Genomic DNA, 144179 nt, shown 5'->3' with positions numbered 1-144179 from the left:
ACATTCTATAACAAAAAAAATACCATGAACTTATTCGCTATCAGATACTCCTTTCGTGAGTGACATCAGTATCTTCGATTCTATCGCTAACTGAGCACATCATGTCTCTCACTTTAATGAGAGTAATTTATACCATTCTTCGTACCATTCGAATTCCAAGTCATTGGAATTTATTGTAGTAGAATTGAGGTATAACACGCCCGATACTCATGCCTGAAAATAATCTGGGCCAGACAAACCAGTGACGGATATTATGAGCATCGTCCCACGCAGCCGTCAAGCAAATCACTGAGCCTGACCATCCGATCCATTTAATCGCCTCTTACAACCAGCATAGGTTGCTGGGGACCCATATTATCCGGAATTCCCAAGGATGCCACTCTGTGTGATAGGAGTATTCATTTACTACTAAATGTCCAAATTTATGAACTTTTAATGTGCATACAAGGTAATATGAAATGGGGTTTAAGATTATTGAACTTAGCGACGTGCATGTGTGTGGCTGCTTGTACTAGTCTGAACTACTGTCGATTTTATATTGTTAGCCTATTGAGAAACGGTGCCGCAGTTAACATGAATACCCCACTCAGACACAGTATACTGACTCCAAGCCGCCCAGGGGCGGTCGGGTAGCCTAGTGGTTAAAGCGTTCGCTCGTCACGCCGAAGACCCGGGTTCGATTCCCGACATGGGTACAATGTGTGAAGCCCATTTCTGGTGTCCCCCGCCGTGATATTGCTGGAATATTGCTAAAGCGGCGTAAAACCATACTCACTCACTCACTCACCAAGCCGCCCAGTCCTTGTCTTAATGCCGAGCGCCAGGCAGGGTAATAACAATTGACATCTTTTAACGTCTTTTGGTATGACGCGGCCAGGGAAATGTACATGCAAACAAAATGGTGTTTGAAACAATATGCCTGGTCTGTACTGTTCTGGGTACCTATTCTAACCAACAATCCCATGTACTCTTGTATTGCTGGTATTGATTGCCGACCTCTCCACCTCCACCGGATACCGATACACCGATACACCGATATACCGATACACCGATACACCGATATACCGATACACCGACACACCCATACACCGGATACCGATACACCGATACACCGATACACTCCACTGGCTTATACTTTGTAGTCCTAATTAATATACCTAGGATGTTCAACGGACTTGAATTGTATTGTAAACTGGTATTGTTGACGACCTTTCTCGAGATTAAACGAGTTGATACATCATTAAATATGCATAATCTATAAACAAATTAAGCATACATTTTTAGTAGGAGTCAATTACTTGACTGCCGTTTCAACAATGTCATTGATTGTTCAGTGATGCTCATACACACGACTACATTTAAGTAGGTAAAGGTTCACATCTTAATGAAAACGCTATAAGAATCTATACTAAAACGTCGCTATAATAGGACATTAAAGAAGTTATTATCCATAAATTCTGTCTACTTTGTCACCCGTCAACTTCTTAGAAATCCCTTTAAAAAAATTCAAACTATTAGGCTGTAATAAAAATGTCCAATACAATGCTTTACTGTTTCAAGCCTTTTGACTCAGTTTACACATCATATATATTACCACCTGGTGTTATAATGCATGTACCTCAAATACATTGTGTAAATACTTCGTGTGTGTTGTGAGGGGGCACGGGTGGCCCAGTCGGCTAAGGCGCCGCGATTCGCTTTTGCAGAGTTGCGTCCCTTGGGAACGCCAGGATCCTATGATTGTGGGTTCGAATCCCGGTTCGCCACGATTATGTTTCTAGGTTTGACAGCACCATACCCGTGCTCGTGGGTTTCACCGAAGTGGTCAACGTCTGAGACCTGCATCACTTCGGGCTTTCCCTACATTAAGCTGACACGCCGTGATATAACTGTAATACTGTAAAAATCGGCGTGAAACCCAACTCACTCACTCACTCATACCAAAAGACGTTGAAAGATGGTACTTGTTGTTACCCTGTCTGGTTTCTCGGCATTAAGGGGGTAAAAAACAAGGACTGGTCGGCTCGGAGTTAGTATGCTGTTTCTGAGTGGGGTATTCATGTTAAACTGTGGCATGGTTTCTCTGTGCTTGCACTATAAAATCGGCAAATCATCACTTGTACAAGCCCGCACGTGCAGCAGGGCGTGGAGTCGTCCCACAGATGACATCCCTTACCTTGTCAGCTTGCTGACGGGGTTAACCTCTTTGGTCATCTGGACAAGGCGTCCGACCTCTGATCAGAAGGTCCGTGGTCCGAATCCCATCACGGGACACGGAAATTTGATGGCCGCACGCACGCGCACGCGCAATGGATCTGAGCTTGACTGGTCATAACAGGTGTTCGTAAAACGGCTAAGCTCCACTTGTCCCTCCAGTAACCGCAATATTCATGTCTTCGAGTTATGATTTAAAAAGGCCTGGAGTGAAAACAGGGTTGAGAATGAAGTTAAAAAGACATGAGGCTGAGCTAGTGTCTCATTGATCATTACATGCCGCGCACAGTGTACCCACCCTGCATGTCAGCACTGGACACGTTTACGTTTCTGCACGCCAGTTCGTGTTGTGCGTCGACATTCTGAGTTTTGGTGCCCCTGTCACGATGAGCCTGGAGAATAACTCCCTGCATCAACCTTGTAAATAAGTGGATATTTGTGACTTTTTATCGTTTTTTCAATATTAAAACATAAAATGAAAGTTTCATGGACAAAGATATCATAAAACAACTGTGGACTGTTCTAATTCGGATTTTGACACAAGAGATCATCCATCCCGGTTATGCGATAAGCCAGCCAATCAAATGATCGAACTTAAATGTGACGTAGCTTTCTGGGTCACTTCAGTTGACAGCGAGAGGGCGGCCACGCCGCGAGTGTCAATTTCAGTGAAAATACCTGCATTCCGGAAATATTTGTCATAAATAAACAAGTTTACAGGTAAGATTTTTGAAAAAAAAGATTATATGAATATTTCTATGAATATTCAGCGACTTTTAGTAAGTGATCGACACAAATTTACGCAATTCTGATTGGCCGATAGTTCCCTAAAACTTCCCTTTATATTCAATAAATGCACAAAGCTATGTATAAATGCACGTTTTTTCCCAGATTTTCCAAATGACGTCGACCGTGTTTACATCTATAAATAGCTTGCTGTCGGGAATTCCCTTCAGGAATGAGATCGATATTTTGAAGCCACTCGTAAAAGATCCATATTTTTTTAAAAATTGGATGGAAATGTTCAAATATAATACAAAAACGCTTACTTTTCGTTTTTTTATTCAATTATTACAACATCAACAATCGCCTTCCCCTCTCACGAGCCCCACCGCGGTCATAGCGGTAAAACATGGCTCAGCCTAAAGACGATCGATGCGTTCAGTTTTCAACTAAACCTCTTTAAAACTTAAACAAGGAGACTTCGCTTCCGATTCCGAAAAGGAACTGGGAGAAATTTTAGAAACAATTCTTAAGTGCTGCTCCACTTTTAATGATTCATCGAAAAATGTTTCATTTTCAGCAGGGATCTTATATAATAGGGTAGACCTATATTTACCACAAATGAATTGGAACTACTACAGTTTGGCTACTGTTTGTATTTTTAAAATACATCAACTGGGATATGTCTTCATTCATTTGTTCGTAATTAACTATTAACCAGATATAATATCTGGTTTGTGTTATTTGATTGAACGTGTTGGGGTGAGTTTAACGCCGTATTTCGGTAATATCACGGCGTGTCGGCTTGATGTGGCATACAAGCCCAGAGTGGAGTAGATCATGCACTTTGTTTTTCACTTACCCACGACCACGGACTTGGTGCTGACACCCCTTGAAACGTAATCACAAACGCGTTGGAACAACTACACAAAAACGACAATACACCATGACAACGTAAACACAATTTATGGATAACTACTTCTATATCTTACTGTTTCGGCGTATATCCTTATACCGTTGTCAAGCAAGCCTAACGTATGATGAATAAATATTAAGGTATTTACATAGCATCAACTTATAATCAGCAAAACTCAAACTGACACAATGTTATTGATCTGGGCCCACATGCACATAACCATCTTAGCGTTAAGATTACCTTAAGCCTAATGTGAAAGTATAGGAGTTACGACCATCTTAGCGCTAAGATCGCTTTGTGCAACTGGGCCCTGGATATTGATGTATCATTTTCAGAAATGGTTTTGACTAGACTGTCACGGTAGGGAATAACAACAAAGCCATTTTTTAGTTAATAAATAAGTCATTAACTAACCTTATCGATTTACGCAAAACCAAGTAACTTAACAAAGACTCACACAAACCTGTGTTAGATTATCAAACGACTGCACTTGCCATTGTCTCTTTTATGGCCCACTCAATCACTCAACGCCATACATACAACAACGCTATTCACTCCATGCAACTTGCATAATATCCACCCATTCAGACAGTAAAGCTTACATACAGCCCAACCTAACTCTAACGTCCGCACCTAATATTTAATTGATCGATCCTCTCGGCAGTGTGATCATGACAACACCTCCCTCCCATGATAACCGTTCATTAAAGTGAGTGAGTGAGTGAGTTTGGTTTTGCGCCGCTTTTAGCAATATTCCAGCAGTATCACGGCGGGGGACACCAGAAATGGGCTTCACACATTGTACCCATGTCGGGATTCGAGCCCGGGTCTTCGGCGTGACGAGCGAACGCTTTAACCACTAGGCTACCCGACCGCCCCGTTCATTAAAGAATTGCATTAGAATTTAAGATCGTATGCAGTTTGTACCATACATAATGGACTCACCACATTGGAACAGCTTCGTCGATATTTGTGGGTGCAAATCCAGTAATGGGGTTTTTCTGACAAAAACATTTCCATAATCACAAGAAAAATAAGCAGAGTCAATTGCACGATTCCTATTATGTCACGAGTACATGTATCTGTTTGTAAATCACTATCAAATAGTGATGATACCAGGTGTTCGCGAAAAGGCGAGTGTATCCTGCATCAACGGTTGACACGTGTCACAATCACATGCAAGGGAAATTGTTCCCTGAAAAGACACAGGAACATTTGGATAGGCAACACAGAGAACTGCATCATCTTCCCGAGGCAAGGGCCTTATTTGACGATAAAAGTCCAGTTTCCACCCTTGCCGAACTAGGCTGGAATTCCGGAGTTGCATTTTGTATGGACTAACGAGTATAGTCCAATCAAAGTCGCGCAACCAACTAGACATCCGGTTCGTAAACTACATGGATTTCAACGTGCAGATTTCAGCACGTGAACCGCCAACTGGGCGTCGACAGATAATTTGCAAATCTTTTCATGCTTTTAATCAAGGTGCTGAAGTAATCTGATGCACTCCGCGGGTAAGACATAGATCTTGGTTATCGATCAGATCGTCTTGACTGGGCGCCGCAATTTTGTTTGAAGGAAATGCAAGTGATATGAGAGGTGGAATCTGATTGGTCAATAGAAGGGCCACAGAAGGGACATAGCTTGTGATAGCCACTTGTGGCGCTAAGATCGAGCATGGATTTCCAGCCCTGTCTACCTTTCCTCGGGAAGAGGCTTTTGTAAATGATGCGTTAAATTTGAAAATGTTTTCTACATTTCTACCTTAAAAGTTTTTGAAAGCTTTCCTATGGCTTTAAATGGTGTAACCCTGATCAGAGAACTTCTGAAGAAGAGTCGTATCACGCACTTTGAGTTCTTCGTGGAAAGAATTGTGAACTGTAGAGACCAACGGAAAAAAGGGCAGTTGTCTTTTGGAAAGTTGAAGTCAACCCCCCTTGGTGAATCAGGTTTGTGGATAGCTTCTTGTCACTCTGAATCTTTATGCATAGATATAAATATCAAACATATGAGGCGGTTTCACTGGTCTCTTCTATTTCAAGTTCAGGTTGATAACTCGGTGTAAGACAATTGGCTATTTCACTATTATTAAACATTAGATCATAGATATATCTAAAAATTAAGTTAAACATCTTGGCCAAATTTCCTTGTTTCGATTTTGCCAATATCAGCCTTCAAAGTTAAAATTTAACGTCGCATCGGCATTATTTCAGCCAAGTTAAAATATTTACAATTTAGTTTTTTATGCAAAGTTTTATTTAAAAACAAGTTGTGAAACATATTTGTGCATACTATATTTAGAAACAATTTATGAAACATATTTGAGCATGACAATTTTATATATACAGTATTAAAACACGAGCTACAGGCCACCTTTTAGAAACAATTTATGAAACATATTTGAGCATTACAATTTTATATCTACAGTTTTAAAACACGAGCTATAGGTCACCAGTAACCAAACCTATAGGCCACCTCGCTAGGTGACTTACAGTACCTCTGCTTCCTGCATGATACCCCAGCAGGATTTATGTCATCACTTTAGCTACTGGTGTTTGTGCACAATACTAGCCAATATTAAAAAAATACTCATCAGTGAGTTTGCAATTTGCTTAAAAACACTGGTTAATGATAGTTACATCGATTATGATAGGATTACGTGTCACACATGGGGACAATATTTTTACGATACTTAACCCCCTGGACAGAGCCTTCAATAATGTCAGTTGATAATAGCATCACACCAAATTTAAAAACAAGCATGTCTTCAAAGTATTGTACAAAATACTTTAAAAATACTCGGGGGCCCAATACCTTGTTGAACGTTAAAACTCCGAACAAATGCAGTGTCATTGCTTAAACATATTTTATTAACATAAAAGATCAAGCGGATAAGGCAACAAATTTAAATTTACGACGCCCTCTTCATAAACATATACTCAGACAGTGGACAGTATTATTAATAGCGAGAATAGTAAAATAGTGATATTTACATATTGTTATGATCAATACATTTTTTAATAATGATCTGGAAATCAAAAAACAACAAATGTAAAATACATGTAAACGAGATAAATTATATATATACATAACTTGATAAGTAAAATTTGAAGAAAATGTTAATCATAATGCACACTTCTAAACATAAAATGTTATGTTATAATGAGCATTAACCTCGGAATAGTTTAGATCGAAATATAACTCCAACTGACAATATAATATTCCAATGAGAGTTCTGAAGACATAATTAGGACATTGATAGACATTTCCACACCGATTTCTACGTAAGCATGATACGTTTTCTGAGAAATTAAAGGAATATCTTAAACGAGTTCAAAGAATATCTGGTCTTTTATCCCCAGATAAAAAGTAACAAGGAGATGCAATTAATGTATTTGTTTTAACACTGTATTTGAAAGACGAAAGTGTCAAAGTATTTCTACCGAATAAGGAATGAATCTTGTGCTATATTTGCGTGTGCATAGTCATAACAAATTTCATGTAAATGTGAAAGAAACACATAGATGATAAAACAATCGCCTAATGTACTGGAAGACTATCTACTCGCAAAAGAAATCTGTTTGCTCAGCCAATCAAATGCCACAGAATCACTTGCAATTTGTCTACTATTTAAGAAATAAGCCGCGAGTGGAGAATAAGGTGGCACCAGACAATCCAGTGACTGACATCATGAGCATCGATCCACGCAATTGGGACCTAATTGCCTGTACATAGTCATATATTGTGCCAAGTGGTGATTAACGTATTTCATGGAAATTTGAAACAATCAAATTGGTGTCAAACAATCGGTGTCAAACAATGGAAGGCTATTTGCTGCCAATAAAAGAGAGTTTATCACCCGAATGTTAACACTCAGTGCGTTGGATCAGATCGTGTTACACTACACGAAATGGTCTATTTGCATTAATGTGCTCTATTTGGAAAACCAAGTTTGGAATCATTTGATACTATGCCCATAGTTGTCATTTCATGCTGAAAGGATTAATGTATTGTCTTTGTCTTTTTATATGTAAAGTGACAAAAAGCAACATTCAATCTGTAAGGCGGCAGCCGGTAAATGACCAGTGACTTATATTACGTTTTGTCTGCTTTTGTTTGTTGTTTAACGCCGCACTAAGCAATACTTCAGCTATATGACGGCGGTCTGTAAATAATCAAGTCTCGACAAGGCAATTGACATCATGAGCATTGATCTACGCAATTGGGATACGATGACATGCATCAACCAAGTCAGCGAGTCTGACAACCCGATGGCGTTAATCGCCTCTTACGACAAGCATAGTCGCCCTTTACGATGGGTTGCTGAAACCTTTTCTAACCCGGATCTTCACGGGTATATTGATATTATGAGCAACGCTCATCTCCGGTCGGGAGCGATGCCAGACAATTAAAGCAAATCACAGTGTTTAGTCATGTCATTTGTTAAATATGTATTGAAGAATTGACTTCGTAAACGCATAAACATATCGAAGCCAATTCTTATTAATAAATCCGTCAATAATAAAACTTCACAGACGCCTTATGTAATCATTAAGACAAATCAATTGTGGACAACAATACGAAATCACAGACATCGTTCCGCCCAATAAAGCAACCTAAGCCCCGCCCACCCTGTTATCAGCCAATCAGGAAACAGTGGACCGTTGGTGGGCGTGACCTAAGTTTTTCCGGTTGATGGAAGCACAGTGAAAAGAAACTGCCTACTTAGCCAATCAAATGCAACGAAATCACTTGCAATGTATTTATTTATTATGATGATCATATATTAGTAAGGGGAACTTAGGTTGCATCGTGTGCCCGACATCGCTTCTACGACTGAAGATGTCAGAGTGAACTACACTGATTCATAACCAGACCTTGCAGGGAACTAATATCAAATATAAAATGTCAACGCCAGAGAGTAATCAGTCTCGATCTTCTGCCGAAACAGATTCCACTTAGATGTAATGGGATAAATAGTGGTGAAAATTATTTGAATGGAATGGATAAGACCCGGGTTCGATTTCCGACATGGGTACAATGTGTGAAGCCCATTTCTGGATTTCCCCCGCCGTGATATTGCTGGAATATTGCTAAAAGCGGCGTAAAACCATACTCACTCACTCACACTCACTTCAACGAAAATGCAGGAGAAGGTCACAAGTAATACGACACACGAGCATATCGTCCTGCTTCTCCCTTTTTCCATGGGAGAACCAGTCTACTTTTACGATGTAAAAGGATTACAATAAAACGTAATTCATGACCATTTAGTATTCTGGGATTCACCACAGAATAGATTGATGACAATTAAGTGATTAATATCATGAGCATCGATCCACGCAATTAGGATCGATGACATGCATCAACCAAGTCAGCGAGTCTGGCAACCCGATCCCGTTAGTCGCCTCTTACGACAAGCCTAGTCGCCTTTTATGGCTGAAGACCGATCCACCCCGGATCTTCCTGATTGGTGATATAGTGGAACGATCAGGCTTTTCTAGTGAATTTTGATAATCGTGTTTTTTTACACTAATAAATCTCATATTTGTGTTGGTTATTACAGTGAAGTCACACACACGTTATTGGACATGGTTCGTACAAATAACAATCCCAGGCAGCATCAGATACCTGGGCTGATATGGCCGCAGCATCAATAAGCTCACACGTGACTTCCGGCTCGTACCGGATGTTGAATCCTGCGCATGTGAATTGATGTTCACACTCAGAAGCACAGGTCGCTCTGTTGTTGTTGTCCACCCTGATGGTTTTGCTTGGTGTTTTGTTGAAACGTTTGCCTTTATATTGGACAAATGATGCACCTGGAAAGGAAAGAAAGCGATCAAAAGACTTTCTTATTGTTGTATATTCTTAAACGCTATTCACAGAGTCTCACTTATACTTTCAGACTTCTGTCGTGTTCCAAAGATACGGGTACCGTATTCGACGTAATAAGCGCCCCGCTCTAACAAGCGCCCCACTCTAACAAGCGCCCACGGCGGTATTTGCTAATATATTGGCTGGTGAACAATCCCAATTAGGACCTCTTCCGTTTGATCAATGTTCACAAGACTTAATTATATGCGTACAATACGCACTCGTGTGTTATATGTCCCCTTAAATTCTAGAAAAATATATCTGTCGTACATAAACATTTCTGGCTGTCAGCATAAACCACGAAATTTATCTTTCAAGTCTGTTTTTTTTCACCAAAATAATATTCTAATAAGAGCCCCCTATTTCTAATTTTGAGAGCGCCCTGGGCGCTTATTACGTCGAATACGGTAATTACAGATAGAAACAAACGAGTTTGATGAAGTGAGCAGTGGACTCATCGAGGATTGTTGGAAATATCTCAAAGCATTTCATGTAAAGTACCTTCATAAAAGTTCACACGTCCTTCATTCGTGGTCCTTTTGAAGCCATTGCGTGGATGGGAGCTGTTGGTTCGTTGGTTATTATTACAGTAAACTACGGTTATAACGAACTCAAAGGGACTACTTATATTAGTTCGTTATAACCGTATTTCGTTATAAGCATATATACAGCATAACTACAGCAAATATTCAGGACTAAAAAGTTAGTTCGTTATATCCATCAGTTCGTTATAAGCGTGTTCGTTATAACCGTAGTTTACTGTATTACAACAAATAAATGCAAAACAATGCCCGGGAATGTGTGAACCATGTGCTTACAAATGTTGCAAAAGAAAAGTTTACACCTGTGATATGTAAAGTTGCAGTGAACTACGGTTATAACGAACTTAAAGGGTCTGCTAATATAAGTTCGTTATAACCGCAGTTATACAGCATATATACAGCATAACTAAAACGTTCAGCAAATAGTCTGGAACAAAAAAGTAAGTTCGTTATATCCGTCAGTTCGTTATAAGCGTGTTCGTTATAACCGTAGTTTACTGTAGATGTTAAAACACACACCGCCAAACCATTGTGTGATAGGATAATCGCTGATGTCTTGTATATTCTACTGACATTTTACTGCATTTCCTCGCGGCCTTAACTAAGTGGACTGTTTAATGACTCGTACCACTAGACAAAAGGGGTTTTAAACTGTAAATCTAATTGTATAGGTTTTACAGTCCTGAGCATTTACAGTAAAGTATATATTTCTGTTGAGAATCATAGATTACAGTGTTGGCATGACGTGTATGCAATAAATCAGAATCGTCGTCTTAGTCCCATCGACTATGGATAGTGTTATTATCTTGCGGTCCGATGTTGGTCTCCTTTGGGGTGTAAATGAAAGATAAAGTGTATGCTTTATTTGTTCATTTTTCAAAGGATGTAGTAAACCGATCTGACAAACCCCTTTCCATATTGATATGAAATCTCTGACAAAAACAGTCGATTCTACGATTCCTACTACAGTAAACTACGGTTATAACGAACTCAAAGGGACTACTTATTTTAGTTCGTTATAACCGTAATTCGTTATAAGCATATATACAGCATAACTACAGCAAATAGTCGGGACTAAAAAGTTAGTTCGTTATATCCGTCAGTTCGTTATAAGCGTGTTCGTTATAACCGTAGTTTACTGTATATCATGAGTATGTGTTTATGAATCACTGTCAAACAGTGATGATACCAGGTGTTCGAAAAGGTGAGCGTACCCTGACCACCCGGTGGCCTTATACATGCACGACTAATGTGACTGCTGTAAATTGCTGAACCATGGGCCGATAGTGAGTGAGTGAGTGAAATTTATCGTCACATCGGCAATATTTCAGCCATATCGCGACGAAACAGTTATAATAATTACATTTTGATTTAATAAAAAGCTGTCAACGATGGGCTGTAAGATAACTAGAATATCACAGTTTCAATTGTAAAACTAGTTAAAAACAGTTAAAACAATACATTTATAATCAACAATACAATATAAAAATGGGTTATAGATCACCAGCAACCAATTGAAAGTTACCTTCATGGGCTGATAACCAACATCTATGCTGATTGGTTGGTTGGTTTGTTGTTTAACACTGCACACAGCAATATTCCAGCTATAAGACGGCGGTCTGTAAATAATCGAGTCTGGACCAGGCAATCCAGTGATTAGTATCATGAGCATCGATCCAGGTAATTGGGATCGATGACATGCATCAACCAAGTCAGCGAACCTGACCACCCGATCCCGTTAGTCGCATCTAACTACAAGCATAGTCGCCTTTTACGGCAAGCATGGGTTGCTGAAGACCTATTCTACCCCGGATCTTCACGGGTTCCGAGTCTGAGGCGGCAGTGGATAAATTTGACAGATTCTGGTTAAAAAATTGTATTAAAGAAATGTTTGGAATTGTTAGTGTATGATAATACATTTCAAGAATTCTATGCTGAAACTAGATTACACACTTACATGTCGTTAGTCTAGAAATTGCCACTCCGAACACTTGTACTTCGCAAAGCTGGAAGGGATTGTTATGACTTTTCGATATCTTTCCAGAGACACGTAGAAAGCGTCCAGTGACTGCATTGTCGCAGGGGACAGTGATGGTGGCCCCACCGACAGCGATAATCCCTGCGTAGTAGTGGCAATGGTCGCCAACCGTGTTCGGGTGTAGAGAAGGGTTCATCTCGTACACATCAATCGAAAAGTCGCGAAGTCTCCAAGCTGAAAGTAAAATTAGTTTAGTTACCCCTGTCTCGTACTACCAACCACCGGGACCACCTCCGTGGTCCAGTGGTAGAGCGTCCGCCCGGAGAGCGGAAGGTCCGGATTTCGATCCCCGGCCGCGTCATATCAAAAGACGTTAAAAGATGGGACTTGTTGTTACCCTGTCTGGCGCTCGGCATTAAGGTGTTAAAACAAGGACTGGTCGGCTCGGAGTCAGTATACTGTGTCTGAGTGGGGTTTTAATGTTAAACTATGGCATGGTATCTCAGTGAGCTAGCATCAGTCCGGTCAGCCACAGATGCATGCACGTCGCTGTATAAGTGTAATAATCTTGGACGCGACGTTTAACTCCATTTCACCTCACCTCACCAACCACCGACCAAGCAAACCGTAGCTCTATGGATTATGCTCTTGATGGGGTAACTATTTACAGGCCTACCGAAGTTTTTTTGTTGTTGTTGTTGTTGACGCCGCGCTCAGGAATATTCAAACTATATGACGGCGGTCTGTAAATAATCGAGTCCGGACCAGACGTTCCAGTGATTGACATCATGGGCATCGATCTACCCAATTGGAATACGAAGACACGCATCAGTCAAGTCAGCGAGCCTGACCACCCGATCCAAACCGGGGGCCCCACGTGGTTTTAGATTTGATCAATGAAGATGCAATTGCGTCATTACAAACTATCTTGAATACCTGTCACTGTCAAGTCAGGGCAATTTCTGAGTGAGTGAGTATGGTTTTACGCCGCTTTTAGAAATATTCCAGCAATATGACGGCGGGGGACACCAGAGATGGGCTTCACACATTGTACCCATGTCGGGAATCGAACCCGGTTTTCGGTGTTACGAGCGAACGCTTAAACAAACCACTAAGCTACAAAAAATTGAAACTTGACTGCGTTTGTAATCTAATCTTGATAGAATCAACAAGGAGATGCAGATCTGAATATCACCGTTATGGATTTTATATTATAAAGCCGAAAACATCAGCCGAATGGTATTGTTCCAGTTTTCAATAGATAATGTCAGCGTTCAGGCTGCTTCTTCATAACATCAAGTTTGAGAATCGACTGAGTCAGTCAGTATGGTATTACGCCGCTTTTAGCAATATTCCAGCAATTTCACGGCGGGTGACACCAGAAATAAGCTTCACACATTGTACTCATTTAGGGAATCGAACCTGGGCCTTCGCACCAATAAGCATCCACCGCCCCTTTGAGAATCTAAGTAGATCGAGTATTAACCGTGTCATCTATATCAGTTGAGAAAATTTCTAAATTTCACACCCAGCCCTGAGCATACAGCAGTTAACATTGAAACTGGGCAGTGATATCACTCCATCTATAAAGTAGGTGGACCGCCTCTATGGTGCATTGGTTTATGGTTTGTTGTTTTACGCCGCACTCAGCAATATTCCAGCTATATGACGGCGGTCTGTAAATAATCGAGTCTGGACCAGACAATCCAGTGATTAATATCATGATTTGATTGGTTGGTTGGTTGGTTTGTTGTTTAACGCCGCACTCAGCAATATTCCAGCTATATGACGGCGGTCTGTAAATAATCGAGTCTGGACTAGACAATCCAGTGATTGATATCATGAACATCGATCCAAGCAATTGAGATAGTGCGCTTACTTCGAGAGAGGATGTTTGTTCTCCTGGCCGCGTCATACCAAAATACATTATAATGGTACTTCTTGTTACCCTGCCTGGCACTCGGCATAAAACAAGGTCTTCTCGGAGTCTACATATTTCCACGCACGCACGCACACACTGGTTTAGTAGTTCATTTGGTTCAATAATATGTTACATACTCCGGCGACATTAAAATTTGAAAACAGATTTGTATCATACTCACGACAGCAATCACTTCTACTTGTGACCTTGATCTTCGTCACTATGACCTTGCCTTGCAAATCAACTTGCCACCAGGGGTCGCTGTCTGATAGGGCTAAACAACTACCACTGCCCCATGTTGTCGCAGTTGGCTTTCCATCGTTCAATACACTAGGTGGTCTACTCTCTAAATATGATGCGTCTGATGGCTTTCCTTCGGCAAGGTTAGACTCTAGGGAAAGTACAAAAAACGAGGATATTCACAGAGATGCTTTTGGCCCAAAACCATGCAAATTCCTGACCATTTAAACAATGAAAATACCCCTTTTTAGAACAATACTCCAGCCAGTCCCACGCTAATATACAAAATTGGTTGGTTTGTTGGTTTGTTGTTTAACGCCGCACTCGGCAATATTCCAGCTTAATGACGGCGGTCTGTAAAATAATCGAGTCTCGACCAGACAATCCAGTGATTAATATCATGCGCATCGATCTACGCAATTGGGATCGATGACATGCATCAACTAAGTCAGCGGGCCTGACCACCCAATCCCGTTAGTCGCCTTTTACGGCAAGCCTAGTCTAAGTCGCCTTTTACGGCAAGCATGAGTTGCTGAAGACCTATTCTACCACGGATCTTCACGGCAAGCATGGGTTGCTGCAGACCTATTCTACCACGGATCTTCACGGCAAGCATGGGTTGCTGAAGACCTATTCTACCCCGGATCTTCACGGCAAGCATGGGTTGATGAAGACCTATTCTACCCCGGATCTTCACGGCAAGCATGGGTTGCTGAAGACCTATTCTACCCCGGATCTTCAGGGCAAGCATGGGTTGCTGAAGACCTATTCTACCCCGGATCTTCACGGCAAGCATGGCTTACTGAAGACCTATTCTACCCCGGATCTTCACGGGTCTAATATACAAAACGTCAACACCAAGGATGTCTTCATTATCTGCCGAAACAGGCTCTACTGGGCGTCAAAGGCAAAATAAGGGTGGAAATAATATGAATTGATCACTGAAAATCAGTTTTGACACACAGAATATACTATTTTGTTGTTATTTTGTTATGAGAGCTGAAGTCATGGCTGCTTGGTAATTAGCTTTTTGAATTAAATGATAATTCAAACTAAGGTTGTCGTGAGTGAGTGAGTGAGTGAGTGAGTGAGTGAGTGAGTGAGTTTGGTTTAACGCCGCTTTTAACAGTATTCCAGTTATAACGCGGCGTGTCAGCTTAATGTGGGAGGAAAGCCCAAAATGATGCAGGTCTCAGACGTTTACCATTTCGGTGAAACCCACGAGCACGGTTATGGTGCTGACAAACCTAGAAACATAATCGGGGCGAACCGGGATTCGAACCCACAATTATAGGTTTCTGGCATGCCCAAGGGACGCAACTCTGCAAAAGCGAATCGCGGCGCCTTAGACGACTGGGCCACCCATGCCCCAAGGTTGTCGTGAATAGATCGCCATGACAATACCACGACAGTTATATGAATGGATCACTGAGAATCAGAGTTGACACAAGGTGTTCGCAAAAACTGAAAGCATGTCCTGCTGTAACCGCTACACCCGTAGCTCACAACAAAAGTAAGTGCCTGTGTGTATAGATATAGTTTAAACATTTGTATTCAAACTGAAAATGGGATAGGTAAACAAGACAAAGCCTATATAAAAATTAAGTAACAAAAGATGTTCAAGGTGTATACATACAAAATGTAATAATTACAAAAGATATACCTAGGTGGTCAGTTATCAAGCATAATCAACAGTGTCCGGTTTTGATAAAGTAATGGGACTATACTTTATATATAATATTGTGCGTAACTGTATGTTTGTTGTTTAACGCCGCACTCAGCAATATTCCAACTATATGACGGCGGTCTGTAAATAATCGAGTCTGGACCAGGCAATCCAGTGATTAGTATCATGAGCATCGATCAACGCAATTGGGATCGATGACATGCATCAACCAAGTCAGCGAGCCTGACCACCCAATCCCGTTAGCCGCCTTTAATGGCAAGCTTAGTCGCCTTTAATGGCAAGCATGGGTTGCTGAAGACCTGTTCTATCCCGGATCTTCACGGGTCAGTATTAATATCATATCATTTTATGTAATACAATAAATTGCTTCTAATTTGATCATAATTGCAAGAAATGAAGAAATAGTGTTGCGGGTCTTCATAGTTGTGACCACAAGGACACATTGGACAGCCAGTTATGAATCTGTCGAATATATGTCCGTTTTGGTCACTATGTCCGAGTCTGAGGCTGCAGTGGATAAATTTGACAGATTCTGGTTAAAAAATTGTATTTAAGAAATGTTTGGAATTGTTAGTGTATGATAATACATTTCGAAAATTTAATATGAGTCAGTAGATTTAATTAATTCGGATAGATTTTGTACAATTAGGGACAAAGGATTTTGCATAATGTTCAGTCTTACATCTAATCGGCCGCCTCTGTGGTCTAATGGTAGAGCGTCCGCCCGGAGAGCGGAAGGTCCGGGGTTCGATCCCCGGCCGGGTCATACTAAAAGATGTTTAAAGATGGTACTTGTTGTTACCCTGTCTGGCGCTCGGTATTAGGGGCTAAAACAAAGACTGGTCGGCTCGGAATCAGTATACTGTCTGAGTGGGGTATTCAGGTTAAACTGCGACATGGTAACTCAGTGGGCTAGTACACGCACTATAAATCGGCATCAGTCCGGACTAGTACAAGCAGCCACACACATTCGTGCATGCACGTCGCTGTATAAGTGCAATAATGTTGGACGCGACGTGAAACCCCATTTCACCTCACCTTACATCTAATCGTTTGGAGTGGGTTTCTAAGACAAATCACTGTGAGCGTTTCCTTGGTCTGGGATCAGGTTGCAGAGATAGGCTGGTACTTCATTATTTTTTATATTAAGTAGAATAAAGATAGGGATTTATTATTTTTTGCGTATTAGCGATAATGGTTCCCGATTTGTTTCCCTACACAATCTTTTTTGACCCCATGTTGCGTCACATATAGTTCCTCGGGCATCCAGATTAAACTTTTCCAGTATCAATTCTTGATCTGTAGTACAATTATTCCAAAGTATACTACAGTAATCGAATGTTGTTCAGATGAATGCTTTATACAAATTTTCGAGACTTTTCCTTTAGAGGCGGTATTTCAAACTTCTCAAACAGGACTTATCGGACTGAATTTTCTTACAATGCTATCTCTATGAGAATGCCAGTGGGTATCACGCTGGAGAACTACACCTAAATCTTTATGCATTTCAACTTATTTTACAATGATTTAATTCATTTACGGGATAATGAGATACTTTCAGTTTTCTCATGGTTAAATTTCACTTGTCATGTGAGTGAGTAGGTGAGTGAGTATGGTTTAACGCCGCTTTTAGCAATATTCCAGCAATATCACGACGGGGGACACCAGAAATGGGCTTCACACATTGTACCCATGTCGGGAATCGAACCCGGGTCTTCGGCGTGACGAGCGAACGCTTTAACCACTAGCTTACCCGACCGCCCCCACTTGCCATGTTTTCGCCCATTTGGAGATTTCGATCAAATCATTGCTTAGCGCTGAAGCTGGGATGGCTGGGTTTTCAACAACGATATACAAGGACATATCATCAGCAAAAAGTATAATATTAAATGTAAATCAAGAATAACAACGGCCAAGTACAGACCCTTGTGATACACCAGCCAGAACATAGTTTAATTTTGATTTACATCCGTTGATAACTACTCTTTGTTCTCTATCCGTCAAAGAGCCCTCAAACCATTTAATAATGATCCATTAGTACCATAATTCTCTAGTTTGTACTCATCCCCGGTGCCAGACCTTATTAAAAGCTTTACTTATATCACAAAAACTACCCTTCCTTACCATCATCAACGGCTTTTTGAATAAAGTCATACAAATAGATTAACTGGTAAGTGGTTGGAGCACCAGGAACAAAACCCCACTGGAGATTACTTAAAATGTCATTATCTCTCAAAAAGTTGAATACATACTAGTAATTAAATACAGTTTTCTAATACTTTGGCTAAGCAACTCGTGAGTGCAATTGGTCTGTAATTACCTTATACTACTCTTCTTATGAACAGGACATACAATTGTTTGTTTGTTGTTTAACGGCAAGCATGGGTTGCTGAAGACCTATTCCATCCCGGATTCTACCGTGGATCGATGCTCATGACTCGATTATTTACAGACCGCCGTCATACATAGGTGGAATATTGCTGAGTGCGGCGTTAAACAACAAACAAACAAACAAACAAACAATATACATGATTAACAAAAGATGGACACGTACCTGCCTTAGCACAGCAAATGTGGAGCACAATCGCACATAAACCTGTTAACGCATTGGGCGACATTTCAAAATGGTGTCCTTCTCTTGCTCAAGTACCATAAACAACAAAGCACGCACCTGCTGGCATATGCATGAAACGTGTCAAATATCTATCATCGGTTCATTGAACGAACCCTAAATAGCAAACAGTTGTAATTAGACTCTTTGATAAATAATGTATTCAAGCTATACCGTTGATACGTAGAACTATCAACCGTCTTACTAGGCAACAAACAAACATTTAACGTTATCCAAACTAGGGTTGCGACCGGGTACGAAAACTGAACCCGAGTACCCGGCAGACAATACCCGAACCGGACTCGAGTACCCGTAGTTCAATGTTGTCCCACTTGTTTGTAAATGCTTTTGCGAATAAAAGGTCATCAAACATCTATTGATCTATTCTAAGGTATTATGTTTTTTATTAAATGCCTGCATGGCTTACCTAAAACATTTGAACGTTTGTCGTCCATTTTGAAGTGACTTACGAGTTACGAAAGGCGATTAGAGTTATCTCCCCTGAACGGGTACTGGGGTCCTGAAAATTTGACTCGAGTCCTAAGCTACCCGACCCGTTATCGGGTACTCGAGTACCCGTCGCAACCCTAATACAAACTGTGTAAGTGTAGGTGTCCAGGAGGACAGGATAGGCTAACCGTTTTCGCGAACACCTGCTGTCATCAGTTTGTGTGTTTGTTTGTTGCATAACGCCGCACTCTGCTATAATCCAGCTATATGGCGGCGGTCTTCAAATAATCTAGTCGGGTCCAGACAATCCCGTGATTGAAATCATGCGCATCAATCCACGCAATTGGGATACGATGACATGCATCAACGAAGTCAGCATGCCTGACCACCCGATCGCGTTAGTCGCCTCTTACGACAAGCATAGTCGCCTTTTACGGCAAGAAGATCCGGGTAGAATAAATCTTCAGCAACCAATGCTTGTCGTAAGAGGCGACTAACGGGATCGGGTGGTCAGGATCGCTGACTTCGTTGATGCATGTCATCGTATTAGATTACTCCTACAGGCTCCACCATGTACAGTGGAGAGGGGTTGTCTGATCCTACTTAAAATTTGATACGACTTTCAATAAGTCTAAAACCTTCAGGCATTTATTCTTCAGATAGGTTATATGTGGCACATTGGTCAAATGGTGGTAAAAAATTAGTCCCCAAAATTTGGCTTCCTCAACAACCTTAGTGGGAGTAACGTCTTGAAATCATCATCTTTAAGGGGTTTATAACTTCGACAAAAATGAATACAATTTGTCTTGGATTTTGAAAATTTGAAACCATTTTTAGACACCAATTCTGAATTTTATTAAAGCAAAGCTATAATTGTCTTTAAATTGTGCGCATATATTTGCCACGACACGAAATGTCAAAATCGTCGATAAAAATTGACCCATCATTACAGTCATTTAAAAAAGTTGACACGATGACATGCATCAACCAAGTCAGCGAGCCTAACCACCCAATCCCGTTATTCGCCTCTTACGGCAAGCATGGGATGCCGAAGATCTATTCTACTCCGGATCTTCACGGGTCTGTAATTGATTCTTGTATTGACGTTTAATATTACATAGTGCAGTATTTTCGAAACTGTTTCATACTTGGTCAACGAGTGAGTGAGTGAGTGAGTTAAGATTTAACGTCACATCGGCAGTATTTCAGGCATATCGTGACGAGAGGTACATCAATAATACATATATGTAGACTGAATAAAAAGCTGTCAATGATGGACAGTACAATAACAAGAATATCACAGGCTCGATTTAAAGCTTGTTGAGAATATATAAAAGCAGAAAGTATTAGTTAACAACATAATATAAAAATGGGCTAGAGATCGTCAGTCACTGAAGGGTGATCACCATACTGGGGACCATGGAGACTTAACAGTACCTTTGCTTCCTGCACGGACCCCGGTAGGATTTATACCACCCTACAGTCACTGGCGATAGTTTACCAGTTAAGCCTAAGATTAAAATAACGAAAATACTACGTTTAAAAGTCTGGCATGCATAAAAATACTTCGAATGATTTGGGACTTACATACCCTCTTTGGGGGACAATAATTTTACGCAACTTCCGCTCACAATAAAGTTATTAATTAGCACTAGCAATGTATAAAATAATACATTAAGTTTATCAAAATTTATGGATTAATTCGCTTTCTTTTAAAAAGTATAATATCAAAAAGGTCCTTGTAAAAGGCGACTAACGGGATCTGGTGGTCAGGCTCGCTGACTTGGTTGATGCATGTCATCGATCCCAATTGCGTGGATCGATGTTCATGATGTAAATCACTGGATTGTCTGGTCCAGACTCGATTATTTACAGACCGCCGTCATATAGCTGGAATATTGCTGAGTGCGGCGTTAAACAACAAACCAAACCAAAACTGTTCTAGAATATTTATCCCTTGTGATGGGAAAAATCAAGTCAAGCAGGACATGCTTGAGTGTGATTCTTTCATCACAAGAGACACAAAACGGAGGATCCTCACCTTTTAGTAAATATGCATGCGTATATCAGCTATGGCCAATACGACATTGTCGCATAATGACCTCTTCAAATCTGGACTGAGCCCAAGTAGGTGTAACCGATGTGGGGTTTATTTTCATGTAATTTACTTATACCTACTTGGGTATCCACTTCTCTTGCATTAGATCTCGGATGATGGATGGTTTGTTGTTTAACGCCGCACACAGCAATATTCCAGCTATATGACGGCGGTCAGTAAGGAATCGAGTCTGGACGAGACAAGATCTCGGATGAAAGATCCAATCAAGAATTCATAATCAGTGTAGGGGATCAGAAGTGGTGTCACAGGTTTGCTGAGTGCTGCTTTTGCAGCAGGATCGGCCATGTGTTCCCAGTGATACCAACGTGGCTGTGTAACCAACAAGAGACGATGTCATATTGGTAAGTAGCAAGATCATTAAATAATTCAAGAATTTGGATTAAAAATGGATGTATAAATGACATATTTTTGATTGCCTTAAGGCATGAAAGAGAATCTGAAACATAATTAATATTTTGATTGGTTATTGATATAGTTTAGCGCTGTTAAAATTGCGTTTGTTTCTGCTGCGAATATTGAACTGTTATCTGGCAATCGTTAAGATATTGTTTTGGATCCAATGATAGTGGTACCAGCTACAGCGCCTTCATCTTTGGAACCATCTGTAAATGTAGATTTATAAGTGTCATAAGAACCCAAACCTGATTTGAACCCTAAACTCAAACTTGTTGCCTTAGTTTGGAACAACAAAAATAATAAATGAAAAACATTCATCAGTTCAGCATGATGTCAATACACATGACGAAGAAACAATAAACGTTATACCATGCTCCGGAAAAAAACACCTTCTCTGTTTTCAACCGAAGCGTGTCTTGCAACACCGAAATAACTATCGATCAAGAATTCGTTCGCTTGAAAAGAGACAGAAAAGCCTGAAGTGGGTAAAAGAACAAACAACAGACGATGCCAGTAGAAAGGTACGAAAGCCCATTAGGACCATATTGGTATTTTTTTTTTCTCTTTTAAAAGTCGTTATTACGAGACAAAAAGTCGTAATTACGAGACAAAAAGTCATAATTACGAGTTACGAAAGTTTAAAAAGTCGTAATTATGAGAAAAAACGTACATGAACTTATAAAAGGCAGTATAAAAGGATGATTCTTCCACTTTTGGTTGCCTACGGTAAAAGAATATCTGAAGTCGACAATCTTCTAAAACTAAATTTATATTTCAATTTAGGTCTATTTCACACGGAAATTCTCTGCTTTTTGGCTGTTGTGGATCACATAATTATCACCAGGTCAACACTGAAAAGAAAACTGAAAAAGGTAAAGCTCTGTAGAAGAAAAACACAGACAGATATTCTTGATGTTGCTTGTTTCTCATGGAACAATTGCAATTGTCGTAACTGCTTTCGGGCGTCAAGTGCGACCCTACTACAGTTACTGAAAGTATTGCCGTTCCTGGTCATCCTGGTCAGTTAAGCCATGGCTTTGCAACTCCCCTTGTCAGCATCGGCTCGGCTTCGTCAAGGAGTGATTGGTCTAACGACGCTTATCTCTATCAGCATTCATACTCGCATAAAAAAGAAACGCAACACCAGCTTTAAAATAAAATGACGGCACCCAGTCAAGACGATGTGATTGCTTATCAAGATCGATATTGAAATAAAGCGTTTTTAACCCGCGAAGTGCATCAAATTACTTGTGCAACTTGGGTAAATAGTTCGGCAAGGGTGGAAACTGGACTTTTCTAATTAGTTAACTCCCTTACGTCGGGAAAATCGGCTACCACAAAATGATGATATTAACCAACATTTTTATCATAGTAATAATTACATTTGTATTGCCCCAAATTCCATTCACAAGTGGATGCTCATAGCGCAACAGAGTTAATAAAACCGGCATGATATAATGTACACAGCTCATGTCAGCCCGTAGTAGTTTCAGTCCACTCTTGAAAAATGGAGTCCCGGTTGTAGTGGCAGCTGATTCCATAGTGTAGTGGCTGAGAACTTGTAAGTTCTCTGACCCAATGGTTGGTTGGTTGTTGTTTAACGCCGCACTCAGCAATATTCCAGCTTTATGACGGCGGTCTCTAAAATAATCGAGTCTGGACCAGACAATCCAGTGATTGACATAATGAGCATCGATCTACGCAATTGGGATCGATGACATGTATCAACCAAGTCAGCGAGCCTGACCACCCGATCCCGTTAGTCGCCTTTTACGACAAGCATAGTCGCCTTTTACGACCAAATGATTTCAATCTGGTTGCAGTAGTCAAGTAATAAAGATTTCACCTGGATATTGGTTGCTTCAGGATATTGGATATTGGTTGTTGTAACAACAACTTTGCCATATGATTCCAAGTTTTTGTATATTGGTATTCATTTTATGCAATCTCATTAAAATCAGATCTTAGTTCTCGCTGCCGCTAAACAAAGATCAGAAGACATCCCGTTACGGGTCACGTCAGACCGACCTTTCGCAAACTCTGACCGACCAATGGAATTACTGACAAGAACTTGACATTAGCCAGTCAGAAGGCAGCTTTCTCGTGCTTTACGGCACTAATTTCAAATTTGAAACCTGAACAAAAGAACATTCTTGATTGTATAGATTCAGTCGTTAAGCCCGTAACTATCGTTCGTTCGGAATACCCCGTTTTAAAGTTTTCGAGATTGCATGATTAGAAATCACATTCCGACTGTCACTTTCATGATCTGGTAAGCAATGCTCTGATTGGTCGGATGAAAGGTCGTTCTGACATGACCCCGAACGGGATGTCCTCAGATCCTTGTTTAGCGGTAGCGAGAACTAAGATCTGATTTTAATGAGATTGTCATTTTATGATGCATTATTTTCATGACTTACACTAAATCATAATTGAGACTGTTTTCATAAGAAAACTTTTACCTTTGTGATTCGGCCAGTAGAATCTGTCAACAACAAACCATGTCTTTTTGAAAAAGCCTGGATCTCGGTTCATGCAATATGCATGAAAATGACATTGGGTTATCGTAGATGACCATCTTGGGAGCTGGGGATATAGATGTGCTGATAAAATATTTTGCTCAATAGCAATCGAGAGGTTGCATATGCAACTGCACGGAATATTTTGGATATGAAGTTATTTCTTGTAAATACATGTTTCAGGGCTACTTCTCTCTGTTTTGATTGCAAAGAAAATATGGGCAAAGAGAGTGTATGTATAATAACGAAGTTGTCATCCATAATATTCCTTGTCATATTTAACAGCAAAGCCATGATTCAATTTAGATAAGAATTCTGAGAGCAACTTTCAAAAAGGGCATTCTTTGATTATAAACACAATATTTCTGCATGATTGGTTTGGTTGGTTAGTTTCAGTCTAGAAAACAGAGAATGTCAAGATCTGAAATACAAAGGCCATACCAGGGCAGAAAAAATAAATATATACTGAAATAATGACTGACTGAACTGTATTTACCTCAGGCTGGTAAGAGCAGCATTATCGGTACATGTGCAATACGTGTATACAACGACATGAGCACTCTAGAAACTAAAGGAAGGATATCGACCCACCTTTCTTGAAACGCGTACGCAGAAGGCTGAAAGGTACATTTGGTGACTCAGAATCTTCCGTCATGCTAAATCCATAGCACACACCTACAAAAGAAATATTACAGGTATTTGTGAACTGAAATTATACAATCAACCCAACTTATCCCTCTACATGTCAATTGCATAATTTGAGTTATTGTTTTATTAGTTATGGACTGGAAAAAACAATTGAAGGTATGTCATTATGATTACCTCTGGTGACCTTGACATGACGAACATCATTGTTTTGAATGAAATCACCCTACTTAGTATCACAAGTTCCATATTGAGTTCTATTATAACCGACCCGTGAAGATTCCGGGGTAGAATAGGTCTTCAGCAACCCATGCTTGCCGTGAAAGGTGACTATGCTTGTCGTAAAAGGCGACTAACGGGATCGGGTGGTCAGGCTCGCTGACTTGGTTGATGCATGTCATCGATCCCAATTGCGTGTATCGATTCTCATGATATTAATCACTGGATTGTCTGGTCCAGACTCGATTATTTACAGACCGCCGTCATATAGCTGCAATATTGCTGAGTGCGGCGTTAAACAACAATACAATCTATTATAACCAGTTGATGAGACATAAGGCCAAAAAACATTCACCATGTTCACAGGATAATGTGAACAATCCTGGGGTCAGTGAAGTGTGACTCCCAGGACTTTTCCTGCAGGTTCCCCTTGCGGTCCTGTCATCCAAGAACATATGATCCTCTTCTGTTGCAAATGTCTAGTGACGGGAAGTACTGGGTCATTAGGTCCGCCTGTGCCTCTGCTAGAGAATGTCTAAGAAAAAATGAATAACTATATAAAGTGAGAGAATACATTAACTTAAAACTCCAGGAGAAAATATAATGAAAAGTATATGTCATTTGTGGGCTACACACATTAATAGTTTAGTAGTTAATCATTCATCACTGTGAAAATCTCATACCATGAATATGGAAAAGGGATGTGTTCAAGGCTCAAACTACTTTATCATAGTCCATAAAATAACAGCTATCAACAACAACCGTTGAACAATTAAAGATGAAGACTGAAATTTGTCTACATGCCTCCAAATCATGTGCATCAACCTTCAAAAACTGACCTACATTTTCTACAAAAGCAAGCAACAGGGGTCGAACATAAGCAGGAGTTTCTGAAAAGTTAGTTAAAAGGAAAAAGAGTGTTGAGACTTTATCTTCCACAATGGCCATGTGAGAGATGTTATGTCTAAAATTTGCCCCTTTAGACTCATCCATGAGGATATTTAAAACATTTTCTTCTTGAATGTGAATTAAAGCCAACAAAGGATAATCCGAGCTAATGGTATGAATGAGAGAACTGAAGATTTGGGGGCACTTTCCATAATGAAGATTTGAATCAATTTCAGAAAACAAAGGCTCCAAAAAGGGCGCATATGTTGTCAGCAGTTTCTGGAGCTCTGCCATTTCCTGTTGGGTGAGGCTGCGGATTGAAAACTGCCTAAGGAGCTTCCTGCACATCTGGTTTTTCACTAAGACTCGAGAGCCACATTGTGGTTTGTTGGTTGTTTAGTTGTTTAACGCCGCACTCAGCAATATTCCAGCTATATGACGGCGGTATGTAAATAATCGAGTCTGGACCAGACAATCCAGTGATTGAAATCAACAGCATCGATCCACGTAGTTATTTTTTAGTTCTTGTTAACTAACATGAATAATTATGTCGCAGGAAATCATCGACTTTCTCACCTTGGCATTGTTGTGATTCTGCCTGTTTCTTTGGGATTAGACCTACAGGGGATACTTGCAAGTTAACAAAGGGCATAGTGATAAACGGTCCTGCCATTCTGTTAAGATCCAGTTCTGTTTTAAGCTTTTGTCTAACGATGTCCCTCCTATCTTTATGGGTTGCGGACTGTAAATTGCCTGCTAGCCGACTATGGCGTGTACCTTGAAACTCGAGTTGGAAACCAAATGTAAAACCATCGAGCAAATATTGCGCATTCTCTGCGTTTAACTGAGAATAACGACACAACCATGGGGTTAACTTATCTAGTTTGACGGGAATAGGAGCCAAAAACCAGTTCCTCTGGGTGACTGCCTTGGGCCATTAAAGCGTGAGCTTGAGCTATTGTTTGATGGGGGGGGGGGGGGGGGGGGGGGGGCAGGTCGACGCCCCGTGAGATGTTTCGCCGCACTTGCTGCATATGTGGGAGTACGCGCAGCTGTACTTTTTACCCCCATGAGGTTTGTTGAATGCGTAGCATAGGTTAAGTGCAGGGTCTGAAACACTTGAATCAGTCAGCTGACCGAATGAACCACCTACCTGTTGACGCCCCGACTGCGGGATCAGGTATTTTAGCCATAGCTCACCGTCAATTTTGTCCCATTGTCGTAGAGGGTCTCTAGCCATCCTATGTCGGAATTGCTGGTCGTATAGACACCAGGTATCCGGTCCAGATCTAAGTGCCGCTGAACGGATTGTCTCCATGTACGATAATAGGCTTTGCACTATCAGTAGACTGAAATGTTTGACAAGGTATATATGTTCATGTAAATATGGAAAGCGGATGTCCAGCTTCCCAGTGTTATTTTTCTCGTTGGCGCTTTGACAGGTTTAAATAGCACCTTACCTGCAGTATCGGTGACCATAGTAAGAGCTTCGCACTCCTCGGTGCCAGCGTCGTTTGGTAGAAGTGTCCCGATGTCCACATACTCATCTCGCCATACTTTTTCCCTGGTTTGTTGTTTGACATGTGCATCGATAACCTCGGAGTTGAAGACGAGGGATTCCCCCGACGGACGATTTTCATTGGTTGACATGTTCAGTATTGACACGTCAACGAGAGCCTCGTTATGAAAAGGCGGGTTAACCCACCAGGCCCACAAGCATTGAGAGCATGCGCGGGAATATCAGCACTGTCGATGCTACGTTGTTGGCCCAAGTTATTGGCCCCCGATTGCCCCAAGAGCGCCCAAATTTGTTGCAGCTGCTGCGCTACTGATGCGTTTTGATGATTATGCAAAACCCCCGATTGCCCCAAGAGCGCCCAAATTTGTTGCAGCTGCTGCGCTACTGATGCGTTTTGATGATTATGCAAAACTTGATCAGTTTGTTTGGGCACGGGCGCGGTGGAAGCCAAAATGCCAGATGGTATTGACACACAATTATTTTTTATGGAATATTGTTACTCATCGTCCGCTGTAGCACTTGGCATGATGGGGATCCCGTTAACCTCTCTTGGGGGTGGGGTGACAACTGGTGCCTGTTTGGCCCCTCTGACCAAACGATGGTTTATGGCAGCTCTTCTTTTCGCGGGCAGAGCTATGGATAGATCTATCAACGGTTGTGCGAAGAGTATGACTAAACGTCAGCGAATGTAGGATTGAAGGACGAGAGAAAAGCGTAAAAGCGGAAAGAAATCGGAGAGCGACAATGCGATGTACAACGGGATGAACGGCTGTGCGAAAGTGATGAGTAGAGACAGTTACGTAATTGAAAAAACAGTGATGACGTCACCACGAGTTGGTTACGTAACTTCCGAGGGCACGCGCGTGCAATGAGCAACAGGAAGAAAGTAAAATTGTAAACATAAGATGATATACCTGCAATAAAAACATTTAGTCGCTAGTATTAAATGTAAATATGACGGCGGTCTGTAAATAATCGAATCTGGACCAGACAATCCAGTGATTGATATGAGCATCGATCCACGCAAATGGGATCGATGTCATGCATCAACCAAGTCACCGAGCCTGACCACCCGATCCCGTTAGTCGCTTTTTACCACAAGCATAGTCACCTTTTACGGCAAGCATGGGTTGCTGAAGACCTATTCTACCCCGGATCTTCACGGGTTTACTATATTAAAGCAAACAAGGACATTCACATATTTGCATTAATTTCATGCTCACATCATATGATTTACAGTAATTACGAATAATAACCAATTATGTATGTAAATGGACACAACTTTGACCCAACCACTGGATAAGTTTTTATGGCACATAAATAACATCTACATGGTACCATCACTCGAAGAAGGGGAACTTTATACCGCTCCCGACCCAACACACGACTACCCAGTCCATGACTAGTTACCCATAAGGCTGGAATATTTCTGATAGCTGGATGAATCAATAAATTTTACAGCTACTGTGCAACTGGGCGTCACAATTTCCTAGTCAAGACTTATAATCAATGTATAGCTGTTAAGCAACGTATCTTCCATCAAGATTCTGAGTTTCTTCTTGTGGCATCTTCCAATTCATGTGGGTCTTTTTTATAACCAGGGTGACACCATTCTGGGGACTCACCAGAGCCGTAAAAGGTGACTAACGGGATCAAGTGGTCAGACTCGCTGACTTGGTTGATACATGTCATCGATCCCAATTGTGTGGGTCGATGCTCATGATATCAAAGCCGATAATGCAGCTAAAGCAGCTCTTGAAAAACCGTTGTCTCCACTCTTTATCCCGTACAGTGATTTCAAACCAACCATCAAATCTTATACTCGGGATCTCATGCAAAAGAGGTGGGACACCCAAGTAGGAAGCAATAAACTACACGAATTGAAACCAACAATCGGTCATAACTACTTGGGTTGTCAGTCAAGACATGACGAGATCGTTTTACGACGGTGTCGTATTGGCCACAGTCGGTTTACACACGAATATCTGCTGAAGACAGATGAGGACGAACCTCCTAAGTGTATCCCTTGCGATGAAAGGTTCACCGTCAAGCATATATTGCTTGACTGTGTGGACTTTGCAATCGCAAGGGATTCACATTATCAAAGTGTAAATCTAAAAGATCTCTTTTCCCGTGTCAACGGGCATCTCATCATAAATTACTTGAAAGAAATTGGTCTGTATAATAAATTTTAAATATGTATGTGAATAATTAAATGCTTGTTTTTAAATTTGGTGTAATGCTATTAGCAACTGACATTATTAAAGGCTCTGTCCATTAATTGTCATCAATTGTTTTTAAATATGACATTGTATAAATAACTAAATTGTGTATATATTAGCTTGGTCTCGTCGCTATATGGCTGAAATAATGCCGATGCGACGTTAAATTTTAACTCACTCACTCACACTCATGATATCAATAACTGGATTGTCTGGTCCAGACTCGATTATTTACAGACCGCCGTCATATAGCTGTAATATTGCTGAGTGCGGCGTTAAACAACAAACCAACCAACCAACCAACATTACATGTAAGAATAATGAGGGAAATCATCAACATATTGTGTAACCACTAAAATATTGAATGTTGCATGAAGTTAGAGGGGACTGTGTAAGAACAGATTCTGCAACTGTCTAGAAGAATAAGTTCCAGTACTTAATACTATCATGAGCATGCCAGTGACCTTTGTACAAGCTCTACTAGTCTACAAACAGTAGAGTAAAAAATAGTTGTTGAAACATCAACCTGTAGTATGACAGTTGGTTACTGAATTCCCAGTGTCCCTTCTCGGCGTGCTGCCACACCAATGTCTTGTAAAATGATGACAGCGTTGTTCTGTAAAATAGAGGGTTTTAGATGAGTGTTTATATCCTACATAACAAGAGCAGTATAATTAGAGGTTATTTTCATAACACATACTGTAGATAACGACAAGGCTTTAAGGCTTGTTTTTGTGTGTGATATCAGTTAAGCTTTGGATAAAGTTTGCCACAAGGGGATGACACACAAACTTAACTTTTATGGCAATAATTGGAACTTATGAAAATGGGGTTTTAAAATGTTACAAAGGTAGCTCCTGGTTACTTGTTGTAATCTAAGTACAGTGATGGCTGAAGTACCACAAGTATTAATACCGAGACCTTCAGTATTCCTTAGTTATATAAATGATACTTTTAGAAGGTACTAACAGTATATATCAGACATACTGCAGATGACACGTCATTAAATAATAGTGGAAGATCGGGCCATTGCTTCAAACTACCTAAATAATGACTTAAGTAGAATTTCTACTTGGGTGGAAAACTTCAATCAAGTAAGGGATATGACAATTCATCGATAAATGGATTCATTGATAATGTTCGCAAATGATACACACTTACTTGTATCTATTTGCTATTTTCTGTAATAGTAGAGACAATTTTATTCTAAAAAACAAGAAGATATTCAGGAAGTTTCAAACCTTATTAATAGTGTTTATGCCCTATGAAATATAAAATTCACATAAACGTATATTACCCGTCTGTGAGGAACTGTTTTGAATACTGTCGGAAGACTTGGTGGGAAACCATATAGGTTCCAATTTTGAGAAGGTGTTCCTCCCCACCATCAAATTCTTTTGTCCTTTCACAATTGCTGCACTGTCTATCAAAAACTGAACAAATTGGAAAAGAAATAAATATCTCCTTATTATACAAATAAAACATCACATGGTAAACATTATAGTTAAGGTAAATGGCTCGACTTTACAATATATAACATGCACTTGTTCAGCCTGTTATTAAATATAGACATAAAACCAAAAGAAAATGACTGTCAATTACGACTGGACATCAACAGTACAACAATTACAACAGATGCATAGAGATGAACATTAACACAATAGCAGCAATGCCCTTTTGCTCACCGAACCGTGAAGATTGCGGGGTAGAATAGGTCTTCAGCAACCCATGCTTGCCGTAGAAGGTGACTATGCTTGTCGTAAAAGGCGTCTTACGGGATCGGGTGGTCAGGCGTGCTGGCTTGGTTGATGCATGTCATCGATCCCAATTGCGTGGATCGATGCTTATGATGCCAATCACTGGATTGTCTGGTCAAGACTCGATTATTTACAGACCGCCGTCATATAGCTGGAATATTGCTGAGTGCGGCGTTAAACAACCAACCAACCCCTTTGCTCACCAGATACATTTAGAGTAACCTGAATGTGAAATGGGATAACTGTAGCCTTGCTTGATAGGACGGTCTGAACAGGGAAAGACAACAGACAGAGCAAATCATCACACCATGACAGTAGCTCACTCAGAGCCTTTTAAGGAGGTAGATACGTAAGCAGTAGATAAAACCCCTCTTGTTTTATTTATTTAACTACATGAATTAACCAAATTTGGATACATAGCAAGTCAAAGTTAAAATATACAAACGGAAAAAAGTAGCTATGTTTCATATAAAGGTCAATAAAAATACATTTATTCTAAAATCATATAATGCATATTTCTATGCACATTTATGAAGAAATTTCCTTGACAAAAAGGTTGTGATACACAATTTGAACGTGCACAGCGCACACTTTGGATGTATGTGTGTGTTCATTGTGTTTGATTGATTGATTTGTTTGTTGTTTAATGCCGCACTCAGCAATATTACAGCTATATGACGGCGGTCTGTAAATAATCGAGTCTGGACCAGACAATCCAGTGATTAATATCATGAGCATCGATCCAAGCAATTGGAATCGATGACAAGCATCAACCAAGTCAGCGAGCCTGACCACCCGATCCCGTTAGTCGCCTTTTACGACAAGCATAGTCACCTTTTACGGCAAGCATGGGTTGCTGAAGACCTATTCTACCCCGGAATCTTCACGGGTCCATGATACTCATTTATTGTTTAAGGTGAACAGCATACAATGATAGTGGAGCTATCAGGTGCACATAAAAACACTTTTGTTTAACCTGAATAAAGCTTATGCAATACATTTGATTGCAGAGAATATACATCTATACAAGTTTTCTTCATGAATTTGTTCGCATGAAAAAAACATTGATCAGACAAATGACCAAGTATTATGTTCTTATTTTCTTTATATAAGGCACATTTATTTTTTCCATTTGTATATATTGATTTTTTTTAAAAACTGGTATATAAACTGAAACAGTTGCATACCTCTAACTCTTGATGAAGTGGTTGTTGTAAACAGCATGGATTCCTGGCCATCTGTGAGCTCACCCCAAGGACATCCAAAAACACAGAAGCCTGAGGTGTCTGGGATAAAACTGTTTTTAGACCTTGCTTCAAAACAAGACATGCTGAAGTCTTATCGGTTCTTAAGTATTGGGTGAGGGACATAACGTGCCCTGAAAGATGGTTCAGCTGCCAAGAGGTCTTTCAACACCTCAGCTGATGAGTGCCCAGTACATTTGATGGCGTTAGACCTTGCTTCAAAACTAGACATGCTGAAGTCTTATCGGTTCTTAAGTATTGGGTGAGGGACATATCGTGCCCTGAAAGATGGTTTTGCTGCCAAAAGGTCTTTCAACACCTCAGCTGATGAGTGTCCAGTAAATTTGATGGCGTCTGTGTGTTTGCAAGGAGCCTTTTTGCAGACAGAACATGCTAAAGGGTGTCCACCTTGAAAGTTTACTTTCACTATGCCATATGACTCCGTGGATGAGTTAGATATGTGACACACAACAGAACATGCTAAAATGTGTCCACCTTGAAAGTTTACTTTCACTATGCCATATGACTCCGTGGATGAGTTAGATATATGGACACACAACAGAACATGCTAAAGTGTGTCCACCTTGAAAGTTTACTTTCACTATGCCATATGACTCTGTGGATGAGTTAGATATATGGACACACAACAGAACATGCTAAAGTGTGTCCACCTTGAAAGTTTACTTTCACTATGCCATATGTCTCCGTGGATGAGTTAGATATGTGGACACACAGAGCATGTTTTGTCGACAAAATGGGATACAACTCCACCTATAGGATAAAATTACAGACCCTAGACATGCGAAACCAATAGGCAAAAAGGCATGCAATGTATAATATGCCAAAAATATATAATATGCTACAGTCTACACAGCTAGGGACTACAATTGCCAGATGAAAACACTAATACAACACATGAACTGTATTTGTCATTACCAAATAAATAATCTATTTGCTTTACACATGGGTAAGGAATGATTGAATTACTTAAGAAAATATATCATCGTAATAATGTTACCATTTATTTCAAATCAACATTTAAATTCAAAAGTAAACCTTAACCAAACATCAAAAAGTGAACTTACAATATCATGTGAGTTGCCATATTGGCGATCGGACTCGTCTAGATTAACAGGATTAATATTGTATTAAACAAAACAGTAGTTTGCAGTTTTCCATGAAATATATATGTACACTTACATAAGAACAATAAAGTACATGTAAGTATTTTAGGCTTTGCAATATAATCACAAACTAAAAACCAGGAGAAAAAAAAGGTCAAATTCACACCCCAAGGTATTCTTTGAGAAACTCTAAAACACTCTTTGAAATGTTTCAACGAAGACGGAGTTGACAAATCATCGATCATAGTCACGTTAAAATGCCAAACCGGCGTACACAAAACCTGTTTTGAACAGCGAAAACAGACAATAGAGCCATGATACCATGTGTGCTTACCATCTTGAACTAACGTGTACTGGTATTGTTTAAAGCTATAGAAAATACCTCAACTATTTATTGTGTATTAAAATCTCTGATGTAGGTGGAAATCGATATCAAAAGAGTGGCTTGCCAGTCGTTTGGCGGTCACACAGTGTCGACGTCTGCTCGGAAAACGGTTGGTATTTCAGAGTCGGACATGCTGCTATCCATCTCATATTTTATTTTGTGGCTTGTGGGTGATACTAAAACAGGTAAGTTCTCTGATTAATACCATAGATATGGTATGTGAGATATAGAGAGTATCAAGTTGGTTGTTTAACGCCGCACTCAGCAATATCCCAGCTATATGACGGCGGTCTGTAAATAATCGAATCTGGACCAGACAATCCAGTGATTGACACATACCTGTCAACTCTCACGCATTTAGCATTTATCACCTATGTCACGCTCACACGCAAGGTTGGGAAATTCTCACGCATTCATATAAAATGTAGATAAAAAATATTTTGAAACGCTTTTTTCTCTTTCGATTTATCGCGATTGCAATGTCTTGATAAATGTGCTTTAAATAGAGTGAAAGAGTTATCATGGTTATGTGAATCAAAACTGTGAATAATTTATTGTTGAGTCTTTTTGGAAGTGACTATTTGGCAACAAATCTTGTTCAATGTTTTGTTATATATGATGGACATGAATTACTTTGAATTGAATACAGTTTCTCAAGGTATGTGTTTTATCTTTTCTTTTAATTTTTGACAAATATATTTTTCAGAATACATGCTTTCTAAGGCCATTAAAATGGTCTAAAATCATTCAAAACCAGTTTTCGCTGGAGTTGACATCATGGGCATCGATCCACACAATTGGGATCGATGACATGTATCAACCAAGTCAGCGAGCCTGACCACTCGATCCCGTTAGTCGCCTCTTACGACAAGCATGGGTTGCTGAAGACCCATTCTACCCCGGATCTTCACGGATCAGATCAGCAAGAAGGGGAGCACAACTGGTGCCCATGGGGATGCCTACTACTTGCCTGAATGTCTTACCCCAAATTTTACACAGATGTTATCAATGAAGAAGTCCAACGTTTCACATATTATTTTCTCAGTAAACTTCAGATGACAAGGGGGCACGGGTGGCCCATGTCGTATAAGGCGCCGCGATTCGCTGCGTAGAGTTGCGTCACTTGGGCATGCCAGAAACCTATGATTGTGGCTTCAAATCCCGGTTCGCCCCGATTATGTTTCTAGGTTTGTCAGCACCAGCATTGCTGGAATATTGCTAAAAGCGGCGTAAAACCATACTCACTCACTCACTCTGGAGAGTGCGCAGACTTCTGCCAAGAGCATCCCAGACGTGTTCGATGGGATTGAGGTCGAGAGACCTTGACGCCAGTCCATGACGTTGACTGCCGCATTCTGAAGGAAATTCCTTGTCAAAACTGCTGTGTGGGGTCTGGCATTGTCGTGTTTGAAGATCAAACCGGGTCCATGTGCTGCCATAAAAGGCAGAAGTTCTGGTGCCAGTACCTGGTCGCGGTAAGCAGCAGCGTTGAGGTTGCCACGGATGACAAGAAGACTGGAACGTGCATTGCCACAGAAAGCACCCCACACCATGACACTTCCGCCTCGAAATCTGTCAACTTCCTGTACACAACACTGGGCGTAACGTTCATGACGGCGCCTCCACACCCTCGCCCAACCATCAGCAAATCGAAGATTAAATCGGGATTCATCACTGAGGACGACTTGATTCCAATTCCTCTGAGTCCATCGTAAGTGTCGCTGTGCCCACAATTGACGTTGACGTCTGTGTAATTGAGTCAGAATCGGCCCGCAGTATGGCCGTCGTGCTTGAAGTCGAGCAGTTCTCAGACGGTTTCGAACAGTTTGCGCCGCAGTCTACCACTTAACAGTTCATTTCTGGTTGATGTAGCCGTCAAAAATCGGTTACGGAGGTGACGTAAGACAATCTGACGATCTTCTGCATGTCACGTCACACGTGGTCGACCTGGCCGAGGGCGATCAGCGGTGGTACCCGTTTGCTGTAGACGCGTCTGTAAATCATAAACAGTCCGTCGACTACAACCCATCGTCCTTGCGACTTCAGCTACGGACGTTCCCGTCTGCAACATGCCGATGGCACGTTCACGTTGCACATTTGAAAGGCGTGGCATGACAAATGGCCGTAAAGACTTTTGTTTTCTTGTGTTTTTCTTTTTTTGTTAATGACTGCTAACAAGTATGACTGAAAACACGTGCGGTATTATGGCCACGTGACCAGTTGCACGTGAAAAACCACTTTTGCCACTTTAGTGCTGTGCACATGATTTTGATCGATTCACCTGCACAAAAACGGGTTTTATCTGAAGACAATACGTGGCCATCACTGTTTAAATACACAATAAGGGCCCACAATGATAACTGGTCAAAATGCTAAAATTTTAGGATTGTGAAGTTTTTAATTTGGTTCAGTATAAGTACATTTTACAGCCATTGTGCATGTAAATCGAAGGGCCATTTGTACTGTGCTTGCGTTGATTTTAAAAAGCCTTCGATTTAGGGATAGGCAAATTGTATTTACTTGTAATCAAGGGTTGTCTTGGGAAAATGTTTAATGTTCTGTTTGTTTGTTTGATTGTTTAACGCCGCACTCAGCAATATTCCAGCTATATGACGGCGGTCTGTAAAATAATTAAGTCTGGACCAGACAATCCAGTGATTGACATGAGCATCGATCTACGCAATTGGGATCGATGACATGTATCAACCAAGTCAGCGAGCCTGACCACCCGATCCCGTTAGTCGCCTTTTACGGCAAGCATGGGTTGCTGAAGACTTTATCTACCCCGGAATCTTCACGGGTCTTTTATATATAAGAAGCCACTGAAAGGATAGGGGCGGTCGGGTAGCCTAGGGGTTAAAGCGTTCGCTCACCACGCCGAAGACCCGGGTTCGATTACCGACATTGGTACAATGTGCGATTTCTGGTTTCCCCCGCCGTGGTTGGTTTGTTTGTTTGTTGCTGCCTGTCTGCTTTTGTTAAAAACACAAATATTATTGAAATCTAGTTTCCATCAGCTCCTTCACACATTTTCATGTTACTTGTTTTTGATGTTGCAGAGACTGACCTGGCATTGAACAAGCCGGCCACTGCAAGTTCGATCAACAATTATGGTCCACGTGTGGTAAATGATGGTGATACTGCAACAACATGGTCCAGTGGAAGCTGCTTTTCAGTCGCCCGAGGAGACAACGACCCCTGGTGGCAAGTGGATCTACAGGTCACGGTCAAAGTAACCAAGGTCAAGGCCACAACTAGAAGTGACTGCTGCCGTGCGTATGGTTCAAATGTCTTTCCTGTTGTAAAACTTACGACTGGTAAAGCTATGCGCAATATTTGTTTACCCACTTATAGAGTCTTTGATTAAAAAATAACCATCCTTGAAGATTCGGATAAGAGTTGGTCTTCAGCAACCGATGTTTATCGTAAGAGGATAGGGTGGTCAGGTGGATTGTCTTGTCCAAAACAAAAATAGATAATAACCCTACTTTTATTCTACGCAAAGAAAAAAATGTATTCATCTGGACAAAGCAAAGAGCTTCTCCCGTCACGTTTCATGAGGTTACGTTTCATGAGGTTACGTTTCATGAGGTTTCGACCTGTAAAGATTCCGGGTCTTCAGCAACCCATACTTGTCGTAAAAGGTGACTATGCTTGTCGTAAAAGGCGACTAACGGGATCGGGTGGTCAGGCTCGCTGACTTGGTTGATGCATGTCATTGATCCCAATTGCGTGGATCGATGCTCATGATATTAATCACTGGATTGTCTAGTCCAGACTCGATTATTTACAGACCGCCGTCATATAGCTGTAATATTGCTGAGTGCGGCGTTAAACAACAAACCAGCCAATCATGAGGTTACAATAACAGAACATAAATCGTTCACTTCCGGATTTCCTACTTAGCCGTTATAAAAACTGAACTACTGTTTTACATTTTCAGTAGGTCTTTGTAAAGCTTTGTTTACACATGAGGCAGTTCCTGAACAGGCGTTGTTTGCTCTTTTTATTTTTATCGTTCATGGGCATGTTTAACGAGGGCAGGTTTGTTTTCTCTGCGAAACTGATAAACCGTTCAATATTACTCCATGACACTTTTATCAGAAAACGGGGTGGTTGGGTTGTCTAGTGGTTAAAGCGTACGCTCGTCACGCCGAAGACCAGGGTTCGATTCCCGACATTGGTACAATGTGTGAAGCCCATTTCTGGTGTCCCCCGCCGTGATATTGCTGGAATATTGCTAAAAGCGGCGTAAAACCATATTCACTCTTTCACTCATTTATCAGAGACGGGGTGGTTGGGTTGTCTAGTGGTTAAAGCGTTCGCTCGTCACACGTAAGACCCAGGTTCGAATCTCACATTCTTATTCTCACATTCTCACGTACCCGCCGTGATATTGCTAAAAACGGCCTAAAACCATATTCACTCACTTACCTCGAGCTTTGCATAAATTACTTCTTACAAATGTAAGCATACAAGGATAGAGGGGGACATGAATGCGGTGTCTTGTTATGATTGGAAGAATGATGTTAAAATCACAATCTATCAATGTCTATCAATGTAATAATTGTTTGTTTGTTTGTTGTTTAACGCCGCACTTAGCAATATTTCCAGCTATATGACGGCGGTCTGTAAATAATCGAGTCTGGACCAGACATTCAAGTGATTGATATCATGAGCATCAATCCACGCAATTGGGATCGATGACATTCATCATCCAAGTCAGCGAGCCTGACCACCCGATCCCGTTAGTCGCCTTTTACGACAAGCATAGTCGCCTTTACGGCAAGTATGGGTTGCTGAAGACCTATTCTACCCCTGGTGAGTGAGTGAGTTGGGTCGGGTATGGTGCTGACCCACAATCATAGGTCTCTGGCATGCCCAAGGGACGCAATACAGCACAGCGAATGTATGACGTCCCCCCCCCCCCCACACACACACACACACACCCACACACATACGATACGATGACATGCATCAACCAAGACAGCGAGCCTGACCACCTTAATCCCGTTAGTCGCCCCTTACCAGAAGCATAGTCGCCTTATTAAGCGAAGGTCTGTTTCTCATATCTGACACTCCCATTGTACCCGCTTTACAAACTAAGTTCACCTATTTAGATTGATAGATTATGTGATGGGAAAGAATAATATTTTGGTGTGCTCAATTTTTTTCACTGCGGTCACCCTGAAATCCAAGATGGCCGCCAAGATGGCCGCCACTTTTCTACCTAACCTATTAACTTCACTATATATCCCATTTGTTTATCAAATATTAATCATAAATCACTTCTGACCATGAACAGCTGATGTGTAATATATATATATATTTTGTTTGGGCACCAAATATAACATTTTAGAACGGAATTACTAGTTCAAAATGGATGCCAAGTTCAAATTAATTATATTCTTTAATAGAAAACAGGGTATTTTTTGTATGGATATACCAATCAGAACTGCAATTTGGAATAGGATAATACAAATTAACCACTTTCGGTTCAGTAAATATTCATTAAAGGTATATTAGGTTTCATCAAACTACAAATAATGACCAAAAATATGGAATTCATCTGTCAATAAGGGTGAGAAATTAAAAAGCATAGCAGCATAAAACTATCTTCTGCACTGTAAACGAATACATGCATTCAGTATATTCAATGAATAACATCATTGAACAGTTAAAAAAACAAATAAAAAAACAAAAACATTTAAAGTGGTTATGCTTATAATCACTACTATAAACAGTTGTCTTGCAAGTAGTACAGGAAGTGCTGTCTCAAAGAATGTTGTCAAGGATAAACAGACTCCACTGGAGGACAAAATTTTGCAAAATTATCTTAGTGTCGGTAAGTACATTGCTTTGTTATTGTTCACAACAGATTTGTGCATTCAAAAATACAGACAAGAGTCTTCGTATCTCTGTTGAACAAACATCAGCACTGCATAAATAAATCACTTCTTCAAGAGATGGATACTGCAAATGCAGAGATTCTGACATCTCAGAACGATCTTGGCTACCATATGCCGCAGGGAGTGGCTCCAATGTACCTTCTTTGTTTGGTTGGGACAACAATGACTACAAAAACAGAGGTCATTTCTCAGGATCACTACAGGGCCATGATCAACTGGATACATGGCTCAAGCAAGATTACCTGGACATGATGCTAATCGAGAACCTCCTACAGGTCAATCAGAGAATCACCCCCGAACTGGACGCAAATCCATATCTGTCTCTGTCTCCTCGAGACCAGAACCTCCTCGATATAATAATGCTGCTCAACTGCTGACTACACTGGATTCAAAAAGTGCAAAAAAGGCTAAGCAGGTCGATTTGGTATGGCAACTGTCCCGAATGGATTTCAACTTAGGCAAAAACGTGGAACCATCAGAGCAAGCTGTCCCAGGATGGAAGGGATTTAACAGCGCTACCCAGCCCTCTACACCAATGGAGCCTCACATAATTGGATACTGCCAAACCATCCACAAACCCCCTGATCATAGTGTGATCTATACGTTTCTGACCAGATCATTGAGATGACTGACAAAACAATGGATGATGATCATGGCAGAGGTTCTTGTTCTGTCCAAGTGGTAGTTGATATGGGAATATGGACCAAAGCCATAGAAGTTATCCACAGCAAACAGGATTCTGATCCTAAAATGAACCGAATTGTGTTGCATCAGGGGCCATTTCATACAAGTATGCGGTTCATGGCATGTGCTGGTTTCCTCTTTGGTAATGCTGGACTGCGTGACATCTTCATTGAGGCAGGAATTTTGGCAGAAGGATCAGTTGACAAGGTCCTTCAAGGAGAGCACTGGGAGCGTGGGTTCTATGCCCACACGCTTGTTGCTGAAGCTTGTGAGAGACTTCGTTTTGCAGCGTTTGTCAAACACCTTGATCATGGAAGATGTCTTGAAATCTTGAAGTCTGAAATTGATGGTATTCGTCATGATATGTCACCTTAGAGACTTGCCACTCTAACAACCTCAGACACCTTCAGATTTGTGTTGTCACTCTACAACTCATACATCTAATCTCTTGGACCAAATGGAAAGTTCTGGTCAATGTATCTCGAAATGGTTGGGATACTCTTGCGGCATGTGCGAGCTGCTTGAACAGGTGACTGGAAACTAAGTCTACACTCTGAAATTGAAATGCTCCCCTGGTTTTTTGCCTGTGGAAGAAATGTATATGGACGATACAAACCTCTCTACTTGCTAATGATGCTGAACCTTGAAAACACACACCCAGATTGCCAAGAGCAGCTTCTTAATGGATCCCTCTTCACCATCCAGAAGAGTAAAAATAACCCATTTGGCAGAGTTCCTGCTGACCAAGAAACTGAAATGGGTGTTTACAGAGATTCTAAGGCTCCAGGAGGTGTAGCAGATATCAGCATGAAACCAGCAGCAACACGGAAATGGGAAATCCTGTCAACTCAGAGAGCTGAGTTTATGAGACGGTGCACTTCTCTGACTGGGCAAGATACGGGTCAGAGAAGATGAAGAGAAAGTGCAGCACATCATGAACACAATAACAAAATGGAACAATCCATTTGAAGGTGAAGGACCACTTTGTCTTGGAGTAGATGAATGTGAAGGTCTTATAGGAGCTCATCCTTTCACTGGTTGCGACAGTACTAGTGCCTTCAAGGGACGAGGAAAAATGGGCATACTCTGGCTTCTTGAAAATGATGCAATCTTCTGCAATGCATTGGCTTCACTTGGAAAAAGCTCAGAAGTAACTGACGATCTATTGAAATCGTGTGAAGCAGCAACTTGCATCTTCTACAGCTTCAATTCCAGAACCAAACATCTGAATCCGGTTTTAACATACAGTGTAAATACACTGCGGACAATCATGTTTGGATCAGGAACATCAGATCCAGAGAAACTACCTCCATGCCAGAATGTTCTGAGAAAGAAAGTACAGCGTGCTAATTACCAAGCATTCCTCTCCAGAAATTGTCTGAAACAGGACCAGCAACCACCTTCTCCAAATGGACATGGATGGTTTGTGGCAGATAAAAAGTTTGAAATTAAATGGATGGATGTACAACCAGCACTGTCATCAGTCCTAGCAATGACCTGCTGCAGCTGCAAAACTGATTGCCAAACAAAGAGGTGTGGATGTGTAAAGAACAGTCTGAAATTTACAGGACTGTGTTCTTGTGTCTCAGGATGCCAGAACAAGTCAAGAAACACTGGTGCTGAAGTGGACATACTTCCTTCAGAAGATTCTTCAGTTGAAATACCTGATGGCGATATCCATGATTCAGACATGGAGTCAAACTCATCTTCAGACACAGACAGTGATATCTGAATCAACTTTGTCCAATGAAATGATGCATCTGAATGCATCAAAGCTCTTCAAACATCATTTACTGAATCAAATACAGTACTAGTGAGTGTGAAACATTTTGACATCATGAAAATGGACTTTGATTTAAAAACAATTTTCCTTTGAGTTTGAGTCTAATCTCAGATATGTAAATATGTTGCATTTTTTTCTACAAAATTCATTATTTAACTTTATAAAAGTACTATTTTTGCAGAATTCTGAATTATTTTGCATTAAAAATGTATATGTGCACCTATAAATGCATTTCCGATTTTGAAAAAGCTGACTTGTTATTGTTTTGACAGAGTAATGAGTGCATTGAGAAATTTTCCCACTTTGGCGGCCATCTTGGACGCCATTTTGGATTTCGGGGTGACCGCAGTAAATTTTTACGAGCACACCAAGAAATAATGTTAGGTAATGGTTTAAGCAAGCTAAACAACATGGTGAACTTAGTTTGTAAGATGGGTACAATGGCACCCAAAAACTAAGCATGCTATGGGAATCAGACCTTCGATTATATACGGCAAGCTTGGGTTGCTGAAGACCTATTCTACCCAGTGTCTTCACAGTATCGACCAACGTAATAAGTGACCCCGTGAAGATCCGGGTTAGATTAGCTCTTCAGCGACTTGGAGACTAAAGGGATCGGGTTGTCAGGCTCGCTGACTCGTATCGCAATTGCGTAGATCGATGCACGTGATGTCAATAACTTAATTTGTCTGGTCCAGACTTCATTACTTACAGACCGCCGTCATATAACTGGAACAGTGCGGTTTTAAACAACAACTAAATAAACAAACAACGACGTAATAATTGGTCATTGTGCGACAATCCTATAACACAGTTTGTTAAAAGTGTTGTGATTATGGATTGGTTGGTTGTTTTGTTGTTTCACGCCGCACTCAGCATTATTCCAGCTATATGACGGCGGTCTGTAAATAATCGAGTCTGGACCAGACAATCCAGTGATTAATATCATGAGCATCGATCCACGCAATTTGGATCGTTGACATGTATCAACCAAGTCAGCGAGCCTGACCGACCGATCCGGTTAGTCGCCTTTTACGACAAGCATAGTCGCCTTTTACGGCAAGCATAGGTTGCTGAAGACCTATTCTACCCCGGCGTCTTCACGGGTCTGTGAGTACAGAACTAGACTTTTGTTCAAAATATATTTACACACTCCAATATCATCAAATATTGAAAGTTGAAACTTGAAGGGACTGATTCCTGTTGAAGTTTGAGCTAGGCGGTGGGATAGCCTAGTTGTTACAGCGTTCGCTCGTCACACAGAAGACCCAGGTTCGATTCCCCACATGGGTACAATATGTGAAGCCCATTTCTAGGGACCCCCGCCGTCCTATTTCTGGAATATTGATTAAAAATAATTTGAATATTTCAATGACTCGAAAATAGAGCAAATGGATTGTTTGGTAAGTCTCGATGAATTGGTTGATGGTGTGGTACCCTACCCTGACAGCTTGAATCGTTGTTCACAAAATCAATCACTGGATTGTCTGGTTCAGACTCGATTATTGCTGAGTGCGGCGTTAAACAAGAGACACACAAACCTTATGTGGCGGTACGAACACATGCTATCAACCATTTCATCGAGACCGACAACCGATCCGATTTAGTCGCCAGGGACACATTTTCATTTCAACTGAATCTTTTTGTACAGGATAATGACTTTGAGTAATCTCAAACCTACAATGTCACTATTTCAATTGCAGCTGAGAGACTTCATGATTTTTCAATTGACCTGTACGATGAAGACCCTTCGTTGTACCCACTCTCTGCCTCCAAATTGTGCTACTTTTACTCCGGGAGCGTGACCACTCCCGGGGCAACTGCCACCGTTGCCTGCTCAAGACCCGTCACCGGTCGGTTTGTGAGGATCAGTGGGAGAAACAAGTTAAATTATGATGATATGCTGACAATGTGCGACATACAAGTGTTTGGAGTGAGAATGAATACACATTTCAATTCGTGTAAGTAACTGATAGTATCAAACTTTGAAAAAGACCCGTGAACATCCGGGGTAGAATAGGTCTTCAGCAACCCATGCTTACCCAAAATTCCAGCTATATGGCGGCGGTCTGTACAAGACAATCCAGTGATTAATATCATGAGCATCGATCCACGCAATTGGGATACATGCATCAACCGAGTCAGCGAGCCTGACCTCCCGATCCCGTTAGTCGCCTTTTACGACAAGCAAAGTCACCTTTTACGGCAAGCATCGGTTGCTGAAGACCTATAGGTTGCTGAAGACCTACTCTACCCCGGATCCGTAAAGTGTAGAGTAAGATGATCATCGCCGATGTTTGTTTGTTTGTTGTCAAACGCCTCACTCAGTAATATTCCAGCTACATGGCAGCGGTGAAGACCTATTCTACCCCGGATCTTCACGGGGCCCGACCGCTGATCTGAGCGCACATTTCTTTGAGCACTCGCTAGTTTCTCACTTGCTGGAATCAAGCCGTGGCTTGATTCGTTGGTTAAAAATAGCGACTATTTTGATTCATCTGATTAGGATGTCGATGATAAACAATGTCTTTCTTCTCCAGGCGCATCCCTTGTTCAGTACAAACGAAAACAATTCAACACAACACCAACCAAGACCATCACCGTAGACAGTCCCGCATCGTGTGCTTCAGAGTGCGAGCGCTGGGAGACCTGCACGGGGTTCAACATCAGACACCTGCCGGACGCCACGTGTGAACTGCTGCAAGGGGCGACTATTGACTCTCTACAGTCCAATCCCACATGGGACAGTTACCTATACCATCCATGCTTCAATGTGTGCGAATGAAACTGCATATACTTTTCGCCCTGTGAAGATCCGGTCTTCAACAACCCCTGCTTGGCGTAAAAGGCGACTATGCTTGTCGTAAGAGGGACTAACGGGATCGGGTGGTCAGGCTCGCCGACTTGGTTGATGCATGTCATCGATCACAATTGTGTGGATCAATGGTCATGATATTATTCACTGGATTGTCTGGTCCAGATTCGATTATTTACAGACCGCCGTCATATAGCTGTAATATTGCCGAGTGCGGCGCAAAACAACAAACCAACTGCCGAGTGCGGCGCAAAACAACAAACCAACAAACCATGGTCATTGTTCGGTCATTTTTGTACAAAATGTCATGAAATCTGCTTATGTGAAATTACATAAACTCAGCAACAAATGTTCCTGTGACACGACATAAAACAAGAACCTGATCAAAGTAGACGCACACATCTGGAAGAATTCAGACAATGGACCAGTAAAACAAGTTGACACATTTAATGACACATGTCTGGCACAGTAATGACGTCGTGGCAATAGAAATATGCAAGGACAGAATTATCAATTCACACGTCAGTAGCGTGTGTCACATGCGTGGATGCATGCAATGCTTCTTCTTCGCATTGGCAGAGCAAACGTCTAACACTGTATTGTGGAGGGGCGGTCGGGTAGCCTAGTGGTTAAAGCGTTCGCTCGTCACGCCGAAGACCCGGGTTCGATTCCCGACATGGGTACAATGTGTGAAGCCCATTTCTGGTGTCCCCCGCCTTGATATTGCTGGAATAATGCTAAAAGCGGCGTAAAATCAAACTCACTCACTCACTCACTGTATTGTGGGATGGCATCCATATCTCCACCAGCCTGTCTCTCCATTTCATCCTATATGTGTTCAGTTGGAGAAAGATCTGGAGAGCCAGCAGGCCCCGGAATCACATTCACGTTGTTCTGTCCAAGTGCTTCTTGAACGATCCGGGCTACATAGGGTCGGGCGTTGTCATGCTGAAAAGCCACGCCAGGTCCATGTTGATTCAAAAACGGCACAACGATAGGTTGGATGACCTCGTCACGGTTCAAATTGCCATTGATCACTTCCAAACGAGATCTCTGTCTCTCGGTGATTCCTCCCCACTCATAGGGGCGGTCGGGTAGCCTAGTGGTTAAAGCGTTCGCTCGTCACGCCGAAGACCCGGGGATCCAATCCCGACATGGGTACAATGTGTAAAGCCCATTTCTGGTGTCCCCCGCCGTGATATTGCTGGAATATTGCTAAAAGCGGCGTAAAACCAAACTCACTCACTCACTCCTCCCCGCTCAATTACTATGCCTCTTCCGAGTTTATTCGTATTCGGCAATCGCCGTGGGAGAGGTGAAAACGAGACTCGTCGGTGAACAGAACCTGTCTCCACTGAACTGCCGTTCAACACACTCGCTGTCTACACCACTACAGACGCAATCGGCGGTGATTGTTGGTCAGAATTGGGCGTCCGGCTGGTCTCTTCGCAACAATCCCGTAACGTCTAAGACGGCAACGTCAGTCTGTGCCGATATTCGATAAAGGCCAGGGATGGTTCTCGTAGTGATTGTTGCAGGCTGGGACCGATTTCGCAGATGGGTGGTTCGAATCCAACGATCTTGACGGACGCTCAAAACGGGGGCCTTGCCGCTCCTTGGTCAATCTCTGCCACAGCTACCAGAACGTCCAAATGGTGTATCTGTGCACGTCCAATCGCGAAGGAACTTCACGCTGAGACGCTGCTGACTGGCACATACCAATGGCTCTTAAGCTGTATTTTCCAGATAGGCGTGTCATCTCCAAACTTAAAATATTGTTTGTTTGTTGTTTAACGCCGCACTCAGCAATATTCCAGCTATATGACGTCGGTATGTAAAATAATCGAGTCTGGACCAGAAAATCCAGTGATTGACATCATGAGAATCGATACACGCAAATGGGATCGATGACATGCATCAAGCAAGTCAGCGAGCCTGACCACCCGATCCCGTTAGTCGCCTTTTACGACAAGCATAGGTTGCTGAAGACCTCTTCTACCCCGGAATCTTCACGGGTCTCCAAACTTCAAAGAATGATTGAAATTTGTCTTGATAACTGCAACATAGGAAAACATTAAATTTCAATCAGTATTTCCTTACTTCAAATAATGATTGAAGTTTAATGTTTCCCCATGTTGCAGTTATCAAGACAAGAGGAAACAATGCATACCGAATCCCTACAACACGCGTGCATTTTTCTTGGTTTACATCATCAATTGCCTGATTGCTGCATGACAATTTTTGCCATCAGATCATGCTTTTGTGGTGAGGTTGCGTTTGTGCTACATTTCTTTCATATCCGATTTGAACAAAAGAAAGGTTTTTCTTGTGTTTGTTTGCTTGCTTGTTTAACGCCGCATTCAGCAATATTCCAGCTATATGACGGCGGTCTATAAATAATCGAGTCTTGACCAGGCAATTGGAATACTATGACATGCATCAACCAAGTCAGTGAGCGACCCGTGAAGATCCCGTTAGTCGCCCTATACGGCATGCATGGGTTGCTGAAGACCTATTCTAACCCGGAATCTCCACGGGTCAGCAATATACCAGCTGTAAGAGAGATAGACTCGATTGTTTACAGACCGCCTCTTATGCAATATTCCAGCTATAAGAGGCGGTCTGTAAACAATCGAGTCTATTTCAGACAATCCATTATTAGTATTAGTATGTTATTATTATTCGAGTCCACTCCAGACAATCCATTATTGGTATTAGTATTAGTATGTTATGATTATTAGAATTAGTTTGTTATTATTATTAGAATTAGTATGTTATGTTCTAATTGGTCTTACTTACAAGTCCTGGTAGCTGATATTACGTTTAGGCTGTTATATGTGTTATGTGATAAAACTGCACCTGAAGATTCTCGTGTCAGCCTTCATTTATCAAATGCAATTTTAAAGTTACCACCGAATTTTCTTATATAATTTACACTGTCCTAGAGTGAGTGAGTGAGTGAGTTGCGTTTAACACCGCTTTGAGTTTGTTTTGTTTCATGTTGTTTAACGCCGCACTCAGCAATATTCCAGCTTTATGACGGCGTTCTGTAAATAATCGAGTATGGACCAGACAATCCTTCATAGGTTGCTGAAGGCCAAATCTACCCCGGATCTTCACGGGAAGTTCATATACTGTTGTGGACCGATCACTACATTTGACTTGTGCACATTTTTTGTCACCAATCACTCGTTCATTCTTTGCTAGACTATATTATTGCAACAAACGGCAGACAGTGTGTAAGCATTGTTATGGTATTTTGTAAAACTTATGACATATGATGTATTGTTTACTCGTAGTTAGATTTGTTTGTTTGTTTGTTTGTTTTTTAATTCATGTAAACAAGCCAGGCGTAACATACTGTGTTGTTTGACATCGATCTGATGTCAATTTTGTGTCCAAATTTGAGTATACTCTAAATGTTTAGTGTGTTATGTTTTAATTGGTCTTACTTACAAATCCTGGCAGATGATATTACGTTTAGGCTGTTATATGTGTTATGTGATTAAAACTGCACTTGCATATTCTCGTGTTAGCCTTCCTTTATCAAATGCAATTTTAAAGTTACCACCGATTTTTCTTATATAATTTACACTGTCCTAGAGTGAGTGAGTGAGTTGGGCTTTACACCGCTTTGAGTTTGTTCTATGTTGTTTAACGCCTCACACAGCAATATTCCAGCTGTAAATGACACCGGTCTGTACATAATCGAGTCTTGACCAAACAATCGAGTGATTGATATCAGGAGCATCGATCCACGCAATTGGGGTCGATGCCATGCATCAACCAAGTCAGTTTGATCACCCGATCCCATTAGTCGCCTTTAACGACAAGCATAGTCGCCATTTTACGGCAAGCATGGGTGGCTAAAGACCTATTCTACCCATGCATTTGGGTTGGTTGGTTGGTTGGTTGGTTAGTTGTTTAACGCCGCACTCAGCAGTATTCCAGCTATATGACGGCGGTCTGTTAAATAACCGAGTCTGGACCAGACAATCCAGTGATTAACATCATGAGCATCGATCAACGCAATTGGGATCGATGACATGTATCAACCAAGTCAGCGAGCCTGACCATCCGATCCCGTTAGTCGCCCCTTATGACAAGCATAGTCGCCTTTTACGGCAAGCATGGGTTGCTGAAGACCTATACTACCCCGGATCTTCACGGTCACGGGTCATATTCTACCCCAGGTCTTCACATTATCAAAGCGTAAATCTGAAAGATCTCTTTTCCCGAGCATCTCATCTTAAGGTACTTGGAGGGAATTGGTCTGCATAATAGATTTTGAATATGTATGTGAATAACTAAATGCTTATTTATAAATTTGGTGTGATACTATTATCAACTGACATTAGGCTCTGTCCAGTAAAACAGTTACAAGGGACCACGGGAGGACCACGGTACATCTGCTATCTGCATGGTACCCCAGCAGGATTTACACCATCCCTCTGGTGATTGTTAGTAAGTTTAAGCCAAAGCATTTTAAAACAAACAAGTATTTCGCGATCAAAACCATTGAAAATGAAAACTACTTTGAATGAAATGGGACTTATGTACCCTCTCAGGGTGACACTTATTTAAGGTTACTTCAACCCCCTTTGAAGGTACAGCCACTAACAATCAGTTATATAGTCATTTTACCAAATTAATATCACATACTTTTTACAAAACATATCAAAATTTATCTAATATTTCAATTTCTTTAAAAAAATAAAATAAAATGAGTACTTACCTGATACAAAAATCCTTGATGGATGACACCTGGATATAATTATCCCTTGTGATGGAAAAATCAATACAGTCAAGCATGTCCTGCTTGATTCTTTCATCACAAGGGACACAGAATTGGGGATCTTCACCTTTTAATAAATAATCATATGTATAACGTGAATGGCAAATCATGCCCAAATATGTGTGTAAAAAATATAATCTTGCATCTCTGACTCACTTTTGAATATGGCTGAAATAATGCCGATGTGACGTTAGATTTTAACTCACTCATCCCCAATTGCGTGGATCGATGCTCATGATGTCAATCGCTGGATTGTCTGGTCCAGACTAGATTATTTACAGACTGCTGTCATAATTAGCTGGAACATTAGCTGGAGTAGGGACTTAAATGACGTAAGACGTCACGTGTCTGGTCATGTGATTTTCTTAAATGGACTCGATACTAATGCAGGGAGGTTTGTTTGATAAATTTCGGAACGAGGACTGGGATAGAGGACCTGGGATAGAGGGAGAAATGTAGTCGAAATTTGGGAAGGAAAGTAGATGGTGTTTGGTGGGATTGAAATTTAAGCCAGTAAGATGTTCATCACTGCTGTCGAGAAGTGAAACTGGGAAACATTGATCCCAATTATTAAAAGATGGATTAAACCGGGATCAATAATTCATTCGGGCTGTTGGAAGGCTTATGGCCGTTTGGAATCTTTGGTTGGTTGGTTGGTTGGTTGTTTAACGCCGCACTCAGCAATATTCCAGCTATATGACGGCGGTCTGTAAATAAACGAGTCTGGACCAGACAATCCACTGAATAATATCACGAGCATCGACCCACGTAATTGGGATCGATGACATGAATCAACCAAGTCAGCGAGCCTGACCACCCGATCCCGTTAGTCATCTTTTACGGTAAGCATGGGTTGCTGAAGACCTGGACATCTGTGTCAATTCGCCGTCCTGGATGAACACTCACCAGACATCCTCTTTGGACAGGACTGGTGGTACAGGATCATAAACCCAGCTGGTGACTTCGGCTATATTAGGCACTTGTGAAGAGCAACCTCCTCGTGGTGAGTGCTGGCTAACGCTAATAGCTCTTCCCCCGTGTGGAATATTTCCACAGCCTCCCATTGCTGGTCGTATGAGGCGACTAAAATGGGCAACCTGTTTGCCATAGGTTGCGTCCCTGTGTCGGCGGAGGACGGGAGTCTGGTGGTTGAGGGCACTGGTTCCAGGAATAGCGTTCCTTTGCCCAATACACCACTTCGACCCTTACTTCGCCTAGACGGGTGGTAGGATGGGCCCGGTCCTATCAATCGGCTTGTATTGCACAAATTACTCAGTTATTTCAAAATTTCAACAGTTTCTGTGAATCTGTTTTTGTCTTGGCACAACGTTGTACTCATTGAATTTCAATTGTATTAATTACAAGTATGTTCTTTGCCTAGAGTCGTATGCCCAGAAGGCGGTGGCTCATGACCCAATCTGGTGGAATGATTACTTGTTTAATTTTTCTGCTTGAGTATATCATCCCAGTATCCTTGGTGCTGCGAGTCGGAGTTCCACTTGTTTATAGCACTGTCTATATGACACTCCGTGGAGGGTGGGGAGCTTGGATGATGAAACATTATACATACCACCATGGATCTTGAAACCCCTTTGAAAAAAACACGTCAGCTTGACAATGATCAAAGTACCATTGATAGTCATCGACCTCCAAAACAAGTTGAATACTGGCCAAGGTTTTTGGTTGTTGAGTCTCCTGATAAAGAACCAATTAAACTCAACCCGTTTGCTATTTCAAAAGGAGTTTATGGAATAGCTGGCGATGTAAAGAATATCAAACGCATGAGATCTGGTTCACTTCTCATAGAATGTGCTAGAAGACAGCAATCAACTAACCTACTATCTGCTGATACATTGGCTGGACTTCCTGTTTCTGTCTCTGCCCATAGGTCAAACCAACACATACCTGTTTTCGTTTGTCTTTCCAACTGCACCAAAAACCATTAAAGCAGGTTATTGCAATCTTAAAGTTGAAATGTATATCCCAAATCCGTTAAGATGTTATAAATGTCATAAATTTGGTCATGGGGTAAATTCATGCGCAAATCCTATAACATGTGCTCATTGTGGAGAACAATCACATGTGACTGAAGATTGCAACAGCAACTTTAAAAAATGTGTCAACTGCGCGGGTCAGCATTCATCTTCATCAAAAGAGTGCTCTGTGTGGAAAAGGGAAATGGAAATCAGTAAAATAAAATGTTCTCAGAACATTAGTTACACTGATGCTAAGAAACTTGTTCAACCCCCACTAAAATGAATCATATGCCTCTGTAACCAAAAAACCATCTGTGACAACAGCTTCTATTGAATGTCAGACAGACCTTACATGGACAAAATCTACCAACCCTGAACTTGTCCGAAGTGAAGATATGGTTCATCATTGAGAGTTTGCTACACCAACTGCTGAATTGCTACCAGCTAGTTTACTGCCATCTCAATCTCCTACTACCTCTTTTTCACAGAAGGAATCCTCATCTCACATACAATCTGGTCTCGGAAAGCATAAAAATACCACTGCTCACTATCATATCAAAACAGATTCTTTGCCAAAGCAACAGTCACAAAGTGTACCTGAAACTCATATCAAGCAAAATGTAAAAGTGAACCAAAAGTTAACTAGGATCACTCAAAGCGACAGGCTCGCTAAGGGTTCAACAGATCAAATCCAGCTTTACAATAAGTTTGGATCCCTCGAAGATATGGATGTGTCTGAACACATCTATCATCGGACAGGCAGTTTATCGCCTACAAAGTCTAGGCGTGGTAGATCACCAATAAATACAACCAAATCATGACTCACTCACAAAATAAAATACAGTGGAATTGTAGAGGTTTTAGGGCTAATTTTAATGAACTCGGGCTTCTTCAGCAGGACTTAAATCCCGTAGCATTTTGTCTCCAGGAAACATTCCTGAAGGAAACTGATAGAGTTGATTTTCGCAGGTATGATATTCAAGGTTATTCCTCAAACACAGAGAAAGCATCGGGTGGTGTATCCGTGATGGTTCGTCAAAATATACTACAAAGTCCAGTGCCTCTTAATACTGATCTTCAAGCGGTTGCGGTATGAATAACTTTACATGTGGCAATTACGCTCTGTTCTTTATATGTGCCCCCTTCTTCGTCTCCTCAACTTCTGACATTTCAGAATTTAATTGATCAGCTTCCCAGGCTCTTCATTATAATGGGCGATTTGAATGGACACAGTCCCTTGTGAGGCAGCACTACGTTAAACAACGAGGGTAAAATAATAGAATAATTACTTATCAACAATAATCTGTGTATTTTCAATGATGACTCCAATACATACCTGCATCCGGCTATTGGGACATATTCAGCCCTCGATCTTACAATTGCAGATCCTTCACTTTTAAATGATTTTAAATGGACAGTACAAAGATCTACATGATGATCTTTGTGGGAGTGATCACTTTCCAACGCTCCTTAAAAACATCACACCAAACAAAGACATTCCAGTTTCTAGATGGAATTTTAATAAAGCTGACTGGACTCTATTCCATCAGTTATGTACTGACAACCTTTAATCTGCATCGTATCAGAACGTAGATGATCCTATTGAATCCTTTTCACAGGATCTCACTAATATTGCCACGAACACTATTCCTAAATCCTCGACAGTTCCCCGTATTAGAAAGCCATGGTTCAGTGATGAATGCAGACAAGCTAGAAGACAAAGAAAAATGGCAGAAAAACGTTTTAATGCTAATCCATCACCAACTCATCTAAACAATCTTAAAATATTACGAGCAAAAGCTCGTCGGACTATGAAAGGAATGAACGTTCTTCATGGCGAACATTTGTTTCTAAAATAAATACTCGAACGCCTCTTAATAAGGTGTGGAACATGATCCAGAAAGGGTAAGGGATCTCGACACACTCTGCATCATCTAAAGGTGCATGATACTGTTTTAACAAGTAAACTAGACATCGCATACAAATTAGGGGAAACATTAGCAAATAGTTCTTCCTCTTCTAATTACACTCCTGAATTTCAAAAATACAAAACTATGCAGGAGCAGAAGCATATCAATTTTTCCTCCGATAATTCGGAAGATTATAATGAATCATTTTCTCTTGATGAGCTCTCTGCAGCTCTTAAAAAATCCCATGACACTGCAACTGGGCCGGATGAGATACATTACCAATTGTTGAAGCACCTCCCTCATAAATCGTTGTTAGTGCTTCTTAGTATATTTAATTACATATGGGAACAAGGTACATTCCCAGATTCCTGGCACAAAGCAATCATCATTCCTATTCCTAAGCCAGGCAAAGATACTACCAATCCAACAAATTACCGCCCAATTGCCTTGACTAGCTGTGTTTGTAAAACATTGGAAAGAATGATTAACAATAGACTTGTTTGGCATCTTGAATCTAATAACCTAATAACAGATATCCAATGTGGATTCAGACGTCATAGAAGTACAGTTGATCATCTTGTTCGTCTTGAGTCATTTGTTCGTAATGCCTTTGTAAATAAACAACATGCAGTTTCCATATTCTTTGATTTAGAGAAGGCCTATGATACCACTTGGAAGTATGGTATATTGAATGACCTCTATAATATGGGATTCCGTGGGCGCATGCCTGCTTTTATATTTCAATTCCTTGACAATAGACAATTCCAGGTTCGTGTTGGATCAACTCTGTCAGATAATTTTTATCAAGAAATGGGTGTGCCACAGGGGAGTATTCTTTCAGTCACCTTGTTTAGCATTAAGATCAACAGTCTCGCCAAAGTGCTAAATGAACACACTGATGGTTCCTTGTTTGTTGACGACTTTAATGTGTCTTGTCGCGGAACTAACATGCATACTATTGAGAGACAGCTGCAAATATGACTCAACAAAATTCATAGGTGGTCTCAGGAGAATGGTTTTAAGTTTTCACTGAACAAGACATGTTGTCTCCATTTCTGCAATAAGAGGAAAATACATAAGGATCCTGAATTGTTCTTGAATACTACACCGATCAAAGTAGTTAAAGAGACAAAGTTTTTAGGTATTACATTTGATAGCAAACTGTCGTTCATTCCCCATATTAAAAATCTTAAGACCAAATGTCTCAAGGCACTTGATATTCTTAAAGTTGTCTCAAATGCTCATTGGGGTGGGGATAAAGAAACACTTTGCATCTCTACAGGGCGTTAGTTCGATCTAAGCTGGACTATGGTTGTTTTATTTATGGTTCAGCCCGTCAATCATATTTACGGGAACTAGATAGTATTCACCATCAGGGACTAAGGTTGTGCTTAGGTGCCTTCAGAACCTCTCCTATCGAAAGTCTGTATGTTGAAGCCAAAGAACCGTGTCTCAAATTAAGACGGATTAAACTTGCTCTTCAATATATCACTAAACTCAAATCGAATCCTTCTAATCCAGCCTTTGACAATGTTTTAAAACCTCTGTATGTGGTTCTGTATGCCAAAAAGTGTAATACAATACCGCCATTAGGCATTCGCATGAAACCTCACATTCTGGATGCTAATTTAAATCTTACATCTATTGCCAGGTTGCAAATGTCAGATATCCCTCCATGGCAATCTATACATCCTGTGGTCAATCTTGACCTAACAAGGCTGAAAAAGGCCACTACAAATGCATTACAATATCAACAAGGTTTTCTTGAAGTTAGAGATGAATACCCCTCTTACACATGCATTTACACAGATGGCTCAAAAGAAGGGGAGAAAGTGTCTGCTGCTGCAGTAACACCTGATGGTACGTTTTCGCTGAGACTGACTAATGACAGTTCCATTTTCACTGCAGAGGCAAAGGCTATTTTGTTAGCTTTGCAGTATATTGAGCACTCGCCGAACAGATCCATTTTCACTGCAGAGGCAAAGGCTATTTTGTTAGCTTTGCAGTATATTGAGCACTCGCCGAACAGACAATTTATTATTTTTTCTGATAGTTTGTCCTGCTTGCAGGCGATAAATGGTCGGAAATCTGATCATCCTTATTTGGCTGAAATTTTAGTACAAACCTGAATTTATCAGTGGCCGATAACGATATTACCTTTTGTTGGCTTCCAAGCCATGTTGGAATAAAAGGTAACAACAAAGCTGATGCAGCAGCAAAAGCTGCTATTGAACGAAGAGTAACACAGACTAAATTCCCTTATACTGATTGTAAACCAGTTATTAGGCAATATGTTAATAAATGTTGGCAGTCACATTGGGATACTCAAACCAATAACAAGCTGTTCAATATTCAACCACTTATATGTCATAACAATATCAGTGTTGGTTGTCGTAGAGATGACGTTGTTTTAAGCCGATGCCGTATAGGACATTCACATTTTACTCATGCTTTCCTTTTAAAGGGAGAAGATGCTCCCCTGTGTATTCCTTGTCAAAGTCAAGTTACAATGCAACACATACTTTTAGACTGTGTGGATACTGATTTAATTCGTGCAACATATTTTAATATGTTTCTACTTTGAAACAACTTTTTACTCAAGTTCCTAGCCACACAATTATAGCATTTTTGAAAGAAATCCATCTTTATGACAAGATTTAGGTTTTAACCCCCATAGTCAGTTTTTTTCCATTTGTCTGTGATATATATGACTGATATTTTATGTGATCTTTGATATCATACTTTTATGGTTGTTCTTTATCAGTACATGTTTGACAGTTTAAATGGTTCTCGCCGTGAATAGCTGGAAAATTGCTGATGCGGCGTTAAACAATATTCATTCATTCATTCATTCCCAAAGGGAAGTCCACTCATGGGGGGGATGAAGGGGATATACTAATTATAACCTTAAGAGTGTCAAAACTAAAATTAATAGAAGAATACACCTACAAGGAACAGCTTCAGTAAAAATATTTGTCATAGGGTCATTGGTTTCGTCTGCAACATACATCATCTTGATAGCTCATTTGTTTTGTTTGACAAAGTATCACCTGTCCTACAGTGTTACTTAAAGAAACTAGTATCAAAGCATGATAAGACTATGAGAGAGGGGGGAAAGCAATTTAAACACCTACTTGTAACCTGGGAAAATGAATTCTATGATCTTAAAGTTGTTGTTTCTGAACACTGTTTGCCATCAATGTTTTCTATATTAGAAAAAAGAGAGAAACTTAAAACAGAGTATTTTCGCAAATATATATAAGTGATCAGAATGGCTTAAAGGCTGCAATCTAAAATTGTGTCTCTTAAAACAAGGGGACACGGGTGGTCCAGTCGTCTAAGGCGCCGCGATTCGCTGTGCAGAGTTGCGTCCCTTAGGAACGCCAGAAACCTATGATTGTGGGTTCGAATCACGGTTCGCTCCGGACCCGTGAAGATCCGGGGTAGAATAGGTCTTCAGCAACCCATGCTTGTCGTAAAAGGTGACTATGCTTGTCGTAAAAGGCGACTAACGGGATCGGATGGTCAGGCTCGCTGACTTTGTTGATGCATGTCATCGATCCCAATTGCGTGGATCGATGCTCATGATATTAATCACTGGATTGTCTGGTCCTGACTCGAATATTTACAGACCGCCGTCATATAGCTGGAATATTGCTGAGTGCGGCGTTAAACAACAATCCAACCAACCAACCAACGGTTCGCCCTAATTATGTATCTAGGTTTGTCAGCACCATACCCGTGCTCGTGGGTTTCACCGAAGTGGTAAACGTCTGAGACCTGCATCACTTCGGGCGTTCCTCCCACATTAAGCTGACACGCCGTGATAAAACTGGCCGGAATACTGTTAAAAGCGGTGTTAAACCCAACTCACTCACTTACTCACTCACTCTTAAAACCAAAATTCGAAAGTTGTCCACAAAGCCCCAAAATTTGGATGGGAAGAAGTATCGAATACTGAAAGTGTCGTCCAACAAAAACACTTTGTCCAGATCATAGCATTATAAACGAAAACACATGCTGGTAAAAGACTGTAAAAAACCTTGACTTTCATGAACATTTATGAACTAGAACCATTATCAGTACAGGCACAAAGGACAAAGTGTTTAGTTTCTAAAACTGAAAATGATGTAACCAGTTATAAGGAAAATATGGACACCAATTAAGAGAGACTTTTGCATGTCAAAGATACGCAAAATATTTCAAACAAAGTTATCAATGACAATACCGTTTTTACCAAGACACTCCAGATCCCAGCTTTGGTGTACAGCAATCCCTGAAAGATATATTAGGTACATGTGTTTCACACATTTTGACAACAGGGGCTAAAGAGAAGCTTCTTGAAAGTTAACATCTGCATGTTCAACTAACTGGTGATGGTACTGAACTTGGCAGGAGAAAAAAGACTTTGGGTTCACCATACTTGAGGAGGAAAACTGTCTATCTATTAATGGCAATTACTTACTAGCTGGATTTTCAGGAAAGAAACGTACCAGAATGTTTCAGATGCACTGACAGAAATCATTGATAAAGCCAGAGAATAAGACCATGTAGGTGTTCTTGGACAAATATTTCAGATGAATTTTTTTCTAGGTGGTGATCTTAAATTTCTGAACATGGTCTCAGGAATATCATTATGTGCTTGCAACTACGGTTGTGTGTGGTGTAAATGTCCATCAAAAGACCGATATGACACCACTATGCAGTGGTCAGTTAGTGATGTTTCTCAAGGAGCAAGATTTTGGTTTGGTGTTTTACGCCGCACTCAGCAATATTCCATCTATATGACGGCGGTCTGTAAATAATCGAGTCTGGACCAGACAATCCAATGATTTACATCATGAACATCCCCTCCACCGTGCTTGTTAAAGTAAAAACGGGGGGTAAAGTGGGTTGGATTTGCTCAAATTCGCACTACATTAAGTTCATTCATGAATGCATATGAATATTCATAGAATATTTCTTTACTCAATCAAATAGATCCCCCGAGGCGTTGAATTCAGTTGATTCAGCTGATTCATCGAACAGATTTGTTGATCCATCCAGACCTTTTTTGTTTTCTTTTTCTGGATCATGTGGACAGTACCACGGCTGATGAACTTAAGAAACCAAACCAAACATGTATGTTCATCCACTATTGTTTTTGTCTAACCTTTTTTTTAAACTTGGTTTGGCCACCGACTCCCCCAAAAATTGAAATGTAAAAAATAAACATAAATAAAAAGCATATTTTACCACAAACCAGAAATAAGTAAAACATTTTTTTAAGGTATTCATTCTCTGTCGCTATCAATATAAACGACCTATTTAAAATAATATAATTAAAACTGCTTAGTGCGGCGTTGAACAACAAACAAACAATAAAACTTGTTGAAAACTTAGAAACACGACCTGCCCAAACATGTTTTCTTCTCTTTGACCCTACCAAACATCAGTTTTTGCATCCAAACAAAGGTGGTTGTATATATATATATATATATATATATTGTAAATATAGATTTTTTCAATTCTTATATAGATGTAGTTCTTAAAATCAATGCTCCTTAAAAGAGAATTTTCGATTTGGGTGTGCAAATTAAATGTTCTGCACATCTGACGTACCATGCTGCTGGAAACAGTGAGTTCTTTAATTGATGCTGTCATGCTGTCATGCGGGGGGACACATTGAGTTTCCTGGCTACATAGCAGCTGTTTGCGATTCTACCGCTTCCAGTCGACCGAAGACATTGTTCCGAGGTGCATGACTTTGCAACCCAAGCTTGTCGTAAGAGATGGGATCGGGTGGTGGGGGTCGCTGACTAGGTTGATGCATGGCATCTTATCCCAATTGTGCAGATATCGTTCATAATGATTTGACCGTCAAACGACATATTAAGCAAACATTGGTTGGTTGGTTTGTTGTTTAACGCCGCACTCAGCAATATTTTAGCTATATGACGGCGGTCTGTAAATAATCGAGTCCGGACCAGACAATCCAGTAATTGATATCATGAGCATCGATCCACGCAATTGCGATCGATGACATGCATCAACCAAGTCAGCTAGCCTGACCACCCGATCCCGTTAGTCGCCTTTTACGACAAGCATAGTCACCTTTTACGGCAAGCATGGGTTGCTGAAGACCTATTCTACCCCTGAATCTTCACGTGTCAAATTTAGCAAACAAAACAGTATACCAACCAACAATAGCCTTATACCACGAAGAAGGAATCCAAATGAGATTTGGCGCGCTGACTTGGTTGATGCATCGCATCCCTATTGCGTAAATCAATGCTAATGATGTAAATCTCTGGACTGGCTGACTCTTAATTATTATAAGAGGCGATTAACGGGATCGGGTGGATTGACATCATAAGCATCGATCGACGCAATTGGGATCGATGACATGCATCAACCAAGTTAGCGAGGCTGACCACCCGATCCCGTTAATCGCCCCTTACGACAAGCAAAGTCGCCTTTTACGGCAAGCATGGGTTGCTGAAGACCTATTCTACCCCGGATCTGATGCATGTCATCGTATCCCAAATGTGTAGATCGAATACCAATCCCTGTGGGAAATTCTGGTTGAAATACGCTCCAGACTCGATAATTTAAAGGCCATTGAGTGTTGTTTTTCTGCGGTTTCAGCAATGATCCAGCATTATCTTGACAGGGGACACCAGAAATGGGTTTCCCTCATTGTTCCTATACGGGGAATCGAACCCGGGTCTTCGGGGTGACGAGCGAACGCTTTAACCACTAGGCTACCCCGCCGCCCACTGAGAGAGTGAGTTAAAATGTCGCATCGGTATTATTTCAGCCATATACCGACTTAAGGCCACTGTCACACAGCTTGAATATCTCATACAGCCTCACTATTGCAGAGTATTTCTACAAGCACAACAATAGTGCTACCACGCTGTAGTTGGTTGGTTTGTTAAAAAACAGTTTAACGCCGCACTTAGCAATATTACAGCTATATGACGGCGGTCTGTAAATAATCGAGTGATTGATATCATGAGCATCGATCCACGCAATTGAGATCGATGACATGCATCAACCAAGTCAGCGAGCCTGACCACCCGATCCCGTTAGTCGCCTTTTACGGCAAGCATGGGTTGCTGAAGACCTATTCTACCCCGGAATCTTCACGGGTGACGAGAAGTATATAATGGATGACTCACGTTTTGTTACATTTTCCAATATGCCTGCTGACAGTGGGATTGATCACATATGTCTGTCAATGCGGCATATTGATTCAGTTTGGCACAGCAAGACACAGGAAGGATGGGTATAGATTGGAGAATCCTGGTGTCTGTATTATTTTGGGCCTTACTCTTCAAGTTTTCGAGACCAGGTGAGAATAAGCAAGGGTAGACCACTGTTAGCATATCACCTTACTGTAACATGATTGTAACGTGGATTTATGAAAATATGTATGATATAGAGACATCACTGTTTCTCTGTGCCTGTTCTGTATGTGTAATAATCTGGTGCTCCTTTTAAGCTGATTGCTATTTCAGTACTGCAATTCAGTGACCCGAGACACTGGATGTCTTCGTTAATTTCGTATTGGCCATAGCAGGTATACACCTGGATATTTGTTGAAAGGTGAGGATCCTCCATTTTGTATCCCTTTTGATGAGAGAATCACTGTCAAGCATGTCCTGCTTGAATGTATTGATTTTGCCATCACAAGGGTTAACTATTTCAATGTTTCATTTTTCAAGGATCTTTTTAATCTTAGTTCTCATTTAATCATCGGTTTTTTAAAGGAAATTGAATTATTACATACATTTTGAATGATATATTCTGTATATAATCAGTGTTTTTTAAAATTGGTTGAATAAAATTAATAACTGAGATTGTAAGTGGCTGTATCATCAAAGGGGTTTGAAGTAGTGTAAAATTATTGTCCCCCTGTGAGATACCGGTATGTTAGACCACGTCTTTCAAAATATATTTATTTGTACCACACTTTTAATCGTAGCATATATGTTGTTTTAATGTTTGCTAACTTTATCAATAATCGCCAACAGCTGAAGGGATGATGTAAATCCGGCTGGGGTCCATGCAGGTAGCAAAAGTACTGTAAGTCCCCATGGACCCTAGCATGGTGATCTATCTTCAGTGGATGGCGATCAATAGCTCATTTTTATCTTGTATTGTTTAGTATGATGTTATATTTTTTATGGCTCTCTACTAGTTTTAAATATAATCTGTGATAAATCTAGTTATTTTACTGTCCATCGTTGACAGGTTTTTATTCAGTCTAAATATATGTATTATTAATGTACGTCTCGTCACGATATGGCTGAAATACTGCACGCAGCAATATTCCAGCTATATTACTATGATCGAGTCTGGACCAGACAATCCAGCTTGACAACATGAGCTTCGATCCACGCAATTTGGATACGATGACATGCGTTAAACAAGTCAGCGAGCCTGACCACCCGATCCGTTGGTCACTTACGACAAGCATAGTCGCCTTTTACGGCAAGCTTGGGTTGCCGATGACCTATTCTACCACGGATCTTCACGGGTCACGTAAAGCCGTAAAGGGTGGTCAGGCTCGCTGACTTGGTTGATGCATGTCATCGTATCCCAATTGCGTGGATCGATGCTCATGATATTCATCACTGGATTGTCTGGTCCAGACTCGATTATTTACAGACCGCCGTCATATAGCTGGAATATTGCGGAGTGCGGCGTTAAACAACAAACAAACAACCAACGTAAAGCCTAGGCGTCTGAGATTTAATCACAGAAACGGCCCAGCTCAAAACATGTGCCTGCGGGTTCACGATGGACGTTCCTATCATATGACGCTAACATGATAAGAACTGAAATATTGTTTCTTGCAGCGTTAAACTTCATTTAAGCTCGGTCGCTCAATAGACATCTTCCATCATTGGGAGACGCTTTGCGCTTTCCTCCCACATTAAGCACACCCTGCAATACGCCCCGTTGGTAAATGAAGGCAACCCTAGCAACGGAAGACACTGTCACCCACGTGACCGCCAAAGTTTCACTAGTGCTAAGTTTAAGCTGTCGAAACTTTATTTTTAGCGCAAAAAGGTTTATATTGCTTACTTATTTCGTTTAAGTAAGTATTGTTTAATATTTATTGAAGTTCTAAAAATGAATGTTTGCCTTTGTGTTACAATAAATTCAGCATAAGACGAAATCTTCACGTTTTCATCTGAATTTATTGTAACACAAAGACAATAAGACGAACTCTTCACGTTTTCATCTGGACCCATGAAGATTCCGGGGTAGAATAGGTCTTCAGCAACTCATACTTGCCGTAAAAGGTGACTATGCTTGTCGTAAAAGGCGACTAACGGGATCGGGTGGTCAGGCTCGCTGACTTAGTTGATGCATGTCATCGATCCGAATTGCGTGGATCGATGCTCATGATATTAATCACTGGATTGTCCGGTCCAGACTTGATTATTTACAGACCGCCGTCATATGGCTAGAATATTGCTGAATGCGGCGTTATAATAACAAACAAACAATATTTCACAAACTGTAGCCACAGACACCGAGTGACCTCAGATGTATGATATAGTACGTCTGACAAATCCTGATAGTTAGTATGAGCGCATGGGACAGTCTCGATTGAGAGGTCCGATCTGTGTATTCACTGGCTGCCAAGATATGGGAGCGCCAGAAGCCTATGGGTTTTTCATATGGCTGCCTTGCCGTGGGTTCGAATCACTGTTCGACATGATTAATTTTCAAGGTTTGTCAGCTCCACAACCGTACTCTTGGGTTACGCTTAGGTGGTTAACGACAGGCATCAATCAATTCGAGCTTTCCTTCCACATAAAGCTTTGACTCTCTGTGTTATCACTGAAACAAGCATGACATACTCATATCCCCCGCCAATATGACATATCCGGTTGTGTGCAATGCATGAGCTCCTGTGAACTATATTCACTGGACCTTTTAGTGAATGGGACCGCCTCCGTGGTCTAGTGGTAGAGCGTCCGCCCGGAGAGCGGAAGGTCCGGGGTTAGATCCCCGGCCGCGTCATACCAAAAGACGTTAAAAGATGGTACTTGTTGTTACCCTGTCTGGTGCTCGGCATTAAGGGGCTAAATAAGGACTGGTCGGCTCGGAGTCAGTATACTGTGTCTGAGTTGGGTATCCATGTTAAACTGCGGCATGGTATCTCAATGTGCTAGCACTATAAATCGGCATCAGTCTGGACAAGTACAAGCAGCCACACACACACGTGCATGCGCGTCGCTATATAAGTGCAATAATCTTGGACGCGACGTTAAACCCCATTTCACCTCACCTTTAAGTAAATGGCCTAATTGCAGCACTAAAAAAAGTTATTACTGGTGTTGTTTTGCCATCTACAGTTTGTGATAGAATATGTAACTGTATTTGTAATGAGTAAGGATGAGACATTTGGACGAACAACTTCTTTATTACAATTAGGAGCAATGGTTTCGGTGTAGGTTCTAACACCTTTATCAAGCGAGTGAAGTTCAGAATATAGTTGACAAGAATATATACAGGTTAGGAGGCAGTGTTTATACAGTTGAGTAGGTTTAAGATCAGTTACATTGTTGTATTTGTAATGAGTTGTGTTTCTGCATTAAGTTAGTCAGTGAATGCAACAACCGTGTCCATGACACTTTTGGAGGAACATACACACAAGCAATGAAGAACTTACCAACAAGAAAGGAAATGTATTCAATACTGTGAGATGACATAATGTGCCAAGTTTGGTGAAGAAATATGGTACGGTTTTCAAGATCTGCTCCGGAAACAAGGACTACCGCCATTTTCAGTCTAAGTCAAAGTCGTTGCCATGGAAACTCGAAAAATATTTGTTTTAAAAATCCCAAACTATCAAAAGGCACCAGTTCACCACTAGATCTATCTATGTGCCAAGTTTGGTGAAGAAATATGGTACGGTTTTCAAGATCTGCTCCGAAAACAAGGACTACCGCCATTTTCAGTCTAAATCCAAGTTGTTGCCATTGAAACTCGAAAAATATCGTTTTTAAAAATCCCAAACTATCAAAAGGCACCGGTTCACCACTAGACCTTTCTATGTGCCACGTTTGGTGAAGAAATATGGTATGGTTTTATAAGATCTGCTTCGGAAACGAGGACTACCGCCATTTTCAGTCTAAGTCAAAGTTGTTGCCATGGAAACTCGAAAAATATATTTTTTTAAAAATCCCAAACTATCAAAAGGCACCAGTTCACCACTAGACCTATCTATGAGCCAGGTTTGGTGAAGAAATATGGTACGGTTTTCAAGATCTGCTCCGGAAACGAGGACTACCGCCATTTTCAGTCTAAATCCAAGTTGTTGTCATGGAGACTCGAAAAATATATATTTGTAAAAAGCCCAAACTATCAAAAGGCACCTGTTCACCACTAGGCCTATCTATGTGCCAAGTGTGGTGAAGAAATACGGTACGGTTTTCAAGATCTGCTCCGGAAACGAAATGTGACGGACGGACGGAAGGACTGACAGACGGCACCCATTCCAATATCCCCCTTCCACTTCGTGGCGGGGGATAATAATGTTCAAACGGCCATTTTCAGTCCACTTTTATTTTAACAATCCGTAACGTTTGAGCATGAATTATTGTATATTTCAAAGGCTCTATTTGGCAATATAAAGGTTGTCATGTTAGATGTCTGAGAGAAAACGACTCCTGTTTGTTCGCCACTTCATCAAGCTTCAAGGTGTATTGAACCACAAGTATTGCATACAATCTCAGATGTTCTTTCATCCTATGAGATATTTTTACAACCTCATCTTGGTGTGTTTTAATCGGTAATCTATCTCTATGGACGAGGTAAACTTTAGACTACACATTTTAAATGCAAAGTAATCGATTCTGGTTTGATGAAATTGGTCATGGGCGTTTGGGCCGTGTGAGTAAATTACAAAGACTAAATCGTATGTCTATCGCCATGACTACTTTAAGCTCACCTGACTGAAAGATGACTGCAGGACTGAAGCGTATGTCATGGCCTGCCTGTCCGCCGTGAGTATTGAGACATATAGCTGAGTGGGACGCTACATAAAACACAATGTTTGTAGTGAGGCTCAATACGCGATATTTGCACTTTAACCATGCTCCTAAATTATCTCGCGACTAACGGGATCGGGTGGTCCCCGAGGTGAAGTAGCAGGGTTTGGCCGGAGTCAATGGTTCCACAGATGGGTTTTGGTCGAAAAGCACCAGAGAAATATGGTGGATTCTCTCGGCTACAATAAAACATGTAATACACTGTCATAACATGTGGACCCGTGAAGATTCCGGGATAGAATAGTCGCCTTTTACGACAAGCATAGCCGTCTTTTACGGCAAGCATGGGTTGCTGAAGACCAATTCTACCCCGGATCTTCACGACGGAATGCTCCGAGTTCGATTTTCCATTTGGACCCGTGAAGATTCCAGGGTAGAATAGGTCTTAAGCAACCCATGCTTGCCGTAAAAGGTGACTATGCTTGTCGTAAAAGGCGACTAACGGAATCGGGTGGTCATGCTCGCTGACTTGGTTGATGCATGTCATCGATCCCAATTGCGCGGATCGATGCTCATGATGTCAATCACTGGATTGTCTGGTCCAGACTCGATTATTTACAGACCGCCGTCATATAGCTGCAATATTGCTGAGTGCGGCGTTAAACAACAAACCAACCAACCAACCAACCAACCAATGTTTATTTGTTTGTGAACGCCGCAACCAGCAACTTAAGCAACCATGCAATGCTTGCCGTAAAAAGGCGACTGTGCTTGTCGTAAGACGCGACTGACGGGATCGGATGGTCAGGCTCGCTGACTAGGTTGATGCATGTCATGGTTTCCCAATTGCGTGGATCGATGCTTATGATGTCAATCACTGGATTGTCTGGTCCAGACTCTATGATTTCCAGACTCAGCTGTAATATTGCTGAGCGCGGCGTCAAACAACAACTGGGAAACACTGTAATCCCGATAGTTGCCTCTACGACAAGCATGAGTTGCTGGAGACCCATTCTAAACCTGATCTTGACGGGTCTCGCATGAGTGTAACGTGTGAAATCCCTTTTGGTGTATCTGAATACAGTAAAACTACGGTTATAACGAACTCAACGGGACCACTAACAGTAGTTCATTATAAGCATATATACAGCATAACTACAGCAAATAGTCGGGACAAAAAAGTAAGTTCGTTATATCCGTCAGTTCGTTATAAGCGTGTTCGTTTTAAACGTAGTCTACTGTATTACCAAAGAACCTACGCCTCAATTTCAGAAACTAATCTGGCCTTGACCAGGCCCTCCTCTGCAAGTTCCTCGTACTCCACCAATGGTGCACAGGCCGGAAATGATGGAAATACTGACGGATCATTTCCAAGCGGCAGCTGTTTTGCCTCTGCGGACCGGGACAGCGATCCCTGGTGGCAAGTTGATTTGCAGGCTACCTTCATGGTGAAGAGGATCGAAATCACAAACAGACAGGATTGTTGTGGTGAGTACACTAGGTTAGAGTATTTTTAAATGTTGTTGCTTTTCATACATTGTACATTAGCACAAACAACAACGTTAATGGGACATTATTTCCAAGAGTGAGTGAGTGAATATGGTTTTACTCAATATATTCCAGCAATATCACGGCAGGGGACACCACAAATGGGCTTCACACATTGTACCCATGTTTGGAATCGAACCCGGGTATTCGGCGTGACGAGCGAACGCTTTAACCACTAGGCTACCCGACCGCCCCTTATTTCCCAAAATAGGATGGATTAATTTACATTTAACAAGAGGGAATGATATAAAGGCCAAGACTGCATCCGTCGTCTAGTGGATAGAACCTCTGCACGGTTGCTTGGTTTGTTGTTTTACGCCGCACTCAGCAGTATTCCAGCTATATGACATCGGTCTGTAAATAATCGAGTCTGGACCAGACGATCCAGTGTTTAATATCATGAGCATCGATCCACGCAATTGGGATACGATGACATGCATCAACCAAATCAGCTAGCCTGACCACCTGATCCCGTTAGTCACCTCTTACCCACTGACATGTAACCAATTGGAGTGGTGGAGCATGCGCAGTCATGTAAAGGAGTTCCCTTTGCTTGCAAAATATGCTTAGTGCATTTTGTGTATTCCTGGGACTTCAGGCCCTAGTGAAAGGGGTTTTTTTCACAGGTGTAGTGTATTCTCCTTATAGTTGTTTACATCTTGTGTGATACAGTTTCCCGCAATATCCAAAGTAAACATTATCTCGTTACGTCATATGATGACGTCATTTATGGATGCGATGTCTGAGTAAACTATGGTGGCTTCCTTCCATGTTCTGTTGTGTTTGGCATGGCACACGAGCGTGCATACTCCCGAGTATAAATGTGTGAATACACGACAGTTTGGGCTATGATGGGATACCTAAGGGAGTATTTTGGAACTGTTTACTTAATGAGGTAATTCAGGAAAAGTGACAGAACGAACACATCAGCTACGGCTTTGCGCGATTGCGCGCCATGTGACATTCGTTCTTTCGGAAGGAAAATAGTGAAGCCAGTGATAATATTGGAACATATCACATTCCTAGGTTTGACAGTAACCTATTTCACGTTAAATGAACAGTGTCAGTGCTAATTAACACGACCCAAGTTTATCGAAGCGACAAACTGGGTTGACCCGAATTCTCCGGATTATAAAAGCGGAAGTGACAAGTCACGTGATCCAAGATGGCCGCGCCCATGGTAGGATCGACGAGCGAGTTTACCCCCGTCAAAGAAGACTGGGAAAGCTACCAGAAACGACTGGAAATATGGATGAAGGCTAACAAGTTCAAGACAGAAGATCGTGCAAACGTATTCTTGGCAGCTATCGGACCAAGTGCCTTTGAACTGTAAGTGTCTATGTTTTCGCCGACCGACATTGCCGATGCTCAGTACAACGCTCTTACTGAAGCATTGAAACGTTACTAAAAACCAGTACGCAATGTTGCAAGCTTTCACGAAACGGAAACAGAATCAATGGGAATCAGTACAAGAATATATTCTTGAACTTAAGAGACTTAGCAAACATTGCAACTTTGGCCAGACACTTAGTGAACGGTTGAGGGATCGTTTCGTAGGTGGTGTTCGGAGTGAAGCTGTACAGAGGAAGCTTTTAACACACAGAGAGTTGACATGGGAGAAAGCTTGTGATATTGCAATCTCAATGGAAATTGCAGGCAAGGATACTAGATCATTCCACACACAGGGATTAGCTGGTACTTCGACTGATGGTAAGATCAACAGGCTCAAGACCGGTAACAATGGGATCAAGCATGGGAAGAGAAACCCAGAAAGAAAGCCATGTTTTAGGTTTAATCTCACAAATCATGACCCAGACGACTGTTACTATAAGAATAAGAAGTGCAGTAAGTGCAAGAACTTGGGACATATAGAAAGAGCTGGTAGAAGTATAGGGGCAAAGAATCAGAGAACTGGCTATGGTAAGAATACTGGGAAGGCACACTTGGTAGAAGAAACTGCAGAGATGTCAGATTCAGATACAGGGGCTGAGAATTTGTATGCAATATTTTCTATGGATCACAATGAGAAATCTAATGACGGATTCAAGGTACCTCTAACCATAGAAGGAAAGGATGTTGCATTGTTCCTTGACACGGCTGCTTGTCATTCTATCATAGGAGAAGAGATGTACAAGAGACATTTCGATAAGATACCCTCATCTTCCACAAAAGGGACCTTTGACGATTACTCAGAAAAGGTAATACCATTACTTGGAGAAGCCAAGGTGACCGTGGTATACAAATGAGAAAGAATTCACCCTACCATTACTTGTTGCAAGGGGACGCAGGGCTCCTTTATTCGGAAGAAACTGGATGTCAGTCATGAAGTCAGACTGGGGAAAGTTATGTGCAGTAACTGAACAGTGTAGCTCACTGAAAGAAGAACTGAAAGCCAAGTACAGTTCAGTATTCCAAGGTAGAGGTATTATCAAGACCTTTAAAGCATATATCAAGGTTAAAGCAGATGCCAACCCGAAGTTCTTTAAAGCACGTCCTGCACCTTACGCCCTAAGGGAAGCAGTGGAAACAGAGCTTGACAGACTTGAATGGGAAGGAATCATTAGAAACGTTGAGAAATCTGATTGAGCGACGCCAGTGGTGGTAGTTCCGAAAGCAAATATGATGGTAAGACTATGTGGGGACTATAAGGTGACAGTCAATCCGGTACTGGAGGATAATGTGTACCCCCTGCCGACAGCAGAAGATTTATTCGCAAGGATGGGCGGAGCCAAAGTCTTCACGAAGTTGGACTTGTCAAATGCATACCTTCAGCTAGAGCTTACAGATCGGTCAAAACCACTACTAGTGATCAACACCCATAAAGGCCTCTACGAATATCAAAGACTTTCGTTTGGAATAGCCACTGCTCCTTCCATATTTCAGTCTATAATGGATCAGGTATTACAAGGCATACCTAGAGCTGAGTCATTGCAGGATGATGTATTAATAGGGACTGTGACAGATGACCAGCATGACACGGTGCTTCATGAAGTGCCGAAACGTCTTGATACCTATGGCATTAAAGTGAACTTAGACAAGTGCAAGTTCAAGGTACCCAGAGTGGAATATCTGGGACACTGCATCGATGGGGATGGACTACATCAACTTGAAGACAAGATAAATGCCATTGCTGAAGCTCCACATCCAGAAAACGTCACACAGCTAAGAGCTTTCTTGGGAATGATCAATTATTATGGCAGATTCTTGGGAAACATGTCCACGATTCTAGCACCCCTCTACTCACTCTTGAAGGCTGACACTCCTTGGAAATGGAATTCAGAACAAGAAGAAGCTTTCCAAAAGTGCAAGACTATGTTGTCTACTGAAAGTGTTCTTGTCCACTATGACTTGAACAAGCCATTAACTGTGGCATGTGATGCATCCGCATATGGTGTCAGCTGTGTGCTATCTCATGTGATGAATGATGGAACTGAAAGACCAGTTTCATTCGCCTCAATAATCCTCTCACCTAGTGAGAAAAAATATGGCCAAATAGAAAAATAAGCACTTGCGATCATATACGAAGTCAACAGGTTTCACAAGTACATCTATGGAAGGAAGTTTGTCTTAATCACTGACCACAAACCACTTACCACTCTGTTAGGTCCCAAGAATTGCATTCCTACACTGGCAGCAGCACGTCTACAACGATTGGCTCTCATTCTGATGGCACATGACTATGATATACGATATCGAAGATCAGAGGATTATGCTAACGCAGATGGACTCTCTAGACTTCCTGGAAGCGATGACCCAGAAACCATTGAAGCCAAGATCAACTGCTTCTAAAATGTGATCAACTTGCCTGTCTCAGCAACAGAAATAGCACAAGCAACTAGGAAAGATCCTGTATTGGCTCGTGTGATGGACTATACCATGCGTGATTGGCCAAATAATGTTGCAGACGAGGGACCTGCACCATTCTTCAGACGGAAAGATGAACTGTCTGTGGATCAAGATTGTTTGTTACGGGGACTCAGGGTTCTCATTCCAAAGAGCTATCAAGACTATGTGTTGAATGAACTACACAGTGAGCATATGGGCATCGTGATGATGAAGGCACGCGCTCGTAGCTATGTGTGGCACCAAGGTCTTGATCATGACATCGAAATGACAGTAAAAGTTGTACTGTATGCCAAAGTCTACAAATGACCCAGCAGTGGCTCCTCACCCTTGGAAGTATCCTCAGAGGATATTGGAAAGAGTGCATGTGGACTTTGCTGAATTTAAAAGTCAGCATTATTTTGTGCTGATTGATAGTCGTACGAAATGGATTGAAGCTATTCCCATGACCTCCACGACAGCTGAGAAGACTATAGAGACATTGAGAAATATATTTTCTTCATATGGCTTACCCGAAGAGTTAGTGTCGGATAATGGGCCGCAGTTCACAAATGAAATCTTCAAAGATTTTATGAAGAACAATGGAATCAAACATTCCCTCAGTCCACCCTACAACCCTTCATCAAACGGTGCAGCAGAAAGATCTGTTCAAGCTATTAAATCTGCTCTGAAGAAACACATGATGTCCGTCAAACTCGACAATGGAGACAGGTCAACAAAGAAACACTTGGCAAATTTCCTATTAACTTACAGGTCAACTCCTCATTCCGTAACTGGACGGACACCTGCTGAACTTTTTCTTTAAAGACAAGTTCGCACAAGACTTTAACTTTTGAAACCAGACCTGCGGAAAACTGCGGAAGCAGCTGAAGAAAAACAGAAGCAATTTCACGACAATTCCACCATACTCAGAGAATTTGAAGTGAATGAATCCCGCAGAGTTAGAAATTACAGAGAATCACAAGGTGAGAAATGGATTCCTGGAAGAGTAGTCAAACGCTTAGGTTAACAACGTTATCTTGTTCAAACTGGAGCAAGAACCAGATATGTGCATGTTAATCAGATGCTACCTTCAGTTTGACATGCAGATGAAGAACAGAGACTGTCATTACCAAATGCATTACCTTTGTTACCGGTAACAACTGGTAATACCATTCCTACAGAGGAGGAGACTACTCAACCCACGCTACAACCAGCGTTAAAGCCAGCCAGCAACCTTGAATCAAGGGAGAGAACTCTTGATAAACCTGTGACTTCAACAAATGGTGAACAGAGACGCTATCCACAGAGAACACGAAAACCAGGTCAAAGACTTGATCTTTGAACATTGTGACTTTAATGAGGACAGTTCATGCATCTAGCATGAATTGTCAGCTCAGCTGTTGTTCAAGCTCAGAATTTACAAGTTTTAAAGGTTGTGTTAATTCCAGTTATCAAAGTTATAATGAAATGGACTTTAATGTTGCTATTATTCAGAAGCCAAACATTACGTTGCCATGGCAACAAGTTGGATTTAAGTTTATATATAGGGTGGGTTCACTTGTGGAGTATAACAAATAAACTGTTAAATATTTCCTTGACAAACATTGCATGTCTATATATAAAATATATACTGAACTGGTGCCATTTGATATTAAGGAGTTTTAGAAATGTTTATTTTAGAATTTCCATTGCAGCTATTTTGACATGGGCTGAGAGAAATGATGGGTCAGTTACCTGGTTTGGGACCATAACGTGTTAAATTTCTAAGAGTCAAAATAGCGGTGAGATTTATAGGAATGGATCACTAAATATCAGCAAAAACCGTTTTAGTATACGGCACTATGGGGAATTTCGCGTTCTCGCTTTATCGCTCTATTACTTTATCGCTCTATTACTTTCTCGCTCTATCACTTTCTCGCTCTATCGCTCTATTACTTTCTCACTCTATCGCTCTATACTTTCTCGTTTTCTCTCATGACTAAGAATAGTCGTATGAAAGAATCGGATGTTTTTTAACTTCTTTTGAATAGTATGTACTGTAAATCTTGAGATACGGTAATTATAAATGCAAAAAATGAGAGTGGTTAATTAAACTTTGCACTTAAATCTCAGAAATGACCGTTGACGGCCTCACTGCACACTCTGAATAGCGGAAATACCAACTTGAATATAAAACCAAACAACTATCTATTTCCACATTACGGTTTATTGAGAACAATGTCATTCAAACACTAGAAGTTCCATAGTAGAAATCCGGTAGTGTTACCATTGCTGGCGTGAGGACTTCCAGTTTGATGACATCTACTCCTTAAACAGAAAAAAACATCGATATAAGTGTTATTTGTTTTGAAAACATTATTGTTTTTGAGGAAGTACACTACTCAGCGCTAATAAGCGGTGTTATTTGCTGTTTGTTTTGATAACTAGGCCTGGGGGCGGGGGATACCATAAAGCTCCTAAATAGGACCATAAACCAATCAATTACATTTTACGCAGAAATCCGTGGATTTTTATGAAATCACCTACGTCTGTACAGTTAAATTATTATAAGTAGATAGTGAGAAAAGTTCAACATTCACTCTATATGTATAATTGAAAAAATATTGTTTTCTGTATATACATTTGATTGTATAGAAACACGTAACACATGCGACCCCTATATTGGCCAAAAGGGAATATTGTTATACCGCGAAAAAACGATGTCCCCTCTCGGCCAAAAAGTAAGTGACTTACCCTGCAAGATCCGCTGGTTGAAGAGCCGGTGATCTTTGGTCTGTAATCACTGGCCTGCGGCACTTTGAGATTTTCTCCATTTTAAACTGGGGGCACGGGTGGCCCAGTCGTTTAAGGCGCCTTCATTTGCTGTGCGGAGTTGCGTCCCTTTTGGCACACAAGAAACCCGTGGTCGTTGGTTCGAATCGAAGTTCGCCCCAATTATATTTCTAGGTTTGGTAGCACCATACCCGTGATCGTAGGTTTCACCAAAGTGTTAAACGTCTAAGACCTGCATCACTTCGGGTTTTTCTCCGACTTAACGATTTCACGCAATGCTATAAATTGAAAACTGTTCAAAGCGGTGTTAAACCCTACTCACTCACTGACACGCCATGAAATAACTTCAAGTTGTTTAAACAAACGTTTAATCTCACTGTCTCACGTTTCAACATTCGTGATGATGTAGCGGGCATTTAATTCCCGAGTCCCGTGATGGGATTCGAACCACGGACCTTCTGATCAGAGGTCGGACGCCTTGTCCACATGACCAAAGAGGTTAACCCCGTCAGCAAGCTGACAAGGTAAGGATGTCATCTGTGGGATGACTCCACGCCCTGCTTCAATGATATTGTAATATGAGAATTTGGTTCACTGCGATCAAATAACAGTGAAGATTCGGAAGAATAGATATATGTGTACATTGATACATGAACATCATATTCAAGCGAGGTATTATACATACTATGTACTCAGCAATATTGACATTTGTAGTGAGTGAGTGAGTTAGGTTTTACGCCACTTTTAGCAATATTCCAGCAATATCACGGCGGGGGACACCAGAAATGGGCTTCACACATTGTACCCATGTCAGGATTCGAACCCGGGTCTTCGGCGTGACGAGCGAACGCTTTAACCACTAGGCTACCCGACCGCCACTGACATTTGTAATATGTAACTTTATAAGACAGCTCTCGGCCACTCAGCAATATTACAGCTATATGACGGCGGTCTGTAAATAATCGAGTCTGGACCAGACAATCCAGTGATTGACTTCATGAGCATCGATCCACGCAATTGGGATCGATGACATGCATCAACCAAGTCAGCGAGTCTGACCACCCGATCCCGTCAGTCGCGTCTTACGACAAGTACAGTCGCCTTTTACGACAAGCATAGTCACCTTTTACGGCAAGCATGGATTGCTGTAGACCTATTCTATCCCGGAATCTTCATGGGTCCACATGTTTTGACAGTGTATTACATCTTTTATTGTAGCTGAGAGAATCCACCATATTTCTCTGGTGCTTTTCGACCAAAACCCATCTGTGGAATCATTGACCCCCTCCAAACCCTGCTACTTCATCTTGGGGACGGACCCGGCGCCAACAGTGACCGTAACATGTACAAGGCCTGTGAATGGCCGATATCTCCGTCTCACCAAAACGCAACAGCTAAATATCTACGATTTGCTACAATTCTGCGAAGTGAAAGTGTACGGAGAGTTAACATATGACAATAGTTTGTGTAAGTCTCCCTTTTGATATTGTTTTCTTGATGTTGAACGCCGCAATCACCAATATTACAGCTATGTGACGGCGGTCTGTAAATAATCAAGTCTGGACCAGACAATCCTGTGATTGATATCATGCGCATCGACCGACACAATCGGTTGGTTTGTTGTTTTACGCCGCACTCGGCAATATTCCAGCTATATGAAGGCGGTCTGTAAATAATCGAGTCTGGACCAGACAATCCAGTGATTGACATCATGAGCATCGATCCACGCAATTGGGATCGATGACATGTATCAACCAAATCAGAGAGCCTGACCACCCGATTCCGTTAGTCGCCTTTTACGACAAGCATAGTCGCCTTTTACGGCAAGCATGGGTTGCTGAAGACCTATTCTACCCCGGATCTTCCCGGGTCCAACATAATCGGGATCGATGACATGCATCAACCAAGTCAGCGAGCCTGACCATAAGATCCCGCTAGTCGCCTTTTACGACAAGCATAGTCACCTTTTACGGCAAGCATGGGTTGCTGAAGACGATTATTTAAAGACCGCCGGCATGTACTAGTATGTAATGGACTCTTTTTACAAGGTCATTGCAATCGTATTAAAGTTTCACCCATGTATATGTTGATACATTTAACTTACAATATGTGTCATATAATGAGAATATTTTCACATCTGCATGAGGGGGGCGATTTTGTTTATAACCTGACATTGACAATATCCAGATAGGCCGATGAGAGATTCTTCATACTCATCAAATAGAACGATTAAAACTTACATGTTTTCATGTTTAACAATATCTTGTACAAGACTTATAAATGATGACAAGATTCAACCGAATTGTGTGGACATAATTAGACAATTACCTTGATGCCTGCCATTGAATGTGATATTCTCATATTCCAGGTACCTCATTTCAGCAAACGCGAGGAGCTCGCTACGATGCTGCCTCTATCCTGACTCAAGGACCAGAAGTGGACAGTTCGGCAGCCTGCGCCTCAACCTGTGAACGTGTTCGGGCCTGCACAGGCTTCAACATCCGGTACAAACCGGAAGTTACGTGCGAGCTAGTCCAGGATTCAAATCCGACTTCTCTTGATGTGGACGCTGCTTGGGACTTCTATTTGTACAAATCCTGCTGGAAACCTTGTGTCATTAGTTAGACTGGGAAGACTGAGGGAGGGGGCGTGGAGGCGCCTTGGATTTTGTATACCAGGTATTTTTTTAGGACTCATTGGCTTGTTATGTGTTTCGTGTTTGTTGTTTAACGCCGCACTCAGCCCGTAAGTAATCGAGACAAACCAGTGATTGATGTCATGAGCGACGATCCACGCCGTCGGGGTACGATGACGCGCAATGAACCAAGTCACCGAGCCTGACCCCCCGATCTGTTAAGTCGGTGAGACTTAAGACAAACATAACCAAGAATCCCAACAGGACAACCCAAAGGAGCTCACTATTTTTTATTAATTTGTTGAAATATGTGAACTGGCATTTTGCATAGTTGCTCGTGAAGTCAACCACACGTTTGCCTTGCACAACAGGCAATCACTCCTTAAGTACAACTTAATGTTTACCCAGTGGGTAATACCATAGTTATTGCCAATGTCAGGGACTGTCCATTTGATATTTTGGGGGATTTATTCTGGATATTAGATATGTTTTCAGTTACAGTTGCAAAACAAGATATTTTTTCATTAAAACTATGAGTCTAAAGAAAAACATCTTGCCCCAATGTCATTATTGTTTCAGACAAGTTCCTTTTTCGTAATCTGAAGCATAATTATTTTCTTCAAGAATTTGCAGGAACAAGTAATGTTTTTCGATAAAATCCAAGATACCCCCCGAGATTATCAAATGGTCGGCCCCTAACTATGCGGCGCTATAGCCAGGTGGATATAGCGTTTGCCCTTCCCGCCGAAGGCACCTGTTCAATTCCCCATACAATGTGTGTCCGCCGTTATATTGCTAAAAATATTGCTAAAAGCGGCGTTGAACCCAACTCTCTCCTTCACTCAATATGCCAATGCACCCGTGAAGATCCGGGGTAGAATAGGTCTTCAGCAACCCATGCTTGCCGTTACAGGCGACTATGCTTGTCGTGAGAGGCGACTAACCGGATCTGGTGGTCAGGCTTGCTGACTTGGTTGATGCATGATCGTATACCAATTGCGTGGATCGCTGCTCAGGATATCAATCACAGGACTGCCTGATCCAAACTCGATATATTTACAGACCGCCGTCATATAACTGGTATATTTCTGAGTGCGGCGTTAAACAAACAAACAAACAAACAAACAGTGCAATGTTCCATAGATTCCTTTATGAGCTAAATACTGATATCTTGGACTGATAAGTTTTTATCTCGTTTTTTGTCATACTTAAAATTGTACACTTTATTTGATGTCAAATGACAACCGAAAATGACTAAGAAGAAATACTTTTCTATAAATATTAATTTCCGGCCATCAAATCGGATGTACCAATCAGAAGACGTTATTGAGATATGACACCTCTGAATCGAATCTGTCCCAAATTCATGGTAGAATGGAAAATATCCACATTCGACAAGAACAGCACTGTTTGGTGTTTTTTATTTTTTTATTCACATCTGTTGTGCAGGCAAGTAAGTGTAACCTTTCTGACTTCCACATATTTCGCACCCATAACATTACATAGTACAATATCTTTTGTTTTTAATCATTTATTTCAACAATATTATTGTATCCTTCATTAGTAGAAAATATACCCGAGTCAGTATGCATGCATGCATATCTTTCGTCTGACGGTATCATACGCCTTTCGGAAATCTATCCACACACATTTTTCATATTACCCTATGTAAATATTTCTCGATAACTGCATAAAGCATTGAATATATCATCAAACATTCTCTGTTGTCCTTTCTGAAACCCGACTGTTATTCGAAGATTTTATCACACATCTCTATTCACATACGTAGTTATTTTCCTGACTATAGATGGTAAATTGGTTTTAAAAAATCTTCAGAATTGGCATTATTATGGACATTCAAAGGGCGACTCTTCAGCAGCTTCAAACCAATAATCAGAAAAGTAACCAAAACGAACGAGAATCTGTACTTTACTCAGAAAGTGTTATCCCAAATATAAGATTTGTTACATTTGACCACTTTCTAAACGGCAGTGTGTGTTCAAAGCAACCATTGCTAAATATTCTATGAAATGAGTGAGTGAGTGAGAGTATGGTTTTACGCAGCTTTTAGCAATATTCCAGCAATATCACGGCGGGTGACACCAGAAATGGACTTCACACATTGTACCCATGTCGGGAATCGAACCCGGGTCTTCGGCGTTACGAGCGAACGCTTTAACCACTAGGCTACCCGACCGCCCTCTATGAAAAATGTTTATAAAAGTGACTAAACCCTTTCCATAATCAAAAGAAATCTCTGCTAAAATAAGAGTCTATTGTAGTATTCCAACTTTATCAGCATGTCATTTTGAATTACTATCAACCACTTGCTCGCGAGAGGGTAAGCGCATCCTGCCCTACTGGTGGCACCCGTCACAAACACATGCATAGGCAGGTCAAACAACACGGGAACATAACCTCACCATGTCTAAGAAAGATTCACTGAGGCCCTGAATGCTGAAGACCGCCTCCGTGGTCTTGTGGTAGAGCGTCCGCCCGGAGAGCGGAAGGTCCAGGGTTCGATCCCGGGCCGCGTCATACAAAAAGACGTTACAAGATTGTACTTGTTGTTACCCTGTCTGGCGCTCGGCATTAAGGGGCTAAAACAAGGACTGGTCGGCTCGGAGTCAGTATACTGTGTCTGAGTGGGGTATTCATGTTAAACTGCGGCATGGTATCTCAGTGAGCTAGCACTATAAATCGGCATCAGTCCGGACTAGTACAAGCAGCCACACACACACATACACGTGCATGCACGTCGCTATATAAGTGCAATAATCTTGGACGCGACGTTAAACCCAATTTCACCTCACCTTCACCTGAATGCTGAAACACTGATCACAGGACTGTAGAGCGAGGGTCGTAGGACACTCTTCCAAATCTTTAATGGAGAAATCATGAATGAGAATCAGTTGATTCAAATTCCGGAATCAGAAGATTTGAGTGATTTCTCTGATTTAAACAATAGTTGCGTCAGATATACTTGTTTGATATTACCAGAATGGCCAGTGAATTCCTGACTGCAATAACAATAGCGTGACGTCATCATAATTGGTCTTTTTCTGAATTCTTATTTGGAAGGGACGTCCACTGAAAAGTCCCACAAAAGTTAAACTGGGTTGTTTTTATAAGAAAGTCATCATTGACGATACTTCACCACTATTGTTGACAACGGTATTACTTCTATAGAAACTGATAAGGTAGCGCCCATATGTAAATGTTAATATGTTATCCCTCTTTTAATTCCGTCTGGGTATATTGTATACGATCTTGAGAGTAAACAACAAACAAACAAACATTTTGTTGTTCATGCTGTTGCTGCAAGGACAAAACCGTATCGTGATGATCTGTATATTCATTGTATATTTGTTTTCCTTTTTTGGTTTTGAAGGTCTCCCTTATCCGTGGAATAAACTGTACACTGATCTATCTTGAGTATTGATTCCACTCTATACAAATTTACTTGGCAGCTCAAAGAAGTATTGATGAAGATCGTTAGACCAATATGTGTCTACATCAATTAATACATCATGTGTATACACTACCTAGAAGGACAGCATTATCTGCCTCCAGTGTGTTTTTAAATGCTTAGGAATACACGATGTTAATAGTTAATGTAGCGCGACACATGTTGATGTTTGGTGTCCTCCCAAGAACGTTCGAACTCTTGTAGAGTATATATTCCACACTTCTTACCATGAAGATCCGGGGTAGAACAGGTCTTCAGCAACCCATGCTTGTCTTAAAGGGCGACTAACGGGATCGGGTGGTCAGGCTCGCTGACTTGGTTGATGCATGTCATCAATCCAAATTGCGTGGATCGATGCTCATGATGTCAATCACTGGATTGTCTGGTCCAGACTCACTGGATTTTACAGACCGCCGTCATATACCTGGAATATTTGTTGGGTGCGGCGTTAAACAACAAAGAATCAAATGGCAAATTTGTACTTGTCCTTAGGATTCCTTACTATTGGGCAGTTTGGCAAGGACTTATAGGACTATTGCCAGTTTCTATCGCTGGTTTAGCATTGTGTCGAAGATTATTGTACTTATGTTGATTATTCACAGACCACCGTCATATAGCTGTAATATTGCTGAGTACGGCGTTAAATAGAGAATCTCACCCGAGTGTCTTTTGATATCAAATATATCAATAACGAGTTGATAAAAGTGGGAAAACTCCGAGGCTCGCCGAGGATTTTTTTCCACTTTTATCAACGAGTGTTGATATATTTGATATCAAAAGACACGAGGGTGAGATTTTATTTATCATCCAACATCATTCTTCCAACTTTTTAGTTTGTAGACAGTAATATGCAGTGTCTTAAGTGTAAAAAGTACTGCTTACAGCTTCAGTAGCAGAGCCATTAGTGATGTCATTTGATTGTGACGTCATGGTAACCAATGACGTCACAATGGTTTGCAATGCATTGTGATGCAATTTCATTGCAGCGATATCTACAGTGTAGATATCGCTTGATCTCACCCAAGCGATATCTCCTGTGGGAGCCAATTTTGGACGATAAACAACAAACCACAACTATAACGTCATGATTCCAAATCCCCGTTTTTAATATGGTACCAAACGAACTGAGATAATTATTATATTTAGTAGATATTTCTTCTGGGAACAAACAAGCTACAGACCCGTGAAGATTCCGGGGTAGAATTGGTCTTCAGCAACTCATGCTTGCCGTAAAAGGTGATAAGCTTGTCGTAAGAGGCGACTAACGGGATCGGTGGTCATGCTCGCTGACTTGGTTGATGCATGTCATCGTATCCCAATTGCGGATCGATGCTCATGATATTAATCACTGGATTGTCTGGTCCAGACTCGATTATCTACAGACCGCCATCATATAGCTGGAATATTGCTTTGTGCGGCGTAAAACAACAAACAAACAAACAAACAAAAACAACCATGGTTATAGTTGGGGGCTTACAAATATTTAGAGTAGTGCACGATGTCTTCATCTTTTCTCAGCAATAAGTTCATAAGGAAGGGGAAAATATGTAGCACCAATGAATCCTTTGAAGTTGAGTGTGTCACCGTCTGGCTTTCTGAAGGTGAAGTTCTGTAGCATATTGGCGAAGTACATAAGTACCTCCATCCTCGCCAAGGTCTCTCCAGCACAAACACGTGGCCCTTTAATGAAACAAGCACTTGCATACACAGTGGAATGTCATTAAATAAAACTCCATGAAGTAGCTACATCGTTGGGGGAGACTTAATGAAAGTTTCTTTGTTGTCTTGGCATTCCAAACAGGTTTTGGTTTTTTGGTTTGTTTTTCTTAGTTTGCTGTTTAACGCCGCACTCCAGCTATATGACGGCGCACTTAGTAAGAGTAAGTGAGTGAGTTGTCTTCAGCAACCAATGCTTGCCGTAAAAGGCGACTATGCTTGTCGTAAGGGGCGACTAATGGGATTTTTTGGTCTGGCTCGCTGACTTTGTTGATGAATGTCATATTCCTTTTGCGTGGATCGATGCTCATGATATCAATCACTGGATTGACTGGTACAGACTCGATTATTTACAGACCGCCGTCATAGCTCGATTATTTACAGACCGCCGTCATATAGCTGGAATATTGCTGAGCGCGGCGTTAAACAACAAACCAAACCAAAGCATATAAGAAATAATCGACTCGTGGGAGTTGTTTATCGTACAATAAAACGCTGTGTTTTATTGTACGATAAACAACTCGCCCCTCATGGTTTATTCTCCCTTCGGTGTTTTATTGTAAGATAAACAACTCCCACCCATCGTTTATTTCTTAATAATTTGTTAAAATGAAAACTTACCAATAGAAAATGGAATAAAAGCATCTATTTTCTTGAGTTTGCCCTTTTCGTCCAAGAACCTCTCCGGTTTGAATTCATCTACATCGTCCCAGTACTTGGGATCTTTGTGGACGGAGAGGACGTTGACGAGGACGATGGTTTCATTGGGGATGTTATAACCAGCAAGAGTGGTGTCGGCATTTGTACTGTGTGGGATGAAGAATGGAACTGCAAGAAAGACACACTGGACTATACAACAATATCTTATTTTCCCCTCGTTAGTTCGTAATGTAATAAGAACATTATTTCAAAACCTTTCAGCATAAATATCATTATGTTGCAAAAGCTGTTATAAATCGGTAAATGAATTCAAATGTTTGATTTCACGTATCCCTCTTATAATTAGGGGGCACGGGTGGCCCAGTCGTCTAAGGCGCCGCGATTCGCTGTGCAGAGTTGCGTCCCTTGGGCACGCCAGAAACCTATGGTTGTGGGTTCGAATCCCTGTTCGCCCCGATTATGTTTCTAGGTTGGTCAGCACCATACCTGTGCTCGTAGGTTTCACCGAAGTGGTAAACGTCTGAGACCTGCATCACTTCGGGCTTTCCTCCCACATGAAGCTGACACGCCGCGATATAACTGGAATACTGTTAAAAGCGGCGTTAAACCCAACTCACTCACTCACTCATTCGTGTTACAGAATTACAGTGTAATAAAGGAACCAAAGACCAGAGTAAGCAATGTATCAACATACCCACTGGAGAAAGTCTCAATACTTCATTAATGGTTGCTTCCACATAAGCCAGGTTAGCTCTGTCAGAGAACGTGATCATTCTCCCTCGGCCGATATTCTGAAACGTAAGCGAATGCTTCAAAGCTTTGGTCTGTATATAAGTGGGGCGCTGGGGTGGTCCTGTGGTTAAAGCGTTCGCTCGTCCCGCCGAACACCAAGGTTCGTTCCCCACATGGGTACATTTGGTGAAGTCCATTTCTGGTGTCTCACGCCATGATATTGCTGAACTGTTGCTAAAAGCGGCGTAAAACCATACTCACATAAAAGGTTCAGTTATATCATGGTATATGTCAGCTCAATATGATTTGTTTGTGTGTTTGTTTGTTGTTTAACGTCGCACTCAATGGCCGATATCTCCGTCTCACCAAAACGCAACAGCTAGATATCTACGATTTGCTACAATTCTGCGAAGTGAAAGTGTACGGAGGGTTAACATATGACAATAGTTTGTGTAAGTCTCCCTTTTGATTTATTTGTTTTCTTGATGTTGAACGCCGCAATCACCAATATTACAGCTATGTGACGGCGGTCTGTAAATAATCAAGTCTGGACCAGACAATCCTGTGATTGATATTATGCGCATCGACCCACACAATCGGTTGGTTTTTGGTTGGTTTGTTGTTTTACGCCGAACTCAGCAATATTCCAGCTATATGAAGGCGGTCTGTAAATAATCGAGTCTGGACCGGACATTCCAGTGATTAATATCATGAGCATCGATCTACGCAATTGGGATCGATGACATGCATCAACCAAGTTAGCGAGCCTGACCACCCGATCCCGTTGGTCGCCTTTTTACGACAAGCATAGTCACCTTTTACGACAAGCATAGTCACCTTTTACGGCAACATGGGTTGCTGAAGACCTATTCTTCCCCGGAATCTTCACGGGTCTAGCTCAACATGAAAGAAAAGTGATATAGAATATTGCCGCCTGGCGAAACCATTTGCAACGAGGACAGTATACTCCTCACGAACTTATGATCGTTACAGGGCGAATCTGGAAATCGAACCTATATTCAGCGAATCCTGGTACGTGGTGGGGAAGTATCTCAACACATGCATGGAGTCGCCAAATACTACATGGCCAACCGTGTCCCCAATAAAACAAGGCGACTCTTGCAGTAACAAATGCACGTGTCTTAACCTTATGTAGGAATGAACCAGGATTCTCTTCTGTTGCATTGAGATACGTACAGAGGGGATACTGCTAGAAACGTCATGATGCCGTAGAACGCCTCCGTGGTTTAGTGGTAGTGCGTCCGCCCGAAGAGCGGAAGGTCCGGGCCGCGTCATACGACAAGATGTTAAAAGATGGTACATGTTGTTACCCTGCCTGGCGATCGGCATTAAGGGGCTAAAACAAGGACTGGTCGGCTCGGAGTCATTATACTGTGTCTGAGTGGGGTATTCAGATTAAACTGCGGCATGGTATCTCAGTGGGCTAGCACTATAACATTGTCATTAGTCCGAACTAGTACAAGCAGCCACACACGCCCGTGCATGCACGTCGCTATGTAAGTAAGACCCCATTTCACCACCTCACCTCTTAATGCCATAAATCGCATAGTGCGTAGTTCTCTGGACGTACTTGGGTTATATATTTTTTCAAATGGTCAACCCTTGGGCGGTATAGAGCCTAGTGCCTTCATCAATACGTCTCTGTGTTCCGTATATGCCAGGGGGGCACAGGTGGCCCAGTCGTCTAAGGCGCCGCGATTCGCTGTGCTGAGTTGTTTCCCTTGGGACCTATGATTGTAGGTTCGAATCCCGGTTCGCCCCGATTATGTTTCTAGGTTTGTCAGCACCATACCCGTGCTCGTGGGTTTCACCGAAGTGGTAAACGCCTGAGACCTGCATCACATCGGGCTTTCCTCCCACATTAAGCTGACACGCCGTGACATAACTGGAACACTGTTAAAAGCGACGTTAATCCCCATTTCACCTCACCTCACCTATGACACTCGATCATGTAACACCTATGGGTAGGGTAACCGCTTACGTTATCAATTTCCTCTTGACATTTTTTCTGTATGTCTGGGTACTTCATCATGTACAGCAGGGCCCAGTTCACTGATGTCGACGATGTTTCCGTGCCAGCCAGAAACAGGTCAACGATGAGACGCAAAAAGTTTTCGACTGTGCAACAGAAATATTAAATACTTTATTATACTTTATGCAGAGGAAAATAAAAAACAAAAACAGAGTTGACTCTATTCTTATCACAAACATATATATGACAGTAAAACATCTTCATCTCGAAGACCAGCTACACTATATCGAGTTAACCGTATTTCGAGACAAACGGACTGTCGATATATCGAGTAACTTTAAAGGAAAGTGGGTTAATTAGGTTTCCGTTCTTAGCTCAGGCTGCATAAAATAATCCTCAGGACATTTTTCCTCAAAAAGTGGGAAGGGAGGGAGAATTTAGAATTTAGGTCTTGAAAACAACAGTGACTTGGGATGAACTCTTTTATTTTTAACCCACCAATAATACCAACAAAGTCAATTGGGCACACATGGATCACATATAATTTTCCTCTTTTAATTTAATGTCACTTATGTTATAAACAGAAACTTGAATTTAAATTTTTCTATTAGCAATACAAATGCCTTACAAACAGGATTTAAAGTGACGCGCCGGTGCACGAGAAATATTTCCTTTTTTTGTTGGACTTATATAGTTCTCGTAACAGAAACATAGCTCCGCTGGATGTATGTGCATGGGGTGGGGGTGGGGGTGGGGATTGGGTTGGGTGGGGGTGGGGGTGGTACTGCTACGTTCTTAATATTACAACAGTTTCAAATTGTACTTATTGCTTCAGCCGTACGGAGCAAGCATGTGGTAGGTGGCCCATATGACTCTTTGTGTGTAACTCTTTGGAGTAGTGTAGGGAAATTGAATGGAAAATTTTGACAATATTAATCTGGAAAAAAAAATCCCGCTATTTGGAAAAATTTGGAGGACAATCGCTCAACAAAGCGATGGATACAAACCGTACTGCTAAGTGCGTAAGTTCAAGACTTGTTTGTCGGATATATTTTATCTGAACAATAGTGACGATTTTACCCAAATCATATATTTTCACTTTAGTTATTAGATTAAGACGTTGGGATTCCGGATTAGAATAAGTCCGAAGCAACGAGGCGACTGAAAGGACGGGGTTGTAGGTCTTAGTGATTTGGTTAATTGCCTGTCATCGAATACCGACGGCGTGGCAGGTTTCTCATTGTATTAGTAGGTGAGGTGAAATGGGGTTTAACGTTGCGTCCAGGATTATTGCACTTATAAAGCGACGTGCATCTACGTGTGTGTGTTTGTGTGGCTGCTTGTACTAGTCCGGACTGATGCCGAGTTATAGTGCTAGCTCACTGAGATACCATGCCGCAGTTTAACATGAATACCCCACTCAGACACAGTATACTAACTCCGAGCCGACCAGTCTTTGTTTTAGCCCCTTAATGCCGAGCGCCAGACAGGGTAACAACAAGTACCATCTTTTAACGTCTTTTGGTATGACGAAGTCGGGGACCATTGTATCAGTATCTGGTGTGTCTGGTACATGATTCGAACAGTTCGCCAAGTATCATGTGACAAGACCGCCTCAGTGGTCTAGTGGTAGAGTGCCCGCCAGGAGAGCGGAAGGTCCGGGCTTCGATCCCCGGCCGCGTCATACCAAAAGATGTTAAAAGAAGGTACTTGTTGTTACCTTGCCTTGCGCTCGGCATTAAAGGGCTAAAAAGTGGGCGGCTCGGAGTCAGTATACTGTGTCTGAGTGAGGTCTTCATGTTAAACTGCGGCATGGTATTTCAGTGGGCTAGCACTATAAAATCGGCATTAGTTCAGACTAGTACAAGCAGCCTCACACACGCACACATACGTGCATGCACGTCACTAACTATGCTGGTCATAAGAAGCTAATTGGTCATAAGGTGAGGTGAGGTGAAACAGGGTTTACAGCGATAGAAACTAACATTTTTAGACCACTAGTCCTTATAATGATAACATATAGCAAGACCCTTACAAAGGTCAAATTTGTACCAAAAGACGTTAAAAGATGGTACTTGTTGTTACCCTGTCTGGCGCTCGGCATTAAGGGGCTAAAACAAGGACTGGTCGGCTCGGAGTGTCTGAGTGGGGTATTCATGTTAAACTGCGGCATGGTATCTCAGTTGGCTAGCACTATAAATCGGCATCCGTCCTGACTAGAACAAGCAGCCACACACACTAACATGCACGTCGCTATATAAGTGCAATAATATTGGACGCGACGTTCAACACCTTTTCACCTCACCTCTCATCTGAAGCGACCACCCCAGAGACCCTGTCGGCTCTACACGTGGAGACATCGTGTGAGGGTAAAAGATTTGTATTTTGAGACTACATAATACATGTCTTACGGCTGTAGGCTTTGTTGGTCTGTCCCTCGCCGTCACGCATCTGAATGTACAGATCCACAAAGTCACGGATGTTGTTGGGGTCATACGACTGTTCGTGCTCTTGTACGACGCCCTTGACAAACTCACACAGTCGCTTCATGTGGCCGAGAGACACTCGGGCTTTCTGTAATTGATTGACGACATAAATCAGTTACCATTTACATTAGTTTACTGATCTGTCGTCCAAGACTTTCACACATGTAGAAAAGCAGTACATTTGAGTTCGAGTTTTAAATATTTCCGTAATGAAAAATTGAGTGAGTCAGTGAGTTGGGTTTAATGCCGCTTTTAACAGTGTTCCAGTCATATCACGGCGTGTCAGCTTAATGTGGGAGGAAAGCCCCAAGTGATGCCGGTCTCAGACGTTTACCACTTCGGTGAAACCCACGAGCACGGGTATGGTGCTGACAAACCTAGAAACATAATCAGGGCGAACCGGGATTCGAACCCATAATCATAGGTTTCTGGCGTGCACAAGGGACGCAACTCTGCACAGCGAATCGCGGCGCCTAAGACGACTGGGCCACCCATGACGTATACATTCCAATGTATGTTTATTTCGAATAAAGGCGACAAAACCCTTACCATGGTCGTATAAATCCCTGCTAAAAGAGGAGTCGATTGTATGATTCCGACCATATCATTAGCACGTGTTAATGAATCACTGTTACATAGTGATGACACCAGGTGTTCGCGAAAATGTTACAGTATCCTGCTCCTCCGGTGGCAACCGTCACAAACATAAAAAAAAATTATGCAAAAACTCTTTGTTCACAAAAGGTTTTTTTTGTTTTTTGTTTAAAATAATTCAGTCCATCCAAGTTAAAAATTTAACCCTTTCTGCTAAGTATATAACGCTACATGTACAACGAACGTTATGGCTTGACCAACTTGGAACTGGAGGAAAGAGAAACTGGCGTGCGTGGACGAGAACACCAGGACCCACTTGCACAAACCGATCTTAGCGCTAAGATGATCTTAACTCCTATACTTTAACATAGGCTTACAATAGTCTTAGTGCTAAGATCGCTTTGTGCAAGTGGGCCCTGGTGTCATCACTATTTGAGGGTGATGCACAAACATCTGCTCGTGATATAGTCGGAATCGTACAATGGACCCTGTTTTGGCAGATATTTCTTACGATTTTGGGAAAGATTTTGTCGCTTTTTATTTACAGTTCATGTGCAAAATAATCTTATTAACACTCATGGTAATATGATTTTCTCACTGATGTGTTTGCACAAACGACACTGAACATATTTTCAGCAACCAAGTCAGAGTTAAAACTGTTGATATAGGGTTTTCATCACAATCGTCTTGTATTGATGGGAATTGTGAACTCTGGATCACGTGTAACATAAATAAAAGCGACAAAACCCTTTCTATATTCATAAGAAATTATACAATTTATTTACAAACAAATTATTTTTAAAAACCCAATGAATAACAATTTCTTATTAAAAACATTCCATGGTGGGTCCTAATCCAATTAATCACAGGGTAGAATAGGTCTTCAGCAACCCATGCTTGCCATAAACGGCGACTATGCTTGTCGTAAAAGGCGGCTAACGGGATCGGGTGGTCGAGCTCGCTGACTTGATTGATGCATGTCATTGATCCCAATTGCGTGGATCGATGCTCATGTTGTCAATCACTGGATTGTCTGGTCCAGACTCGATTATTTTTTTTTTACAGACCGCCGTCATACAACTGGAATATTGCTGAGTGCGGCGTTAAACAACAAACAAGCAAACAGATTATTAAAAGAACAAATTATTTTAAAAGAGAGTCCATGGTCGATCTCAATCCAATTAATCACAAATTACTACAAAGGAAATTGGCCGCCTCCGTGGTCTTGTGGTAGAGCCTGGAGAGCGGAAGGTCCGGGGTTCGATCCCCGGCCGCGTCATACCAAAAATGGTACTTGTTGTTACCCTGTCTGGCGCTCGGCATTAAGGGACTAAAACAAGGACTGGTCGGCTCGGAGTCAGTATACTGTGTCTGAGAGGGGTATTAAATATTAAAAAACAAAACAATTTCACCTCACAGAGGAAATTATTTCAAAAGTGCGTCCATGTTCGACCAAATCAAATGAGTCAAGCGAATAACGACTAAATACCTGTTGCGTTGATGGGAGCATCCTCAGTAATGGTATGGCATAATAAGGGTTGAGACTTCCTGGTGACTTGACCACGTCGTTAAGGAGACGCATCAGTTCATGAAACTTCTCATCGTGGTAGTCATATCTACAGTGTCAAAAACAGAAACACCTATCAGTGGAGTCCCGGGGGAGTTCCGGAAAATATATACTCTTCAAATAAAATAGGGGATACTTGCACATAACTTAAAATTTCCAAATTGTAAGAGATATTAGTTCCCAATAATAGTTGTATGGATATAATGAACGAATTGGGAACAGGTTACAACCGGTGGTGAAGTAGGCCCAGCTAGAGTTGCATTGGAGCCAACACAGTCTGTGTGTTAAAACTACAACCACTGTTGTTTTTCAATTGCGTTGGTCCGTGGTCTTGTGGTAGAGCGTCGGCCCGGGCCCGGAGGGTGGACGGTCGGGGGTTCGATCCCTAAAAGACGTGAAAACATGGTACTTGTTGTTACCCTGTCTAGCGCTCGGCATTAAAACAAGGAGTGGTTGGCTCGTAGTCAGTATACTGTGTCTGAGAGGGGTATTAAATATTAAAACTTCGGCATGGTATCTCAGTGGGTTAGCACCATAAATCGGCATTTTTCGGGGGAGGGGGGAGGAGGAAGGGGAGGGGACAAGCAGGGGTTGCTGAAGACCTAGTCTAACCCGGGTCTTCACGAGTTATGTACCTGGGGGGAGAAAGAGGTTCATATTTGTTATTCAGTCCCACTGAAATTACAAAATATGTTTTCTTTGTTTGTTTGTTTGTTCGTTTATTGTTTAGCCGAAATATTCCGGCTATATGACGGCGGCTCTATGACGATTGAGCTCATGTTCATCGATCCAAAATTGGGATACGATGACATGCATCAACCAAGTCAGCAAGCCTGACCACCCGATCCCGTTAGTCGCCTCTTACGACAAGCGTAGGTGCCTCTCACACTGTCATAATTATTCATGGACCTGACAACACCATCTCACATCACATTATTGACATCAGATGACAAAATCATGGTGTGAAATCCTCAGCTTCTTTCTTTACTTTGAGAAATACACCAGATACATAGTTCAACTCAGAGCTCCAGATAACTTTTTGAGCAATTGAGTTTTCACATTGAAGGTTTCTATTTTTATTAGGTTATTGCATTTTTCATTGGGTTACCAATATTTTTTCACTCATCTTTTCATCCCTCTATTGAGTTTTCAAAAAGCGTGACGATCTCATGCTATAGTTTTATTTATACATCATTTTCAGTCAAGTGGAATGTTACACTACAGTCGGATATTAATTTCAACAAGGACTTCAGTGCAAGCATTGGGTTTCTCGTGTCACAGATGATTTGGTCAATAAATGTATTTTATTTATTTTTCGATCATTCGATGAACATGCACACACAAATATTGTTTTGAAGAAAATAATGATTTTTGTCATAGACTGTCGAGTTCCCAAGATCAAGAAAAACGTATACCCGTATTTTACGTAAACATGGCATGACAACCTGGTCGATTTTAGTTGCCTTGGTCGATCAGCAGTGGATCGTGGGGAGCTATTCTAACCAATTGGTGACGCCACCACTCTTTTGTCTGGTCCAGAATCAGTTATTAAGAAACTGCCTCCGTGGTCTAGAGGTAGAGCGTCCGCCCGGAGAGCGGAAGGTCCGGGGTTCGATGCCCGGCCGTGTCATACCAAGACGTTAAAAGATGGTACTTGTTGTTACCCTGTCTGGCGCTCGGCATTAAGGGGCTAAAACAAGGACTATTCGGCTCGGAGTCAGTATACTGTGTCTGAGTGGGGTATTCATGTTAAACTGCGGCATGGTATCTCAGTGAGCCAGCACTATAAATCGGCATCAGTCCGGACTAGTACAAGCAGCCACACACACACACACACGTACATGCACGTCGCTATATAAGTGCAATAATCTTAGACGCGACGTTAAACCCCATTTCACCTCACCTCACCTCACCTTGTAATAAATAATTCAGAATAACGTTTAGAATAAAGGACCACTCATCTGCAGCTCGACACTAATATTCATAGTCTTGTATTCGTTGTTCCTCGTTCGTTTTTGTTCTAATTAATTACGGTTAAATTTTACCCCCACTGTGGTTCTGTAAACATTATTTCTTAAAAACAAACTTTTCCAATGTTCCAAATATCGACGGGCATCGGGGTAGCCTTGTGGTTAAAGCGACCGCTCGTCACGCCCAATGTCCGGATTCGATTCCCCACATGGGTACAACGTGGGAAGCGCATTTCCGGGTTCACTTGCACAAAGCGATCTTAGCGCTAAGACGATCATAACTCCCATTCTTTAACGTAGTCTTACGACAGTCGTGGCGCTAAGATCACTATGTGCAAGTGGGCCCTGGTCTCCCCAGCCATGACATTGCTGAGGGGGCACGGGTGGCGCCGCGATTCGCTGTGCAGAGTTGCGTCCCTTGGTCACGCAAGAAACCTATGATTGTGGGTTCGAATCCCGGTTCGCCCCGATTATGTTTCTAGGTTTGTCAGCACCATACCCGTGCTCGTGGGTTTCACCAAAGTGGTAAACATCTAAGACCTGCATCACTTGGGGCTTTCCTCCAACATTAAGCTGACACGCCGCGATATAACTGGAATAATGTTAACAGCGGCGTTAAACCCAACTCACTCACACACTGATATTGTTGAAATATTCAACAATATCAGTGAGTGAGTGAGTTGGGTATTGCGATGAAGATTCATTCACTCCGAATGTGGAGACTCCAACTCACCTCTCGCCGAAGATGAGGCTGCAGATGATGTTGCCGGTAGCTACGTCCATGAAGTCGTGGAAATGGAACCGCTTTCCATCACTCTCTGAAAGGATGGTGAGGATGGCGTTGACCTCGTCCTTCACCTTGTCCTCTACGCTACTCTTCCCCATCCCAAAGTCCCTCATGGTCTGAAGGCTGAACCTCCTTAAGTCCTTCCATGCCTGGCCGCTGCTCATGAAGATACCTGTGAGTGAATGATTTAGAGTATGATTTTACGCCGCTTTTCAACACTATCACAGCTGGGGACACCAGAAATGGTGAGTGAGTGAGTGAGATTTTACGCCGCGTTTTGCAGTATTCCAACAATATCACGGCGGGGGGCTCTAGAAATGGTATCATACATGAGTGAGTGAGAGTGAGTGAGATTTTACGCCGCTTTTCAACACTATCACAGCTTGGGACACCAGAAATGGTGAGTGAGTGAGTGAGTATGATTTTACGCGCTTTTTGCAGTATTCCAACAATATCACGGCGGGGGGCTCTAGAAATGGTATCATACATGAGTGAGTGAGAGTGAGTGAGATTTTACGCCGCTTTTTGCAGTATTCCAACAATATCACAGCGGGGGGACACCAGAAATGGTGAGTGAGTGAGTATGATTTTACGCCGCTTTTTGCAGTATTCCAACAATATCACAGCGGGTGGCTCTAGAAATTGGTATCATACATGAGTGAGTGAGTGAGTGAGTGAATGAGATTTTACGCCGCTTTTTGCAGTATTCCAACAATATCACAGCGGGGGGGGGGGGGGCACCAGAAATGGGTATCATACATGAGTGAGTGAGAGGTTTTACGCCGCTTTTTGCAGTATTCCAATAATATCACGGCGGGGGACCCTAGAAATGGTGACTGAGTGAGTGAATGATTGCGGAAAGCCGTTGCGGAAAGACGTTAAAAGCATAGTATGTGGTGTTCAGTATTATTGAGATAAAAAGGACTGGTCGGCTCGGAGTCAGTAATGTGTGTGGTAGGGGTATCCATGTCAAGTCTTTCTAGTTGAGGCGGACTGCCTCCGTGGTCTAGTGGTAAAGCGTAGGCCCGGAAAGTGGAAGGTCGGGATTCATACCAAAAGACGTTCAAATATGGTACTTGTTGTTACCCTGCCTGGCGCTTGACATTAAGGGGCTAAAACAAGGACTGGTCGGCTCGTAGTCAGTATACTGTGTCTGAGTGGGGTATTCAGGTTAAACTGCGGCATGGTATCTCAGTGAGCTAGCACTGTAACTCCGGCATTAGTCCAGGTACAAGCATCCAGGTTATCCAAGCATCCAGGTACGTCGTTATATAAGTGCAATAGTTTTGAACGCGATGTTAGATCTCATTTCACATCTCCACACTTTTACCCTTGGAAGGAAATTAATGCGACTTTTACCCTTGGAAGGAAATTAATGCGAGTGTGAGTGTGTTTGCGTACCCGTTCTCATTTCTGCCTCGCACAAGACGTGTATTATCTTCGCACTAGGATAGGGTAATCTATTGGATAAAGCGTTTGCTCGTCACGCCGAAGACCCAGTTTCGATACCCCACAATGTACAATGTGTGAAGGACCCGTGAAGAGTAGAATAGAGTAGGTCTTCAGCAACCCATGCTTGCCGGTAAAGGTGACTATGCTTGTCGGGAGAGGCGACTAATGGGATCGGGTGGTCAGGCTCGCTGACTTGGTTGATGCATGTTATCGTATCCCAATTGTGTGGATCGATGCTCATGATGTCAATCTCTGGATTGTCTGGTCCAGACACGATTATTTACAGACCGCCGTCATTTAGCTGGAATATTGCTGAGTGCGGCGTTAAACAACAAACAAACAAACAAACAATGTGTCAAGACCATTTCCGGTGCCTCTCGCCGTGATATTTCTGGAATATTGCTAAAAGCGGCGTAAAACTATACTCACTCACTCACTATCTTCACACTGATAAACTGCAGTCGTATGTTGTAACTGTTAACGAACACTGAGTGTGTTACGATACGCTTTGTACCTTTGGACTCCGACACACACGACTCCCCTATTACTGAGGACACATGAAGCCGCTGTTCAAGGTCATATAACGTACCGTAGATAATCCATTTAGAGCACCTGTGCTTATCAATAACAGACTCTTTTCGTATCTGTGTTTTATCCGGAAGTGATGGGAAGGGACAACTACGGGACCGACCATCTGATATCCTGGGACGGGGGTCTGGGGTTTTATCGATATTCTTGGCACTGAAAATTCTTGAAAAATTAATGATGCTTCAGACTTGGAAAAAAAGAACTTGTCTGGCTCAAAAATTACAAAATAATATATAGGCTCATAGTTTTAATTTAAAAAATATCTTGTTTTGCAGCTGTAACTTAAAACATATCCAATCTCCAGAAAAAATGCCAGGATTCTCCCCCAGATTTATCAAATGGTCAGTCCCTTTCATTGGCAATATCTATGGTATTACCCACTGGGTAAACATTAAGTTGTACACAAGTAGTGAATGCCTGTCGAGTCAGGCAATCATGTGGTTGGCTTCACGAACAACTATACAAAATGTCAGTTCACATATGACAACCCGATAAAAAGTAGTCAGCTCCTTTGGGTTGTCCCGTTGGGATTCTGGGTTATGTTTGTCTGAAGTCTCACCGACTTTACAGATCGGGGGGTCAGGCTCGGTGACTTGGTTCATTGCGCGTCATCGTACCCCGACGGCGTGGATCGTCGCTCATGACATCAATCACTGGATTGTCTCGATTACTTACGGGCTGAGTGCGGCGTTAATGAACAAAGGAAATCTTAAGTATACAGTGGATGACATATGTACAACTTACTGTCGTTGGTTTGACTGACCCACCACATAAAATATGCACGTCTTAACCTCTTTAATTTCCACTTAAACTGTGCACGACATACCCTCTTTAATTTGACTGACCCACCACATAAAATGTGCACGTCTCAACCTCTTTAATTTCCACATAAACTGTGCACGACATACCCTCTTTAAATTGACTGACCCACCACATTAAATGTGCACGTCTTAACCTCTTTAATTACCACATAAACTTTGCACGACATACCCTCTTTAATTTGACTGACCCACCACATTAAATGTGCACGTCTTAACCTCTTTAATTTCCATATAAACTGTGCACGACATACCCTCTTTAATTTGACTGACCCACCACATTAAATGTGCACGTCTTAACCTCTTTAATTTCCACATAAACTGTGCACGACATACCCTCTTTAATTTGACTGGCCCACCACATAATATGTGAACGACTTAACGACTCTTATTTAAATAATGTTTTTGTTTGTTTGATTTTAACGCCGCACTATATTGCTATATACCAGCTATATGACGGCGGTCTGTAAATAATCGAGTCTGGACCAAACAATCAAGTGATTGACATCATGAGCATCGATCCACGCAATTGGGATACGATGACATACATCAACCAAGTCAGCGAGCCTGACCACCCGATCCCGTTCGTCGCCTCTTACGTCAAGCATAGTCGTCTTTTACGGCCACCATGGGTTGCTGAAGATCTATTCTTACCGGGATCTTCACGGGTAGTTTCCACATAAAATGTAAATTTTCCCGGCTTACCCTCTTTAATTTCCACATTAAATGTTGACGACTTACCCGCTTTGATTTGACTGACCAACCACATAAAATGTGCACGTCTTAACCTCTTTAATTTCCACATAAACTGTGCACGACATACCCTCTTTAAATTGACTGACCCACCACATAAAATGTGCACGTCTTAACCTCTTTAATTTCCACATAAACTTGGCACGACATACCTTCTTTAATTTGACTGACCCACCACATAATATGTGCACGTCTTAACCTCTTTAATTTCCACATAAATTGTGCACGACATACCCTCTGTAATTCGACTGACCCACCACATAATATGTGAACGACTTAACGACTCTAATTTCCATAAAAAAAATTTTTGTTTGTTTGATTTTAACGCCGCACTATATTGCTATATACCAGCTATATGAGGGCGGTCTGTAAATAATCGAGTCTGGACCAGACAATCCAGTGATTGACATCATGAGCATCGATCTACGCAATTGGGATTGATGACATACATCAACCAAGTCAGCGAGCCCGACCACCCGATCCCGTTAGTCGCCTCTTACGACAAGCATAGTCGTCGTTTACGGCCATCATGGGTTGCTGAAGACCTATTCTAACCGGGATCTTCACGGGTAGTTTCCACATAAAATGTAAATGTTCCCGGCTTACCCTCTTTAATTTCGACATAAATTGTTGATGACTTACCCGCTTTGATTTGACTGACCAACCACATAAAATGTGCAAGACTTAAGTATACAGTGGATGACATATGCACAACTTACTCTCGTTGGTTTGACCGACCCACCACATCAAATGTGCATGTCGTAACCTCTTTAATTTCCACATAAAATGTTCCCGACTTACCCGCTTTGATTTGACTGACCCACCACATAAAGTTAGGCCGATGGCTGAAGCAATCAGCTTGTGTAACGAAGGCGTCACGGACCACATCAAATCCACTGAGAACCACCACCAAGTAGCCACCGACGTACATGCGGAACACCTTCCCGTATTGTTTGTGATAGCGGGCGAACTGCTCCATCCGGTTCCCCTTCATCAGGAAATCCAGGCTGCCGAGGAACGGTATAACAGGAGGTCCGGGCGGCAGGTTTTTAGGCTTGGAAATAACATAATAGGCTATGCAAAATACAATAAGAAATACTAGCACCGTCGGCAAGTCCATTCCAAGCAGGAGCGCCATGGCTGAGGTATAGATGAGGGCCCAGTACTTTCTACGCAGAGCACAGCACAGTAGACAGGGCAGTAGTCAGGTCACTGCCGCCTGCTATCAGTTTCCAGCTCGAAGTATGTCATGTCTGATTATGTACGTGTCAGCTATAGGCGCTACCCGCAGTCTCTATTGCATTGTGCGTGACCTGTCCTATTTAAAACTCCGTTGTCATCTTGTGTAAGGTACACCGGAGTGGTGTAGTGAGGATGCTTTCGCGCCGCTTTTGACAATATTCTTGTTTGTTTGTTGTTTAACACCGCACTCAGCAATATTCCAGCTATTTGACTGCGGTCTGTAAATAATCGAGTCTGGACCAGACAATCCAGTGATTGACATCATGAGCATCGATCCACGCAATTGGGATCGATGACATGCATCAACCAAGAGAGCGATGTAGGAATCGAACCTGGGTCTTCAGAGTGACGAGCGAACGCTGTAACCAGTAGGCTACCCGACCGCCACTATAAAACATATAGACCTATGGGCCCCCGGTTTGCCCAGTCGTCTAAGGCGCTGCGATTCGCTGTGCAGAGTTGCGTCCCTTGGACATGCCAGAAACCTATGATTGTGGGTTCGAATCCCGGTTCGCCCCGATTATATTTCTAGGTTTGTCAACACCATACCCGTGCTCGTGGGTTTCACCGAAGTGACATAAAGCAGTTTACTTTTTTTAAACTGGACATGATTGCAACTGTTTGTTTGTTGTTTAACACTGCACTCAGCAATATTCCAGCTATATGACGGTGGTCTGTAAATAATTGAGTCTGGACCAGACAATCAATCCAGTGATTGACATCATGAGCATTGATCCACGCAATTGGGATTGATGACATGCATCAACCAAGTCTGCGAGCCTGACCACTCGATCCCGTTTGTCGCCTCCTCCTTATTGTATTGGTAAACTTTTTTGAAAGCTCATTGTTTTTCTCCCTCAGATATCTCAAAGTAAAACTGTAAGCATTGTCTGGCCTTGGGGTCACTCAGTGTATGTAAAGCTAAGATGGCTAGAATATATTCAATGAAACAAAACAATATGATTTTCAGAGTTTTATTGGTGTAAATGTGAAAGACAATGATACTGAGTAATTATGTAAGTATGTTTTTGAATGTCTGAAATGTTTCAAGAGCTTCAGTGCATCTGAGTGAGACAGTGAGGAATTGCATTCCACAGAAGTGGGGCTGCGACATAAGCAAATAATATCTTCATAATTATCATAACCACAAGTATTATCCTCATCACCATCAGGAAACATTCTGCACATCACCATCATATCATGAACATAATCATCATCATAAACATCATAATGCATGTTATTATGATGGGCACATGCAATGCATATCTGGTCATGAATATTATCACCCTCTATATGCACAATTGCACCTTATCGTCATCATCATCATCACTATTATTGATGAAAACTGCCATGACTGTGCAATATGGAGTTGATAATTTTTTCCCTATTGTCACCCAGATATCTGTCTAATACAAACATCATCAACAGAGGGCAATAGGCCTAACTGCACACCATTTACATCACAAAGGTCATCAACCTTGCAAGACATAAAACGCAGCAAATAATGTCAGCAACATCCTATGGTCCACACTCTCAAACATGAGCATTCAAATCAGATCATTTGCTCGCATCTAAATGAAGGATGCAAGGCTACTTGAGCCAACTGGATGTGAGCTTTTAAAATTTAGCTTAATTTCTTTACCATGTTATCAGAAATTTCGAATTTAACAAACAGACCACAAACATTCCCTTGGTGGTACTTCCCTTTTCTTATGGCACTCAGAAATAGGTCATATATTATTGACATTGACATTCGGAACTGTTCGTATTACAGATACAGAACACAGACAGCACACTCGTACCAAGAAATATGAAGCCTTGATGCTGCTTGACTGATCAGCAAGTTCCCCTGACATGACCTCCAAGATCTTCATTCAGATGGGTATTGTAGAGTAAAAAATGATTTTAAATAGAATGACATGCATATCATCTTGATGCATTCTATTATCACTCTCGACTTCATCATCATCATCATCATCATGAATATCATAACGCTGAGTACCTCATCTCCATTGCATGCATCAGCAATCTTCTAAGAGATCTAAGAGAGCACCAGTCATCATCATCATCATCATCATAATAAATATCATAAACCTGAGTACCATATCTCTACTGCATGCATCAACAATCTTCTAAGAGATCTAAGAGGGCACCAGTCATCATCATCATCATCATAATAAATATCACAAACCTGAGTACCATATCTCTACTGCATGCATCAACAATCTTCTAAGAGATCTTAGGCAGCACCAGTCATCATCATCATCATAATAAATATAAACCTGAGTACCATATCTCTATTGCATGCATCAACAATCTTCTAAGGGATCTAAGAGAGCACCAGTCATCATCATCATCATCATCATAATAAATATAAACCTGAGTACCATATCTCTATTGCATGCATCAACAATCTTCTAAGAGAGCACCAGTCATCATCATCATCATAAATATCATAAACCTGAGTACCATATCTCTACTGCATGCATCAACAACCTTCTAAGAGATCTAAGAGAGCACCAGTCATCATCATCATCATCATCATAAATATAAACCTGAGTACCATATCTCTACTGCATGCATCAACAATCTTCTAAGAGATCTAAGAGAGCACCAGTCATCATCATCATCATCATCACCATCTCCAATGAATGCATCAACAATCATGTAAGAGATCTAAAACAGCACCAGCTGAAGAGTAAAGCTCATCACGCCAAAAGATCAAATAGGATCCAGCATTGGAATATTGTAAAGACATAGTAAACATACAAATAATAACATATTGCTTTAACAAACACATATAAGCACCATATCAATAACAAAAAAATGTTTTGATCAATTTCAATCTTATTATTTTTTTCCTATATCTTAAAACTACATTAGGAATTTTTTTCCTATATCATGATAAATACAGGCAAAACATGGACATAAAAGATACAATATTACATATCATCAAGAACAAACATTTTTGGCTACATAGTATATTAATTTTTTTTGTGATGCCTGAATATTGGTTGTAGGATTTCAAAAGTTGCTTTCAAGGACAAGTGTAAAGTTAACTTATGCTCAAGAAATTGGTAGACGCAGATTTCAAGAAATTGGTAGATGGAGTGACCTTAAATATTTCCATAATAAACAAGAATTTATGGTTTACAATACTGGTTAACAGTTCAGTAAACATTAAACATTGATCAATTTATCAAATTAAACCCGAAAGGGGCAAATTAAAAAAAATTCCTGGGAACATGAGAAACCTCACATCACCAAGACAGGTCAATCTGAATTCTTACTGCAATAGGATCCTCTGAACATGGGTGACCTGTGATTAACATCCGGTTCCTGCCAGTGACCATTCACCATCGCTCAAGTAAACTGAAGCAGGTTCAGAAGAGGGGGGGAGTTACCGTCGAAGGGAGAATAAAAAACGTCTGTCAAAAAAACCGTCCGTCGTGCCCCTTCCTACACCAAGCTACAATCTACACCAATCCTGCCAAATCAAAGGAGGAACATGATGTCTCCCACTGATCTCCCATGTTGGAAGATCCTATTGCTGTAAGAATTCATTGAATCATCTTGGGATGGGAAGCATCTGCCATTCCCTACAAGGGGGGTGACTCATCAGTCTAGCGCCTCTTTCCTTGGCTTCCACTGCCTCCACACTACTGGGTTCGGCTTGCAGAACACAGACTAAGACTTTAATAGCTCCGACTGATGTGTCTAATCATGGAGCCAAGCCCCCTTTACATCAAATAGAACTCATTCTCGGTCAACTACCAATTTCTTGAAAGCGTAACTCATTTAACTATTTACATTCTAAAAGGGCTGTAACGTTTCACCGATACCGTGTCATCAGTACCTAGGAACAGACGATAATTGAATCGTCAGTTTGTGAGATCGCAATACCCTACATAGAATAGAAACTGCTGGACACCTCCTGGAATGTTGGAAGTAGAATAGCACCACTGTAAGCAAGGTTGAACACGAGGATGTGGTGGTAATAGTTGACGCTCCTGCTGCAGTTACGTCTCCAGTTTGGGTTTGAAAACTCCTCCAACAGAAAAAACGGTATGCAGATTGTGTCAAGCTGTTATATCTTACAGCCGAAAAATGACATGTCAACACATTTCAGAAGACATCGTGCGTATTTCAGTCCCTTCATCATTTCTTACTATTTGTTGTGGTGTATCGTGATACCAGTGGTATCGTCAGTCTCTATCCTAGCGCACTGCATATCTCGTGTGGTACACAGCTCTATAGGCTGACCAATAAAACCCCAGATGAATATGTGAACTTATGAACTGATTTCACTATTAATTATAACAATAGCTTTAATATGGAATGGCAAGTTCTATTGTCACTGAGGTATCTTTCATACTTAAACAATCCATTGAAACATATTAAGACACAATTCATATCTTCATCTATCTTTCACACAATCATTTCATCACAAAAACCCAAATATATTCTTGTGACCATGGCAACAAAATTTGCAATAAATCATCTTCAAGATCTTCCCACCAGTAATATACATCATAAAATACTATCAAAGACACAAGTAAAATAAAACATTGTTCATATAAGAACAGTAAAAAGTATATCCATGTAACAATCAAATCAACAACAAAAAATGCATATCACAGTTCTAATTCAATATCGAGTTCCTCGCCAGTCCGTTAGGGGTAATCCTTTGTAGTTATCTTCATGCTGTCTACCCACTGTTCCCCATGAAGCTGATGTAGTTCTTGGAACTGTCACGGGGAAGCTGCTTGGAGAGCTTCTTCTTCAGGAAGGATTGCTTGACCTTGAACTTCTTGTCCGTGCTGACGAGTTGTTCTGGGAAGTAGCCGTATGTCCTCCTCTTGACCAGCTTTCCCTTCTTGATGTATCCATAGACCCGGCCGGCAACAGCAGATTCAGTCACATAAATCTTGCGTCCTGAAAGAGTCCAAATATCACATCTGATGAAAATCGGCCACTCAGTCAGTTATTGACATCCATTTGTCAGTTAGGCCGAGATAAGTGACTTTATCATATGATGGAGATTTTGGCCGAGAGGTGTTCACATGACAGTCAGCAAAAATGCAAGCTGACTTCATCCAAATTCAGACCAACCGGTATGTGGTCTAGTGTCCTTGTGGGCGGAAGGTCCGGCACTAGAAGGTGCCTGTGGAGCAAAAGGTTTGGGGTTTGATCCAAGGCTGCTTCACACCAAAAGAAGGTGGTACTTGTTATTATCCTGCCTGGCGCTCGGCATTAAGGGGCTTAAACAAGGACTGGTTGCCTCGGAGTCAGTATACTGTGTCTGATTGGGGTATTGATGCCAAATTGCGGCATGATATCACAGTGGGCTAGCACAGTCCAGACTAGTACAACCAGTCACACATGTGCATGCACGTCACAACATAAGTGCAATAATCTTGAACACAATGCTACACCCAGCGACAGAAACTGGCAATAGTCCTATATGTCCTTGCAAAACTGCCCAATAGTAAGGCATCCTAAGGACAAGTACAAATTTGCCATTTGTAAGGGTCTTGCTATATATTATCCTCATAAGGACTAGTGGTCTAAAAATGTTAGCTTCTATCGCTGTAAACCCTGTTTGACCTCACCTTACCTTAAAACCAATTAGCTTCTTATGAGTGAGTGAGTGAGTTGGGTTAAACACCACTTTTAACAGTATTCCAGTTACTGGCATGTCAGCTTAATGTGGGAGGAAAGCCTGTAATGATGCAGGTCTCAGACGTTTACCACTTTGGTGAAACCCACGAGCATGGGTATGGTGCTGACAAACCTAGAAACATAATTTAGGGCGAACCGGGTTTCGAACCCACTATCATAGATTTCTGGCGTGCCCAAGGGACGCAACTCTGCACTGCAAATCACGGCGCCTTAGACGACTGGGCCACCCGTGCCCCCAGCTTCTTATGACCAGCATAGTTTGCTGATCAAGAGAGGGGCCTGAATGTTGGCTTTGACAGGCAGAGTGGATTCCATCAACATACCTGCTTTGAATGAGATCTCATCGTCAGAGCGGGCAGTGAAGGCCTTGACAGCGTACACCTTCACCTTCTGGCCTTGTGTGATGTTTCCAAGATCAGCATCTTTGGGCTGTCCTTGTGCCTGGTCATCATCAGAGTCAGAATCCGCTGAAACAGAAATTGATTCATTTTATCTTTAGTGATGTCATCATGTCCAAAAGTAAAAGTTGTTCTGCAGCATTAGAAATTGGCACTGGTCCTGTAGTCCTTGCCAAACTGCCCACAGTTAAGGTATCATAGGGACTAGTAGTAATATGCCATTATTGAGGGTTTCGCTATATGTGATCATCATAAGGACTAGTGGACTAAAAATGTTAGTTTCTACCGCTGTTCTGCCTGCCTGAGGATAGTAAATGTTTCAAAAGGCTGGTGAAATAACTAACCCTGAGATAGGAGAAGACCCTGTGAGTGAGTGAGTGAGTGAGTGAGTGAGTGAGTGAGTGAGGTTTTACGCCACTTTTAGCAATATTCCAGCAATGTCACGGCAGGGGACACCAGAAATTGGCTTCACACATTGTTCCCATGTCGGGTATTGTACCTGGGTCTTCGGCGTGACGAGCGAGCGCTTCAACCACTAGGCTACCCAACCGCCCCTTTTTTTGCTTGGAAAACATCGACGGTGTTTGAAGGACTCTTTCATAACCAACCCTCTAGCAAATAAACAATACTTGCAGGGGCCTTTATCATTCTGCCACACAGTGTATATTCTACTCATTTCATCGGACACAAAGTGTACTTATCATAGAATGGTTTGGTTTCTTGGCAGGATAAAGCCACGGCAAACTGATAAAAAACGGTATCCATTGGAGTCATATACAGATAAAAATGCAAGTTTGAAAGGTCAGATAGGTACTACTTTCAGTGTTTACAAACAAAAATGGCGTCGCACTTACAAGCAGGGGTCCGGAAAATTTAAAATCCCAATCGGACATTTGCGTTTAGGCCACGCCCCCTTCAAATAGCGTATTTTAGTACGACTTTTCACACAGTACAAGTTTATGTATTCATAATATGATGAATTATGAATTGTTTCAATTTAAATTGTTTAATTCACTGGACAATTAATAACAAATAATATCATTTTAGATATACATGGAAAACATACGTTTGTTTCTGTTATAATAACGATCTGTTAACGTAGTGAACGGTCTAATTAATATTCATGAGTTATATTCATGAGTCTGCTCAAGTGTACGCGTTGTAACATTTGGATCGAGACTATTATCCCATATTTGTTTATCACGTGACCTCACGGGAATTTTTTTTTTTTAAACTAAAGATTTTTTTAAAAACAAGACAGATAATTTAATCACAAATACTAAAATATTGAATGTACGGACAATACTTTTTAAAATGTCCGGTATTTTAAACCGGACATTTGAGATTCCCAATCGGACATGTCCGGCGCATATGACGGTTTCCGGACCCCTGCTTACAAGTAGTACTTGTCAATCGGCGATCGAGTCAGAATTAACCATCGTGAATCTGGAGAAACTACAGGGAGAATTGTCACTATGATCAAACAATAGTATATCATACTGAAAATCAGCGTCTAACTGGAACGTAGCTGAGGCATTTTACAAGTTTGGGCAACTTTGGAGACATAAATTGCAAAACAATTTAGCAAGGACACTAGCCTAGCAGGATCAGTTTCTATATCTGTGCTTAAAGACCTCTGTGGCTTGGGGCCTTTTTCCCAATTTAAAACAGTTGGATTTGGTTGAAATATGTCAGAATTGCTACCTTGTTTCTTTTGTAGCTGTGAGTATGTATGACTCTGCACTTTATGACAGGAGAGGCAGACGTGATATCTCATAGACTAGTATTAGAGTAGCTTCCCTTTGACAAAAGGCAGTGGGCAGATCGATGGATTGCCACGAAAGGCAAGTAGAAACAATATGTAAAGGCTATTGTCTTTCTGCCTGTATCCAGTTATGCCACTAAGAAACAGGTTATTGTTGGAACTATATTGAATGCTGTCACTGTCCCACTGACAAAAATGAAGGCATACTAAATACAATGTTTTTTCTTAATACAGGATATTAACCATAAAAAAAACCCCACACACTCACATGATAACCTCTAAATTCTACACATGATACAACAAATAATAGACCGTGAAAATCCGTGGTAGAATAGGTCTTCAGCAACATTCTGCCGTAAAAGGCGACTAACAGAATCAGGTGGTCAGGCTTGCTGACTTGGTTGATGCATGTCATCGATCCCAACTGCGTGGATCAATGCTCATGATGTCAATCACTGGATTGTCTGGTCCAGACTCGATTATTTACAGACCGCTGTCATATAGCTGGAATATTACTGAGTGCGGCGTTAAACAACAAACAAACAAAGTTATCCAAAGATCGACACAACCGAAAAATAATGAATAAAGAAGGAATACGCTAGGACCAAGTGTGTGGCATTAAACAACAAACAAACAACCTTGCTGGGGTCTCCCGGAAAGCTGAAAATCAAGGGATACCCTAGTCCTTGGGTCTTCCTGCTATTTTTAGTCACTCATGTAAATATTGTAAAACTATCAGACCTGGGGTGGAGTCAGCTTGCTTTTTTGTTGACTGTCATGTGAACACCTCTCGGCCTAACTGACAAATGGATGTCAATAACTAACTGAGGGGCCAATTTTCATCAGATGTGATATTTGGACTCTTTCAGGACGCAAGATTTATGTGACTGAATCTGCTGTTACCGGCCGGGTCTATGGATACATCAAGAAGGGGAAGCTGGTCAAGAGGAGGACATACGGCTACTTCCCAGAACAACTCGTCAGCACGGACAAGAAGTTCAAGGTCAAGCAATCCTTCCTGAAGAAGAAGCTCTCCAAGCAGCTTCCCCGTGACAGTTCCAAGAACTACATCAGCTTCATGGGGAACAGTGGGTAGACAGCATGCAGATAGCTACAAAGCTACTGCCGTCTCATAGCAGGAATATTGCTGAGTGCGGCGATAAACAACAAACAAACAAACAACAAATAATACTAACATAGGTCTTTATGATTATCCACCACTGTCTCCTTCATGATGGGAGCAGCTGTCGGTCTCCTGTCTGTCACAACGTTGGGAATCTCCACTTCAGGCAGGTAACAGATGTCTTTTGGAGTCGGGGTGGCAAACATCACATGACGGGAATATCTTGATGCTTCTGTAAGAATGATTTGGTATTTCAGTCATCTAATAATGTCACATATTAATGTATGGGGTATGTTCAAATTGATGCAGGTTGTAGATATTTGTTGATACAGTCAAACATGGTCGTGTCGAACTTTGATGTGCCCTAAGGTAAAAGCTTGATCCTTGCATATTCCTTCTGTATTCATTATTTTTCAGTTGTGTCGAACTTCGGATAACTTTGTTTGTTTATTGTTTAACGCCGCACTCAGCAATATTCCAGCTATATGACAGAGGTCTGTAAATAATCGAGTCTGGACCAGACAATCCAGTGACTGACATCATGAGCATTGATCCACACAATTGGGATCGATGACATGCATCAACCATATCAGCGAGCCTGAACACCCGATCCCGTTAGTCGCCTTTTACGGAAAGCATGGGTTGCTGACGACCTATTCTACCCCGGATCTTCACGGTCTCGGATAACTTGAAGTAATTACGTACATCCCTTGAACTTAGACACAACAGTGTTTGACTGTATAATGTGGTAAAATCGGAGATTCAAACCCACAATCAGCAGATAGGAGCATGAGTAAGGGGTACACTTATACACAGTGAATCCTAAGCCACAGAAGTCTCTAAGGGAATAAAGGCTATGCTTGTAACAATTTTCATTTTCATCTCTGTTATCAGTAATTTGCCAGAGTTCTACAATTAAAATGACCTAGATCTACTTTCAGAATGTGATGCAAGAGTTCTGTCGCCTATGTAGTTTTGCAGTTACCCCAAAAATGTACAATGAAACAGCAGGAGGCATAATAGAAGTCCCATCCGACAAAACAACACACCAGGGTATAGCTGTGAGTAAGTCTACACCCACTATACCAGGAAATGGTCATTAGTCTGTCTACCTACCAGTTCTCCCATCTGGGTACCATGACTCATACACTACACCAGGACATGGCTATGAGTCATTCTACCAAGGTGTTTCACCATCAGGGTACCATGACACACACTACACCAGGACATGGCTGTGAGTCAGTCTACCAAGGTGTCCCCCTATCTGGGTACCATGACATACACTTTACCAGGACATGGTTGTTAGTCAGTCTACCAAGGTGTCCCCCTATCTGGGTACCATGACATACACTACACCAGGACATGGCTGTAAGTCAATCTACCAAGGTGTCCCCCTATCTGGGTACCATGACATACACTACACCAGGACATGGTTGTTAGTCAATCTACCAAGGTGTCCCCCTATCTGGGTACCATGACATACACTACACCAGGACATGGTCGTTAGTCAATCTACCAAGGTGTCCCCCTATCTGGGTACCATGACATACACTACACCAGGACATGGCTGTAAGTCAATCTACCAAGGTGTTCCCCTATCTTGGCACCATGACATACACTACACCAGGACATGGTCGTTAGTCAATCTACCAAGGTGTCCCCCTATCTTGGCACCATGACATACACTACACCAGGACATGGTCATTAGTCAGTCTACCAAGGTGTCCCCCTATCTTGGCACCATGACATACACTACACCAGGACATGGTCATTAGTCAGTCTACCAAGGTGTCCCCCTATCTGGGTACCATGACACACACTACACCAGGACATGGTCGCTAGTCAGTCTACCAAGGTGTCCCCCTATCTTGGCACCATGACATACACTACACCATTACATGATCATTAGTCAGTCTACCAAGGTGTCCCCCTATCTGGGTACCATGACACACACTACACCAGGACATGGTTGTTAGTCAGTCTACCAAGGTGTCCCCCTATCTGGGTACCATGACACACACTATACCAGGACATGGTCGTTAGTCAGTCTACCAAGGTGTCCCCCTATCTGGGTACCATGACACACACTATACCAGGACATGGCTGTAAGTGAATCTACCAAGGTGTTCCCCTATCTGGGAACCATGACACACACTACACCAGGACATGGCTGTAAGTCAATCTACCAAGGTGTTCCCCTATCTGGGTACGATGACACACACTACACCAGGACATGGCTGTAAGTCAATCTACCAAGGTGTTCCCCTATCTGGGTACCATGACACACACTACACCAGGACATGGTCGTTAGTCAGTCTACCAAGGCGTTCCCCTATCAGGGTACGATGACACACACTACACCAGGACATGGTCGTTAGTCAGTCTACCAAGGAGTTCTACCATGATGCACTCCACACTCAGCAACCCATGCTTGTCTCCCCCCATGAACATCAGTGTTAGAATTGGTCTTCAGTAACCCATGCTTGTCGTAAGAGGTGACTAATGGGATCAGGCGGTCCAGCGCACTGAATTTGTGGATGTATATAATCTTATACAATTTAAAAGCCCCTATGAAGTCAATAACAGGATTGTCTGGTCCTGGTGGTCCAGACTTGAATATTTACAGACAACCGTCATATCATAAGTGTGGAATAAAAAAACCCCCAAAAACTAAATGTTGTAGAACTCACTTGGCTTCTCAGTATCAGCATCTACGGTGGTCTGCACAAACACGGCAGTGTTGTCTTTGGCCGGCAGGACTTGGCTGCAACACACACACACACCTCAATGTCGAGAGAACTCACAAAATTAGCACATTACAACACATTACGGTCTAGAGAGCATACAAACATTTAATGTAACATAACCCAGAGACCTACAGCTGATTGTTATATCCAGTGTAAATACATCACTAAACTGTTCATTACGTGAAGGATAAGCCATTACTTTCATGGCAAGGACGATCCATTACTTTCATGGCAAGGATGATCCATTACTTTCATGGCAAGGATAAGTCATTACTTTCATGGCAAGGATAAGCCATTACTTTCATGGCAAGGATAAGTCATTACTTTCATGGCAAGGATAGGTCATTACTTTCATGGCACGGATAAGCCATTACTTTCATGGCAAGGATAAGCCATTACTTTCATGGCAAGGATAAGGCATTACTTTCATGGCAAGGATAGGCCATAACTTTCATGGCAAGGATAAGTGATTACTTTCATGGCAAGGATAAGCCATTACTTTCATGGCAAGGATAAGCCATTACTTTCATGGCAAGGATAAGTGATTACTTTCATGGCAAGGATAAGCCATAACTTTCATGGCAAGGATAAGTGATTACTTTCATGGCAAGGATAAGCCAGTACTTTCATGGCAAGGATAAGTCACTACTTTCATGGCAAGGATAAGTCATTACTTTCATGGCAAGGGTAAGCCATTACTTTCATGGCAAGGATAAGTCATTACTTTCATGGCAAGGATAAGCCATTACTTTCATGGCACGGATAAGTCATTACTTTCATGGCAAGGATAAGTCATTACTTTCATGGCAAGGGTAAGCCATTACTTTCATGGCAAGGATAAGTCATTACTTTCATGGCACGGATAAGTCATTACTTTCATGGCAAGGATAAGTGATTACTTTCATGGCAAGGATAAGCCAGTACTTTCATGGCAAGGATAAGTCACTACTTTCATGGCAAGGATAAGTCATTACTTTCATGGCAAGGGTAAGCCATTACTTTCATGGCAAGGATAAGTCATTACTTTCATGGCAAGGATAAGCCATTACTTTCATGGCACGGATAAGTCATTACTTTCATGGCAAGGATAAGTCATTACTTTCATGGCAAGGGTAAGCCATTACTTTCATGGCAAGGATAAGTCATTACTTTCATGGCACGGATAAGTCATTACTTTCATGGCAAGGATAAGTCATTACTTTCATGGCAAGGGTAAGTCATTACTTTCATGGCAAGGATAAGCCATTACTTTCATGGCAAGGATAAGTCACTACTTTCATGGCAAGGGTAATCCATAACTTGATTCATTAGTTTTTATTATAGTCATCATCATGATTAACATTATAATAGTGAAAGGGAACTTACACAATGTCTAACTCTACAGATGGGTCCACTTTAGGTGTCTTCTGCAATGACTCATCATCCTCGGCCTTCTTGGACGGCATTTCAGATGGGTGAGGCTTTATCAGTACAAAATATGCATATATTTGACACATGTTAATCCACACACCAAAGTCAGAGTAGGACCATCGTTGATGGACTTGAAACAAAGCATGGCATGACTTGGCATATTATTCCTGAAAGGAGTGGTTTATGAACGGTACTTTCCTGTTTTTCAAATTCAACTTTCACCAAATATATTTCACATAAGACATTTTCTAAATTACATTTACAGTAGAGAATGTACAGCATGGACGTATACTGGATGAGCCGACTCTGATACACAACACCCCTTCACTCTGATACACAACACCCCTTCACTGTGACACAAAACACCCCCTCACTCTGATACACAACACCCCCTCACTCTGATACAAAACACACTTCACTCTGATACACAACACCCCCTCACTCTGATACACAACACCCCTTCACTCTGATACACAACACCCCCTCACTCTGATACACAACACCCCTTCATAGTGATACACAACACCCCTTCATAGTGATACACAACACCCCTTCACAGTGATACACAACACCCCTTCACAGTGATACACAACACCCACTCACTCTGATACACAACACCCCTTCACTCTGATACACAACACCCCTTCACTCTGATACACAACACCCCTTCACTCTGATACACAACACCCCTTCACAGTGATACACAACACCCCTTCACTCTGATACACAACACCCCTTCACTCTGATACACAACACCCCTTCACTCTGATACACAACACCCCTTCACAGTGATACACAACACCCCCTCACTCTGATACACAACACCCCTTCACTGTGATACACAACACCCCTTCACTCTGACACACAACAACCCCTCACTCTGATACAGAACACCCCTTGACAGTGATACACAACACCCCTTCACAGTGATACACAAAACCCCTTGACAGTGATACACAACACCCCTTCTCTGATACACAACACCCACTCAGTCTGATACACAACACCCCTTCACAGTGATACACAACAACCCTTCAGAGTGATACACAACACCCCCTCACTCTGATACACAACACTCCCTCATAGTGATACACAACACCCAATTCACAGTGATACACAACACCCCTTCACAGTGATACACAACACCCACTCACTCTGATACACAACACCCCTTCACTCTGATACACAACACCCCTTCACTCTGATACACAACACCCCTTCATAGTGATACACAACACCCCTTCACTCTGATACACAACACCCCTTCACTCTGATATACAACACCCCTTCACTCTGATACACAACACCCTTCACTCTGATACACAACACCCCTTCACAGTGATACACAACACCCCCTCACTCTGATACACAACACCCCTTCACTGTGATACACAACACCCCTTCACTCTGACACACAACAACCCCTCACTCTGATACAGAACACCCCTTCACTCTGATACACAACACCCCTTCACTCTGATACACAACACCCCTTCACAGTGATACACAAAACCCCTTCATAGTGATACACAACACCCCTTGACAGTGATACACAACACCCCTTCACTCTGATACACAACACCCCTTCAATGTGATACACAACACCCCTTCACTCTGACACACAACACCCCTTCACAGTGATACACAACACCCCCTCACTCTGATACACAACACCCCTTCACTGTGATACACAACACCCCTTCACTCTGACACACAACACCCCTTCACAGTGATACACAACACCCCCTCACTCTGATACACAACACCCCTTCACTGTGATACACAACACCCCTTCACTCTGACACACAACAACCCCTCACTCTGATACAGAACACCCCTTGACAGTGATACACAACACCCCTTCACAGTGATACACAAAACCCCTTGACAGTGATACACAACACCCCTTCACTATGATACAGAACACCCCCTCACTCTGATACACAACACCCCTTTACAGTGATACACAACACCCCTTCTCTGATACACAACACCCACTCAGTCTGATACAAAACACCCCTTCACAGTGATACACAACAACCCTTCACAGTGATACACAACAACCCTTCAGAGTGATACACAACACCCCTTCACTCTGATACACAACACTCCCTCACAGTGATACACAACACCCCTTCACACTGATACACAACACCCCTTCACTGTGATACACAACACCCCTTCACTGTGATACACACCATCCCCTCACAGTGATACACAACACCCGTTCACTGTGATACACAACACCCCTTCACTGTGATACACAACACCCCTTCACAGTGATACACAACTCCCCTTCACTCTGACACACAACATCCCTTCAGTGATACACAACACCCCTTCACAGTGATATACAACACCCCTTCACTCTGACACACAACATCCCTTCACTGATACACAACACCCCTTCACTGATACACAACACCAAGACTCCATCCCTCCCACTGGGGCACCATGACCCCATCCTTTAACATGTTTTCCCTGATACACAAGAGGCCATGCTCACCTCTTCCTTGGGAAACTTGTGTTGATACAGATAGAACACATTGTAGAGGTCAATTTCTTTCTGCATGTTGTACTGGTCAAGGCAGGAGATTCCTTCTTCAAACAAGGGCTCCAATATCTCATGCCTAGAGGTAGAAATAATTTCACAATATTGTTGATGATCATGTGAGCAGTGATCCCATGCCATGTGAATATGATGTTGCTCCTAGACATAACCCTTTCAAGTACCATTTATTTCAGAACTGATGTCTATATTTTTGGTGAACATATGGAAGTATAAGTGAAAAGCATTGGTGAATTTACCTTTGTTTGTTTGGTTTTGTTTGTTGTTTAACGCTGCGCTCATCAATATTCCAGCTATATGACGGCGGTCTGTAAATATTTGAGTCTGGACCAGACAGTCCAGTGATTGACATCATGAGCATAGATCCATGCAATTGGAATACGATGACATGCATCAACCAATTCAGCAAGCCTGACCACCCGATCCTGTTAGTCACTTCTTACGACAAGCATGGGTTGCTTAAGATCTATTTTATCCCGGAACTTCACGGATCCACTGTGGACATGTTAGCGTATGTGCCCAGTAGATTGCATTGTGAGAAAATAATCACCAGATCACAATGCTACAAACAGTAGCAAAATGATCTCAAAAGTGACCCGTAACTTAGAACCATGAGTGAGTGAGTTGGTGCTTAACCTGCTTTTAGCAATATTCCAGCAATATCATGGTGGTCTAGTACCATGAACTAGTGAATGTGCCAGCTTCTAATATCTACCTCTGGGTTTCAACTGTTTTACTGCATTGCATCATCGCAGTCATCACATCCTGCAGCTTTTGAAGCCTAGCCCTCTCGTAAGCATCAGAATCATTCTGGTATCTTTTCATATCCTGAAATAAGCAGAAAGATCATGTTGCTAGCAGTAAAACGTGAAAATGAAGCGATCTCATTAGAGATATTGCTTGTGTGAGATCATGCGTCAAGGAGATATCGCTACAATGAATTGCATCACAATGCTTTCCAGACCTTTGTATTTCACCAGTTCCCAGAATCAAATAACATCACTAATCACTTAAGCTGGTTAGCTGTACCTTTTACACTCAAGACATTGGTTATTACGGTTTACAAACTGAGCAAATTGAAAGAATGACTGTGGACGATAAATAGAATCACAACCTTGTGTCTTTTGATACGAAACATATCAACACTCGTCGATAACAGTTCAAAACTTCTTTCTTTGCAAACCTCAGAGTTTAAATCTTTTATTAACTTGTGTTGATATACTTGAGATCACAAGACACTCGGATCTCTATGTATATCTTCCTCCTGCTATTAAACCTGAATTGTTGCTATAAAACCAAAATATTGCAAACGCAAAATCCAGGGATTTAGCTAAAATTTTAAACTAAGTGCCCCTGGCAGGCAATTTAGGAAAGGATTGTTATTTTGTTCAATATTGGATTTTTTTAAAGTTCCTATTTTCTTAAAATCAGAGATATTTTAACATTGTATTTAGAGATTGAATTCAATCTAATGATATAAATTAAGCATTAAAACCTCTTCATCTTCACTGGTCCTGTTACCAGTGACAATAGGCTACCTCCACAAAGCCATAATTAGTTATTACATGAATTGGGAAATATATAATTCAAATTTAGGATTTTTTCAATGACATTTGTTGGAGACTTGAGACCGGATAAATCCCTGTTCTACATTGTATCAATATAAAATATGCACTTTAATAATACTAGGACTAGTCCCTACTTCTATGAAAGTCGTTCGTGTAGATTTTTCCTTTTGCAGTTTTTGTCTGTAGGACGTCTTAGCCCCATCAACGTCAGCCTCCAGTTTCCTCCAGTGAGCCAAGAGTTCCCTAAAGTTTGTGTGAGGGTCCTGGCGAATTTGGGCTGCATCCATCTGAGGCTTGAAGTGAACCATCTTGTCCTTGGTCAGGAAAAAGTCCTGTGAAAGTATGGGAGCAAAAAACTGAGGAATGAACATTTCATAACAGAAACTGTCACATCAAATACCACTTCAAGTAAATGGGTGAGTTACTTACCAAAAGGTTCAAGCTAGATGAACACTCAAGTACGTACAATGCAAATACTGGAGTGTTCATCTAACTTGAACCTCAAGGTTAGGAACTGTCTTACACACTGACAGAAGAAGTCAACTTTCACGTTTCTTCTGTTGGAGTGAGTGAGTGAGTTGGGTTTAACGCCGCTTTTAACAGTATCACAGTTAATGTGGGAGGAAAGCCCAAAGTGATGCAGGCCTCGGGCGTTTACCACTTCAGTGAAACCCACGAACACGGGTATGGTGCTGACAAACCTAGAAACATAATCGGGGCGAGCCGGGATTCGAACCCACAATCATAGATTTCTGGCGTGCCCAAGGGATGCAACTCTGTGAATCGCGGCGCCTTAGTCTGTCATGAAGAATAATACTTTTATTGACAAATATATGTCATTTTGTACAAATTCAAGGTTATTTCTAGCAATGTGGGTGATGTTCAAGGCTAATCAAGGTTGACACTAAAAATCAAGGCTTTTTCAAGGGACCTTTTGAAGCCTGTATGAACCTTGAGAAAACATGTAAATGAATACCTGGACATGTGCAACTTTTATTGTAAGACAGTTATTAACACATGTGACAAACACTTAAAAGCAAGAAATGTTTGTTTGTTGTTTAACGCTGCACTCAACAATATTCCAGCCATAGGAAGTCGGTCTGTAAATAATCAAGTCTGGACTAGACAATCCAGTGATTGACATCATGAGCATTGATCCACGCAATTGGGATACAATGACATGCATCAACCAAGTCAGTGAGCCTGACCACCGGATCCTGTTAGTCGCCTTTTACGGCAAGCATGGTTTGCTGAAGACCTATTCTACCCCAGATCTTCACGGGCCCATTAGTCGTTGGATACGACTGGAATGTTGGTGTTTTGATCAATGGGATGAAACAAGGACTGGTTGGCTCAGAGTAGGAGTGGGGGTATCTCGGTGGGCTAGCACAATAAAACCGGCATTAGTCCAGACTAGTACAAGTAGCCACAAACACACCTGAGTAGTACAAGTTGTCACACACACTCCGGACTAGTACAAATTGCAACAGACACTCCGGACTAGTACAAATTGCAACAGACACTCCGGACTAGTACAAGTAGCCACACGAATTCCGGACTAGTACAAATTGAAACAGACGGTCTGGACTAGTACAAGTAGCCACACACACTCCGGACTAGTACAAGTAGCCATAGAAGTAGCCACACACACTCCGGACTAATACAAGTTGCCACAGACACTCTGGACTAGTACAAGTAGCCACACACACTCCGAACTAGTTCAAGTAGCCATAGAATAGCCACACACACTGCAGACATGTACAAGTAGCCACATGCACACATCCGCAAGCAACATACATTCGAGTGAGCCCACACGTACACACACTCAGACACACACTCAGACACACATCATCACCATGCAGAGATAAGGACTTGGGAGAAATAATCCTTGATACCTCATAGCTGATTGGTCATTACCAAAATCAGTCATATACAAAAACAATCACCTCTTTCAGCTGGTCAATCTCCTTCTCCACCTTGACCTGGCTCTTCCTTGCCCTCTCATACAGAAACTGAATAGCCTTCCTTTTAGCAATAACCTCTTCTGAGTTGATGTAGCTGAGATGAAGATGAGGATCATGAACATTTCTCCATCTGAGTCTTCCAAACTTTTACAATTTGTCACACATATTTTTCTCAATTTATAACATAGCTTTTTTTTGTTTGTTTAATGCCACATTCAGCAATATTCCAGCTATATGACATCAGTCTGTAAATAATCAAATCTGGATCATTCATTCCAGTGATTGACATGATGAGTAGGGCTGGTGATTTAGATCGATAATCGTAATTATCATCGATGGAAGAAGGTTGTGACGATTATCGATATGAATATAATGCTATCGATAATGACATGTATTTTTTCGACAAATAAAAGTTTTTACTGCAACACATTTGACTTATTTGTTTTGCTGTCCTTGTAATTATCGCTAGATATAAACAGATTCACCCTAACATACAGTTTTCTCCCCTTCGCTTTATGTTTAGTCGCAAATAATAATCAAATGTTTCAAAAAGTAAAAAGTTCTGCTTTGAATCGAACGACGACGCCATTACGTGTTGTTAGTGGGTAATTACAAATGTAGTCACTGGCATCTAAATGCGGAGTCAGGATTTTAGAAAATATGTATATTTTTGAAATAGTATGAAGTATCATGATTAAAATAGGTTTCATAATACTTTAATTCTTAAAAAGAATTCTTCCCATTCTATTTCATAAAATTTCAAATTTTATGTCTATTTGGTAACTACGTATTCCAGTCTGTTTCGATTTTTTCAATGATCATAGTTTTCGTTTTTCCCAGTATTCTGAACTCACAGCCCACGTGAGGTCCACGTGGGGTTTGACATTTTTACGATATGGCAGCAAAAATTCCTAATTTCGCCGTTATAATCGCACGATGTTTGTTTAATATCAGTCTGCCACCCAATCGATTACGTATCACACCTGTGAACCTAGTACAACCTACTAAGTAACACACACCTGTACACACCTGACATTCACAATGGCGGAATATTTGATGATTTTTTATCTGAATAGTTTCGTGAATACTGTACATAAATGACAAACGACTATATCAGGTGAAATTACATTTAATTTCTCAATTACAGTATTTTCTTGAGTACAGTGCGCACCCATGTATAATGCGCACCCCCCTCTAGCGGGTTCAATATTTTGGAAAAAAAAGAAATTTGAATATTATGCGCAGAAAAAAATTACACCGTACCCTTTCAGCGAAGTCCGGCACACGAACGGGTGATGAGAAACTTCGTCAGTACAAATTCGAAATTTGAGATAAAAAATCACCAGACATGTTTATTTACCGTTTAAATAGTATTTACTGTTCTGCTAGGCATTGTTTTATATCCTGGGATTAAGATTACCTTGTGTAATTTCTCGTAAACTAAGCCGGAAACAGCAATCAGCTGTACACACGTTTTCTTGGAATCGACCGGTGATTCGGTCAAGACACACCCAATGATATAACTTAATAGGATTTTTAATGCAAGGATCGGCAAAAATTGTATATGAAACTATTTTTTTTATCAAGAATAATATATTCCAATATTTTCTTAATTATATGCAGCCTTTACTAAACATATTTAAAATAGATAATAACCCTAAGCGAAGCAGCTGATCGCTATTCCCGGGTATTATTTTTTACATGGACCCAGTCTGACCAGTCACCGTCAAGGCTCACGCGCACGTGATCGGGAGAATTTCATGTTGACATAGAATCGTCAAACAAAAACAAATATGACTTTTAACAAGTCAAATTATGTCATTTATGTTATATGTATCCATTCTCTGTCAACTAAAGTTCGTTTCAAGACGTCAATAGCGGTATTCTGACCGTGGTTGCTGTTAATAACGGTGAGTTGTGCGATCTTCCGATCGCTTCACACACGATTTCGCCGAAATTAATAAAAACAATATTAAAAGGAATACTCAAGAAAATACGGTATTCTCACTTTATACAAATAATAATTGTCTTTGACGACATGAATCTTAAACTCAGATTGTTCATCGCTAAAAATGCGATGTAACGTGCGTATTGTTGAAACACTGAGCATGCTGAGTCTCCGGAGAAGTGAATTGCCATTTTTCTGTAATGTCATTTTACCAAAATAGAATTCTTTGATATTTATCGATTATTGATCGATATGTGACTACCGATAATCGATCTGAGTAATCCATATCGATAACCAGCCCTAATGATGAGCATCGATCTACACAATTGGGATACGATGGCATGCATCAAACAAGTCAGTGAGCCTGACCACCTGATCCCGTTAGTCACCTTTTATGGCAAGCATGGGTTGCTGAAGACCAATTCTAAACCAGATCTTCACGGGTAACATAGCTCTTCACTTGACATGTTCAGTCAGCAACAGTAAAATAACCTGAGAAGACATCAAGTTAAGCTGCCCCTCAGTCCGATTATTGTTAAAGGTTTAATCTGTCAGCAGAGTTACTTTTTTTTAGCAGTTTGCCATATATCGAAAGAATGGGTTTAACAAGCTTGATTGGTTGGTTGGTTTGTTGTAAAACGCCGCACTCAACAATATTCCAGCTATATGAGGCGGTCTGTAAATAATCCAGTCTGGACCAGACAATCCAGTGATTGATATCATGAGCATCGAGCCAGGCAATTGGGATCGATGACATGCATCAACCAAGTCTGCGAGCCTGACGACCCGATCCCGTTAGTCGCCTTTTACGACAAGGATAGTCCTCTTTTACGGCAAGCATGGGTTGCTGAAGACCTATTCTACCCCGGAATCTTCTTGGGTCTTAACAAGCTTGAAATACCTTCCGATAATAATCAAATATGCATGCTATCATTATTCCCACATATTCTTATCATTTAGGCAAATGTTGAGAGAAAAAAGTCAAATGTTTTCCCTAATTACAGCATGTTTACAATGATCAGGCATGGACCAAGCAATTACAAGCATGTTTACCTCAGTCAAATCCTCTATACCTATCCCACAGCGGACTCATTATACTTACTCTTGAAGGTTCCTGAGAGGGCCGTCTTGGGCATACATGGTGTCTAATAATTTGTTGTGCAAGTCTTGCTTCTCCTTGTAAGTGGCCATCCAGATTTTCATGAGAGAATTGACTTCATCATAAGCCAGGTTGCTTCCTGTTTGTACACAGAAACCAAAATGTAGCTTCTCATGACACCTTTCACTGGTTGAAATCTATTGTTGCTAACTGGACATAACCAGATTCAGCAAAGCTCCAATAGACAAGCCTTTTATTTTTTATTAGAAACTTTGCAAACATTTTTGCCTAAATATCACTGTAGGCAGTCAGAGTAGTACTTGTAGGTCATACCATCACTGAAGTAAAATTGCGTAACGATATCAACAGATAATTGATGTTTTGTTGCTGTTAGAATAAAGATTTGTATACCTATCATTCACAATTTCTTATGAAAAACAGTGATTTTTTTCATTTCACCTATTTATAAAACAGTTGCCCCAAATAAATACTGTCAAAAGACATTTTTGTTCCTTTCTAATTTCAGGTATTTTTGGTCGGTCAGTCTAGTAAACCAACAACAAAAATTATACAGCCCAAGCATGGAATTGTCTTAGCCACTCTTTGAAATAATTTTAAAACCATACAAGACAGACGGGCAGGTAGGTGGTCGAAAATTTCCTGCAGCCAAAAAGGAAAGTTATCAGCCACGGGCAGGCAGGCAGGCAGTTATTTCGGACACTGGTCTCAGCTCTGATATTCCCATATGAATGGAAGTCCAACAATACTAGCATGACAAGATTTAACAAGATGCAAAATGAGGTCAATTTGATGTCAGAGATTGAGCTTGTGAGGTCAAACTTAAAGGTCAAAAGTGAACCAAAAAAGACTTTGTTTTGCCATGATAGATAAAGAGTTTGTATTCCCTTAAAGGTAAACATTTTTTTTAAAAACACTGTAATCAGTATTGTTGAATCTTGTATGATGACCCGGAATAGCAACCATGCTGTCTTACATTGCTCTGTGCACTACCTGTGATTTAGCAAACTTTAATTTACCACAATTAATACTCTCTGACATGTTGTTATTCTTATGTTGCATTTTGTGGGCATCTATCGATGCTCACTCCAGAAATACTAGATGGGATACAGGCAAACCAATGTAATCCTAAACATGACAGATACCCTCAGACAATAGTAATACTTGTTAATGCATATATCACAAAATGTAAGATGACTTTTTTATGCATAAACTGCCTCCATGGTCTAGTGGATAGAACATCGACCAGGAGAGTGGAAGGTCGGTTGTTCGATACCCAGCTACACCATACCAAAATATGCTGAGTCAGTATACTGTGTCTGAGTGGAGTATTGAAACTCCGGCATGGTATCTCAGTGGGCTAGTAGTATAAAACTTACGAGTATCAGCCAGATTTATCTTAGCTAAGATCGTTTCGAAAATCTAGGCCCTGGTATAAGTAGCCCCACACATGCATGCACAGACGGTTGCCACTATATCAGTGCAATATTCTTGAGGTTAAACCCCAGTTCACCTCAGCATGTGATGTATAAACCAAACTGTTATTGGCACAAACAGTAACATTAGTGAGTGGGAGTGAGTATGTTTATAAACTTGAGCCAAGCCAAATCACAGAGAGTGACACAAGAATGAGATTCACAAGTTCACATATCATGCATATTGTATATCAAAGTGGCAAATTGTAGCCTAGGGATGAGGCGTGCCAATACTACAACTACGAGCAAGGCAACCCTACCCCAGAAACATTGACATGAATAATCAAGGACATATCAGTATATGCATCGACATGAGTGATATGTTAAATCAGCATAAAGCGACGCTTACCAATTTGGGCAAGGGCTCTGTCCTTCCACTTTACTACAAACTCATCGTAGATTTGGCCAACTTTCTTCTCCATTTTTGCATGGTCCTTAAGAAGTTTATGGAGATTAACCATTGAACTGAAAATATAAACATAATGACTGATTTGAAGGTAACATTTCAATGTTAATACTAAATTTGAAAAGAACAACTCTTATCCGGAAAACGGGCACAATCCATTAGTAAGATGAGTCAGACAATCAGAGTGTCATCTTCCCGAGACAAGGGAGTTAATTGACTACAAAAATCCAGTTTCCACTCTTGCCGAACTAGGCTTGAATTATAGAATTAACAAGTCTATGCATAGTCCAGTCAAAATCTTGTAACAAAATTGACATCTGGTTTGTAAACAGATGTGTAGAATCTGATTGGTCAATAGGAGGGACATAGAAGGGATATAACTCGTAATAGCCACTGGTGATGCAACGATGATCGCAGTTCGGCAAGGGTGGAAACTGGACTGTTATAGTGAGTTAACTCTCTTGCCCCCTGAAGATGTAGGAGCGAGTATGTCTTTTGTGTCCTCCAGGTGACTGAGGGATTAGAAATGAAACCTCGCTTCTTCATGACACCACCCCACAGAGTTCCATGATATCTTATTAAATCTTATGGTCTCACGCGGTAATTTGTATTCATGTCATCATTGTAGATCAAGCATCTTAAGTAAATTTAGGTCTCTATGTTACTTTAGGATTGACTGTGTATATTATCAGTTCACTGAGGTATGAATCGAAAAACCGATGTGCAAACTGTATGAATCCGCATAGCGGATTCTTACAAAAGCTTGCTCATTGATTTTTTTATTCATACCTCAATGAACCGAAAAACATACACAGTCAATGCTTATAATTAAATTCAACAATGTAAAACATGCTTTATCTACAAAAGTTTAACCAAAAACAGTTGTATATCCAAACAGACAAAAATGACGAGATTGATAAACATTCCAGGTGTAGGAATACATACTGTGGGGTAACATGAATCAGGTGATCGTTTAATGTATACACAGTCAGTAGCCAATCAACGGAGAGCAGGATCAAAACAATGTTCATTGGACCTGTCAATCAAGGAAAGAGGCGAAAAGAACTGCAACAGTCAGACTGTAACGAACGGGAAGAAATATGTCCAGGAGAAGGCGGCTGTTTCAAATAACATGGTCAGTTACCACCCGACTCAAACATTACTTCCCTGATTATGGTAAAACACAGTAGGAAAAATGCTGGTCAGAAATGAAACCCGAAGACATGAAAGTTGAATCGAGGCGAGCGGGAAAAAAACAGGCAAGTGAGCCTGCACGTTTGCTGTTACATTCATTCTCGGCCTTCGGTTTCAAAGGGTAGTTTGGACAATGATTATGCATGAAAGTCGCTAAATGTCCTGTGCATGAGAATACACGTGAGCAGAAAGGGAATTCCCTCGACTGTAATATTGGGGTTCCCCGACATTCCGCAGTAATGAAAGTAGTGCGCCTCGGTGGGCGTGGCTTAATTTTTTACATTCATTGGGAAGTGAATGCAATAACACGTGACCAGTTCAGCTAATCAGAATGCAGGAATTTCAATGAACACAACGAAAAATTAATTATTCGACATTGAAATTATAGATGAATATCAAGGGGTCCTTTTCTTATGTATTTCATGATTGTGTCATGAAAATTAATTGTTGGCCATAAAATGGAATAGTATAAAGCATACAGAGAACTCATTGGAGAGAGCAAAGATGAAATATTTTATCATATACTATTAATACGACTGCCTCCATGGTCTAGTGGTACAGCATTCACCTGGAGAGTGGAAGGTCAAGAGGTGATCCCAGGCTGTGTCATACCAAAAGACATTACAAAGATGGTATTTGTTGTTACCCTGCCTGATGCTCGGCATTAAGGGGCTAAAACAAGGAGTGCATGGAATCTCAGTGGGGTAGCACCCTAAAATTGGCTTAAGTCCGGTCAAGTACAAGCTCTCACACACACACATGCACGCACACACACTGTACACAAGTTAATAGAAGAAAGTAATTGAGTTTTGAATATTTTTTTGGGGGGGATGGGTATTTTACGCAAATCTGTAGCGTGTGCATGCATGTCGCTATATCAGTGCAATAATCTTGGATGCAACATTAAACCAGGTATTGCTTTAACTGCTGGCCCATTGGCCCGTGGCCAGTTAAAATTACAAAGGGCTTGCTGAAACATAAAGAATATGGCCCATCTGGCTAGTCAGTTTCACCCCTTCTCCAAGCATGTTTAATTTTTTTAATTGGACACTACTCGTGAATGTGAATGTGAATGTGAGGTAATATTGATGAGAAAATATTTGTGGAGGATGAGATATATGCCAATCATCTCGGTAGAATGACAACCGCCATTTTGTAATGTTGTGTACAACAACATCTTTAGTTGCTCATCAATCACCCCAAAATAAGGCAAACGGAAGCCAAGATTTAATCTCAGAGTGCAGGTAAAGACGTTTCAGGGGTGAGGAGTTCAAAATTTCACAATCTCATTAAAATCAGATCTTAGTTTTCGCTACCGCTAAACAAAGATCTGAGGACATCCCATTACGGGTCAATTTTAATGAGATTGAAATTTTCAAAGCCCAGCTTGGTGGCTACATAACCACAGGTTCAGCCACTTCATTGCCTCCACCATTTATATGTAGGCCAGTTAGTCTGGAGAAGGGCCAGTAATTTTTAAAAAGAGCAAAATTGGTTGCTAAATCTACCCCTGTAAACCCCATTTCACCTCACCTCACATACTAATACACAGCAGTCGGTGCAAACACCACAAGTCTGAACTGACCACCTGACAATATATTGTAGTGTTAACAAAGGGACAAGTATTAGCCGTGTCTACTAGACTAAGGTTTTCAACTAATAGCAGACTGTACACAATGTTTTTGGATGTGTTCAGTGCCAATATAATATCCCTAATAAACTGCATTCTTGTGCATAATAATGAAAATTAATTAACTGAAAAAATATATGTACCATATTCGACGTAATAAGCGCCCCACTCTAATAAGCGCCCATGGCTATATTTGCTAATATATTGGCTAGAGAACAATCCCAATTAGCACCCCTTCCGATTGATCAATGTACACAAGACTTATTTATTCGTGTATAATACGCACTCGTGTGTTATATGCACCCTTAATTATGGGCAATTAAATTCTGGAAAAGTATATCTGTCGTATCTAAACATTTCAGGCTGTCAGCATGAACCACAAAATTTATCTTTCAACTCTGTTTTTTCACCAAAATAATATTCTAATAAGAGCCCCCTATTTCTAATTTTGAGAGCGCCTTGGGCCCTTATTACGTCGATTACGGTATATTAGTTCCCATTTATAACCATTTAAGCCACTTGAATTACGAAAAAAAGGAAATAAAAATATATTGATAAATAAAAGTGCTCTCATAAACTAGCGCTTGCTATAAAATGTGCGGCAGCAGGCTATATTTAGTAAACAAATATTCAAAACTTTCAACATTGCTGGGCGTATTAATTGACATTGCATGTTGAGATGATAGATCACTGGGAGGAGCTTATGCACACTTGATGACCCCTGACATCACAGGGCATTGTTTTGCTGGTGCGAATGGCAACAAAATACTACAAATTACATCATAGGGTATAGTCATGTGTTTGAAAAGTTTGTAGTACTGTATTCTAAAGGTAGGGCACCACTTGTATACAACTCCTTTAAATACCCAAACAACTTAGGGCCTAGCCTACAGCAATAAAAGGCCAAGGAAAAAATAATACTTGTGTTTCAGGTAACATGGACAAATAAGTAGACTTCTCTGGTGGTTGGCAGTTTTTTTTTTCTTGAATATATTTTGAAATAATGTTAAACATAGACTCAAAACATCCCCAAAATATTTCTAGTGTAAAATATGGTTTCTTGATGGCTGTTTCTAACCATGAAAAAAAACATGTTTGAGACCATACTTTTCATGTCCAGCTCATTTTTAGGGTCCTTCTTGCTAAAAAATGCCTCCTAACGGATTTCGTCACCTTAGTGAGTGCACGCTTATATAAGCAAAACTCCCGAAGAGGGGACCCAAATACTGCAGTTGACCCTTTGTTTGTTGTTTAGCGTTGCACTTAGCAATATTCAAGCAACATAACTATGGTATGTAATTTTTTGTTTGTTTGTTTGTTGTTTAACCTGGCACTCAGCAATATGCCAGCTATATGACAGCAGTCTGGACCCGACAATCCAGTGATTGGTATCATGGGCATTGACCCAAGCAATTGGGATACGATGACCTGCATCAACCAAGTCAGCGAGCCTGACCACCCGATCCCATTAGTCTCGTCTGGACAAAACAATTCAGTTATTGACAACATGAGTATTGATCTACGCAACTTGTGGTGGTACATATGTATGTGGATGTATGTGTGTGTGTGTGTGTGTGTGTGTGTGTGTGTGTGTGTGATCGTAAGATACATGGGTCAATAAATGCTGGAATAAAATATGTTTGTGAAAAGAGCTACGAATTCCTGTGGTTACTATACAGAACGAGTTTGCTTCCAAAACCTGAGATACAATGGAGGTAGGTCTCTGACATCACCGATCATGTCATATAAGCTAATAAAAAACACCAGTTGCAGAGTATTACAACAATCAAATCTCGACCCAATCTTAATTGTATCTTCGATCTTCACAACAGCTGATCATTGTCTTGTGACAAGACGAGCAGCAAGTCAATATCAGAACGGGCCCAGTTTAGTTCATTTAAAATCAGTAACATTATAATATTTACCTTTGTCCACGTGTAAATCTTTGGAGCGATGCTTCTGTCGACGCATGAAAGCATTCAGGCAGTTCCATGTCTTGATAAGTCTTAGCCATGTTTGATTTTTTGCGCCCTTCTGACTCCATAATCCTTTCCTTTCAGACGCTCTGGGGATAATGAGCCGTCGCTAGGGCGCGTCACCGGAGGCAGGCATTTTGATTGGCTGAACCCTGCTCCTCACATCGATAGCGCGGAAGCAAAAGTTACACGCGCTGTTAAGGAGCCTGGGGAAAGACCCCTGCATGAACTGGTGGGTGGAAGTCCGACAACCGTCTTCTATAAGCTGCCACGAGCACACGTAGGACCAACTTGGAATTGCGGCTTAATATTGTGCGCTAAATCGCACAGTCTAACACAAGCGCCATTCACGAAATATCGCGATTATTAATTAACGAAGATTGAGTGAGTATGGTTTTACGCCGCTTTTAGAAATATTCCAGCAATATCACGGCGGGGTACACCAGAAATGGGCTTCACACATTGTACCCTTGTGGGGAATCGAACCCGGGCCTACGGCGTGACGAGCCAACGCTTTAACCGTCGTCTACTCCATCGCCCCGTGATACACGAAGCAAGCTGCTCGTGCGCTTATACTTATTCCGGCGATAAGGAATATTACTTAATGTCATGACAAAACTGGCAAAGCTCGCTTTTCAAGAACTAGATCTATCCATTTTGCTTGCGATAAACATAATCACCACGTGGTTAGTAATCGGGTCATGGTCGACATGCAGTCAAGTATATGTTTCAAACATACTTTCCATGAATCTTAGGAAACGGACGTAAAATATCTCTTGCTTCGTCGTCTTAGGCGCTGCGATTCGCTGTGCAGAGTTGCGTCCCTTGGGCACGCCAGAAACCTATGATTGTGGGTTCGAATTCCGGTTCGCCCCGATTATGTTTCTAGGTTTGTCAGCACCATACCCGTGCTCGTGGGTTTCACCGAAGTGGTAAACGTCTGAGACCTGCATCACTTCGGGCTTTCCTCCCACGTTAAGCTGACACGCCGCGATATAACTGGAATATTGTTAAAAGCGGCGTTAAACCCAACTCACTTACTCACTCACTCATAGAAACGCGGACCAAGGCCAGAATAAACTTGGCAATTAATTCTTTGCGGACAGAATGCTTTCAGTCATACGCTGAAAGGAGGGGGAACATTATTTTACAACACATTTTCTTGAATACATTTAGACAATGTTTTTTGGAAACCTCGAGTCAAAAATATTTTTCAGTATTATCTCGAACACGTTTGTTTCTTTAATTAAACGCCGGACACAGACTATCAAACGGTCGGCCTCTAACCTTTTGTTTCTTTGTTGTTTCACGCTGCACTCGGTAATATAAAATTATACACCAGCTATGTGACGGCGGTCTGCACATAATCAAGACAAGTCAACCCAGTGATCGACATCATGAGCACCGATCTACGAAGCTGGTGCCCGCGCAAAGAGGTATACGTCTCAGACTTGCATAACTTCGGGCTTTTCTCAAACATCCAGCTGACATCCCGTGATATTACGGGGATACTGTTCAAAGTGACGTTAAACCAAAACGCACTCACTTATCTCTCTTGAGGTTGGTTGGTTGGTTTGTTCAGGAATATTCCAGCTACATGACGGCGGTCTGTTAATAATCGAGTCTGGACCAGACAATCCTGTGATTAATATCATGAGCATCGAACCACGCAATTGTAATCGATGACATGCATCAACAAAGTCAGCGAGCCTGACCACCCGATCCCGTTAGTCGCCTTTTACGACAAGCATAGTCACCTTTTACGGCAAGCATGGGTTGCTGAAGACCTATTCTACCCCGGAATCTTCACGGGTCTCTCTCTTGAGGGGATTCCGTGTAAGAATTTATCCCCAGCACAGGGTAATGACTGTAATTCATCGAGTCTGAACCAGACAATCCAGTGATCGATATTGTGATCCACGATCTCCGCACTCGGGACATGAGGACAAGCAATCAACCAAGTCACAGAGCCTGACCACCCGATCCATTTAGTCGCCTCTTTCCACAAGCATAGGTCGCTTGGGAAATATAATCTTTCCCAGAATCAGGGAACATATACAGTCTCGGTCCGTAAAAGGCGACCATGCTAACGGTCAGGCTCGCTGACTTTGTTGATGCATGTCATCGATCCCAATTGCGTGGATCGATGCACATGATATCAATCACTGGGTCGCTGGTCCAGACGCGATTATTTACAGACCTCCGTCATATAGCTGGAATATTGCTGAATGCGGCGTTAAATAACAAACCAACCAACCAGCAGGAGCCCCTAATACTCAACGCTCATGCGTTTACGACTGAACCAGACACAATTCGCTTTGTTGTTCGTTTAAACACCGATGACAGGAAATTCTCCGTCTATCCATCTGCGCAGAGGGACTTATAAGGAAGTGAGGAATAACGGACATCAGGAAGTGTACGATCGACATATAGTCATCTGCGTCAGTCACTCACGGACCATCACCGCAATTTGTTAAGGCTTTCAACACCAGAGCTAAGTAAAATGGAACTAACACTTCTCTTGCTTACGGCGATGTTTCAACATATTACTGGACAATCGGGTAAATACGTTCTTGTTTGTTTTCTTTTATACTTTTGTCAGTGGGGAAGATGAGATGTTTGAAGAAACCATATGATTTAATTGTTAGAAAGGTGCAAGTGCAATTACTATCTTCAATATACATATAATATATAAGATCCGGGTTGGAATTTGTCTTCAGCAACCCATGCTTGCCGTAAAAGGCGACTATGCTTGTTGTAAGAGGCGACAAACGGGATCGGGTGGTCAGCCTCGCTGACTTGGTTGATGCATGTCATCGTATCCCTATTGCATGGATCGATGCTCATGATATCTATCGCTGGATTGTCTGGTCCAGACTCGGTTATTAACAACCCGCCATCATATAGCTGGAATATTGCTGAGTGTGGCCTTAAACAACCAACCAACAAAAAATGTCTGTCGTATGCATTTAATACATGCAATTGATCTTGACGGGACACATTAACTACCTAATTTAAGAAATTATCCAATGTTGACAGTGATGGTATTGTTTGATAGTGATTCATAAACACATGATTATGATGTAGTCCGATTCGTACAATGGACAATAGATATGATGTGGAAATGGTTTGGTCGCTTATAGTAGGGCGTCATTGTACACGAACGGTACAAGTACATTAAACAGGGATTTTCACAAAGAATTGCTAATGCGTGCTCATTAGCTTGGATCTAAATATTTTATTGAGTTGTGACTCTTTGCAAGAAGAAAATGACGAAACATATATTTCAACATTCATTTGAAACATTGGCGACCGGGTGACAGATAAGTGAGTGAGTTTGGTTTTACGCCGCTTTTAGCAATATTTCAGCAATATCACGGCGGGGGACACCAGAAATGGGCTTCACACATTGTACCCATGTCGGGATTCGAACCCGGGTCTTCGGCGTGACGAGCGAACGCTTTAACCACTAGGCTACCCGACCGCCCCTGGGTGACAGATAAGCCATGTTCCCGAAGAAAAGGCGTTATCTGACTATAGAAGCCCAGTTTCAGGCTTGATCGTAGCGACACAAGTGGCTTTTACACGTCATGTCCCTTCTATGTCGTTCCTCTTGACCACATTTCTTGTGTCTCCCGCCGTGATATTGCTGGAATATTGCTTAAAGCGGCGTAAAACCATACTCACACACTCCTCTTGACCAAAAAGATTGTTTACGAACCGGATGTCTAGTTCGATTTTGATTGGACTATGCATAGACTCGTTAGTCCAGCCAAAATGTAACTCCGGAATTCTGGACATTTTAAGTCAGTTAACGCCCTTGCCTCGGGAAGATGCAGATGCACATTCCATGGCACCCGGCATCCGGCATCCGGAATACCGCTTAACAGGGCTTGTCATCCGGAGTACCGAAGAGAGAGAGAGAGAGAGAGAGAGAGAGAGAGAGTTCTACTCTGTCATACTGACCCTGAAATAAATATTTCCAATACAGCCCATGCAAGTCTATAATCATATGTTTGGCAAGTCTAGATTACTACAGTATCTGAAATGAAGAAAGTCTCTCGGCTCCTTTTTGTTATATTTTAAAACTATTATTTAACAAATGTTTCTTCGGTAAAATATACTCATTTCAGAGACAAGATGTTAGTCTACTTCGACTGTATTTAAGGGTGTTTCTTTTATTACCGAAATTAGTTAAATGATCGCCGGAAAGTACATGAAACCGTTCTCAAAATTTTAATTATGAAATTTTATCTCCAACCATAAATAAGATAAAATCTATAATTATTACTTTTCTTATTGAAGGGCACGTCATCACGCTGTCAGCCGATCCTGGGCAGATACTAATAGGAGGCAGTTATCCAACTCCACAGCTGACCGTGAACTGTTCAGTTAAGACAGTAGCTGCATCAAACATAACACGTCTCAATGAAATCATGATCGGAAGGGTCTATGGAAGAAGGCGTGACATCCAGCCTATAGTAACAGCAACCAATTCGTCGCCTGTAGTGCACGAAACAGGTCTGCAGTCGCGCCTCACAGCGACTGGATCGTTCAGCGCTACCACTGGCTATCTACAGATTGTTCTCACACAGCTCGAGTGCTCAAGCGCTTTTGCCTACTCCTGTGCATCCCGTTTCGAGCTTGGCCCTGTCAACGGAAACGATCAGGTCACTGTGAACGTGTCAATCATAAGTATGTATTACCCACATAAGTGAGTTGTTGGTTTGGTTGGTTTGTTTGTTGTCTTACGCCGCACTCAGCAATACTCCAGCTATATGGGGGCGGTCGGGTAGCCTAGTGGTTAAAGCGTTCGCTCGTCACGCCGAAGACCCGGGTTCGATTCCCGACATGGGTACAATGTGTGAAGCCCATTTCTGGTGTCCCCCGCCGTGATATTGCTGGAATATTGCTAAAAGCGGCGTAAAACCAAACTCACTCACTCACTCACTCCAGCTATATGATGGCGGCCTGTAAATAATCGAGTTTGGACCTGACAATCCAGTGATTGATATCATGAGCATCGATTCACGCAATTGGGATCGATGACATGCTTCAAAACTTCGATCCCGTAAGTCGCCTCTTACGACAAGCATAGTCGCCTTTTACGGCAAGCATGGGTTGCTGAAGACCTATTCTACCCCGGATCTTCATGGGCCGTCAATCCGTATATGTAAACTCCGGTAGAAACTATACAGTGACTGACATCATGATCATCGACCTACGCAACTGATATACGAAGACCTACTCTACCCCGGGTCTTCACATCTCACATACATACTCACATCTATCATATCATATTTGAATGGAAAAAACCAATGCCATCACCGTTATAAGTTGATACGGTCTCAGTAACCACTTTTACTTTGCAACCACTACATAAAAAACAATTTCTACCTCAAATATGACTTTATTGCACAATGTTTCCTGTCTTGTCATAACATCCATCATATAGTGACGTCACAAACCTTTCATCACTGAAATGGCCAGTATTTTATTCAAACAAACCCTAGGTTTACTTTGATCTAGCCACATCGTGGACAAAGGGTGTTGTTTCCCATCAACTGTCTTCATGTTTTATTTATTCTTGTATCATGCCTGTACTAATGGAATATTAACAGTACTTTACTCTTTAGAATTGGTCCCCATCACCTATTCTGGCCGTAAGAGTCGACTAAATGGATAAGGTGGTCAGGCTCTGTGACTTGGCTGATATCTTGTCCTCATGCCACTAGTGTGTAGATTGTGGCTCACAATATCGACCACTGGATTGTCTGGTTCAGATTCGATCATTTAAAGTAATAACCCCGTGCTGGGAACCAATTCTAACCGGAATTGCCTCATGAAAGATGAGTGAGTGAGTGAGTGCGTTTTGGTTTAATGTCGCTTTGAACAGTATCCCAGTAATATCACGGCGTGTCAGCTTAATGTTGAAGCAAATCCCGAAGAGATGCAGGTCTGAGACGTATAATCCTCTGCAGGGCAAAACTAGAAACATAATCGGGGCGAACCCACGATCATAGGTTTCTGCACAGCTAATTGCGGCGCCTTAGACGACTGGGCTACCTGTTCACCCAACCCGTGAAGATCCGGCGCAGAATAGGTCTTCAGCAACCCACGCTTGCCGTAAAAGACAACCATGCTTGTCGTTAGAGGCGACTAACGTGATCGGGTGGTCAGGCTCGCTGACTTGGTTGATGCACGTCATCGATCCCAATTGCATGGATCGATGCTCATGATGTCAATCACTGGACTGTCTTTTCCAGACTCGATTATTTACAGACCGCCGTCATATAGCTGGAATATTGCTGAGTGCAGACTAAACAAACCTGTTCTCCCCTCGAGAGAGGTGGATTAAAAATATCCTTGAATGAATCTTCTTGTCCCGACACTGTTCCTTCTAAACGTTTCTACCACAATGCCTCTATTTTTCAGACAATCCCCCCAAAAGGTTGACGATATCACAGGTCCCTGTCAGGAGCCTCTATTACAGAGATGAGCTTGTGCGTTTCTCATGCAGTGGTAGAATTGGTAACGAGTTTGACAAAAATGTCAGGAACCTTTGGACATGGGAATGGCGATCTGTGGGCAGTGTGGTTACCCCCTGGACACGGTACCCAAACAGCACCAGCATCATCTACAACCCTGTCAGGCAAGTACCTGCCTCGGGTGGATGCGAGTACTCTGTTGGTTCAACACTCACCCACAGAGTGTCATCCTTGGACATCAAGAGGCAGTTCAGATGTTCTGTGCAGGGAGAGTTCAGTACTTCTGCATCACTGTCTACTGAAGGTAAGCATCTGTGCAGGGAGAGTTCAGTACTTCTGCATCACTGTCTACTGAAGGTAGGCATCTGTGCAGGGAGAGTTCAGTACTTCTGCATCACTGTCTACTGAAGGTAAGGATCTGTGCAGGGAGAGTTCAGTACTTCTGCATCACTGTCTACTGAAGGTAAGGATCTGTGCAGGGAGAGTTTAGCCCCTCTTAATCACTGTCTACTGAAGGTAAGGATCTGTGTAGGGAGAGTTCAGTACTTCTGCATCAATGTTTACTGAAGGTAAGGATCTGGGCAGGGAGAGTTTAGTCCTTCTGCATCACTGTCTACTGAAGGTAAGGATCTGTGCAGGGAGAGTTCAGTACTTCTGCATCACTGTCCACTGAAGGTAAGGATCTGTGCAGGGAGAGTTCAATCCTTCTGCATCACTGTCTACTGAAGGTAAGGATCTGTGCAGGGAGAGTTCAGTACTTCTGCATCACTGTCTGCTGAAGGTAAGGATCTGTGCAGGGAGAGTTCGGCACTTCTGCATCACTGTCTACTGAAGGTAAGGATCTGTGCAGGGAGAGTTCAGTACTTCTACATCACTGTCTACTGAAGGTAAGCATCTGTGCAGGGAGAGTTCAGTACTTCTGCATCACTGTCTACTGAAGGTAAGGATCTGTGCAGGGAGAGTTCAGTACTTCTGCATCAATGTCTACTGAAGGTAAGGATCTGTGCAGGGAGAGTTCAGTACTTCTGCATCACTGTCTACTGAAGGTAGGCATCTGTGCAGGGAGAGTTCAGTACTTCTGCATCACTGTCTACTGAACGTAAGGATCTGTGCAGGGAGAGTTCAGTACTTCTGCATCACTGTCCACTGAAGGTAAGGATCTGTGCAGGGAGAGTTCAATCCTTCTGCATCACTGTCTACTGAAGGTAAGGATCTGTGCAGGGAGAGTTCAGTACTTCTGCATCACTGTCCACTGAAGGTAAGGATCTGTGCAGGGAGAGTTCAATCCTTCTGCATCACTGTCTACTGAAGGTAAGGATCTGTGCAGGGAGAGTTCAGTACTTCTGCATCACTGTCCACTGAACTGGGGGCACTTTGTTTTATTGGTGGTATTTTTGCGCGGTAGGATTCCTCACCTAGGATGACACGTGACTAGTAAGGGAGTGAGTGAGTGAATTACATTTTAAGTCACATCAGTAATATTTCAACCATGTTGTGACTAGACAAAGTAACGAATCTATGTCCTAACACCCTGTTATCCACGGGAAGTACAATAACTAATAACGTCACATATTTTTTATTTATAAAGGCATATTAAGAACAGACTTTTAAACAAAGACGCCCCATAAAACGTGGGCTTTAAATCACCAACAACCAAAAATAGGCTAGCTCACTCGGACCATGTAGACTTACGACAGTTGACTTACTTGAAATACAGTAAACTACGGTTATAACGAACAAGCTTATAACGAACTGACCGTTATAACGAACATATTTTTTAGTCCCGGCCATTTGTTGTATATATGCCGTATATATGCTTATAACGAACTGACCGTTAAAACGAGCATATCTTTTAGTCCCGGCCATTTGTTGTATATATGCTGTTTATATGCTTATAACGAACTACGGTTATAACGAACTAAAATTAGTGGTCCCTTTGAGTTCGTTGTAACCGTAGTTTACTGTATTTGTACCGAGAACAAAGATGCATGATGCTGTTTAAACGTATTGTACAAATGTAATGATCAGTAGTTAACCCAACAACAGATCCTCAACAAGTATTACTCCAACTGAAAGAAATAATGTACTACAGCTATTTTCTAATGGGAACGTAACTGATAAGCTGATCTTTGCAAGTAAAAAAAAAACCCACGTGTGTCAGACATTGTCTCGAGAATTCAGTCCTAGATAATGTTAGTTTAAGAACCACGAGAAGGCCCACTCGACTAAGGCGCCTTAATTCGCTGTGCAGATTTGCGTCCCTTGGGCGTGCCAGGATCCTATGATAGAGGGTCGAATTCCAGATTTTCGCTGATTATGTTCTTTGGTTTGTCAGCATTATGAACATGTCCGAAGCCGTCGTACTTGGGGTACTTTTACCCGCAAGTCATCGATTGTCATGCTAGACGTATTTTACTAAGGACCTGTTCTAAGACGGAATCACTACAATTGTCATACCGCCATAGATCTATTTATAAAGATCCAAGGTGACAAAACGCTATCCACAAGACTGTATGAGTCCAGGGTTACAGCAAGGCCTTTATAAATCTTGAGACAATTTCATGGAATACATGTGAAGGTCATTTTCAGATTTTGAAATCGGGGCAAAAATCATGTCTGATGGAATCCCCTATTTTTCTTGTCCCGTTTGTTCCGGTTGTTTTCTGGTAAACAATTGACTTGCCTTTGCATGTGTTACGGGTGCCACAGGAGGGGCGGAAGGCAAACATAGCCTGAGGCAAACATCTTGCTATGCAGAGTTGCGTCCCTTTACCCGGGCCACGATTCAAAGGTGTAGGGTGCGTATCGCCCCAATAATAACTGTCAGATACATGGTCTGCTAGTGAAACTAACCAACCTGAACGATTTGGAACACTTTCGTCTTTTCTCAAATATCTCGGTAACGCCTATATGCAAGCTGTATGACAGCGGCCTATTAACTCTGCAATATTCCAGCTGTATGACGGCGGCCTGTAAACTCAGCAATATTCCAGCTGCATGACGGCGGCCTGTAAACTCTGCAATAGTCCAGCTGTATGACGGCATCCTGTAAACCCTGCAAAAGTCCAGCTGTATGACGGCTGCCTGTAAACACTGCAATAGTCCAGCTGCATGACGGCGGCCTGTAAACTCTGCAATAGTCCAGCTGTATGACGGCATCCTGTAAACCCTGCAATAGTCCAGCTGTATGACGGCGGCCTGTAACCAACACTGCAATAGTCCAGCTGTATGACGGCGGCCTGTAAACTCTGCAATATTCTATCTGTATGACGGCGGCTTGTAAACTCTGCAATATTCCAGCTGTATGACGGCGGCCTGTAAACTCTGCAATATTCCAGCTGTACGACGGCGGCCTGTAAACTCTGCAATATTCCAGCTGCATGACGGCGGCCTGTAAACTCTGCAATATTCCAGCTGTACGACGGCGGCCTGTAAACTCTGCAATATTCCAGCTGCATGACGGCGGCTTGTAAACTCTGCAATATTCCAGCTGTATGACGGCATCCTGTAAACCCTGCAACAGTCCAGCTGTATGACGGCGGCCTGTAAACTCTGCAATATTGTAGCTGTATGACGGCATCCTGTAAACCCTGCAACAGTCCAGCTGTATGACGGCGGCCTGTAAACACTGCAATATTCCAGCTGTATGACGGCGGCCTGTAAACTCTGCAATATTCCAGCTGTACGACGACGGCCTGTAAACTCTGCAATATTCCAGCTGCATGACGGCGGCTTGTAAACTCTGCAATATTCCAGCTGTATGACGGCGGCCTGTAAACTCTGCAATATTCCAGCTGTATGACGGCGGCCTGTAAACTCTGCAATATTGTAGCTGTATGACGGCATCCTGTAAACTCTGCAATATTCCAGCTGTATGACGGCATCCTGTAAACTCTGCAATATTGTAGCTGTATGACGGCATCCTGTAAACTCTGCAATATTCCAGCTGTATGACGGCATCCTGTAAACTCTGCCATATTGTAGCTGTATGACGGCATCCTGTAGACTCTGCAATATTCCAGCTACACGATAGCATCCTGTAAACCCTGCAATATTCCAGCTGTATGGCGGCGGCCTGTAAACTCTGCAATATTCCAGCTGTATGACGGCATCCTGTAAACTCTGCAATATTCCAGCTGTATGACGGCAGCCTGTAAACTCTGCAATAGTCCAGCTGTATGACTGCGGCCTGTAAACTCTGCAATATTCCAGCTACATGACGGCATCCTGTAAACTCTGCAATATTGTAGCTGTATGACGGCATCCTGTAAACTCTGCAATATTCCAGCTGTATGACGGCATCCTGTAAACTCTGCCATATTGTAGCTGTATGACGGCATCCTGTAAACTCTGCAATATTCAATCTACATGACGGCGGCCTGTAAACTCTGCAATATTGTAGCTGTATGACGGCATCCTGTAAACTCTGCAATATTCCAGCTACATGACGGCATCCTGTAAACTCTGCAATATTCCAGCTACATGACGGCATCCTGTAAACTCTGCAATATTCCAGCTGTATGACGGCAGCCTGTAAACTCTGCAATATTCCAGCTGTACGACGGCATCCTGTAAACTCAGCAATATTCCAGCTGTACGACGGCATCCTGTAAACTCTGCAATATTCCAGCTGTATGACGGCGGCCTGTAAACAAGCGTCATCAGAAGATGACAAATTCCCCCGGCCCTCACAAATTCGAAAGAACAAATCCTCCGACTGTAACTTGAACTCCAACTTGATGAGAGTAGTTACTGAGCTGTCTAAACAATACCATGGCATTGGGATTCGGAACGTTGTATTTCAATGCCAGGTACACGCCTTTATAAACAGAGTTAAAAAATAAATAATTCCAAAATTCCATAAATAGCAAAAGGCACCAGTTGACAACCTAGTTTTGTGTGTGTGCACAGTTGCACGAAAGAGTGGCTATTAGTTTGAGAGATACAGTCCGGACAAACACAATACGATGAACAGAGTCAAATCAAAATTGTTGCCATGGAAACAGGGAAAAAGTAATGTTCTAAAAACTCCTAAATAATCTTCACGGGTGAATTGCTAGGCTACCTTACCGGGCTGGCCAAAGTACATACTTAAAACATGAAGAGATATAATAACAATATATATTGTATTTATGGAAATGAAACGGTATTCCCGAATATGAGTTATTGCTGTTGTTATGGCGATGTCATTATTTGTTTCAGATTCGGAGTCCTCGGTGGCTGTTAAAGTGGCGATGTACAGGGACATCAACATTGTTGTTCTGTTTTTGGCGATTCTTCTGTCCTATTATTAACTGTGCCCGACGGAAGTCGATGTTAGGATTGGTCCCAAGGAACCTTATAGTATGCGGGTCTTAAGACGTTCCCAGAAACCTATGCGGGTCTTAAGACGTTCCCAGAAACCTATGCGGGTCTTAAGACGTTCCCAGAAACCTATGCGGGTCTTAAGACGTTCCCAGAAACCTATGCCGCAAACACATCCCATGCTGGTCGTAAGCGGTCCCCAGAAACCTCTGATGGTCTTAAAAAGTCCCCAGGAAACAACCCGTGCTTGTCGTTAGAGGTCATCAGAAACATGTGCTGGTCGTAAGACATTCCCAGAGTGAGTGAGTGAGTGAGTGAGTATGGTTTCACGTCGCTTCTAGCACCATTCCAGCAATATCACGTCGGGGGACACCAGAAATGGGCTTCACACATTGTACCCATATCGGGAATCGAACCCTGGTCTTCAGCGTGACGAGGTGAGGTGAGGTGAAATGGGGTTTTAACGTCGCGTCCAAGATTATTGCACTTATATAGCGACGTGCATGCACGTGTGTGTGTGGCTGCTTGTACTAGACCGGACTGATGCCGATTTATAGTGCTAGCTCACTGAGATACCATGCCGCAGTTTAACTTGAACACCCAACTCAGACACAGTATACTGACTCCGAGCCGACCAGTCCTTGTTTTAGCCCCTTAAAGCCGAGCGTCAGACAGGGTAACAACAAGTACCATCTTTTAACGTCTTTTGGTATGACGCGGCCGGGGATCGAACTCCGGACCTTCCGCTTTCCGGGCGGACGCTCTATCGCTAGACCACGGAGGCGGTCTTCAGCGTTACGAGCGAACGCTTTGACTACTAGGTTACCCGACCGCCGCGAAATAATATGGCCGCGTAATGGTCATAAGAAGTTTCAGCTTCAAGACCCCAGAAACCTTTGCCGGAGAGCGACGTAGTGGCTCATGTTATCACGCTTGGCTCAGTGACTATATTCGACTATTCGATTTTTTACAATACTCGTTCAAAACTGTTTATGCACAATGGACGTTCAGTTCATTAATACCTGGAATATTGCGAAGCCAGGTAGATGAAAGCGATCTGGAAATACTCGCATCTGGACTAGACAGTCCAGTGATCAATATTATGAGCAACGATGCACAATCAAGCAAGTCGCCCCGTCTGACCGCCCGATCCACTCGGTGCCCTTACTGCCAGCATAGGTTTCTTGGGACCAATAGTTACCCGGAATCTCTATGAGGTTAATTATGGAAAGGTGACATTTTAAAGACTCAAAATAATTGTTTTTCTCGAATATTTCTTAACTGGTTTAGATTTCGAGATTGTTCGCTGTTGCTTTGGATAGTTTGGATAGTGGCTATTGTGTATGTATCTCTATATGCAACTCAAAAGAAGTTAAAGCACATCCATTAGTTTCATATTACCATGAAAGAATCGGATGTTCTTTAACTTCTATTCAGCAGTATAAATCCACAATTTGGGCAAATCTGTTTCGACGACTTAGGAAAGGTTTTTACTTTCGGGAATTACAGCTTTTCTATCCAGTAGACACTGACGTGGCTAAATATATTTTGGTTTAAACTACAACTTTTACGAAATGTGACCAGTGAGTGAGTGAGCTAGGGTTAACGCCGCTTTGAACAGTATTTCGGTTATATCGTGGCGTGTCAGCGTGATATGGGAGGAAAACTCAAAATGATGCATTTTCAGCCGTTTACCACTTTGGTGAACTCCATGAGCACGGGTATGGTGCAGACAAACCTAGAAACATAATTCATAGATGTACGTACTAGTGAACTGTAAAATGGGATTTAACATCGCGTTAAACCGTATTGCATAGTATCATATAGCGACGTGCATGTTCGCGCGTGTGTGGCTGCTTATCTTTGCCCACTGAGATGCCAAGCCGCAGTTCAACATGGATTGAGTGAGTGAGTGAGTATGATGTTTCGCCGCTTTCAGCAATATTCCAGCAATATCACGGCGGGAGACACCAGAAATGGGCTTCACAGATTGTACCCATGTCGGGAATCGAACCTGGGTTTTCGGCGTGACGAGCGAACGCTTTAACCACTAGGCTACCCGACCGCCCTGTTAAATATTGACACTTCACTAAAACACAGTATAACCCCAGCCGACCTGTCAATGTTTTTTCCCCTAATGCCGAGCGCCAACCAGGACTGGTATCACAAGTTCCATCTGGTATGACGCGTCCGGGTATCGAACCACCGACCTTCCGCTCTCCGGGTAAACAAACTATCCACAAGACCACGGAGGCAGTCGTAAAAAACAAGAGAATGAAATGAAAGCGTTGGTATTGGAATAGCATCATTAATAAACGTTGTACAGGCAGATATAGTCTAAACCATACATCTCATGTTTCTGTTATTTTGACGAGACGTGATTTTATTAAAAGATATCTGCTCCTAAACTAACAAGTACTACCGCTATTTCAGCCCCAAATGATTCTAAATTATTTAGGAAAACGAAATTCTCGTTTCTAGATTAGAAAATTACAAATTTAATGTAAGAATTTGAATTATTCATCCAAATATCAAATAAATTCTATTTTATTTGCGTGATGTTGCGTTTGTCGTAAATGATATATGTTGATGTGATATTGTTTCTAAAGAATGTGATGTAGTGCAAACGTTCCACTGAGTTTGTTAATAGCTGTTTGGTCACTTAAAGTTTTGTGATAAGGGAATTAATGGAAGTGTGATCACTTAAAGTGTTGAGACAAGAAAAGCTATAGCTAGTCCCATTCATTAACGCAGTCTTTGGAGTCCTGGAACGTAATAGGTGATATATATGGGAGGAAAGATAGCAGTCGTTAAAATGACATGGCTGACTGTGTCAACGTGATGTGGCAGTGGTTCAAAGGACATGGCTGACTGTATAAATAGCGACTATGCTTGTCGTAAGAGGCGACTAACGGGATCGGGTGGTCAGGCTCGGTGACTTAGATGATGCATGTCATCGATCCCAATTGCGTGGATCGATGCTCATGATATCAATCACTGGATTGTCAGGTCAAGACATGATTATTTACAGACCGCCATCATATAGCTGGAATATTGCAGCGATGAAGAAGTATTCCTCTCATGTCGAAAAGATCATGGAAGGAACTGATAAAAACATGCCACAATATGACACACAGGTTGCATTCACCAATCTGCCAGCAGATGGTGCTTCTAATCATTGAACTTTCTTTACAGGTAGCCAAGCGGTGGTCTTGATGTGCAAGACTGTGACATCTTTCTTGCAAGTGTCCCATCAGTTCTGTCAACACACAAGATCATTTCACTATCTGCTACCACGTATTTATTGCCCACCGCCATTACTCTTATTTCATTTGTTGTAAGTTAGTGTTTCTCATTAACCATTCCGTGTTTTTGCTTCCTCATTAAACGTCTGGGCTTCCGCCAAGTGTAACGGAGCAATTCATGTCGTAAGTCTGAAAGTGCCTGGCCTCCTGTTCAGGAGATTTAGTCCGTCGGTCGTACAGTAAGGATTTTTTATACATCTCCTGATCCCCCTGGTTCTGAGGAAGAATGAACACTTGTGTCAAATCAGAAGAAGTAACTTCTCCAGTACCCAGAGGGAATGAGGCACATCCTTCCACAGTGATACCTCAACCGACTATCAACACCCCACCCTATTCAAACCAGGTACTTCTTGACCCTGACAATATCCTTCCATCCACAAGTTGACGAGAGTTTGAATATCTGCATCTCAAATATGACACCATTTTTGATCCTTTACTCTCAAAATATAATGGTGCTAGTGGCGAAATTGAAGCTGTGGTCAATATGGGCCCCACTCTCCCCCCACAAAGGAAAGGTCGCCTCCCAGGATACAATAGGGAAATGCTCCTAGAACTTCAAAAGCAATTTGATGAGCTTGAATCTTGTGGAGTTTTTTCAAAGCCTGAGAAGGTTAGTGTCAGCGTCGAATACCTGAATCTCTACTTTGTCCAAAAGCCAAATGGTGGGAAGCGTCTTGTAACATCATTTGGTGAAGTGGCCCGTTATAGCAAACCTCAACCTTCACTGATGCCGAACATTGAGGACGTCTTACGAGACATTGGGAAGTGGACTTACATTATCAAGTCTGACTTGTTAAAGGCTTTTTACCAAATTCCTCTGTCACACCAGTCAGTGAAGTACTGTGGAGTTGTTACTCCCTTCAAGAGCATGCGTGTGTATACTTGGTGTGCCATGGGCATGCCCGGATCCGAGACTTGCCTTGAGGAGTTGACGTGCCGTGTGTTGGGTCATCTGATTGAAGAAGGCCGTGTCATCAAGCTAGCCGATGACCTGTTTTGCGGAGGGGCTACTTCTGATGAAGCTTTTTACAACTGGGAACAAGTGCTACACGCCCTAAAAGAGAATAACCTCCAACTAACATCTTCCAAGATAGTTATCTGCCCAAAGTCTACAACGATCCTCGGTTGGATTTGGTCCCAAGGAACCCTTTCTGCAAGTCAACATCGGGTAACAGCACTATCATCAGTCACTCCTCCATCAACTGTTCAGGGTTTGCATTCTTTCATTGGTGCCTTCAAAGTGCAGGCTGTGGCTGGAAAACAGTCCCAAGACAAGATAAAATGGTCTGATAGCCTCACTCAAGCATTCGTTAAGGCCCAGTCAACTCTTAAGGACTGCAGAACGATTACCTTTCCTCGTCCAACAGACAGTCTTTGGATAGTAACGGATGCATCTCTCAAATTGGATGGATTAGCTGCGACATTGTATGCCAAACGACAAGACAAACTGCTCCTTTCAGGCTTCTTCAACGCAAAACTGAAAAAGAATCAGAAAAATTGGCTGCCATGTGAAATTGAGGCTTTGGCTATTGGAGCAGCTGTGAAACACTTCTCTCCTGTCATCTTCTAGTCGAATCACCCGATACAAGTCCTGACTGACAGCTGTCCCTGTGTGCAGGCCTACGAGAAACTTACAAGAGGAGAGTTCTCTGCCAGCTCCCTCGTGACTACATTTCTATCGACAGTCAGTCGGTACAATGTGCAGGTCAGACATATCAGGAGCAGCAAACCTTCCATCTGACTACACTAGCCGCAAACGATACCTCCGTGTGGTTTCAATCGCACATGATCGTGTGCTTATTGTCAAAGAAACACTGCCATTCCAGTCTCCTATTGAACGTATTGTTGTTCCTAGGTCTGTTGTCGATGGACTCATCACTGCTTTACATCTCAGGTTTGACCATCCTTCGAGACATCAACTAAGGATGTTATTCAATTGCTACTTCTTTGCTTTGGATGTTGACCAGGGCCATTGACCATGTCACCTCATCTTGCCATCTCTGTATGTCCCTTCTCTTAGTGCCAAAATATCTACAACCCCAGACTTCAGATCCTCCTCCTGAAAAGATTGGATCCTCATTCGCAGCTGACGTGATGTGCCGGTACAAACAACTTGTATTTGTCCTCAGAGAGACTGTGTCGTCTTACTCATGGGCTATGACAATACCAAACGAGAAACATGACAGTCTACGGGACGCTATTGTAACCCTATCTGCAGGCGTCCGTTACATGGGGGATGGTGGTTCCCTTATTCGTGTTGACCCAGCTCCACGATTTGTCAGCCTCGTCAAGGATCCTCTGATCGCGAAATATGGAATTTCACTTATCATTGGTAATGAAAAGAACATCAACAAGAACCCCGGTGCAGAACGAGTTATACAGGAACTCGGAACAGAAATTTTGCATCTGGCACCCGAGGATGGACCACTTTCCAACACA

General features: G+C 41.7%; 8 protein-coding genes and 1 long non-coding RNA gene across 10 annotated transcripts; 4 read left to right on the top strand and 5 right to left on the bottom strand.

Moving 5' to 3' along the window:
• Positions 1–9312: 9312 nt before the first annotated feature.
• LOC124145713 lies at positions 9313–18799 on the bottom strand. Its single transcript, XM_046515604.2, has 4 exons — positions 18653–18799; positions 14353–14562; positions 12230–12484; positions 9313–9675 (listed from the first exon to the last, which is right to left on the bottom strand). The coding sequence occupies exons 1-4, from the start codon at positions 18714–18716 to the stop codon at positions 9425–9427; spliced, it is 780 nt and encodes a 259-aa protein (XP_046371560.1). The 5' UTR covers positions 18717–18799; the 3' UTR covers positions 9313–9424.
• An 11117-nt stretch (positions 18800–29916) lies between these two features.
• On the bottom strand, positions 29917–32782 carry LOC125382923. The gene is made up of 3 exons (XR_007222605.1): positions 32631–32782; positions 30984–31119; positions 29917–30302 (listed from the first exon to the last, which is right to left on the bottom strand). It is a non-coding gene; the product is annotated as an uncharacterized LOC125382923 (long non-coding RNA).
• Positions 32783–33537: 755 nt separating this feature from the next.
• LOC124145753 lies at positions 33538–45468 on the top strand. The gene is made up of 3 exons (XM_046515649.2): positions 33538–34381; positions 44276–44533; positions 45113–45468. Exons 1-3 carry the CDS (start codon positions 34327–34329, stop codon positions 45355–45357), a joined length of 558 nt encoding a protein of 185 aa, XP_046371605.1. The 5' UTR covers positions 33538–34326; the 3' UTR covers positions 45358–45468.
• A 15866-nt stretch (positions 45469–61334) lies between these two features.
• On the top strand, positions 61335–77812 carry LOC124145724. Its single transcript, XM_046515618.2, has 4 exons — positions 61335–61404; positions 67337–67552; positions 75428–75676; positions 76578–77812. The coding sequence occupies exons 1-4, from the start codon at positions 61335–61337 to the stop codon at positions 76832–76834; spliced, it is 792 nt and encodes a 263-aa protein (XP_046371574.2). The 3' UTR covers positions 76835–77812.
• A 3828-nt stretch (positions 77813–81640) lies between these two features.
• LOC124145712 (cytochrome P450 2J2-like) lies at positions 81641–97664 on the bottom strand. 2 transcript variants are annotated; one of them, XM_046515602.2, is made up of 8 exons: positions 97231–97664; positions 92765–92990; positions 89984–90110; positions 87826–87988; positions 85424–85560; positions 83384–83480; positions 82651–82857; positions 81641–81993 (listed from the first exon to the last, which is right to left on the bottom strand). In XM_046515602.2, the coding sequence occupies exons 1-8, from the start codon at positions 97565–97567 to the stop codon at positions 81818–81820; spliced, it is 1470 nt and encodes a 489-aa protein (XP_046371558.2). In that variant the 5' UTR covers positions 97568–97664; the 3' UTR covers positions 81641–81817. The 2 variants fall into 2 exon arrangements, with proteins under 2 accessions (XP_046371558.2, XP_048257018.1); XM_048401061.1 differs by lacking the exon at positions 97231–97664 and adding an exon at positions 96418–96443.
• A 965-nt stretch (positions 97665–98629) lies between these two features.
• On the bottom strand, positions 98630–109394 carry LOC124145723. Its single transcript, XM_048401239.1, has 4 exons — positions 109330–109394; positions 106713–106871; positions 103677–103820; positions 98630–102606 (listed from the first exon to the last, which is right to left on the bottom strand). The coding sequence occupies exons 2-4, from the start codon at positions 106843–106845 to the stop codon at positions 102380–102382; spliced, it is 504 nt and encodes a 167-aa protein (XP_048257196.1). The 5' UTR covers positions 106846–106871; positions 109330–109394; the 3' UTR covers positions 98630–102379.
• A 1338-nt stretch (positions 109395–110732) lies between these two features.
• Positions 110733–126726, bottom strand: LOC124145751. The gene is made up of 8 exons (XM_046515646.2): positions 126593–126726; positions 121787–121902; positions 119948–120083; positions 116880–116991; positions 115068–115265; positions 114081–114193; positions 113303–113426; positions 110733–110846 (listed from the first exon to the last, which is right to left on the bottom strand). The coding sequence occupies exons 1-8, from the start codon at positions 126709–126711 to the stop codon at positions 110748–110750; spliced, it is 1017 nt and encodes a 338-aa protein (XP_046371602.2). The 5' UTR covers positions 126712–126726; the 3' UTR covers positions 110733–110747.
• Positions 126727–128950: 2224 nt separating this feature from the next.
• On the top strand, positions 128951–138741 carry LOC124145750. Its single transcript, XM_046515645.2, has 4 exons — positions 128951–129204; positions 130949–131338; positions 133079–133435; positions 138334–138741. The coding sequence occupies exons 1-4, from the start codon at positions 129147–129149 to the stop codon at positions 138423–138425; spliced, it is 897 nt and encodes a 298-aa protein (XP_046371601.1). The 5' UTR covers positions 128951–129146; the 3' UTR covers positions 138426–138741.
• Positions 138742–142224: 3483 nt separating this feature from the next.
• On the top strand, positions 142225–143310 carry LOC125382956. The gene has a single exon (XM_048401338.1). The coding sequence runs from the start codon at positions 142225–142227 to the stop codon at positions 143308–143310; it is 1086 nt and encodes a 361-aa protein (XP_048257295.1).
• Positions 143311–144179: the final 869 nt, after the last annotated feature.

This window comes from Haliotis rufescens, unplaced genomic scaffold (assembly GCF_023055435.1).
Source record: "Haliotis rufescens isolate VD_foot unplaced genomic scaffold, xgHalRufe1.0.p SCAF_21, whole genome shotgun sequence".
NCBI classification, from domain to species: domain Eukaryota; kingdom Metazoa; phylum Mollusca; class Gastropoda; order Lepetellida; family Haliotidae; genus Haliotis; species Haliotis rufescens.
Note: the sequence above shows the minus strand (reverse complement) of the source record. Positions and strands in the feature narration are given on the sequence as shown.

Excerpts from the sequence above, each read along its gene's own strand:
- LOC124145713 (XM_046515604.2), bottom strand. The coding sequence starts at position 18,716 with ATGTCGCCCAATGCGTTAACAGGTTTATGTGCGATTGTGCTCCACATT. Across the intron at positions 14,563-18,652 it reads CATTTGCTGTGCTAAGGCAG|AGTCTAACCTTGCCGAAGGA; the intron begins GTACGTGTCCAT and ends TACTTTCCCTAG. Across the intron at positions 12,485-14,352 it reads AAGTAGAAGTGATTGCTGTC|CTTGGAGACTTCGCGACTTT; the intron begins GTGAGTATGATA and ends TTTTACTTTCAG.
- LOC124145753 (XM_046515649.2), top strand. The coding sequence starts at position 34,327 with ATGCTGCTATCCATCTCATATTTTATTTTGTGGCTTGTGGGTGATACT. Across the intron at positions 34,382-44,275 it reads TGTGGGTGATACTAAAACAG|CTGAGAGACTTCATGATTTT; the intron begins GTAAGTTCTCTG and ends TTTCAATTGCAG. Across the intron at positions 44,534-45,112 it reads GAATACACATTTCAATTCGT|GCGCATCCCTTGTTCAGTAC; the intron begins GTAAGTAACTGA and ends TTTCTTCTCCAG.
- LOC124145724 (XM_046515618.2), top strand. The coding sequence starts at position 61,335 with ATGGGTATAGATTGGAGAATCCTGGTGTCTGTATTATTTTGGGCCTTA. Across the intron at positions 61,405-67,336 it reads CTTCAAGTTTTCGAGACCAG|AAACTAATCTGGCCTTGACC; the intron begins GTGAGAATAAGC and ends CCTCAATTTCAG. Across the intron at positions 67,553-75,427 it reads AAACAGACAGGATTGTTGTG|CTGAGAGAATCCACCATATT; the intron begins GTGAGTACACTA and ends CTTTTATTGTAG.
- LOC124145712 (XM_046515602.2), bottom strand. The coding sequence starts at position 97,567 with ATGGCGCTCCTGCTTGGAATGGACTTGCCGACGGTGCTAGTATTTCTT. Across the intron at positions 87,989-89,983 it reads TGCTCCCATCAACGCAACAG|AAAGCCCGAGTGTCTCTCGG; the intron begins GTATTTAGTCGT and ends AATCAATTACAG. Across the intron at positions 85,561-87,825 it reads GACCAACAAAGCCTACAGCC|TCGAAAACTTTTTGCGTCTC; the intron begins GTAAGACATGTA and ends TCTGTTGCACAG.
- LOC124145723 (XM_048401239.1), bottom strand. The coding sequence starts at position 106,845 with ATGTTTGCCACCCCGACTCCAAAAGACATCTGTTACCTGCCTGAAGTG. Across the intron at positions 103,821-106,712 it reads GGATAATCATAAAGACCTAT|CGGATTCTGACTCTGATGAT; the intron begins GTTAGTATTATT and ends TTTCTGTTTCAG. Across the intron at positions 102,607-103,676 it reads TGAGATCTCATTCAAAGCAG|GACGCAAGATTTATGTGACT; the intron begins GTATGTTGATGG and ends GGACTCTTTCAG.
- LOC124145751 (XM_046515646.2), bottom strand. The coding sequence starts at position 126,711 with ATGGAGTCAGAAGGGCGCAAAAAATCAAACATGGCTAAGACTTATCAA. Across the intron at positions 115,266-116,879 it reads AGATTGACCAGCTGAAAGAG|GACTTTTTCCTGACCAAGGA; the intron begins GTGATTGTTTTT and ends ATACTTTCACAG. Across the intron at positions 110,847-113,302 it reads ACAAGTTTCCCAAGGAAGAG|CCTCACCCATCTGAAATGCC; the intron begins GTGAGCATGGCC and ends GTACTGATAAAG.
- LOC124145750 (XM_046515645.2), top strand. The coding sequence starts at position 129,147 with ATGGAACTAACACTTCTCTTGCTTACGGCGATGTTTCAACATATTACT. Across the intron at positions 131,339-133,078 it reads TGTGAACGTGTCAATCATAA|ACAATCCCCCCAAAAGGTTG; the intron begins GTATGTATTACC and ends TCTATTTTTCAG. Across the intron at positions 133,436-138,333 it reads TGCATCACTGTCTACTGAAG|ATTCGGAGTCCTCGGTGGCT; the intron begins GTAAGCATCTGT and ends TATTTGTTTCAG.
- LOC125382956 (XM_048401338.1), top strand. The coding sequence starts at position 142,225 with ATGGGCCCCACTCTCCCCCCACAAAGGAAAGGTCGCCTCCCAGGATAC.